Source organism: Microcebus murinus, chromosome 29 (genome assembly GCF_040939455.1).
Source record: "Microcebus murinus isolate Inina chromosome 29, M.murinus_Inina_mat1.0, whole genome shotgun sequence".
Classification (NCBI taxonomy): Eukaryota; Metazoa; Chordata; class Mammalia; order Primates; family Cheirogaleidae; genus Microcebus; species Microcebus murinus.
This window is the reverse complement of record NC_134132.1, coordinates 3,048,123-3,192,301: the sequence shown is the minus strand read 5'-3', so window position 1 is coordinate 3,192,301 and position 144,179 is coordinate 3,048,123. Positions and strand designations below refer to the sequence as shown.

Below are 144,179 nucleotides of genomic sequence, written 5' to 3'. Positions count from 1 at the left end.
AGTTCTCACTCTGGTCCTCCATGAACTACTGGGAGGACGTGACACAGTTGGCGGTTCCCTTTTTCCCAGTCTGTTCACGTGGCTTCTAGACCATCGTTGTTGTCCTGCTCCCTCTCTAGTCCCTCCTTCCAGATATCCTTGTTGGGTTCTCCACAGACCTCCAGCTCGGACGTGCCATGGGCTTGGTCCTTGGACCTTTTCTCCTCTTTCCTACATTTACTTCCAGAGTGATCTCTGGCCTCGAGGTTTAGCACACTTAGGTTTCTATCTCCATCCTAGACCTGTGTGTGAACTACACCCTCACCTATCTATCGCCTACCTGACGTGTCTGCTCAGATGGCTGGCAGGCAGACGAGCATGACCTGTCCCAACCACTCCAGATTTCCACCACCTCCGCCCCAACCTGTTCCTCCCACAGTCTTCTGGCTCAGAAGTGATGACGGCTCTATCGTCCCTGTTGCTTCGGGCCCATAATCTTGGATTCTAGTCTTCCTGTCATCCAATGACTGTTTCAGCCTATTCTTTTGGCTCTGTCCTCAGAATACATGCAGGAAGTGACCGCTTCTCACTGGCACCATTGCTTCTCCAAGCCACCACCCCCTCCGTCCTGCTCTACAGATAGGAACTTCTTCGATGGTCAGCCTGCCTGTGCCCTTTGCCCCCACGTAGAATGTTCTGCACAGAACAGCCAGAGGGGGGTGTTAAAATGGAAGTGAGATCAGTCCCACCTCCCTCAAAATCCTCTGAGGCTTCTTCCTTACTCATTATAAAATCCTCCCACCCTACAGTGGCCCAAAGGCCCCAGTGATCTTGCCCTCTGACCCCAGCTGCTGCTGTTCCTCTGTCCTTTCTCTGCCCTGACCACGCTGGCCTTCTCGCTGTCCTCACTCGCCAACACCCCCTTGTGTTTACCAAGCCCTCACCTGGAATATTCTTTCCCAAGGCTTCTGAGTAGCTCCTTTCCCTTATGTTTTACTCAAATGTCACCTTCTCAGGCCTTCCTGAAGGTTATAAAATGGCATCCCCTCCACCCTCCCCGGCCCCCCAGACTACCTGCTGCCCTTCCTCTGTTTCTCTCCTTTGCACCCATGACCACATGGGGCATTCTGCGAGGACTGCTTTACTGTCAGCCTCTCTGCTCTGAAATGAGAGGATGCTCCTACTTCCTGAGAGCAGGGACTGGTAGGTTTGGCCCCTGCCACATTCCCAATTTCCAGAATGATGACTGGTCCTTAGCATACACTCAACGAATATTTGTTGAATAACAGTCATTCTTTTCTTCATTATACTCTCAAGAAATACTTAAATGCTTTCCATTTTCTTATGTTTTACAAGGCAGACTCAATACCGGAAGTGCCTCTGAAGTACCCAGTACAATTCTAGGTGAAGGTGCTAGAAAACGAGACCCACAGAGGAGAGGTACAAAAGGATTCCCTGTGTCACCTGCCTCAGGGAGAGTGACTTTGGCTCTGTCCTGACTGAGGCAGTGGTGGTCAGTGAGCAGTAATCCCAGTCATTCGAATCTGAACTGTTCCTATTAAATGCGACAATCCCTTTTTGTTTGTTTATTTTGGTTTTGGATCCAGACTTTTTGCTGATGCTATTGGGAAATGAATGAATTCTATTTTTCATTTGCATTCTTGTGTACATTAAGAATAACGGGCCGGGCGCGGTGGCTCACGCCTGTAATCCTAGCACTCTGGGAGGCCGAGGCGGGCGGATTGCTCAAGGTCAGGAGTTCAAAACCAGCCTGAGCAAGACCCCGTCTCTACTAAAAATAGAAAGAAATTAATTGGACAATTAAAAATATATATACAAAAAAATTAGCCGGGCATGGTGGCACATGCCTGTAGTCCCAGCTACTTGGGAGGCTGAGGCAGGAGGATCGCCTGAGCCCAGGAGTTTGAGGTTGCTGTGAGCTAGGCTGACGCCACGGCACTCACTCTAGCCTAGGCAACAAAGTGAGACTCTGTCTCAAAAAAAAAAAAAAAAAAAAAGAATAACGGATGAAATCAGAACTTCCTGTCACACAGATCATCCCAGTGGAACACACTGCTGGTGCCTCTTATTCAGGCATTTGGGGACCTTGAGCTGCAGATGCTAATATTAAAATGTGCCCACCAGTACTGGTCCTAGATCGAGGTGAGGAGTAGATAATTATCTTCTGCATTATTGTGGTTGCAGTTCCATTTTAGATCACTTCTTACACATCCCTAGAAAAGAAGACCTTTAAGGGAAAGGCGATGAGGCCACAGGCTTCTCTCACTTGCCACGCGACAGAGCGAAATCCACCACCCCAGGCCAGAGGCCCTGCTGTCCTCACCTCCAAAGACACACCCCTTCCACGTGCGCCCTGTGAACAGCAGCATCGGGTCGTAGGTGAGCATCTTGGCTGACGGAGGAGCGCCCACCACCACACTGGTCCCGTAGTTCATGTGGCAGGACGCCAGCGCATCCACCTGGGTTTGACACGAAGGAGAAAGTTTGGTTCACACGGGCTCGAAATGGCCCGTGTGCCATAGCAGTTCCTGAAGTCAGCTCAGCTTCCGAGTCATGCAAATAAACGAGGCCGCCTTTTGGCTTTCTTGCTTTAACAAATCCTCAGTGCAACATCAGTTCCTAACTAAACTCCTACACACATTTTCCCTTTAAGGGAGAAAACAATAATTAATGTGGTCAGTATTTGTGGCGTGTTCACTGTACCATGCAGTAAAACACAGAGAAATCTGGTGATGTTTTCATACCGATAATACCAGTCCAGGTAAGCCTTAGGAAGTCATTTGAACCAACCCCAACTGAATTAAGTATACCAAATAAATTAACATAGTGGTTTTCCAAAAACGTTTAGTTTGAAAATTAAAGAACATACTAAAATGTGGGATAAAGGAGTTTATTTTCTTGGCAGTATTTCTGAAACTAACTCTACATTTTCTATTTATTAATATTTTTTTGAATACTTGGTAGATCGTATTAACAGATGTTGACATTTTTCAGAGATCAATGTTCATCCAAGTATTACCTGGTAATCAATAGTCCCTAGTTAATATAACCAGTATTGCACATGGCTCCATAAACATACAACCTAGAATGCTATTCACGGCTATGGAATAATTCCCACTGACTCACTAGGAAAGGGGTATGGCAATGATAGTAAATTAACAACTACCTATTCCTAAATTACCAAGAGCATTAAAGTGAAGTTAGTCTGCTACTCAATCTTGAGCAAAATCGGCTTTGTTCCATTTACCAGGTCTCCCACCCTACCCCAGCCCAGGGCATTCTAATTCTAGGATGTCTGCACTGGTTTCACAGCTCTAACCGGGGTCTGGTGGTGCTGGCTGCCACGAAGAGGGCGTGCTGAGAAAGTTGAAGGCCCATATTCTAAGGGAATTCAGAGGAGCGAAAAGAAAGATCAGGTGTAGAGTAAGAAGTTGGATCTATCAAGGATTTGGAGAAGAGACTGCAACATAGGCAATAATCCCTTTTCTTTGGAATCTCTCCCCTATCTCTCCTTAGGGAGTCCCCTTGTGATGCTTTGTTTGCTAAAGTTCAAGAGATGGAACTCAAGGATTACCTGTCCCAAGAAATCCACATATACAAGGAGCATATTTTTTAAAAATGTACCTGGAAGAGTGACTACCTTGTCCTCTAGTCATCTGAGAGTGGTATGATGTGATACTTAACTTTGGTCAGGAGGACCTGCTCTTAAGCTTTTGAATTTTTGGGCAAAATTGCTATGTGATTACCAGTTTTGGCCTGAGAAACAGGTATGTGCACAGTTGGTTGCTAGTAAGGCTACGGAAATGGATTTTACCTTGTGCGTGTCTAACAGCTTGTGCACGTTGTGGCTCCCCGAATTCTGGCCCTTACCATGGTTTCGAGACGGCCAACAACTTCAAAGCTGTAGTTCACAGTGTTGCCTGTCATTTCCGACAGCACCTCGCCGATGGGCTTGGTGCAGTCCTTGGGGCTGAGGCACTCCGTGGCCCCCACGGCCATGGCCTTCTCAAATTTGTCTTTGTTGAGGTCAATGCCAATGATCCTGGAGGCACCAGCCGACTTGCAGCCCATGATGACCGACAGGCCGACTCCTCCCAGGCCGAAGACAACACAAGTAGAACCAGGTGTGACCTGTGTAGAGAAATGTTCCCGTAAATGTAGGCAGTAGGGTCAAAAAGGGAAACCTGCGAAGTGCTTCTTGCACTATGAGCACTGAATTCGAGGGTCGCCGTGATGTCAGCTAGGACTGGTTGATTCATTCCGATGATGACGCACAAAGACAGCTAGAAACAGTGCAAGGCCTGGGAAGAGAAAAGGAGTACTTGCCAAAGCAAAATGGTATTTGCTAGATAGAAGAAAACCCTTCACTCAGGCCTTTGTGGTGGGACTGTTGCCACCTTCTTGGCCACGACCCACAACCTCGTCCAGCCTCACAGCAGAACTAAGTCAGTGCTAAGATCTCGGTCATCTCTACTCCACAAACATATGCTAACTCTGTTTTAACTTTGGTCTGACCAACATTTTCTAAATAAATATAACTCTCGGTCATTTGTAAATAAATTCGTTTTCCATGAAAGCCCAACCTCCATGCGACAATTAGATGGTCCATGCGTAGCTTCGGGGAGGAAAGGTAATTAAATCAACTTGGGGGGTTTTACCCTGAACCATTCTGTATGAAAGAGTATTCTAGCCAAAAGTTATTGTCCTGTCAGAAGAACCCAAATCCACTTTTACATGGAGTAGCTGGGAGAGCTGAACAGAGGGAAACCCACGGGGGGGGGGGGGTGTCTTCCTTATTGTGACAGTTTCTTTCTTTTTTAGTGCAGAGGCTGGTGGTGATGAGCAAGGCCTGTTTTCTGGCTCTGTCTTCCCTTGTGGGAATTACCTAAGGTCTGTGTGTGCGTACGTGTGTGTTTTGATATGTTTGCACCTTTAAGTGGAGATTTTCAGAGACCTGCAGAGATTTTTGCACCCACTCGCCATGAGTTTTCATTTCCGCAATGGCATCCTGATCCCTCGGTTCAGTCCCCGCGTTTGCAGCTTTGCAGTCTGTGCAACCTTTCTCTGAAATGCTATGCAGTCATTCACGCCTGCATCTGACAGGCTTTCCTGACGGGCTCCTTGATGCTCAGCATCTTACGGCAGAAACTCACCTGCCTTCTCTCCTGCTTTATCTGCTGGTTTTGTTGTCTAGATTTGAGGTGGAATTTTTTTGTCGGTGGTTGAGCTTCAGGTTTTAGATGTAGCTACGAAAGCTTATGGTCCTGGATCTGTCTTCTCAGTTAGCATTCTTTATTGTATCGCTAGAAAGCCTATGGTGAGCCTGAAGAATGATCTTTCTAACTAAGGAACTGTACCAGGACAGACGTCTCCCTAAGTCTTAGTTGCCTGTTTGTAAAGTGACAGTTTTTGAGCCTCCTGTCACTCCACCTCTGAGCCTTACCTAGATAATGGCACCAGTTTCTGTTATCTTCAGATGTGCTTGCCACCCCAGAAAAAATTTCCCTCCTTTCCCTATATTCCTGTTCTAAGGCATGGGAACTAGAAATTAATATGTATAGTGAGTTGGCCACATCATTATCATTGTTTGGAAGAAAACCATAATATGAAATAAAAGTGTCAATTATATAATTTTATATATAATAATATAATAATTATATAATATATTATATATAATTATTTTAAACATTTTAAAATATAGTAAGATTCTACTTTATGCTATTATTTTATTTCATTGCTGTGATCCCTTAGTATTCCTTAATAAAAATCTATATTTCACATAGGCAAACACAGAAATGTATGTTCTTTCAAACATGTATGTTCATTCATGTATGTTCATGATTTGTCTTAAGTCATGGCTTCTAGAAAAAAGTATGTCTAAAACTGGCACATACCTGGTAAGTAGTCTGTGGACCAAGTATTAATACGGTGCCAACACATCAAGTACACCAAAAAAATGACAAAGAATAATGTACAACTAGATTGTATGTCCCCTCCTTTTTCTGCCACCTCTATATTGGCAGAAAATTCTTCATGGAAAGGCTCAAGGAGACTCTGGGAAGGAATGTTCTATGTCTGAGATTTTGTCAAGGAAATTTAGAAGCAAGTGGTAATTGACATATTCTCCTTGTTTGTTTGATGTCATAAGGGTTATCAAAAAACTTAGTTGAAATATTCACTCCTTAAAACTCATTCACTTAGCCAGTTGCAGTGGTGCACACCTCTCATCCCAGCTACTTGGGAGGCTGAGGCAGGAGGATCACTTGGGTCCAGGAGTTTGAGGTTGCTGTGAGCTATGATGACACCACTGCACTCTAGCCCGGGAGCCAGAGCGAGGTCCTGCCTCAAAAACAAAAACAAAAACTCCTTCATGTTTCTGTATTATATATCAGCTGTTATGAATTGAATTGTGTCCCCTCCAAAACTCATACGTTGAAGTTGCAACCCCCAGTATCCCAGTATCTCACTGTATTTGGAGGTAGGGCAGTTGCAGAGGTAGCCAAGTTAAAATGAGGACATTAGAGTGGCCCCTCATCTGAAATGACTGGGGTCCCAACGAAAGGGGACATTTGCACACAAGGACACACATAAGGGAAGGCGATGGGAGGAGACACAGGGAAAAGACAGGCATCTAGAACCGAGGACAGAGGTCTGGGAGACCCTTCCTCACAGCTCTCAGGAGGAACCAAGCCTGCTGACGCCTCGACTTTGAACTTTTGGTCTCCAGAACCGTGAGACGATAAATATCTGTCCTTCAACCTGCTCAGCCTGTGCTACTTCACTATAGCAGCTGTAGCAAACGAATACGCAAACATTGATATTTATTCTGTGAAAGAAAAAAGATTGAAATCAGATGCAAATCTAAATTTTAAAAATTAAACATGAAGGATACCCGGAGGAGATAAAACATCTAGATAAATCTAAACAAAAATCTACAATTTTATTTCCACTTACTTCCAAATACAATTTCTAACCTGCACTTTTCTTTTTTCCTTCCAGCTGGTTTGGCATTGTGTAGAAATAAAATGAATATGAGATAGGTTTTTGACACTTTTTTTTTTTTTTCCCCAAAAATGTTCAGGATTCCAAGACAATCGGTTTTTAAAAATGTAGGGAAGGGAGAAACTCACTTGCCCTGTTTCTTACCTTGGCAGTTTTAACGGCAGCCCCGTACCCCGTGGAAAATCCGCAGCCGATCAAGCAGACCTTCTCGGGAGGGGCTGCGGCCTCGATCTTGGCCACGGAGGACTCGTCCACCACCGTGTACTCGGTGAACGTGCTGGTGTTCATGAAGTGGTGCACGGGCCTGCCCCTGCACGTGAACCTGGTCGTGCCATCGGCCAGCACCCCACGGCCAGTCACACTGTTGGAGAGGGCAAATGCGCATGTCAGTTGATTCAATCCAAAAGTCTGCACAGGAACAGTGCAAATGACACCAGAGGAAAAGCGACTGAAACCTACTCGCTCCTGATGCAGAGGTTGCCGTCCGGGTTGCGGCAGGCGTTGCACTCTCTGCACTGCGGCAGAAAGAGGGGGATGACCTTGTCGCCTGGGGGAACACAAGGTGACACGCGGTGCGGGGCATCAATGGTAAAGGATGAAATAAACAAATGTGAGTCGAGCCCAGGCTATATGCACCAATGTCTGTAAAGTACTCCAAGGTTTACAGACACCAGAAGGTTTGCTTGCTGAAGGTTGAGATTTTGCCAAATTAAACATCACTCAGTATGCTCCATTCTCCTGTTATCCTTTTATCTCCCTGAATTGTGCTAAGGCTCACTGCAATAATTCCTAGCATGTGCTAGTTCCTTTCACAGAGGAATCAAAGCCTGCTTATTTCAGACTTGTGACTTGACGTCATATACCTGGTTTCACCGTGGTGACTCCTTCTCCAATGCTCTCCACAACCCCAGTTGCTTCATGGCCCACAATGACGGGAAACTTAGACACCATTGCTCCTTTGATCACGTGGTCATCTGTGCGACAGATTCCTGTGGCCAAAATCTGTGTTCAAAGACAAAAACGTTGCACCAACCAGAAATCTGGTCATTTTACAGTTGGCAGAATCTTCACCTTGTTCTATAAGAAATTATGGTTGTGTATTCACTAGGATTGCCAAATGCAAAAGCGGTGACTCTAAGAAGATTCTGAGCCTAAAATCAACCACCAGACAAGATCCTTCTCTTCAAGAAACTTGGGATGTCGCCGTCTCTCGCCCTACGTTGCATCTTGGTGCCTTTCTGTAGTCAACTGGTGCTCACCTGGGGAAAGCAGGATGTGGATGTTCTCATGCGATTGCTCCAAAGTAGGTTTTTGTAGCTCGGCCTTGCTAGGACTCTCTTAACGAAAGGTAGAGGAAATGGTGTGCGGGAAGGTAATTGACGAGCAAGGTCTTGCCACAGTGTTCAAGCAAGAGGAGAGGGTCAAAGAAAGATGGGCAGCAACGCCCACTCAACAACTGGGATCCAAAGTACAGGTCAGTCTCTGTCCAGAGGACTGGGGTAAACACTCCAGGAAGTTGTAGTTCCTCCAGACACAAATGAATTCCTCATTCTTTGTGACAAGTAATCTCAGTACAATCTGACTCGCAGAAGATTTTAAAAGAAGTCGGTAGTCATGATTATTAACCGTTTTTTTAATCAGACATTACATCAATAAGAATGCAACAAATGAAAGCTCTAATAGAACATATCAGCACTGTTGGTTTTTTAATGGATAATGAACTCATTAATTTCACACCCAGCATGACCAGATACTTGAGAATATGCAAGAACCAGTGAGAGAGTAAATATCCCAAACTTTGGAAACATCTCCTTACGTAAGAATTCAGCCTTGCAACAGTGATATACTCAATACAGGTGGGATAACATTTTAGGCTCATGTACTCCAAGGCTCTTTCTTACCTTAATGCGAACTTCTTTAGCCTTTGGTGGGGCAACTTCTATTTCCTCAATGGAGAAGGGTTTATTCTGTTCCCATAGCACAGCTGCTTTGCATTTAATAACCTAAGAAAATGGCAAGTGTTATAATGGATCCTAATCATGTCTTTATATACAGACTCCTCATATGATGTTAATGTGGGCAGAAGAGTGTATATAATGTTCTAATTTTCCCAGGATGGTTTTCATCAAACACTAGAATTGTGAGCCTTCTAGATCATCTTGTGTATCCCTTTGATGGATGAGGAATGCAGCCCAGAGGAGCCTAATGATTTCTCATGGTCACACAGCACACGGGATGCAGGGCTGGACTAGAGTTGAGGTGCACTTCTCCCAGACCACTGACTTCACATAATATTCCAATAAACAAGCACAAGATTCTTGTGCTACAATTTCAAATGCAATAGACGAACAGAACTCTCATCTGTGTATCATTTATTTACAGAGGACCAATTTGTAAAACTGAAAATGCTGCTGGTTCATGTTTGTCAGAATGTAAGCCAGTATTTAATAGCTGGATGTAGTCACGTGGCAATGGTGAAGGAATGAGACAACTGGCTTGGTAAGAGAAGAAGGGGACCGTGAATGTCATGGACTATCACTGTAGCTCCTGGGTGACAGTGTCTTTGCATCTTTTTTGCAGCTAGCCCAGTCTTTGCACTGGGTAGGTCTTGATAGCAGGGCAGGTTAAAGCCTCTCATCTCATAGAAATGAAAATTAGGCGTGGAGTGACTGGCCTCCAGTCCCTCAACTGGTTTTGCTAAAGTTAATCCGTTAAATGGTATTGCTAAGATTATTGAATTCTGACATACACACAGAGAGAAACTCTTTCCACTTTCTTACTCCCAAATCTGTCTATAACTACTATAAAACATTTTAGTTAATTTGTTTAGATACAAAATGAGATATCCTTCATCTTATCAACTAATGCAATATTCCTAGAGATTCCTTTAGGTAGTTAAATGACTTTTGCAAAGAGATTAAATGTGAGAAATGATATGTTGGAAACAGATGGGTGGCTGAAAGCCAACCAGGAACTCAACTTAATATTCACCCTCTGCCTTTCTAAGGAAAATGATATGGATCACAGTGTGATTTTATCCAGCGTGGAAGTTAGAAACTCACACCACATTCTGAAACAAATTCCAGGTGGATTTACAGTTAAGGTTTACTTTAAAAATCAAACTGTTTTATCAATCGGTGAAAATGTAAATATCATCAGAGGGGCATGGAGGAATTCTAAGATTAGTAGGACAGCAACAAGTCATAAAGGAAGCAGCTTCTAAGAACGAAAATTTTGTGTGTTGAGAAACAGCAAGTAAATTTTCCAAATGGAAATCAAGTACTCCCCAGGGAAAAATAGTTACTGCAATAATGATAAAAGTTACCATGTTTGATACGCACATGCCTGACCAAATTTATAAGGAAAGCTCTAAGATTTCCATCCCTACCACTCCTGCCCCTCCCCCACACAGCCTGGGAGGCCCACACGCGGACACAAGCAGGAAAGTAGCCGGTTAATGAACAGGCTGTGAAGTATTTGTTCTCCACAGTCACAAAAAGTCTTTTTTACAAAAATAAATAAATAAATGAAGATAACAAGATACAATTCTCTGCCTCTTAAGTCAATAATGACTTTCTACTTAAAAAGAATACATAGCATTGTAAGAGGGGTGGGTAAATTGGGCCATCTCGTTCACACCAACCTCTTTGGAAAGTAATTTGTAAGACACATCAAGACATAAGCATGTTGTGACATTTTGACCCTATAATTCTATTTTAAAAAAATCTACCTTGAGAAAATGCTAACCTAAAAACATATATATATATATATATATTTTAGAGGTAATCACAGCACTATTTATAAAAGAAAATATGTAAATAATAATAGAGAAGTGATGGAATAAATTGTGATAAATATAGAAATTAGAATTAGACATTAAAATGTTTATAAGTTGTTTGTAATGAATTGAGAAAGTGCTTAAGTTGGACAACAGGATCAAATAGATATTGTGTGAGGACAGCTACATAAAAGATGGATGGAGAAACGCATAGAGGAAAATACAAGCAAAAAATGCAATCAATGGTAAGTTGGGGATGTAAGATCATTGTTAAATTTTTCCCTCAAATTTTCTGACTTTCCAAGTGTTCTAGAATAGTCTTTGTTGTGGGCTAAATTGTGTCCCCCCCCCATATGTTGAAGCCCTAACCCCTAGCACTTCACAAGGTGGCAATTTGGAGATAAGGTCTTTCCAGAGGTAATTAATTTAAAATTAGCTCATTATGGTGGAACTTAATCCGACATGGCGGGTGTCTCCATAAGAAGAGATAAGGACGCAGACGCACAGAAAGGCAAGGACGGGTGGAGACGCAGGGAAAAGGGGGCCATGTGCATGCCAGGGAGGGGCCTCAGAAGAAACCAACCCTGCTGACGGCTTGATCTCAGCATTGGAGCCTCCAGGCCTAGGACAACATAAATCTCTCTTAAGCCACCTAGTCTCTGGTGCTTCGTAATGGCAGCCCGACCAAACTAATACAATCATCATTTACTTTTTCAATGAAAAAGGAAAGATGTATTATACGGAGAAAAAGAATGTAGTCCCCAACGTAAAGGGAGCCCATCCGTTCACGAGCCACACTGAAGCACTGGAGCCACTTGGGGGGCACGCAGCCTCATGTAGCCACGCTGCCATCTCTAGAGCAAAATCATCGATTATAATTGAAAAGTGCTTCCTTGAGGCAACTGAGTTCTTCACCCTTGGAGATGTTCTGCCGGTGGCTGGGTATCCGCTTTATAGAGACAGCACGACCAGACCCGGAGCATCTGTTGGTCGAATGAAACTGCACATTTTTCAGATTCCTTCCAACCTGAAGATTCATTAATGACCATGGGTGGAGTTGCCAGTTTCCAGAGTGCAAAATAAATTCTCCCAAGTAATCTGGTTTTGCCCAACTTCTGACTCAAACTAGGACGCTTTTACTCTGGTCTTATTCAATTCTAGCAAAAATTATTTCAGATTCTAAGGCCTCCTGAATCGTCGCATTACCTAGACTTCAAATGTCATCTTTATTTTCCCAAAACCTTAAAGTAGGCTAAACGCAAAGTTGTTTAAATAAGAACAACAACAACAAAAACAAACAAACAAAAGCACCTAACATTTTAAGCAATTGTGTATCCATGTAAAATGAGGAACTATACTGGCTTACTTGCAAATGAAAAAAAATGTGAAAGTTATTTCTACAGTTAATATCAACTTTGCTATTATTTTTTTAGAATAACATATTTTATCTACAATATAGTCTCGTTTTTAAAAATATGTTTAAACTTACTTTTCTTTTTTTAGACAGAGTCTTACTCTGTTGCCCAGGCTAGAGTGCCGTGGCGTCAGCCTCGCTCACAGCAACCTCAGACTCCTGGGCTCAAGCGATCCTCCTGCCTCAGCCTCCCGAGTAGCTGGGACTACAGGCATGCGCCACCATGCCCGGCTAATTTTTTCTATATATTTTTAGTTGGCCAATTAATTTCTTTCTATGTTTTTTAGTAGAGATGGGATCTCGCTCTTGCTCAGGCTGGTTTAGAACTCCTGACCTTGAGCGATCCTCCCGCCTCGGCCTCCCAGAGTGCTAGGATTACAGGCGTGAGCCACCTCGCCCGGCCTAAGCTTGCATTTTGATAGACACTGTATCCTTAAGAAATTTTAAAAGCATGATATTTTCTTGTCCACTTTGCAATCCAGAATTAGCATTTTTCATTGTCGACAGAAGGAAACGTTTTGCCAACAGCTGGGCACACGACCCTGGTGTTCCCATTGATCTATGGAAGTGAATGCAGCACACGCCCCTGAGACGACTACGGTCTCCGTACGGGAACATTCTGCTTACCAGAGCACATGGCCAGCTCTCCTGAGTGTGAGTTATTCATAATGCCACTGGAAAGCACACTTCCCTATTTTCCTCCCACGTCTCAGGCTGTTTTCAACTTAATCCTGCCTGTACTGGTCTTCCCTGAAATGCTCCACACAGTGTTTCCCGCTTAACAGCCATGTCATTCCTCAGGACTGTCCTCAGTATGTAATTATTTTATGGACCCAAAGTTCTAAGACTCAACCCCACATTATTAGACCGTGACAATGACACGACAGAAACGCTCGGCTTACTTTTCCAGCAGTGCCCATCTTTGTCTTTCTCTTGGTTCTGTATTTCTGCAGCCAGGGGCCTTTTCTGACTGCTCCTCAGTTCATTTTGCTGCAAATAACTGATGTAATAAGCATTGTGTGCCTTCACATAAATAGTCTGCCTCAAAGTCCTGCCTTCAGCAGCGTGACTCACAGCCTGCCAAACTTTTCAATGGTCCACAAACCCCACCCTTGGCAGACAAAGCTGCGAAAAGAAATACAGAACTATTATGAGCAAACCAAAAGATACAGAACTATTATGAGCAAACCAAACCCATGTATGTTAGGGATCTAACATACATGGGATATTCAAACCTACTGAAAAGAGCTGAAAGTATTCTCATCCTCTTTATTTTGGAGGCTATAAAAACAGGTTAGGTTAATTCAGTTCAGTATAATTCATAAAAAAATGCATTGTATGTTTCTTAAGTGCAAGTTGCTTTTCTAGGGCAGCTGATTTTAGAGAGGTGTGTGTACTTTTGTACTTATCCTCTATTTATTCTACAGAGACTTGATGTAGTTCACGGAAAACATAACAATTAAATATAAATGACAAAAGGGCCAAAGAAATGTAAAAAAAAGAAAATTGGAATAGAAAGTCAAGGTTTGGCAAGAAGAGTTGAGAGTATATAAAACATAAATACAGATGTCTGTGGTTTCTAGGTATTTTGAGGATAAAGGGTCAAGCAAAACTTGTTGTGCTGCACATAGAGAAATTATCATCTGACCCCAAATCACATTATCCACAGAGTTGTCTCATACAGTTGTATAGTTTGTACACTGCACAAATGTACCCAGTGCAGGGGCTGAAGGGGAATTGCAATGCAGCTTGCATATTGGCTATCAAATTCCAGAGAGTTTTCATTTGCTTGGGTAAGTGCTCAGCTCTTCTGCAATAGCTATTTAACCATTACAGATCATAATATTTTAATATAATGATACCAGAGTCTTGGGCTTGTAAGTAAGCACCATTGCTTTAGCAGTAAATGCTGAAGAAACCCAGCATGTTTTGTTGGCATTATCAGACAAAGGTAAGCAGGTGTGGACAAGGACAGTCATTCTGAGTCTCAATTTCTAGGCCAAAGAAACCAAACTTTATCTTAGCAACAATAAACAAAAACTTATTTACTTATGAACAAAGGCAAATGAGTACCACATGGGTAGTGCCAACATAAATGCCAAAATACTCAATTGATAATCTCTTCCTCAAGGGCTTGGCAAAACTTTATAGCATATTAATCTAAGAAACAAAATTTATGAAAGAAGTATACCAAGTGAGGTTTAATATTTGCATAAGTCTTAATGGTTCCAATCCATTCTCCACAAGAACTGATTAGATGATAAAATTCAAAAGCTGAAACTTGGAAGGCAAACAAAATTGAGCTAAAAAAAGTCATGGTCATGTTGGATATATAGCAGGTAAGTCACAAATTTAGGTTTAGAGAATTTACCAGAGGAATCTTTGCATAGGAATGTTTGCGTAGGGTTTACAAGAAAGATTATGAAATTCTGGGGCCACAATTCTTGGTGTACTCAATCTCCTAATTACTTTGGCCCTCCATAGTTGCCAAGAGCCTTTAATACTTACCTCAAAGTTCCCATGCATCTCTAACTTGCTCAGATCAGGATACAGTGGAACTTAGAAGAACTTGAGAAGTGTGCTACAGAAATCTGGACTTGGGACCCAGATTCACTTGGTTCAGGGCCTGGAGGCTTGCTTGAATATGTATGACCTCAGCTTCCACATTCATAAAATGGGACTAATAAAAACCACATTGCATGGATGTCCTGAGGATTAGTGGTGAGAGTGATAAAGCACTTAGTACACTGCATGGTTCACAATCAGTAGCAAATGTCATTACTATTAACTTGACTCCAATTGGTTGCTGGATTATTATTATTATGGATTGGTTGCTTGAATTTTTAAAATATTTAAGATGTAACCACTTGAAACAAAATGTTCTAAAGTCCAGGCTCAGTATAAACTGTCTTACAAAAGACAAAACTATAAAAAGAAGGTCATTATATAATGATAAAGAGGTTAGTTCAGCAAGGGGTATAACAATTCTAAATATACATGCATGCAACACTGGAGCACCCGCATATATTAAACAAATATTGTCAGAGCTAAAGAGAGAGATCCCAATACAATAATCATTAGAGATCTCAACACTCCACTTTCAGCATTGGGCAGTTCATACAGACAGAAAATCAACAAAGAAACATTGGACTTAACCTGCGCTATAGACCAAATGGACCTAATAGATATTTACAGAATGTTTCACCCAACAGCTGCAGAATACGTGTTCTTCTCTTCAGGTCATGAATCATTTTTAAGAATAGGCCACAAAACGAGTCTTAAAAAATTCCCAAAAATTGAAGTCATACAAGGTATTTTCTCTGATCACAATGGAATAAAACTAGAAATAAATAACATGAGGAAACAATTGAAAATACACAAACATATGGAAATTAAACAATATCCTCCTGAATGACCACTGAGTCAATGAAGGAATTAAGAAGGAAATTTAAAAATTTCTAAAAAAAAAAATGAAAATGAAAACACAACATATTAAAACCTATGAGATATAGAAAAGGCACTAAAAAGAGGAAAGTTTATAGCAATAAATGCCTACATCAAAAAAGTAGAAAAGCTTCAAATAAACAACCTAATGACACATCTCATAGAACTAGAAAAACAAGAGCAAACCAAACCTAAAAGTAGTAGAAGAAAAGAAATAATAAAAATTATAGCAGAAATACATGAAACTGAAACAAAAAAATACAAAAGATCAACAAAACAAAAAGTTGGTTTTTTGAAAACATAAACAAAATTGACACACCTTTAGTTAGACTAAGAAAAAAAGAGAGAAGACCCAAATAAACAAAATCAGAGATGAAAAAGGAGACATTACAACCAATACTGCAGGAATGTAAAGGATCCTTAGGGACTACTATGAGAAACTATATGACAATAAGTGGAAAACCTAGAAAAAAATGGATAAATTACTAGACACATACAACCTACCAAGATTGAACCAGAAAGAAAGCTAAACCCTGAATAAACCAATAAAAAATAATGAAGTAGAAACAATAATAAAGTCTCCCATCAAAGAAAAGCCCAGGACCCATTGGCTTCACTGCTGAATTCTACCAAGCATTCAAAGAAGAATTAATACCAATCCAACTTAAACTATTCCAAAAAATCGAGGAAGAAGGAATACTCCCAAACTCATTCTCCAAGGCCTGTATCACCTTGATACCAAAACCAGACAAAGACACAACAACAACAACAAAACTATGGGCCAATATCTCTGGTGAACATGAATGCAAAAATCCTCAACAAAATGCTAACAAGATGAATTCAACAACATATTAAACAAATTATTGTTTATGATGAAGTGGGATTCATCCCAGAGATGCAAGGGTGGTTCAACATATGCCAATCAATAAATGCGATTCATCACATCAACAGAACAAAGGACAAAAACCTTTCATTTCAATTGATGCTGAAAAAGCATTTGCTAAAATTCAACATCCCTTCATAATAAAAACTCCCCAAAAACTGTGCATAAAGGAACTTACCTTAATATTATAAAAGCTATATATGACAGACCCACAGCCAATATCATACTGAATGGGGAAAAACTGTAAGCCTTTCCTCTAAGATCTGGAACAAGAGAAAGATGCCCACTTTCACCACTGTTGTTCAACATAGCATTGGAAGTTCTAGATAGAGCAAACAAACCAGAGAAAGAAATAAAGGGCATCCAAATTGGAAAAGAAGTCAAATTATCCTTGTTTGCAGATAATATAATATTATACCTAGAGAAACCTAAAGATTCCACACACAAAAAACTATTAGAACTAATAAACAAATTTGGCAAATTTACAGGATACAAAATCAATATACAAAAATCAATAGCATTTCCATATGCCAACACTAAATGATCTGAAAAAGAAACCAAGGATGTAATACCATTTACAATAGCTACAAATAAAATAAAACACCTAGGAATAAACTTAACTAAAACATTAAAACATCGCTACAATGAAAATTATAAAACATTTATGAAAGAAGTTGAAGAGGACACACAAAAAATGAAAAGATATTCTATGTTCATGGATTGGAAGAGTCACTATTGTTAAAATGCCCATATTGCTTAAAACAATCTACAGATTCAGTGTAATCCCTATCAAAATATGAATGACATTCTTCACAGAAATAGAAAAAAAAATCCTAAAATGTATATGGAACCACAAAAGACTCCAAATAGTCAAAACCATCCTCAGCAGAAAGAACAAAACTGGAGGAATCACATTACCTGACTTCAAAGTATACTATAGGGCTATAGTAACTAAAACAGCATGATATTGGCATAAAAACAGATACATAGACCAATGAAATAGAATAGAGAATACAGAAATAAGTCTATCCATTTATAGTGAACTTAATCTTTGACAAAGAAGCCAAGAATGTACAGCAGGGAAAGGACAGTCTCTTCAGTAAATGGTGCTGGGAAAACTGGATATCCATATGTAGAAAATGAAACTAGGCCCTTATCTCTAGCCATATACAAAAATCAAATAAAAATGGATTAAAGACTTAAATCTAAGACCTGAAACTATGAAGCTACTAAAAGAAAACATTGGGGAAATGCTTCAGGAAATTAATCTGGGCAAGGACTTTTTCAGTAATATCCCAAAGCAAAATTGGACAAATAGGATCACATCAAGCTAAAAAGCTTCTGCACAGCAAAGGAAACAATCAACAAAGAGACAACACACAGAATGAGAGAAAATATTTGCAAATTACCCATCTGACAAGGGGCTAATCACTAGAGTATATAGGAGCTCTAACAGTTCAATAGGAGAAAATCAAATACTCTGATTAAAAAGTGGGCAAAGGATCAGAATAGACATTTCTCAAAAGATGACGCACAAATGGCTAACCAGTATATGAGAAAATGCTCAACATCATTTGTCATTAGGGAAATGCAAACCAAAACCACAGTGAGATATCATCTCACCCCAGTTAAAATGGCTTTTATTAAAAAGACAGGCAATAACAAATTCTGGCAAGGATGAGAAGGGGGAACCTCATGCATAGTTGGAAAGTAAGTTGGTGCAACCACTATGGAAAACAGTATAGAGGGTCCTCAAGAAACTGAAAATAGAACTACTACATGACTCAGCAATCCCACTGCTGGGTATATATCCAAAGGAGGGAAAATCAATATATTGAAAAGATGTCTGCACTCCCATATTTATTGCAGCACTATTCACAATAGCCAAGATTTGGAATTAAGCGAGGTGTCCATCAGCACATGAATGAATAAAGAAATTGTGGTACATACTGAGAGCAGGGAAGTGATGATGGAATATTATATAGCCATAAAAAGAATGAAATTTTGCCATTTGCAACAACATGGATGGAACTGGAGAACATTATGTTAAGTGAAATAAACCAAGCACAGAAAGACAAATCTGGCATGTTCTCACTCATATGTAGCAGCTAAACAGCTAAACATTAAAAACAATTGATCCCATGGAGACAGGGAGTAGAATGAAGGTTACCAGAGGCTGGGAAGGGCATCAAGGAAGGGGGAACAAAGGGGAGATGGTTAATTGGTTAAAAATATAGTTAGATGTAATGAACAATATTTGATAACACAACAAAGTGACTATAATTAACAATAAGCTAGGGTATACTTTAACTCAAAGAGTGGAATCGGGATGTTCCTAACAAAGAAATGATAAATGCCTGAGATGACAGATACTTCAATTACCCTGATTTGAGTAATTCATATTGTATGCTGGTATCAAAACATCACATGTACCCTATAAAGATACACAACTACTATGCCCCCATAATAATTAAAACTTTTTAAAAAAACTGTCTTGCAGAGCTTGACTATAGGGTCATGGAAGTCTCCAGAATTTCCTAAGAGTATTAGGGACTAAGAGTCTTATGAATCTGGAATTGCTACCAGAAATTCAGGTGGAACCAAACAGGAAAAATACAACCCATACACAGGTTGACCATCCACCACTTTGCCCAGGATTGAGGGAGTTCCCAGGATGCAGGATTTTTAGTGCCCAAACCAGGACAGTCCCAGGCAAACAGACACTGGCCAGTCACCCCATCCACACTCTGCGTCGCCTCAGGGGCTGCGAGCTTGTGTGGCCTATGGGGTCACGTCAGCTTTGGGTTAGCATCCCTGCCATCCCTGAGCCCTGCTCCTCTGCTCTTCTGTCACGGACCCCAGCATGGACCTTGTCCATGACCGCCCGGCTCAGAATGACAGCAGGGAGGTGGCAAGAGTCACCGGAGTCAGGAGAAATAGGTCTAAGTGTCAGCTCCAGTAGTGCCCAGTAAGCGTTTATGGCAGGACATTAATGCTCTGAACTTCACAAGGAGCCCCACTTCAGAAGCAAAGTGGGGGACATGTGTGGAAATACTAATTAAGCTTATTAAACTGCCAAACACTCTGCAAATGAATATTACATAGGTGATAACTCTAAGGTAAGAGAGGAAGAGAGGGTCTTTGTGTGCACACGAAATGGATCTCAGTGTATTGCCGAGTCATGCTTAATAGCAGGAATGGTTATGCAATCGCACTCACTGAATGGCACCCAACGACAAGTCACCCTTAATCACAGTAAACAGCACTGACTTCTGTTCTGATTTCGTAAACTCCAAACCTGGAGGGTGGGGTTTCATTCTGGCCTTTCTTCCTGCAGTTTTCCCTCGCCAACACTGCAGACTCAGGTGGTAAGTCCTAAGGCCAGGTGCAAGCTGAAACCCATCCCTCATGCCTTGGGCTCCGCCGGGCCACGCGGGGACAGGCACCTGCCCCGGCATGGGGAGCTTTTGCTAATCCTTTTCCAGGACGCCGTGCCAGCTTTCAGAGCCACCACGGAGATCGAGTTTGGCAGTTGCAGAAAATTTGCTTCTGCACGCACACCCAGCCCACGGAAAGAATCCAAAGCAGATTTTTTTTTTTTTTTTTTTTTTTTTGTCATAAGGCAAGAGTCGCACAGCTGCTCCACACACACCCGGCATTTCACCCAGCTCGCCAGCTGAGCTTGCTGGCTCATAACAATTCCAATTCAAGGTCAAGGATTGTGGGAAAAAAAATCCAAGTTGTTTTTTATTCCACTTATTATTTCCCTTAAGAAAAACAAAAAGGCACAGAAAAATCAATTGTGCCATATCTGGCTGAGGACATGTTGCAAATGACTCCACAGCAGCAAAGCCTGGGGGTTCTTCTTTCCAGAGGCTGAGCCCGGAGCCTGTCTCTTGCAGAGGACGGGCATCAAAATGTCACAGCAACCAGAAAGGGAGTGGCATGCCTAAGAACTGGAAAGCAGGAGGCACAGCCTTGGAAAGAGGGCAGCTATGGCTCAGGGAGGCGGTCACTGTCACGTTCAGTCAAGTTCAGCGAGATATTCTCTTTGCATCTGTTTCCAGAGTTTCCCTCAGGACTCTCAAGGTAGAATAGGGAGTAGGTTCTGGAATGTTAGCGCCAAAAGTGGCCATAGACCAATTCATTGCAGGGTTTGCCCCACGTCCGGGGAAGGCTCAGAAGTGACAGGGACTGCAGCAGTGTGGCAGGCTGGCCCGGGCCTGAGAGGAAGGTCATCCACCCCCAACCCCACCTTGACCCCCACAGTCTTGCTGCGACCTGCCTCATCTTGGCAAGCCTTTGTTTGGGAAGAACAGGACGTTCCTCTGGGCTTCTGTGGGGTGGGGAAGCACTGCCCAGTGTTTTCTAAAGCACGGAAGTAGAAACATGAGTGGAACTCTTAAGATTCATTTGATCTCAGTATTAGGAAGAAATTTTTAGTCTCAAACGGGTTCACTTATGAAAGTTTTGAGCTGCTTATCATTAAAAGGGTAGAATCATCTGCAAGTAGCAATACGGACCAAACTCCTGGGCTGTTGGAAAGGTTAGACTGACTTTGGTATTTATTACCCAAGACGTGAAACGTAAGAACAGACCATTGAAAATGTCAGGGGTCGCGAAGACAGTGCACGTCTAGGCCGGAGCCCACGGAAGTCATTGTGACGCCCTTCGTTCGCCCCACTGCACTGCCATTTCTGTCTGCTAGAGACGGGAGGCCAAACCTGGTCAACACATCCCAGCAGGGAAACTGGAAAGTCCTTGGCGGTCTATGTCTTCAAAAATAATCATAATCACAGAAACCCCGAAATGTAAGAGTTGTGAGAATGGATGAGAAAAGTGAAAGAGAGAAAGAGGAGGCACAAACAGCAATTTGCTGCAGTTTTAAATAGCATAAAAACCACCACGTTCATCAACTTCTTTACTGTTTTGTTTGGTCTTACTGAGCTGCTGAAAGCTTCTTTGTTGTCCGGGCTCCAAAGCACAGAGGGAGTGCTGCTCTCACGGTGAGTCAGCGATTTCTGCCTCTGCTGTTGCACACAGGGGCTCCTCGTGTTGCATGTTCTCTTTAAGATTGTCGGAGCAGAGATCAAGGTCAATGTTGAACCCCGTCTCCCTGTGATTCTGTATCATGATGGGTTATCTGGGGCCTTGAAACGTCTCAGCTTCGTAAGTTCAAAGGCTTGACTTTGATTAGATTCCAGAGTTGAGTAGATTCTGGAGTCTTCTTTACATCAATTACGCTCATGAGCAATTAATACTAGGTACTAATTTATTAATTTATGACATCTGGCACTATAACTTTGAACAGATGCTGCATAAGAATCATGATGGGCAGATACAATATTCAGAAGATTTATCAATCCAAAAGACACGGTGCTGATCAATCAGAATGGGATTTTAGATAACTCCGAGATTTTAGATAACTTTCCCTTGGTCTCACAAGCAGTAAAATGTAGAGTCTGGTTTTACACACTGGTCCATGTGTCCCACATTATAAAATGTACTCCCTCCTCGTAAATTCACAGACAAAACAAATTTAGATTACATGGCCAGCTAATGTTGATATAAGAGCAAAGGATGTCATTGTTTCTTAAAGGAATTCCTTACCAGTTTTCCTTATGAATTCCAGTACTGTTTCTAAAAAGATAAAAGTTGGACTAATTTACTTAATTGAGCCCGGCTGGGCTGGAGTGCCTGAGTTCTGTGCACTGTCAGGGTTATTGCGCTCGCGGTAGATTGAGCTGTTTGTCAGTTCGTGGCAGAAATGAAGCTTATGAGAACAAGGCTTTATCCTGGAGTGATGCTTTCAAACTTTGCTTGCACTCCAGAAAGACCTGGGAAGTTGTTAAAAAACACACCACCAAGCCAACTCCCGCATGCCCTCCTTTTAGCTAAACACAATTTGGGGCCATCGTCCCACGTGACTCCGGGTGAAGCCTGTCTGGGGCCATGTTGGGCCAGCGTGGCAGTGCCACTCAGAGTGGGCCCAGCTGTCATCCGCCCTCTGTGAGTGGTCCCTGGCGAGACAGGTTTAACACTGACAGTATTTAGAAACTTCTGCAGCAACTTGACAAATTAGGTTCATGTCTGTCGAATCTAATAATTTAAAACATGAGCTTGTTTTTTGTGGACTTTTGTTGTTTTATTTTTCTAGTGATTCATTTTTATTGCGTTTTATGAACGCATCAGTCCGTGATGGTTTGGGGGAGGGTCGGAAGGGGTCTTTACACAGATGGTTTAAGAGACAGGCTCAAAACCATGTATTTGGGTCACCCTGGTTCATTCCAAAGATGCTCTTTGTGGGATGTGCCCCTCGACCTTCTGTCCCTCCAAGGCTGATGCTAAACCCTGTATCATTTTCTGTTTCATTATCAAAGTTAAGTATGGCATCTGTAAAGAGCTGGCTCACCTCTGCTAGTTTTCTCTCGGATACCATAGGTGCACTCTCTCCCTTTTCCTATAATGTGCCTGGAAAAAATGGAAATGAGTAGGTATAAAATGCATATTGCTCTAAGTGATCAAAGCAAAGAAGGAGTAGGTGTGCCTGCCTGACATAAACTAGGAGGTTCCTCAGCCAGACACACCTCTGGAGGGAAGAGCCCTGGCCATTGTCGAAGAGCCTGTGGTCAGGCAGCCTTGTATAGTGGCCTTGTTTTCTTCTCCAGCCCTAGGGATGAAGTTTTGTGACAAAGTTGAGACCTATGGCAGTTCTCTCTGAGAACAATTACAGCGATTACATAACCATGAGAAAGCTGGTGACTGAACTGAGGTCAGAGCCAAAGTTCTGCAGGATAGGTCGAAGCTGAGAACAAGCCTGTGGTTTGTCCTGGATTATTTCCAAACTAAAAACTTATAATTATAAAATAAAAAGGTTCAAGTGTGCCTAAAATGTGGTGAACTTATTTTCCTAATTAGGAATCCATGCACAGTCTGAGAAAGAGTGTTGGCTTTGGTGTTGTTGATGTCACTTCCACATGTAAGATCTAGTACTGGAAATACCATGTGGACACTCAAATCTAGGAATTTCTAGAACATTTCAATGCTCCATGGAAAAAGTGGAACAGAATGTTTTATATCAAAAAATATTTGAAAGTCAGAGATATAGTTAAATTTCTACCGCTGTGTAAGAAAAAGAGTCGGTGACTCCTTCCATCTGAAATTATGGTCTATAATTAGCTAGAAATTACTTGGCCAAGCTATGCTCTCTATATTTCTCTTTATAACTGAATGTCCTTTCAATTAATAGTAGCTAATGTTTATTAGCTCACTAAAGCATTATCTCATTTGATCATAAAACTATAAAGCAGATAATATTATTAAGTCCATTTTAGAGAGAGGGACTGAGACACAATTTAAAATAAGCCTCAGTGGTAATCTCAAAGGGGAAATGATATGCAAGAGGGACAGGAAGCCTGTGGGTGTTTTGTGGAAATGTTCATAAAATAGTTGAAGGAAGAAAAGAAAGAAGAAGAGAAAAAGAAATTAAAAAAAAAAGAGAAAGGCAATGAGCTAGAAGCAGACAAGTGCTCTGAGTACTAAGTCCTAAAACCAAGTGCTAAGTTGAGCCATCATTCACAGCATGAAGGCCCTGATGTGACAGTCCCCATGGCCCTGTGTCCAAGGAGTAGAGAGCAGCGTCTTGCTCACCCATACACAGAGTCTCAGCGTCAAGAAGAAAGAAAGGGCTCTGGCCTGCAGACTGCCAGGCACATCAGGCTAGCGCGAATTTAACACACTCTTGGGCAAACCATCCAGGTCGCTATGTCCATGGTTCAGCCTCCGCTTCTTTGATCTGTTGACTCCTTAAACCACCCTCTTTTCTCCACTGCTGTCGTCACTTGGGTCCCTGTAGAACCAAACATGGTGCTAAAAAAGATTTTCGACTTAAGAGAAAACAGATCAGGATCTGTATTTCAGATATGCTAGCTGTGAGACTTCAGGCAATGACTTAATTTCTTGTACCTACATTTTTCTTATCTGCCAAATGGAGAAGATAATGTCTTTCTTGCAGGGAGACCACACCGAACGGTGTTTACAAGTTTAGTCTCTGGACTCCGGCATCCATTTAAGAATATTGTTATCTTTGATAAATTACTTTAATTTATTCATTCGTAAAATGAGGATAACACTAATAACCCTTTTCTCACAGAATTGTTATGAAGATCGAATGAGATACCATAAATACTTGACATAGTCCCTGACAGTCTGTTAATTATCAAGTATTAGCTTTTATTATTATTAACGAAGATCAGTGTTAAAGCTGGCGCAGTGTAGCTGTCCAGTATGTGGTCGGTACTCTGATTAGGAAACCAGCAGGTGAGCTTGGAATAATTTATATGCACATTATTTTGTCTGAGCTGGTGCTCTTAAATGCGTATTCAAATGATGAAAGCCTAGCATTCTAATTCTTTTCTCTCTAGATAAATAAGCTTGAAGGCAGAAATATAGGCTCAGAGTGTGGGTAAAATCTCAAGCAAGCTTGAATGTGGCTTTGTGCTCTCATAAGACCAAGCTGGTAAGAAAGGGCGTATGCTGGGTTGAATAGTGTCCCTCCAAAATTCATGTCCATCGGAACCCCAGTGTGACCTTATCTGACAATAGCATCTTTGCAGAGGTGATGTAAGAAGCTAAGATGGGGTCATTCCAGATTAGGTGGGCCCTAAACTTAGTGATTAGTGTCCTTAGAAGAAGGCCACGTGAAGACACGAAGAGACACACAGAGGAGAACAGCACGTGGCCACAGAGGCAGAGACTGGAGTGACGCATCTATTACAAGCCAAGATACGCCAAGGATTGCCGGCAACCACCAGAAGCTGGGAGAGAGAGCACGGAACAGATTGTGCCCCAGAGACTCCAGAATGCCCCAACTCTTCTGACCCTTTGGTTTTGGACTTCTGGCCTCTAGAAACTACGAGAGAATAAATTTCTGTTGTTTGAAGCTACCATGTTTGTGTACCCTGTGATGGCAGCCCTAGAAAATGAATAGGCAGGACTCTCCAGCCAAAAGGAGTGTTGCAATGCCTCTCCTCCCCAAGCAAGGAGGGGTGAGGAAGGTGTGCATGAGAGGGGTCCCAAGTGTGTCCCCACAAACGTAGGACCCCACAAAGTGGATTGCAGAAGTCACTGCAGGGCAGGGGCATGCTCTGTGACAGTGGTGGCCCGCTGGGCAACAACTGAGGGCAGTTCTCAATCACATTGGAAGGAACAAAATATTTAGAGATCGGGCTGCCCAAGGACTGCAAGAGTGACCCCCATACAAATTCAGGGGGTCTGGGCGCTGCAGGCAACACTAACTTACAAATCCTTTTCAGCACGCAGCCAAAAGCTGATTACCTCCTTATATCAAATATTTCAACACTGATACCTAAAGTTAAACTACTTATTAAATTAAAAGTTATACCAGCCAATTTTAAATTTAATGTTTGTAATTTTAATCAAGGGATAGCCTGTTAACGAAACAATTTTTTTATAAAGTGTTTTTTGTTCTGTTTTGTTTTTTGCTTAAACGTCCAAGGGCCTGCCTTACCAAGACCTCATTTATTTTAGTGCTTCCCATGAGACCTTTCTTGTCAAACTCAAACATGCTTATCCGGCAGATGGCAAAGCACAGAAGCAGTGGGAAAGGGCTAAGTCGCAGGGAGGGGGAGATTTCCCTGCGGCAGCTGGCAGAAGCCGAGGGTATGAGTAACTGCTGCACCAGTCTCCAGGGCAGAGGGAGGGTCACAGTGGGACCAAGACGACTTGACTGAATCAAACTGGAGCCTGGGAGCCTCCCCTCGCAGGACCCCCTACAAGTCACAGATATCACAGGTGTAAGTGGCCACACTTTGACTTAAATCTTTTATTCATTCAATACGGTTTTAAAATTAGTTCCTACTATGGGCCTAGGTGCTGGAATATTGGTGAAGTCAAGTGTTAAATTGATTATAAGGTAGTTTCTGTTCCACAAAGCTTAGAATATAATACAGTCTCCATAATCTTTTGTCTCAATAATCTTTTTGTTGTTGTTGTTGTTGTTGAGACAGATTATCTCACTCAGTTGCCCAGGCTAGAGTGAGTGCCATGGCATCAGCCTAGCTCACAGCAACCTCAAACTCCTGGACTTAAGCGATCCTCCTGCCTCAGCCTCCTGAGTGGCTGGGACTACAGGCATGTGCCACCATGCCCGGCTAATTTTTTCTATATACTTTAGTTGGCCATACGATTTCTTTCTATTTTTAGTAGAGACGGGGTCTCGCTCTTGCTCAGGCTGGTCTCGAACTCCTGACCTTGAGTGATCCTCCTGCCTTGGCCTCCCAGAGTGCTAGGATTACACGTATGAGCCACCACACCCAGCCCTTAATAATCTTTTATCCCCAAATAACCCGACCTTTAAAAGAGAAGAGCCACTTGTTGCTCAACTGCAGCTAAAAGGATTTTGACAGACTCTTAGCTGCCAACCACTCCCTCCAATGTGGGACAAAGCCAGCAGCCTGGGACCGGCCCTCCCGGCACCGAGGGACAATCCAAACGTAACTACAGGATGATCAGTGACACTTCCAAAGAAAAGTCTTAATCAGAAGTGGGAAAGGTGAAAGTTGTCAGAATCAGGATGAAGTCGTGTGTGTTAAACAAACAAACCAACCCCTGGGAAATAGAGCCGGGAAGGCTATGCAGAGAGGGGCTTCGTGCTTGTATATTAGATAACAAAAACCATCACAAGACTCTGCGAAAACCACAACCTTGCACAAAAGCCATCACAACTTGCACAAAAAAATATCTCTGAGGATGTCTGCCCAAGCAACTAACTCCCTGTTGAACCTCAGCCCGGTGTTTATCTTGTTTATATTATTATCTTATTGTTTGTCTTTGTAGCCAAGCACAGTTATCACAGTATAATTAAATCCGCCTCATTTTCCCCTTTAAAACCGTTTGTCTTCCTTTACCTTCCTGAATACACACGCAGTTTGCTATGGCGTTTGTGCTCCAGTTGCCATGCCCTAGTCCTGAATCAACATCGTTTTCTTTTAGAGAGCCCCTCTCTGTTATTTAGGCTGGCAGCACTAAAATCATTACGAGGTAGTTTATGTTCCAAGAAGCTTAGAATATTATAGATTCTTAGTAATCTTTTGTCTCAATAATCTTTTGTCCCCAAATAATCCTGCCTTTAAATAAAATACAGGCTGATTTGTGTTCAGCAAAAGCATCCCATGAGGAATTGTGCATAACTAATCTGTGTTTTTCTATTCTTTGGGTGAAAGCCATTTTCTTGACCAGGAAACGGAGTTGTCGGGATGACTCCCGAGGAAGGCCGAGAGGTGACACCTGATCCCTGTCTTAGACTGTCCCTCACACCTCCCTGGCTCTCTGCCCTGGTCTGCAACGGCTCTTCACCGTCATTCCTCATGCCACTCGTTCGCTCGGACATCCGTGTCCTGACGCTGGGTCAACATCAAACTACATGCAGGATAAAAGGCACATTCCCAGTGTGGTAGAAAACATAAGGCACAGCCACATGCAAAGTTTAGTAGGACGATTAGCAGCTGACTTTCCACTAATCAAACAAGGGCCAGCGTCCCAGGGTGTGAGAGGCCGTGGAGACAGGTGAGCCCGCGGAACGGCTCCTGCTCGTGGCCAGTCCCATGTGTGATCGTGCACACGTCGGCAGGATTCTCCTCTGTCGCATCAGTCTTTGCTCTGGCTCCCCACTAGGTCGCCGCGTACGACTCAGGATCCCAAAAGCAGAGCTCCCTCCCTGAAATGCTTTGGGATCCGGGTCTTCTTTACGTCCTTCCCCCCTGACCTGTCCCCGTCCTTATGCTCTTGTTTTGCTCCATAAGAGGGGAGAGCTCGCGGGCCCAGCCAACAACTCATTTGGGCTCATACATTAAAATGGCACCGGGCTCGGGAATATGGCAGCTCGAGATTGTTCCTATTACCGGGACTCTCAGAAAGGAGTGGGGTCAGTCTGGGGCAGTCTGAGTCGTGCTGTGGTCACCCCAAGTCCTGCCTATTCTGTCACGTTAGGGATCCCAGCATCAAGCCCAACTTCGGTTCGTGCTAAACACAGCCCTGGGGAAATGCAGGCTCTGTCGCCTCGGTCCCTCCGTCCACCCAGTGGAGGTGTAAAAGTCAACAAAACAAACTAAGTGAGTCTAAAATGATTCATCCAAGTAAGTGAATTATTAACTTTTTTTGAGTGCACTATTATGTTGGAATAGTTCCTTTTAAAGAGAAAAATATGAGAAAACTGAGCAACATAGATTTTTTTATATCTGAATGATTATGTTATATCAAATTAATGATTTATCAACAAAATTAGCTATATTTTCTCTTCACACCCTCTTAGGTCTTTCTAAACAAAATGGTTTGTTCAGTCACTCCCAGTTTGGTTCATTTTCAGTGTTTTATAGTGAAAAAAGACATCGTAGTTAGAATCTAAGCGTGGCCAGCTACGAGCCATGCACCTTGAGCAAGGTGCTACACTTTTCAGAAACCCAGTCAATAAGGCACGTCTTGAAGGCATGTTATAAAGGCCAAATAAGATGTTACTAGTATAATTAAAATGCACATTGTCATAGGTATTGCCTGGATAACTTTGTTTATTTGTGATTGTTAATCATTATTTTGGAGTGTAATACTTTTCATTTTTCAACCAAAATGCCTACAATGTATTTTAAGTTAATACGAGTCTTCTGAATATCACCTATGTTCTCTCCCAGGTCCTCCCTCCACCCTGCTCTGTCCCTAGGGTAGGCTAACTAACCAAGGTGGACCAGTCGAGGGTGTTCTTGCTGGGTTTTGGCCAACGGAGGAGTCACTCGTGGGCAAGGATCGGAGTGCAGAAGAGGAATGAGGCACAGAGTCAGGTTGGGTTATTTATTCCCCAGGTGCCTCTCTGCTGGGTCCTTCTACCAAAGGAGCCCCTGTCCATAGAACCTTCTCACTAGAGCTCTGTCTCTCTCCAGCTTCCAGTAAATGCTCCCCGCCCCCAACCTGCTAGCTTTGGGGTACTAAGACCATTTCTTGTTGCTTTTAAAAAATAATGTCCACAGACTGGGCGTGGTAGCTCACGCCTATAATCCTAGCACTCTGGGAGGCCGAGGCGGGCGGACTGCTTGAGGTCAGGAGTTTGAAACCAGCCTGAGCAAGAGCAAGACCCCGTGTCTACTAAAAATAGAAAGAAATTAATTGGCCAACTGAAAACATAGAAAAAATTAACCAGGCATGGTTGTGCATGCCTGTAGTCCCAGCTACTCGGGAGGCTGAGGCAGGAGGATCGCTTGAGCACAGGAGTTTGAGGTTGCTGTGAGCTAGGCTGACGCCACGGCACTCTAGCCCAGGCAACAGAGCAAGACTCTGTCTCAAAAAAAAAAAAAAAAAAAAAAAGAAGTGTCCACAGCTTTATAAATAATCTATTAAACTCTTCCCAACAACTCAGTTTGAAGACACCGTTTATTTTCTACTAGAGTAAGAAATGATACAGTAATTGTTAGACTCTCTACTGTTATTTCTTCCCAACAGCTTAGGCTTTGATTCAGTGGTAGATTTCATATATATATTTATATATATATTTTTAATATATACATAAAATTATCAATTAGGCCCTTCCACGTGGCTTGCTGTCATAGGTAACAGAAATAGTGCTCTGGCGGAGGTTTGGCTGAACAGAGACGTTGGTTTCGAAGAGAACTGGGCTCTGGTCACGACTCTGCCATTTCCAAGCAAAGTTGTCCTTCCACCATCTCTTTCTAGGTTGCAATTTCTCTTCCGTAAAACACAGATAATAGTTTCCAACGTATAGGATGATTGTGGGGGTGAAATGGAATAAATACGTATAAATTGCTCAGCACAGTCTAGAACGGGGCAATTGTTCAGTCAATGTTAGCGTTAATATTATTATGCCAAGAAAAAGAAAAGGATGTCCATCCAGCTGACCATGAACGGGCAGCTGAGCTGTCAAATCTGCCCTCAATACTGTGACGTCTCAGGGCACCGTGGACGTGCTGAAAACCCAGGCCCCTTATAACCCCCGTGTGACAAGGACACAGGGGAGCCGGGCGCTGGACGTGCGGTCAGCGCCCCCTGGCGGTGGAGCGAGTCTTAGTTCGAGGCCTCTATCTAGTTGTTTTCCTCAACCCTCCAGAGAAGGCATTTAAAACACCAACTGTAGGCCCTCCTTCTGAGTCTGCAGGATTTTTGCAAAGATCCTCAGATGTTTCTGATACCTACCCTGGGTTAGGAACCCTTACTCTCTAGCCCACGGGGCACGGGTCCACCCTGTGCAGAGGTGGCCATATCACCCTTCAGAGAAGGCAAATATGCAGCAAGTCTTAGGGTTAGGAGGATAATATTTGCCTTTAAGGCAGGGTTTCCAGCCATAGATTAGAAGTGGGAGCAGCCTCCTCAACTTAGGGTAAAGTCCCGGCACCAGATGTTAGCACATTCAGTGTTCCATGGGGCAACTCTGGAACTTCTGCACGTGGGCTGTCACCGTCTGCGTCCCTCAGGGTCACTGCATCCGCCCAACTGCCTCTCGCCTGGGATCTCAGTGCTGCCCAAGCCCTGCCCGCCCCTCCCCCAGCCTACTGTCCCGCCAGAAGAGTCTGTCTCTAAGGCAGCCCCTTCATCTCACCGCCCCCATAACTTGTCCTGGACATTCATTCATTCATTCACTCATTCCCTCAGTGAATATTTATTGAGCTATCAAAGAGGGTAAGTTCCACCCGTGTATCTGGAACGTCTCCTAGAGAAACCCCCCGCTGATCCTTTGGTCTGCCCAGAATTGAGAATCACTCTTCTAAATACTGGCATCCAGATAATAATTCAGATGGTAGCCCATATCTCTCTAGAACTTTTGAGTTTGCAAGGCATTTTTGTGAGAGTTATTTTAATTGTTCACCCTGCTCATCCCAGGATGCAGTGTTACAAGTATTTATAGCTCAACTTTAACGAAAAGAAAACCGAAGACGATTGAGGTAGGTTGCTAATAAATGGCCTGCCAACATGCAGAACAGAACGTCAGTTCCAGTGGTGGGAGCAATCTATTGCAGAATGTTCCAGTTTGTCAGGAGTCTCTTACTGACAGGGCTATACATGAGACTCCATTTGTATCTTCTAGGGGGTTGATTAGTTTAGGGAACTAAATGGCTGCAGCAGTTCCTGCTTCCAACAGCTTCTGCCGTGGCTCCTCTCTGCCTTGGCTGAACGGGGCACAGCGTTGTCTGTGTGTAGCACGTTGTCACCACCTACTGGTGAATGCAGAGCTTACACCCTGTGGCTGTCAGGAATAAAAATCTTAGGAAAGAAGAGAAGAAATAGGTAGAATTGGATTAACAGCATCAGCTTGAAAACAAGCTTGAACACCCCTGCCATTCCAGAAGCCACTTTGATGTTACTATATCCTTTTGACAAGTTTAGATAGTATATAATCAGCTATTTTTAAAAATAAGTATGCCAGTGCCCTTTCCTGCCTTTTCTCTAGTCACACCCCATAATTTTTCCTTAAAAGTTTTTAAAATCAGAAACAAACTATAGTCTTTACTCTTCAGTGCCTGTGAAATATCTAATATGGATATGCACATGGCGAGAATGCTCTTTAAACTTCTTTTTATCGATACTTAAATTACAGCACTTCTCCTGATGAATAAAGTACCTCTTTGGAGAGCCAGGAGTACTAAGTGTTCCGAAGTGCTCCATTTTGACTTAGAGCAGAAATGAATCTTACCTTTAGAGAGATCATTCGATAGGAATCAATAGCAATTGGACCCACTGGCTGGAAAAAAGTAAATGCATCATCTCGCTTTTCCAGTTTTGTTAGTTAATAATCCAAAGTTAGGGCTTCCGATCTAAATTTCACTAAAGGAGCTCAGAGAACATTTCCACTGTCTTCCACTTCTATTCAGGTGAGGGAGCAGAGATGCGAGAAAGAGCTCGTTCTCGTTAATCTGAATTTTGAGAAGCTGCGAGCATCTCAGGCTGACGATGCAGCATTTCTCTGGGTTCTAAACATGGGACAGACCAGTTCTGCAACCACCTTTGTGTGACTCTAGGGTTCAACTGGAAGCATTAGAAGTAGACTCTAAGATTATTTCTAACTCTTACACACGTACACACACATGCACACACGTGCTCACACACACACACGTGCACACACACACGCACACACGTGCACACACTGATTCCCCTGCCACATTAGTTTGTTTAAAAGATCCATGACTTTTAAGACAATCGCCTTGTACTAGGTTGAATGGTGGCTCCCCAGAAGATATTTCCAGATTGTACTTCTCTGGAACCTATGAATGTGACTTTATTTGGGAAAGTTTCTTTATGGATACAGTTAGGTTAAGGATCTCACCATAAGATCCTCTGTATTATCTGGGTAAGCCCTAAATCCAATGACTTGTGTTCTTAGAAAACGCAAAGGAGAGAGACAGGGAGACAGAGGAGAAGACGTGTGAAGCTGGAGGCAGAGGTCAGAGGTCCGCAGTGAGCCAGGCAAGCCAAGGGCCACCTGGAGCCACCAAAGGTGAAAGAGGCCGGGCAGGACTCCACCCCTGAGCCTGCGAGGGACTGTGGCCCTGCCAACGCCTTTCAGAGTTTTGGCCTCCAAAACCGTGAGATGACAAATTTACACTGTTTTCATCTACTAAATTTGTGGCAATTTTTTAATGGCAGCCATGAGAAATGAACACACACCTTTATTTTTCTAAGCTGCTTTTCAATCAGGTAAAAATGTTGACTCCACAATTCCTGGTGGAATTTCAGCAGGTGTGAGATAGTCTAAGCCTGAGTACTTCCATGAAGATGGCTTCGTAGCAAAAATCTGAGACAAGTATTTCTGCGAGCAGATTGCTGTGTTTTGTTTAATTTGTTTCCCATACTCCAGCTTAAGGAATAAATTTAGACCCCCTTGGGGGCCTCCTTTGCCCCTCCCTGTTGCTCCTCTCTCCTCCAGAGAATCATTTATCTGAATTTCATAATTATTCACTTGCTTTGCTTATAGCTTTACCACATATGTATGTGTCCCTAAATTCCTTTTGGGTTAGTTGTTTCTTTTTGAAATTTTTATCATTTCGTCTTTCATTTATTTTTCATAAATATAAAATCTATATTTCATAAATTTAAAAATATATATTTTTCAAATGTATTTATGTTAAACATGTAGCTGGTATGGTTGTATTCCACTCTGTTACCACATATGCTATGACATATTAGTCTATCATGAAGGGACTGCTCCCTTCATGAATTTTCTTGTATAAATGTCCTTGTGCACACGTGTAAGAATTGGAACTAAGGTGTGGAGCTGCTGGGTTTTCAATTTGGCTAGTAATGCCAAGTTGTATTCCAAAGAGATTGTACCAATTTAGGATTCTGGTAGTAGTGCACATGTGCTCTCACTCTCACTGATCCACGTATACTCCCTAATGCTTAGTAGTATTATACTTCTTAATTGTTGCCAACTAAGTAGAAAGTGGCATATCCTTATAGTTTTAATTTGCATGTTGCTAGTTACTGATGAGGAAGATCTTTTTATTTATGCACATACATGCTTTTGTTTCTGTCAAATGACTATTCATAATTTTTTCCTATTTTTCTATTGGATTATTTGTGTGTTGCACACAGCCTTATCTGAGTTTTTTTAAATGATTTATTTATTCTTTTTTAATTTCAGAGTATTACGGGGTACAAATGTTTTGGTCACATAAATTGCCTTTGCACCACCTGAGTCAGAGCTACAGGTGTGTCCATCCTACAGACAGAGCACACTGCATCTGTCAGGTGGGAATTTACCCCTCCCCTCCTCCCCCTCCCACTTGCTCAACACCTGATGTATGTTGCTTCCCATATGTGCATATAAGTGTCGATTGATTAGTACCGATTTAATGGCTGGTACATGTGTTTGTTTTTCCATTCTTGTGGTACTTCAGGTAGGAGAATGGGCTCCAGTTCTATCCAGGGTAATACAGGAGGTAGTTCACTATTGTTTTTTGTGGCTGAGTAGAACTCCATGGAATACATATACCACATTTTATTGATGCACTTATGGATTGATGGGTATTTGGGTTGTTTCACAATCTTTGGGTTGTTTCACGATCTTTGCAAATTGTGCTGCTATACATATTCAAATGCAGATGTCTTTTATATAGAATGTCTTTTTTTACTTTGGGTAAATACCCAGTAGTGGGATTCCTGGATCAAATGGTAGTTCTACTCTTAGTTCTTTGAAGAATCTCCATACTGTTAATATTTTCCATAGAGGTTGTACTAGTTTGCAGTTCCAACAGCAGTGTATGAGTGTTCCTATCTCTCCACATTCACATCAACATTGTTGTTTTGGGACTTTTTAATAAAAACCATTCTCACTGGAGATAAGTGATATCTCATTGTGCTTTTGATTTGCATTTCCCTGATGATTAGAGATGTTGGACATTTGCTCTTATGTTTCTCAGCCATCAGTCTATCTTCTTTTGAAAAGTTCTGTTCATGTCCTTTGCCCACTTTTTAATCAGGTTGTTTGATTTTTTTCTTGCTGATTTTCTGAGTTCTATATAGATTCTAGTTATAAGCTCTTTTCAGAGGTATAGCATGCAAATATGTTCTCCCATTCTGTGGGTTGTCTATTCACTCTAATGATTGTTTCTTTGGATGTGCAGAAGCCTTTTCATTTGATCAGGCCCCATTTATTTATTTTTGTTGTTGCTGTGATTGCATTGGGGATCTTCTTAATGGATTCTTTGTCTTGGCTAATGTCTATAGGAGTTTTCCCAACATTTTCTTCTGGAATTCTTATAGTTTTATGCCTTAGATTTAAGTCTGTTATCCACCGTGGATTGATTTTTGTGAGAGGTGAGAGATGCTGATCTTGTTTCCAGTCTTCTACATGTGGCTATCCAATATTCCCAGCACTGTTTATTGAATAGGGATTCTTTACCCCAGGGTATGTTTTTGTCTGCTTTGTCAAGGGTCAGATGGCTATGTGAGGATGGCTTTATATCTGGGTTCTCAGTCCTGTTCCATTGATCTATGTCTGTTTCTTGTGCTAGTACCATGCTGTTTTGGTTGCTATAGCCTTGTAGTATAGCTTGAAGTTTGATAAATTGATGTCTCTCAATTTGTTCTTTTTGCTTAAGGTTGCTTTGGCTATATAGGGTCTTCTCTGCTTCCATATAAAACATAGAATTATTTTTTCTATATCTGTGAAAAATGATGTTGGTATTTTAAAAGGTATTATATTGAATCTGTAGATTGCTTTAGGTAGTATAGACATTTTAACAATGTTGATTCTGCTGACCCATGAGCATAGTATGCTTTTCCACCTGTTTATGTCCTCTGCTATTTCCTTCCTCAGTGTTTTGTAGCTCTCCCTGTAGAGGTCTTTTACCTCCTTAATTAAATATATTTCTAGGTATTTTATTTTCTTTGTTGCTATTGTGAAGGATATTGAGTCTTTAATTTGGTTCTCAGTTTGACTGTTGTTGGCATATAGGAATGTTACTGATTCCTGTACATTGATTTTGTAACCTGAGTCTTTGCTGAATTTGTTTATCAAGTCCAGTAGTCTTATGGCAGAATCTTTGGGGTTTTCTGGATATAAGATCGTATCGTCAGCAAAGAGTGATAGTTTGACTCTTCTGCCCCTGTTTGGATGCCTTTGATTTCCTTCTCTTGTCTGATTACTCTGGCTAGGACTTCTAACACTATGTTAAATAGAAGTGGTGATGGAGGGCTCTTACAAAGGGGGCAGATGACTAGCATGTGCTCTTCTCAGCCCTTTACCCTCATGTTTCTTGTTTCCTGCCTAGAGGATGGATCTGATGTGTGCAAATATGTGGCCATTTTGGGTGACCGGAACTTTAAGAACCATCATGGATAAGAGATAAGTTAAAAAATGAGAGCCAAATATTAGGAAAGATGGACCTAAAACACATAAGAGGCAGAGCTCCAGAATAACCCACAGCTTTTGTACCAACCCTGGACTCTTGAACTCTTTCATGTGAGGGAGAAATACAGGTATATCTTGCTTAAAGATCCATTTCTTGTCACTGTTATTAGCTATGTAAAAACATTTCCTAACTGACACAAGATACATAATGAAAATCTCAAACTACCAAAATTACCTTAGAAAATCAACTAAATCCCACATAAAATACAGTAAAGCAGTGAGGTATAAATCATGAATGGGTCATAGGCAGAGGCAATTAAGCCTTTAATTCTTGGGGCCAGTGAAAAAAATAAACAAATTGGGCTCTACCCTTGCATTAAGTTAATATTTGCCTTTTGGAAATTATATTGCTTTCAGAAACCGTAACTAAGAAATTTAAAATAATGTGCATTCTGAAAAGAAAAATACTAGAAAGCACCCATATATGCAGTCCTGATAGCAATATATATGTGTATGTGTATATATTCATTTATGACTTTTAAATAACATTTTAATATTTTTTTAAGGCTGTTGAACAAGTCATTGTTATGGACATCCTGACTACCAAAGCAATGTACTTCATTCACAATGATTGGAAAACCCTCAAAATCATTCACACCTTCTCCTCACAGTGATTGAGCTAAGTTTGATTTTGTCACATGGTAAATGTTCTTTAAGCAGAATTGTGGGAAGAATTATCAATTTTATTTTTATTGCTCTTTATTTTCTCTTCCTTCTTTCCCTTTGTTTGCATTTGATATAACTCTGTTATAATGTCCAACATTGAGAAAAACACTTGCTACTGCATAGTTTTGTCAAGTTGTGAGTAACTGGAGGTCTGAGAAGATTAGTGGGTGAAGAGATTCTAGAACTTAAATTTTCCCAAGGAATGTTACCATGTTGCTAAGCTATGCAACATAGCTTAGCAACCAGGGGGACACATAGGTTCCTTTGAGTAAGAGTGGGAAAAACTGGAGGGAGACAGCTATTTTCTTTTGGAAGCATTAGACATTAGACTGCCTCTGCCAACTAAAAATTCCCAGCTTAAGTGCAAAGCAAATCAACAAAAACTCAGTCTAGACCCGTTATGAAGCTGGGAGGGTATCAACAGACTTGAGTTCCTGTCAACCAGATCACCTGCTTTTAATACTATCTCCAGGTATAATTTTAAATTCATCATTAAAATAATTTTGTAAACTTTTAGGTTAAGATTTAGTTAATTGTCCTAAAGTTCATCTTCTTTTCAAGACATATGTAAATGCCAAATAAATCTTTTTTAAGGAAATGGGGTATTATCTTTTAAAGTAAACCACCTATTTTTGAGTGGATCATACAAATAAAATATGCAAAGTTTGTGTGGATAAAGACATTTATTCAGTGGAAAACATAGCTCTATTTAACAAGTATTTATTGAGCATATACTATGTGGCAGGCTGTGTTCTAGATACTGGGAATACAGAAGTGAAAAAAGGGCTAAGTCACTGCCTGCTCGATTATCATATCCTCCGGAGAGAAGCAAAAAAATAAAGAAATGTAAAACAAGTAATGCCAGGGAGTGATGCACACTATGAAGATAGCTCAAGGAGGGAAAGGGTTAGAGAGTGATTGAGGCTGGGATGATGGTGAGAACTACTTTTGAGAGAAGGTTAGGAAGGCGTCTGAAGAAAGTGTCCTTTAGGCAGAGAAATGAATGAAGCAATGGAGGAAGCCATGGAATGACCTAAGGGGGAGTGCATTATATGTTGTAAGATCTGAAAATTCAAAATGATTTTGTAATCATCACCTAAATAATAATCCTTATATCACTTTGCATTCATAACTTTCACCTACTCATTAATCTGATATTGTGTTCTATCTTTGTAGGCATACATCTTACATAAGTGCTACTTTGGACTAAGAACATTCACATATAATTCAGATTTACACAGTATTTTATAAGTCACAATAGCCAGAGATAGGATTGGGTGGATTAGTAATGCTTTCAAGACCACTTATTTTGAGGATTTTTTGTCATTTAGTCTAAATAAATTTTAACTATTTGTAAATATATAGGTAGATTCAAGAAGCTATAGGAAGGCCTGGTGTGGGCTCAAGTGTAATCCTAGTATTTTGGGAGGCCAAGGTGGGAGGATTGCTGAGGCTAGGAGTTTGAGACCAGCTTGACCCCATCTGGTCAAGAGCGAGACCCCATCTCTACAAAAGGTAGAAAAACTAGCTGGGTGTGCTGATATGCACCTGTACTGTCAGCTACTTGGGAGGCTGAGGCAGGAGGATCACTTGAGCCCTGGAGTTTGAGGTTGCAGTGAGCTGTGATGATGCCACCACACTCTAGCCACCACACTCACACCACAGGGCATCAGAGCAAGACCCTGTCAAAAAAAGAAAAGCTATAGGAAAGGAAATATTGTTTCCTGAAGTACTTACACAATTTCCTGAATGGTGACTATGAATTTTAATTAAATTTTCACACAGTTTTTAGTTTTTTCCCTCTTCAGAGTGAAAATAGAGTGTTAGCCTCACAATTAAAATATAAATATAAATGGAACTCAGCTACCTTCATTTAGGAAATCTCTTGGGTGTATCCTTTAAGTCAAAGGTCTCAGTCTAAGTTTGCAACACAGAGGCAAGACCCAAGATATTTACTAAAAATAGCTAAAATGCTCATACTTGCAAATTATTTACTTTTTAAAAGAAATTAGTACAAAGAAAGGCCAGTTCTTTTTTTATTAGTTATATTTTATTGTTATAAAATAAGTCTTGATACCAAAAGCAAGAACAACAAAAGAAAATAATAAAGTGGATTTCATTAAAATTTAAAATTCTTGTGCATCAAAGGACACTATCAAGAGAGTGAAGAGATAACATACAGAATGGGAGAAACTATTTGGAAACCATAGATCTGATAAGATTTTAATATCCAGAACACATGAAGAGCTCCTATAACTCAACAACAAAAAGACACACAACCCAGTTAAAAAAAGAAAAAAAATAGACATTTCTTCAAAGAAAATATACAAATGACTAGTAAACACTTAAAAAGATGCTCAATATTGTTAGTTATTAACGAATGCAAATCAAGACCACAAAGAGATATTTCACTTCATACCAACTAAAATGGCTATTAAAAAAGTCCCAAAGAAAAAAAAAGTGTTGGTGAAGATGAGGAGAAATTGGAACCCTCATACATTGCTTGGTCACCCCCAAAAGAAAATATTTGATCTCCATCAATAGACAGCAATTTACACGATATTATTAAATTGACAGAGGAAGAATTCTAAATATGGATTGTAGAAAACTCAATGGAATTGAAGAGAAAATAGAAACCCAACATAAAGAAACCAAAAGAACAATAAAGAAACAAATGAAAACTTTTTTAAAGAAATTGAAATACTACAGAAAACCAAACAGAAATCTTAGAAAGAAAAGAGGCTTTCAAGGAACTTCAAAACACAGTGGAAAGCCTGAAGAACAGAATGGATCACACAGAGGAAAGAATCTCAGAACTTGAAGATAATGCCTATGTGCTAAACAAATTGGATGAAGAAAAAGAACAAAGAAACAAGAGACAAGGTCAAACATGAAAGAAATGTGGGATTATGTAAAGAAGCCAAATATAGGAATCATTGACATCCCATAGGGAGAAGAAGAAAATACACAAGGGCTGGAAAACCTATTTCATGGAATACTGGAGGAAAATATGCCTGGCCTGGCCAGAAATATAGATATCCAGATACAAGAAGCACACAAAACCCCTGAGAGACTCAAGTCAAAAGGAAGTCACCATGTCACATAGTTATTAGGCTGACCAAAGTAAACACGAAAGGCCAGTTCTTTAATGCTATTTCTTGCATTGATTTGCAATGCCACGGGCTTACCTGGTTAGAAAGATTGGAGTTAGAACCTATATATTGATATATAGCTCTTCTGAGCAACAGTCACTGACACATCATAGCTGATTCAGTAGTTTTTAGTACTTTCCTTTCCATAATTTTTGGATGCATTTAAAAAAATCTAGATATGTGATATAAATGTGTCTTCCATGAGAACATCATCTGTCATGTATATAATGGTGGGGAAAATGGGCTGAGAATTGCTGTTATATATCATATAGAAAATACCTATTAAGCTAGAATAGAGGACACAAGTGTGTAGTTTTTATTTGTTTTCTGTGTGTTTGCATATGTTTTGTATATCTATTATTTATTGTAAGACTGTATTTGGGCCCTGATAAATAATTCATGTCACATTGGTAGAAGTAGTCATTACTTTGTCTCACAACACAGAATTCATCTATGATACACATTGACCAGTTTGACATTGATAAGCATCTCTAATATTGGTTTCAGCAAAAATTTTATTCTCTTTATTACAAAATAAATTATATTTTGGATTTTCTAATAAAGATAATATTTATCAATGGGAAAATCACTTATTTCCCAGTTTCAATTTTTGTTAACCCCATATTTTAAAAATATGTTCTTTTCATATTTCTCTTGTCTTTTGAAAAAAATCCACACTTTTGTATGAAGATGAATCCTTTCATTCTCTTGCATTTATAAGCCTTAAAATGTTACAGTTCAAACACAATGTTTGTCATAAAGAGAAGTCTTTAAAGACAAATATTATTGCAAGCCAATTCATGGACTTTGGAGAGATATCTAGTAAAATCACTAGGCAATGAATAATTAGTCAATGAAAGAGTGTTGAAGCTAATAAAAGAATGAGGTAAAAGAGAAAGATGTGGGGCTTTATTAGCGTTAACCAACACATTTTTGCTTTTTTTCAAGTTTGAGGTAGGTCTATTTTTCCATTATTAGCTCACTTGGTAGAATAATTCAAACTACAATTTTATTCTGAGTTATTGCATTTGTAAAAATTTAAGTTTAAACCAGACTTTCAAAAGAACATTGCTGCTGGGCATGGTGGCTCACGCCTGTAATCCTAGCACTCTGGGAGGCCGAGGCGGACAGATCGCTCGAGGTCAGACGTTTGAGACCAGCCTGAGCAAGAGCGAGACCTCGTCTCTACTATAAATAGAAATAAATTAATTGGCCAGCTAAAAAAATAAATAAATAAATATGTAAATATATATAAAATTAGCCAGGCATGGTGGCACATGCCTATAGTCCCAGCTACTTGGGAGGCTGAGGCAGAAGGATTGCTTGAGCCCAGGAGTTTGAGGTTGCTGTGAGCTAGGCTGATGCCACAGCACTCTAGCCTGGGCAACAGAGTAAGACTCTGTCTCAAAAAAAAAAAATTGCCTTAGTCTATTTGGGCCCCTGCAACAAAGTATCATAAACTCAGTGGTCTATAAGCAACAGAAATTCATTTCTCACAGTTGTGAAGGCTGGGAAGTCCAAGATCAAGGCATCAGCAGATTCAGTGTCTAGTGAAGGTCCACTTCCTGGTTCATAGACGGTGCCTTCTCACTGCATCCTCACAGGGTGGAAGAAGGGGCAAGGCAGCTTTCTGGGACCTCTTTCATTAGGGCACTGATCCCATTCATGAGGGCTCCTCCTTCATGACCTAATCACCTCCCAAAGCCCCCACCTCCTAATACCATCACGGTGGGGATTAGGCTTCAACATATGAATTAGGGTGGGTGGAGCACAAACATTCAGATCATAGCAAACACAACATTTATTTTAGCTTTTATAGAACTTTTAGTAATGCATGTGGATAAAATCTTTATGTATTTATAATTTTTGAACAATAAAAAATAATAACATCAGATTAAATTTTCTGTAAGTTAAGAGTCAGTACTACAGCACTTAAAACATAAGAGGAAGATGAATTTCACACGCCCGAGAGGCACTACTATTGTCATAAGAAGAGGAAGAGAATTCTCTGCATTGTTTCCTTGTTGACCTTTTATGCTTAAATTTAAAGTGTATAACTACCCTTCAAATCTCTCTAAGAGAATTGATGCGGAGCAGACACACATAGGAGAATAACTGAATAGTCCAGCTGATATTTAAGTTAGTCCCATCAGACTGAAGATGAGCAAACTAAAATCTGAGCAATAAAGCAATGAATCTGTGGTCGTTTTTGCTGGTTAATGGCAAGGCTGGGACCATAAATCTCATTTTTTATTCTAGTTTAGTGTACTTTCTACCCTCCAAATTGCCTACAATATTCTTTTCCCCCCCCAATCTAGACAAAAAAACAAATTTACTGGCTTAATTGTACAAAAGGTCCCACATAAAAAGAATAACTTTAAAGTCTGATTTATACAAAGAGGTTAGAACTAATTCATCATTGTGATGTTCATTAGTGCAATATGGAAATATACTTTTTATTACTAGATAATATTTTCTAAATTTAATATTTAAGTATATTTTAACCTAGAATAATTCTAGAATTTATGTATATCAAACTGAAATTCATAAAATGTAGATGTTCTATGGCAACAGGGTTGGAATCTACATATCATAAATCATAAATATACACCATGAAAAACTTAAATACAGATTGCTCTGGTCTAAAAAGATAGTCAAGGAACTAAAACATCCACTGCAACAAAATCCAGACATCAAATTCTATACTATGCACATATTTTGACACTATAAATTATTCTGATAAAAAACTCCCAACCATGGTTAGGAATAAAATGTGGATTTTCCAATTCTGCTATTGCAAATAAGGTTTCCACCTAAAATGGGAAAAATACAACAGGCACCAGGAAAACAATCTTTTTAGATTTCAAGAGTAGTATATCATCTTCAAGAAAGTTTAAATACTCTTTCTTGTGTTCTTAATCTATTTGACTGTGAATTCATTATGAGCCACAAATTTATCTTTAATCCCTTCAGCCTACAACACTGTAGGTGTCTAATGAATGTTTGCTAAATGACTGGCAGAGCATTAAATATTACTGAATATTGCAAAAACATGAAAAATTTTCCTAGTTTATCGTCTATAGATAACATCATTGTTTTGGACTTTTTTTCCTTCAGATTTTACCATCCTCTTGGAATATAATATGAGTACAATATGAAAGGTCTTCAGTTAAAGTTAATTTAGTGTAAAAGCACATTTGTGGGTATTTAAAACCACCATTTTAATTTACAATATCAAAACCGATTATAATTATGTATTTTTTATATTAGCCAACAAAGTGACCTTAAATGCAATTCAAAAGAGAACATACTTTACATTTTTTACACATACTTTAATTTTTCCAGGGGAAAATTGTTATGTTCCACCTATGTCTATACTATTTTCAATGTTTACAAAAATGTAATCTGAAAGCAACATGGCCCCACCGTGCTTTGACATGAGAAAGAATTCAGTGCAAACCAAGAAGATGGAGAAATGCTTGATGTACAAGGACATGTCAAAATGTCTTGTGAGAATGACAGTCGTTCTGTGATTTCAGGGTCTGGACACATCTGGAAGTGGCATCGATCAGGTTAGACTTGCAGAACTTTCCTGGCGCCAGTGGCGAGGAAGAACCAGCAGGCGTAGACATGAATCTCAAATCTTCGACATCCACTCCTCAGTTTCTGGTCAAAGGCAGCCGCATCAAGACTAGAAATGAAAGCTACTTTCTGGTCAGGCACACCCCGCACCCCAGAAGAGTCTGCCACATCAAAGGTGAGGAGACCTGCGGTCCTAGGATGTGTGTCTCTGCTGTACACTTGGGATGCTTGATGGCTCTGGTGGGTGCACATAAGGCTGCTATTCAAAATATTTGGCCACTGCTGAGGCATGGGCATTGACTACTGGGACCAATGTCAGTAGTGGAGCGAGAGCAGAGGCCTGCAGGCCCTGTCTGTGCCAGACAGTAACCCTTGAATTGCTTGATTGTTGGGGCAGGGGCCTGGAGAAGGGGCCAAAGTGACCAGGACAATGGGGCCCACTCAGGGAGCTCAGGACAGTACTGACCAGCTTGCATAAAAGTACTTCAGTCTATTCACAACCCACATGGCTGCACCAGCATCTGCATGCTAATATCAGCCCTAGGGAAACATGTATTTGCATCCTACTCTTTTCTTTTTTCTTTTATTTTCTCTTTTCTTTTCTTTTCTTTCTTTCTTTTCTTTTCTTTTCTTTTCTTTTCTTTTCTTTTCTTTTCTTTTCTTTTCTTTTTTCTTTTCTTTCTCTTCTCTTTTCTTTCTTTCTTTTCTTTCCTTTCTTTCCTTTTTCTCTTTCCCTCCCTCCCTCCCTCCCTCCCTTCCTTCCTTCCTTCCTTCCTTCCTTCCTTCCTTCCTTCCTTCCTTCCTTCCTTCCTTCCTTCCTTCCTTCCCTTCCTTCCTTCTTTCCTTCCTTCCTTCCTTCCTTCCTTCCTTCCTTCCTTCCCTTCCTTCCTTCTTTCCTTCCTTCCTTCCTTCCTTCCTTCCTTCCTTCCTTCCTTCCTTCCTTCCTTCCTTCCTTCCTTCCTTCCTTCCTTCCTTTCCTTTCTTTCTTTCTTCTTTCCCTCTCTCTCTGTCTTTCTTTCTTTCACTTCCTTTCCCCTCTCTCCCTCCCTCTGTCAGTCCCTCTCTCCCTCCCATGCTCTGCTACATCTTTCCTTCCTTCTACCTTAACTTCATATAATAGAGTGCTTGGAGAGTGGGTGTAAATGACAACATCCCCCTTCTGAGAGTGGCAGTTCAACCCAGCTCACATTGAGAATAAAGAAGTCTACACTCTGTACACATGTTTTGGGTTCTAGAGAAAACAGTGAGAAGAGGGAAAGGCGCTGATGTTGGAGAGGCAGATTTGTCAAGGTTACCAGGTGTCTGGAAAACAGGCAGGACCCTTGGTACCTGTGTGGCACTGCGACACAAAGGGCATCAGCATTAGCGGTGGGCTTAATCGGACGGGACCCTCATGCCCGCCGTGGGGTTCTTCCTCCTGAGAGGGGGCGTTGGCTCCTAAATGAGACCTCTGCCCTGGGGAGCCAGGAGATGACAATGTGCCCTGTCTCTGAGGTGATGAGAAGTGAGATTGAGAACCACTGCCGTGGTGAAAGTGGGCAACTCATCGCTGGACAGGGGAGAGGTGGAGACAGGGGGAGGGCTAGGGACAGGGGGAGGGCTGGAGACAGGGGGAGAGCTGGAGACAGGGGGGAGCTGGAGACAGGGGGGGAGCTGGAGACGGGGGGGGAGCTGGAGACAGGGGGAGCTGGAGACAGGGGGAGAGCTGGAGACAGGGGGGGAGCTGGAGACAGGGGGGAGCTAGAGACAGGGGGGGAGCTGGAGACAGGGAGGAGCTGGAGACGGGGGGGAGCTGGAGACAGGGGGGAGCTGGAGACAGGGGGAGAGCTGGAGACAGGGGGGGAGCTGGAGATGGGGGGAGCTAGAGACAGGGGCAGGGCTGGAGACAGGGGGGAGCTGGAGACAGGGGGGAGCTGGAGACAAGGGGAGAGCTGGAGACAGGGGGGAGCTGGAGACAGGGGGGAGCTGGAGACAGGGGGAAGCTGGAGACAGGGGGGAGCTGGAGACAGGGGGGAATTGGAGACAAGGGGAGAGCTGGAGACAGGGGGGAGCTGGAGACAGGGGGGAAGCTGGAGACAAGGGTGAAGCTGGAGACAGGGGGAGGGCTGGAGACAGGGGGAGTTGGAGACAGAGGAGAGCTGGAGACAGGGGGGAAGCTGGAGACAGGGGGAAGCTGGAGACAGGGGCAGGGCTGGAGACAGGGGGGAGCTGGAGACAGGGGGGAGCTGGAGACAGGGGAGAGCTGGAGACAGAGGAGAGCTGGAGACGGGAGGGGGGAGCTGGAGACGGGGGGAAGCTGGAGACGGGGGGCAGGGCTGGAGACAGGGGGGAGCTTGAGACAGGGGGGAGCTGGAGACAGGGGAGAGCTGGAGACAGAGGAGAGCTGGAGACAGGGGGGAGCTGGAGACGGGGGGAAGCTGGAGACAGGGGCAGGGCTGGAGACAGGGGGGAGCTGGAGACAGGGGGAGCTGGAGACAGGGGAGAGCTGGAGACAGGGGAGAGCTGGAGACAGGGGGGAGTTGGAGACAAGGGGAGAGCTGGAGACAGGGGGGAGTGGGAGACAGGGGGAGCTGGAGACAGGGGTGAAGCTGGAGACAGGGGGAGGGCTGGAGACAGGGGAGTTGGAGACAAGGGAGAGCTGGAGACAGGGGAGAGCTGGAGACAGGGGAGAGCTGGAGACAGGGGGAAGCTGGAGACAGGGGGGAGCTGGAGACAGTGGGGAGCTGGAGACAGGGGGAAGCTGGAGACAGGGGGAGGGCTGGAGACGGGAGAGCTGGAGACAGGGGGAGAGCTGGACACAGGGGGAGAGCTGGACACAGAGGGGAAGCTGGAGACAGGGGGAGAGCTGGAAACAGGGGGAGAGCTGGAGACAGGGGGGAAGCTGGAGACAGGGGGAGAGCTGGAAACAGGGGAGAGCTGGAGACAGGGGGAGAGCTGGAGACAGGGGAGAGCCGGAGTGGGAGCGCCTGCCTGACCAGGTGGGAGCGCCTGCCTGACCAGGTGGGAGCGCCTGCCCAGCCGCTTGGGAGCACAGAGTGGGGCGAACTCGGGCAGAGAGCGGGGACACCACGAGGTCGGGTGACCGACGATCGCAAGTGTGGAGAAGAGAAATGGGGAACAGGAGCCTGCCCCGCCCGTCCGCCCGTCCACACCTTTGGCGATCGACTAGAGTGTGTTGCTTTCACAGCCCCAGGAGGAGGGCTGGTGGGGTGCTAGGTTGGCGGACATGCGGACCCTATCCCGCCCTGGGCCTGTGGGAAGGCGGGGGTGGGGGGACGTGCGGGGTGGGGGGAGGGCTCGCAATCAGGTCAGCGGCGCACCTGCCACGGGCTGGCCGGTCTCACGCGTGGGCGAGGGCGGAGGGCGCACGTGGGAGCCACCAAGAGAGCCGGCATCCGAAGGCAGGAGTATGACTGTGCCCCTACTCTTTGGTCGTCTATGCAGCCACTCATTCATTCCACAACTGGCCTGCAGGGCCGCGCCCCTGGCGGGCCACGCACTCTGGAGAAGGAAACGATGACAGCCACTCCTGACACCTGCGTCCTGGTCCATGTGAGAGCGAGGGAGAGGACCGCATGCTGTGCGCCGGCACTGCGCAGGGCGTGGGAGCTAAGCGCTCATCGTGGGACTGCGCGGAGCGGCGGGGGCGGGGCGCGACCAGAACAGGCGCAGAAGTGGGGAGGAGGCGGGGTTTAGAAAGGCTCTGCATACCCTAACCCTAACCTTAACCCTAACCCTAACCCTAACCCTGCATATCACGCTAGGAAATTTGTATTCCTTCCCAACCAAAAGAGATGTCTACACCCGCGGTTTTCACTTCCTACCTTAGAGCAGCAGCCTGGCCTTTTGACCCACCATTCCACAAAACCCGTCAAAATCCTTCATTGGAACAAATGCAGTGAGAATAAAAAGTAGAGAAGCTTGTGGTTATAAGTAACAGAAAATCGAATCAACCTGGACTGAGATCACGTTGAGTCCAAAAAACGCGTGGCCCAACAAATAAAACAAAAAGGGAAAAAAAGTAGGAATGGAGAAAAGATTTTTTTCCTGAAAGTTCTCCAACACACACACACACACACACACACACACACATACACACACATACACACACACACACACACGCACACACACGCACACACACACACACACTCGCACACACGCACACACACGCACACACACACACACACTCGCACACACGCACACACACGCACACACTCGCACACACGCGTACACGCGCACACGCACACACACGCACACACGCACACACTCGCACACACGCACACACACGCACACACGCAAACACACGCACACACACGCACACACGCACACACGCACACACTCACACACGCGCACACACGCGCACACACGCACACACGCGCACACACTCGCACACACATGCATGCCCACATACACACATCTTTTACTAATTAAAGCAGGTTGCAGAGAAAACAGTTTTTCCACTGAAAAGGTTTTATATATATTTCACTTGGCGGGCAATTTTTCACTGTGCATCTGAACCAATCGCTCACTTAGGTGTTTAAGATACAATGATAAGACGTGTGATGCTGTCTTCAAAAACTTTATTCTTATTTCTGTTTAGAACCAGTTACTATCAGTAAAGTTCTAAGTATTAGGCTAAATGAAGCCTTTACATTTGGATGTTATTCATTTATTCAACAAATAATCACAGAGCACCTACTTTCCGCTAGGCCCTGTTCTAGGTGCAGGGAATAGAGCTGCAAACAAAACAGGCAAATCCTCGCTCTCATGAAGCAGCCTACATTCTAGTGCAGCTCAGACAAGCAACGTGCAAACAGATATAATATGACACGGGACAAACGCTGTGGGAAAAATAAAAGAGCATACAGGGCCAAGAGGGGGGAGCATTTAAGACAGGGTTTCAGCAAAGATCTTTTTGATTGCAGCTGAGCAGACAGTTCAGAAGGGGGTGGCACGAGAGGGCTCTTAGGAACCTTGCTATGCTGAGGCATTCTGGATGCTTTCAGAAATTTAGATCGGATGTTCCTGGAGAGGGCGAGCACAGCCCCTCCTAGGCGAGAGCCCTGTCTGGGACAAAGGCAGATCGGCTCCACTTGACTCCCAGACCAAGATTAAAGTCGTGGGCCTGGATCTCAGGGCTGACAAGCCGGCAGGACATTTTGAGGAAGCGTATACTGCAAACAACACCGGCCACGCTGACTTTTGAAGAATGTCACCTAGCACTGGCGCATACAATCTGAAGTCCAGCATTTTCCGTACATTTAACAATAAGTGGCAGGGACGCTGTTTAATGCTTTTTATCCCTCCTCATGCAGGTTTGAATAACGTTCCCATCTGCACCGTGAATGACGATGACAATGTCCCGTGGGTGGGGGACCAGCCTGCGCACTCCGAGAAGGACGAGACGCCTCGTGCCAGCTGCCCACCCAGCGCCGCGGCCCCGAGGAGCCCGGCCAGACGAGTGTCACCAGCTTCGAACAGCGTCAGAATGCCCCCCCGGCCCCATTCTGGTGAGTCCGTCCCAGCTGATGAAATGTTTCCTTACGCCTCCTGGGAGTAATTGGGAAGAAAAATCGATACGGTTGCTAAAATAGCTGCAGTGAGTTTTTTTTTTTTAAGTTATAAAGTTTCCTCACTGTGAAATAGATTATTCATTATAAAAATTTTCACTCTTCTAATCTCAATTCAGCAGCGAGATAATGTTTAAACTCTCATCACTGTGTCCAATATGTATTAATTGTGTCCAGTATAAATCTGGCACGGTTCTAGTCTGGAATCCCTAGGACACTAGCTAAGAGATGCCGGCATCGACTGTTTAGCCAATACTGCCAGGGAAACTATGCCTGACAAAAAGTGAGAGCTTGTCATCTCCTTCAGGTCAGGCCCTGGATCATTGTCATTCTTCATTTGTCCCTTGGGCCCAGCACAGTGCCTGGTCCTTAGTAAACAATCCAATCGATTAATTTTACCAAACTGAAGGGCAAAGGGATTGATCAAAAGTAAAGTGTGACAAAGTCCAAAGGGCAAGGTAAAATAGAAGAAAAAAATTCTGCATGGGGGGGGGAAATGGGCATTTATTGAAACCTTAATATCGGTACCCCCATAATATGCCGAAATAAAAAAAACATTTTTAAATATATAGATTTTATAATCACTAATAAATTTTAAATCTTTAAAAAAAATTCTGCATGGCAGAAATTATATTTAGTTCTTGTCTTTCTCCAACCCTACAGAATGATATGGTTTTACTAAAACTTTCGGAGTACATGAAAATGGTTACAGTATAATGTGGTAAATCGATTTCTTTCTAATGATAGTAGTAGGAAGGATCATTTACGCACAGAGTGCTTGCTGTGTGACAGGTACCATTCTAAGGCCTTCTCACTGAACTCATTCCACCCTTTCAAGAACTCTCCTGCCCTCCTTTCTACCAGCAATGAAGAGTCAAAGCCTACTTATTCCACCTTCTGTCTGGCGTCCCTCCTTATGCTGTAGAACCTAGAAGCCACATTTGCGAGAAAGGTGCATTGATGGGGATTGGGTGTTACCATCCATGAAGGTTTCTATGGCAGACGTGGGGCTGTCTGTCACCTTTTTGGTGGCTTTCTCTTATCAGACATGACCGGAGACGTGAGTTTTTCCGCTGTAACCTCCCAGGGCTCGGGTTCTGGATTCGTGGGCTTTCTGACTGCAGCGTACTCCGCTGCCTAACCTCTGGTCTTACGGATGTCACAGCAGCCACAGAAGTGGCAGTGGCTGACTCGCCTTCCTCCTGCCTGTCAGAGACCGTGCCTCCCTTGGTGCACCAGGCCCAGGGGACTGTTCTTGGAGTGACTTGTGATGAGGCATTGCTCCAGCAATATGAAAAACTCCTAATTCCCTGCATTATTTACATTTTTGCTTATAATAGAACGGTTTCTGTTTCCCAGGAGTGAACACTAACTTAATAGACTCACCATCCATAATGTTGTTTTCATTACTTGGAGAGAGATAACTTTAAACTTTATTTTTCTATCTTTCTTCAGCTAGACCTAATGAATTTAGTTACTATTGGCTATATGCACAAACTCTTTTCATCTTTTTAAAAATGTTTGTGATAACTATGGCTTCCGTAAAAGAGATAGCATTGCTTACACAGAGTATATCTTTAAATTAATGTAAAAGAAAATTAAGCAAAGCTTTAAGTGGCTTTGAGGTGTTTTAGGGGGATTAAATTAGATGACTGAGTATGAAATAGAGAGGCTTATAAAACAAGAAAGAGAAAATAAAGAATGTAATTTTAACTCAGCAAAAATCTCTTTCTGTCTACAGGGCAAATGACAAGCATAAATTCTCTTTAATGAGAGAAAGTGACAGTTACCAGGACAGGAAACAGAGAAAAACACGTCTTATACTGAAATATGTACTTTTAAAATCAGTTTAGCCAGAGCATTGTGTCTTTATAGCATCATCTTGGGCATAGAATTAGTTTTTTTAAATATAAATATGCTTTTATTATGTTATCTTAATGCCATTTTACCTTCAATTCTCCTAACATTTATAAACAGATCCCGGAGTTGACTTTCATTTAAATTCAGACGTACTCCCATCTATTTCAGCAACTGACACATACATCACGTGATAGAATTCTTTATCAGTTTAATCTAAATGTATTTTTCCTCAATTTCATTTCAGAGCCCAGTAGAAAAATTGAAGAGTGGTTCAAAACTTCCATTGATAATCCCTTAGTAATTAAAAAGGTAAAGAAACAGCTATTTACAGTTCTCTATTTGGTTTGGCTTCTATAGTCTCCTCCTTTTTTTCTCACACACCTTTCTGAAATGCCACCATGTTTCACACTACTTTTACAGAGTTAGTAGAGTGTAATTAACATGATATAAGACGCACATATTCAAAGTACAGAGTCTGATGAGTTTTGACAATCACATGCACACACCAGGGAAATTACCCCTGTATTCAAGAGAATGCACATCTCTGTCACCCCCAAAGTCTTCTCATGGTGCTGGCCCCCCCACAAGCAAATATTTGTCAGCTTCCTGTCACTAAAGATTAGCATGGGATTTGCTGAATTTTAAATTAATAAAATCATATAGTGAGTTAGTGAGTTCTCTTTATAAAATCTGGTTTCTTTAACTTAGCACAATTATTTGAAGATTTGTCCATGTTGTTATGTGCATCCATAGTTCGTTCCTTTTTATTGTTGACTAGTATTCAGTTGTGTGGTTATCTTACAATTTGTTATCCATTCACCTGTTGAGAGACATTTACGTTGCTTCTAATTTTTTTTTTTTTTTTTTGAGATAGAATCTTCCTCTTTTGCTCAGGCTAGAGTGCAGTGCTGTCATCATAGCTCACTGCAACCTCCAATTCCTGGGTTCAAGGGATCCTCCTGCCTCAGTCTCTGGAGTAGCCAGGACAACAGGTGCTGGGACAACAGGCACATGCCACCGTGCCTGGCTAATTTTTTTCTATTTTTTGTAGAGATGGAGTCTTACTATGTTGCCCAGGCTGGTCTTGAACTAGTGTCTTCGCAGATCATAGTGGACTAAAATTAGAAATCAATTCCAAGAGAAACACTCAACTCTACACACAGTCATGGAAATTAAATAACCTGCTGAATGATTATTAGATCAATAATCATTAAGATGGAAATAAAAAATTATTTAAGAAATTAAGATGGAAATAAAAATTTCTTTGAACTGAATGACAAAGGGGACACAAGCTGTCAAAATCTATGGGATTCAGCAAAAGCAGTCCTCAGGGGAAGATTCATACCCTTAAATGCCCACATCAAAAAGACAGAAAGAGCACAAATTAATAACCTTTTTTTTTTCACTTTCATGGATCTCTCTTATTAACTACAATAGTTCTCATTCATTTTACATTCAATTTTCATAGAAAATACAAGTGGATGCAAATGCATATTGATTATATTACATCTTTGATTTAGGAAGAAATTAAGGCCAAAAAGCCACCATCAACTCCAAAGGTCTCCTCTACTGCTGGTTCCTGTTCTTCAGGGATGGCGAGTACCAAGAATGAAGTCAAAGCCAACACCGTTTGCATACCCAACTATCTGGATCAAGAAATAAAAGTAAGAGGCAGGCTTGTGAAGTTCATAATGTGGGAATAACATGAAAATACAAAAAAAAAAAGTCACATCATTAGCATATTTAAAACACTTGAATGGTTCCTTATTAATAACTAAATTGATTTAAAACTACTTAGCCTAAAATCTAAGGCGTACTCCTATTTTCATCTCCAGTCTTACTTTTCTTCTAGAATCCTGCCACTCTTACATAAATGCAACCTTTGGTTTATGATGAAAAGCTTGGTGTTTGCCAAACATACCCATTCCTTTCCTTTCCATGTTTCTCTTTATCATCTTCGTACCGCTTGAGAAGCACTACTCCTAACTTCTTGCCACTGTCTATAAAGTTACGTCGCCTATTTTAAGGCAAAGATTCCTCCAGCTAACATTCTCCTCTCCGTCTTATCTTTGGAAAACCATTTCCTCAAACTTCCTCTGTCTGGAGTTATACCCTTAGTTATATTAATTAGTAATATGTTATACAGCCTCCTGGAAGGTTCTCCCCAGCCACAGTTATTTCTGAGAATGACATAAAATCAAGAAGAAATCAACCAGCTGATATTTGTCACCTGCCATTTGTCCTCCTTCGTTGAACCCCTATAGGACCCTCCACATTGCCCGCCATGTGACCCACTACAAGGAATTTGGGGTCAAAGTATTGTAATGAAGACCCTTACAGCAATTTTAAGTAATCAGTGTCTGCAGTTACAATTACAAATAACAGAGCAAGATGTGAGGATGGTTATTGAATAAGTCCCTAACAGGGAACTATTTTAAAAGTAGAACGTATTAGTGGCATTGGTATAATACTTCATGCTGGTGACTAAAATCGGAAAGGAGAATAAAAGGAAAGATGTCGAGGGAGAATATCTGCAGATCTGACTTGTGTTTATACGTGATTTCCTGGGGATTCTGGCTAATGACAGATATTATACAGAGTCATCAGAATTATTATCTGCCCACCTTGCCTGCCACGCTGATCTTCCTAAAATTTGTTGTTTCCCACCTTAAGGGATTTGCCCAGAGAATTCTCTCCCTTTTGATCCTCTCAGTGATCACCTTCTCATTCAGGCCTCAGTTCACATTTCACTTACTCAGAAATACTTCCCCTGACCACCCAATCTAAAGTAGCTACCTAGTCACTGTCTAGGTTATTTTTTATTTGTTATTTTTTGTATAACATATGCCGTATCTGCTATGTTCATATTTATTTGTTTGGATCAATATCTTCTTTCTCTCTACCCCACTCCCACTAAAATTTAAGTCATATGAGATCTCATCCTTATCTTTCCTGGTTACTGATTTATCTTCAATACCTAGATGAGTGTTAGACATCTAGTAATTATCAAAGAAGTATTTGTGGAAGGAATGAATCAAAAAGAAAAGTACTACAAGATCAAACAAAATCAGCTAACTATAAAGGCCCTCAACTCAAACAAACCATAGCTGAGTGCATTTTGAGTAAGATTGTCATGTTTCCACGTGAACATACCAGCATGATCCTGTGTAACTTACTTTGTGGGCATCTGTTAAAGAGCCCTCCTCTCAAAAGCATCTTCCATCTTATGGATATCAACTTCCCTGGACATTAATTAACTTTTTAAAACCCCACTAAAATGTAAAGTCTTTGAAAGCAGAGATCTTGTCTGCCTTGTTCTCAACTGAGTCTTCAGCACTCATCACTGCGCTTGAAAAATATTAACCGGTGCACAGAACATGACTTTTTACAAAATAGTTGTTGACTATTGGTTAAATAAAAGAAAGAAAGGGAATAAAGTGCTCAAATAGGTCTTATCAAGATTTTTTTGGTTACATAAAAGAGCTCTAAAAATAGAGCTCATCTTGGAGGTATTCCATCTTTCCATGCCTTTTATATATATAAAAAAAAATCTGAAATATTTTCCAATTTTCTTCTATCCGGGGGTAACTCTGAATGGGTTGTGAAATCGAGACGTTTTTGCATAGGGGTGTATGTGAAAGAGTATGCAGTTTCAATTATTACTTTAAAGGAAAAGAAAAACAGAATTCTTTGTTTATTAGCACCTCATTTTAAGCCTTCCTCTCAAAGATCTGGAATGTATAGACACAACAGTCTCTTTATTACTGACATCAAAATTCTGCCAAACACATCCGCTTATTCTACAAATATTTAATGTCAAACTACAAAATACTACAGTTTGAGGATAGAACTGATACCTTCATTCATGGACTGTGTGAGAGGGATTGTGCAGGTGTTGTTGAAGATGTAGCAGGAGAATTTGTAGCGAGGAAGGCCTTCGTGGAACGAGAGACCTAAAGAATGTTTAAGATGTAATTAGAAGATGAAGAGAGGTATGGAAGAGGTCCTTCCCCGGCAAGAGACCATCATGTGTTAAGGGTAAGGAGTGAGAGTGTTGCTTATTCAAGGAACTAAAAGCAATTAACATGGTTGGTGCAGAGAGTGCAGGGAGAGAGTGGAAGAGATAGGGCTGGACCTACGCAGAGCACTTTGTTAGCCACATGAAGGTGTCCAGTTTTCATCCCAGGGTCTGTGGGAAGCCAGTCAAGAATTTTAAGCACTTGATGGTACTGAATTACTTTGTAAGTGCAAGAATTACATGGTCAAAATTGTACTTCAGAAAAATCATTCTGAATACAATAGGCAGAACTAATCTGGGGGGATGAGGTGGCAAAGTCGTAAGCAATGGACTTTGGTTCTAAAATGATGGATAGGTTCAAAACTTCACCTGTTGTAAACAGCTGTATAATTCCACAAAATATATAAAGAAATTGTTTTCAGGTATTAGAAACTGACAGTACAGATTTATGACCATTGAGAGAAGATAAACAGTTGGGATAATTTCCATATTCAACCCAGACTTCTGCCTGGGGCACCTGCCCCCTCATAGCACAGAGAAGCGGAGCTCTCTCGAGACCAAGCGGAGACCAGTAGGTTCACTGGGTATAGAAAACAGAGTTCAGAATTTGGGGATGCTAGGGTGACCAGAGTTTGCAAAGAAGAGAAATCTGTGCATAGAATGAACTCCAAAAATCTGTATAGGGTCCCACTGAGCCTTTGGTCCAACATTAAGCTGCACATGCACAGGGTGAAATTCTAAGACTTGGCAGAAGGGAGCTAATGGGAGGTATCAGAGCTTAGAGTTGCTGGAGTTCTTATTTTCCAAAGTGAAGAGACCTTGCTGAACATACTAGGAATTCAGCTGAGACCCCAGAAAAGTCACACCTTAAGAATAGATGTGAATACTGTACCATTAGAGTAGAGGCTACTCTAGACTCAGACTCTCGAATCCTAAAATCAAGTTTCAACAGATCGAGCTCATCTGCCAAAATATTAACAACCTTCCAGGACAAAACTGAACACTCTTTAAAGGGAGACAAACAAAATATAGATGCTACACAATGTAGCATATATAAAGGCCATCACATAATAAAGAATTATTAGAAATTCAAGGAACAGGAAACTATAACCCATAACCAGAAGAAAGAAAAGAGTTAATAATCAGGCACAAAAATGATGCAGATGTTGAAAGGACCAGGGAAGGCCCTAAAAGGGGGGGGGGAGCTCTAAATATTTCAAGAATTTATAAGAAAAGATGGATATAATGAGTGAACAGATGGGAAATATCACAAGAGAAATTAGACATCATACAAAAAGAGGACTGAAAGGAAATTCTAGAATTAAGAAATACAGCCATGCACCACATAATGATGTTTCGGTTAACAATAGACCACATATACAGCAGTGGTCCCATAAGATTATAATATGGTATTTTTATTGTACCTTATCTATGTTTAGATACACAACTACTTAACATTGTGATACAATGGCCTACAGTATTCATTCCGTACAGTACAGATGCGGTACAGATGTGTGGCCTAGTGGTGAAGTCTATACCATATAGCCTAGGTGTGTGCTAGGCTATACCACCTTGGTTTGTGCAGACATGCTTGATTATGTACTTAAAATGATGTTCACACGTGATGAAGTCACCTAATGCCACATTTCTCAGAACGTATTCCTGTCATTAAACAATGCATGAATAAAAAATTTCAAATTTCAAAAATTTAAGGTTACTCTGCTCCTAGAAATCATGAGGTCATTGAAGAGAAGTTCTCGGAGGGATAACTTCAACAGACTTCCAAGGGTGGAATCACAGAGAGAGTCTACTCATCAGATGTTTTTCCATTTCTCCAGACCTGGTGCACACTGGGTTGAGACCCTTGGGTCAGCCATGGCTCCCTGACACTCAGAAGTCTGGATGGCAGGCCTGGCTGTCCCTGCCCAGCCGCGGAAACAAATGCCTGTCTCAGGGAACTGGAAGCTACTTTGATTCATTATGCACTTTCTTAGGTTCCCATAACAGAGACTGTGGGTTTCCTAGGAGGAGATATGCATTCTACATCCTCTCGCTAAAAGGATAATGACATTCTCTAGGATATAGCTGATCAGTGAGTGAGCTGTGACTTAGAAGAAGCTAGGAGTGATGCACAGTCACTATATTGATGACAAAGCCATAGAGGCAGAGTGGCCTAGAAAATACCACAGGGCTCCTTTCTGTTTTTGATACTCCTTTCTGTTGTTGATTTGTTGTGAAATTAGGAGCAAATTTAACACGGTCACTTCTAGAATATGGCATCATTTAGAACAGAAATCTCAGCATAATAACAAAATTCAACGCAGGACAGTTGATTTTTCAGCCATTTAATTTTGATTCTATATCTTCAGCATCTAGAATAATGAAGGACACAAATGTTTCTTGAATTAACAATAATGTAAGATTCCAGGCAGCTTGACTAGGAGAAAGAATGTTTCAGTAGCTCAGACAAGAATTGGTGTGGCTTTAGATTAGGTCAAGGTAGTGGGGTTAAAGGGAAATGGAGCCTTTGGAGAAATATTTAGGAGGTAGAATTTGCTGAGCCCGTTGTATGGCGCATGTTGTAGAGGAGGGTGAGGGAGTTGTCCAGGATGGTCTCGGGCTGGCTCAGATGGTGGTTTTCCCTGAGGTCGGAGAACCTGGACGAAGAGCAAGTTTGGAGCAGGTTTTAGGGAGAGAAATACGGGTCTAGTTTCAGGTATTTGGGGTTCAAAGTATCTGTAGTATATTTAAGTGGATACATCAGGTATGCAAATGGGTATATAGGACTGAAGTTTATGAGACAGATACGAATACCAGATAAATCTAAACTCCCAGGCCGGGCGCAGTGGCTCACGCCTGTAATCCTAGCACTTTGGGAGGCCGAGGCAGGAGGATAGCTCGAGGTCAGGAGTTCAAAACCAGCCTGAGCAAGAGCGAGACCCCATCTCTACTAAAAATAGAAAGAAATTAATTGGCCAACTAATATATATAGAAAAAATTAGCCAGGCATGGTGGCACGGGCCTGTAGTCCCAGCTACTCAGGAGGCTGAGAGGCAGGAGGATTGTTTGAGCCCAGGAGTTTGAGGTTGCTGTGAGCTAGGCTGACGCCAGGGCACTCACTCTAGCCTGGGCAATAATGTGAGACTCTGTCTCAAAAAATAAAATAAAATAAAATAAAATAAAATAAAATAAAATAAAATAAAATAAAATAAAACAAACTCCCAACAGCAGACACAATTAAGATCCAACTGGAAACTTCATTATCTGGGCTTACTTTGTACCTTTATTTTAATGATTATAGTCCGTTTTTATTAGATTAATTATTTCATATTTCTATCTCCTTTATCACCTACATTTCAGCCCTTTAGCTCCAGATTTAAAAAAAATGTCAAGGAAGGATTCTGATTAACTAAAGAGAATTACATTCCTACCTCACTGGGCCAATCTCTGTGTTAAGGAACTGAGGTGCAGTGACGAACCCGCTCAGATCACACCCCCCTCGCAGTCTACGGAGAGGATGGGGGACAGACCTGGCCAGTTGCGACTGGCAGAGTCTCATCAGAGCCCTGTGCAGCAGTGAGAAAGGATCAGTTCCCCAAAAGAAAGAAATTGCTCCTACCAAGAAGATGTTGGTACTGAACAGACAAAACAAGAGCAATGCGCTACATCACCTCACCCGAGCTATTACTGGTCCTAGAAAAATGTCAGTTTTGCTAAGAGTACTCTGTGTTCTTTTTGAAGCCTGGCTCTCGAGCTATCATCCAGTGACTTAATGGAGCATCACATACAGAGTGACATTTGGGGAGATGAGATTCTGAGAAAGGCAAAGGAAACCTCATGACCTTGTACTGTCGATTTGCTCACGTGTAACTCTAATATTCTCTGTCAGATCCTGGCGAAGCTCTGTGACATTTTACATACTGATTCTCTGGCCGAAGTTCTGCAGTGGCTGCTTCATGCAAGTTCAAAAGGTGAGACAAGGATAAGCATTTTTAAACACGGAGCTCCGTTTATTTTTAGAAACTGGGAATATGCCAATGTGTAAAGTTTTCGACTTTGAGTTTGCAAAGATAATATTGCAGTGTTATTTCCACAGCATTTCAGCATCAGAATCATTGCAGTCCTATATGTCCAACTGCATGCATGTTGGCCATTCAGTGACCCCAAATTTAGCATGTCTCAGATTGGACTCATTTGGGTGATATGAAATGCTCGTCTCTAGGAAGGCCTTGTTTTCAGCGAGGGCTGGTTTGTGCTTCTCCTCCAGAGTCCACACACCCAGGGCTCTCCTTGAGCAGCTCTTCCGGCCTGCTGGGAACCCTGAACACAGCTTCTTTCTTTCCTTTGCTGTGGCTGGCAGCAGCACAGCCTGCCAAGTTCCAGACTCCAACAGCTCTGCCCATCCCCATCAACTGAGTCGTCTCCCCGCCTCCTTTGGGCCCTTCTTGTCCTGTCCCCTGAGAACACATGGCATTCCCAAGCAGGACAACCACAAGGGGCACAGAGCAGCTATCCTCAGTTCTAGCGAGTCCCCACTGACTGAGGCACAACCTCTGAGGTGGGACCTGAGAATTTGCATTTCTAGCAAGTTCCCAGGGGGTGCCAATGATGCTGGCCTGGGGGCCACTCTCTGAGAACCACTGCACTGATCAGTTTGGGAAAGACCAATGTCTGAGGAACAGAGTAAGGTCTCCAAATGAGCAGCATTTTGCAAATAGTGCTTTCCCCTAGGAATTCAATACTTCTTTGCAGGCAGTTGAGAAGTGCTTGGGGGAAATGAGTCTCTAGCTATTCTCTACTCTTTTTTTTTTTCCTTTTTAAGAATGTAACATTTAATAAAGTACACAGGTGATAAATGCTTCTTGTTAGGAGAAAGAGCAGATGAACCAGAAAGAAAAAGAAAAAAATGAGAAAGAACAGGAATAATCAATAAAATCACCACACGCATCATTTCAGTGAATACTTTGGTGTCTATCTCTCTAGATGTACTTGTGATCATTGATTATTTCTAGCCAACATGCTAATGACAACGTTTGCTCCCCCACTTTTTAAATCAGAAAAAGAGTGGGTCTCAGCTTTGGTTCATTCGGAGCTGGCCGAGATAAACCTGTTGACTTCTGGCAGAAGCAGCGCGTCAAAGGAACCAGTCACGGGGACTGGGAAGCCACTCACGGGGACTGGGAAGCCACTCACGGCGAACACAACACCTGCAGCGACACCCCCAAATTCACCTGCAAAGCCAACAGCGCTGAGCAGCATTAGAGAAGAACTTCAGCCAGCCAGGTGAGGCTATATCATGGCCGCCTGCAGCACCTGTGGCACATAAAGACTGAATTCTCTTGTCGTTTACCTTTCAAAATGCTAACAACGTTGCCATGCTAAGTCCCCTCTTTATTCAGTAAATGATTACAATCTATGTTTGGTTTTCTTTTCTTAAATGTAATGCGAGAGTTGTTCTCAATTCTATTGTTTAGAACATTTTGGCAGGAACCATGAATATGTCTTCCTTATCCAATAATCTTTCTTTTTGAGGAAAATTTCCTTTTCTCTAAAGGCAAAACAAGAGCAGTTACCTTAGAAGTCTAAGAAAATAGAAGTTTTGCTTTGTGTGTTTTTTTTAGTTTGACTAAGAATAGAAGCAATTAAGGAAACCAAAATTGTATTGTTATGGTTATTTGTATGTTTTGTCAAATGGGTATCACCCAGATATCACTTTTTTGTGCAGAACAATGCAAGAGTAAAATAAATTGCTTCACTTCATTTTCTCTGACTTATTCCTGCGGGCTTCCAGAGAGAAAAATAACTACTAAAAGAATTGGAAATTATTTCAGGAGAATTTTTTCTTAAACCCTGTAGTTTCAGTAACAGAAAAAAATACATATTTATATAAACTATCAAGATGAAAGAATATGTCATGAGATGTTATTTAAATTGGGAGAGAAAATTTTGTGCTTTAAAATTGAAAGTTGAAGTAAAGCTTAAAGTTAGAAAAATATAGTGTTTTTGAAAACATAAATATGTCACTTTAAAAAAGCATTATGACAGAAAAAAATTTTGTATTGTTATTTGATCAGAAACTGGGAGATAATAAAGGGTCATTCTCTATCTTAGTGACTAACATGATATGCTTGCTAGATATGTACTCAGAACAAGAAAAATTTTTCATTAGGAAGTAAATTTAATTCTGTGTGCATTAAAAAACGAAGAACCGGGTGAGCATACTTAAGATACACATATACTGGGCTTCTTGATGATAGTGTAGTCTATAAAAAATACTTGCCTGGATGTGTGAAATTTACTTTTTTTTTACTTTTTTAAAAAATATTAGAATGGAGTTTATTAAAACTCCAATCCTTATAACACAATGTTGAGTGCCAAAAATTTACCCTGGAGAGGGTCTCAGACTTTCTTCCCACCCACTTCCCCCCAGGTTCCTCTCTCCCTACCCTGGCCCTTCTTTCTCATGGGAAGGGCTGTAGGACTAAAACTAAACAATAACAGCAGCAGCAACAGCAAAGACTAAAGGCCAAATGCAGAGCAGGACTGGGCATTAGCTCGTGCCTAAGAAAATGTCACTTAAAAGGTAAAAGTAGAGAAGGGGAAACATCTACATTTCTTTTATTGACATTTCCTCATCCTTTATATAGGTAGATATAGATATATCACCTTCAATCTGTAAAGATTAATAAAACTGGCAGAATTTGTCTCTGAAATAGGTGAAATTCACTTTTTTCTTTCTCCAATTGATTTAGACTGTCAAGTCAAGGATCTGAAGGAAATAAGGGACTGCCACAAGGTTAAGTACAGTTTGTGATAACTACTAAGTTGGTATAAGGAAACCAGTAAGTACTAACTACTTAGGGGATAGATTTTAAGGACTTGTGCTTTTCAAGGAAAAACAGAAAAATATAATGGTGATTTCCAGCTCAACCCTTAAGGAATCGCAGCTGATGAATTTCTCCTGGAGATCAATTGTTTAGGAAAGCAAAGTGGCTGATCAGGGACACTGAGAGACAAGGCAGCAGGACGGCAGGAGCTACAGTTTTGGTCATGCCGATTCAGTGACAAGGGACACCCTGCACTGACCTAACAAAGGACAGTGGTCTCAGAGTTTTGGCTCTTCACAGCTTAACCATCATGGTGCTAAGTGATTTCACTGGAAACAAAGTCAGCCAGAGAACAGAGTAACATGGCAATAGCCACAAGCAGGTATTCTACGAGACAGCTGAAATATAATGATAAATATGAAAAGAGGAGTTTTGTGCCCCTACCAGAGGCCCAGTCTGCAGTTTGGACCAGGGAGAATCAAGAATTGTGCAAAGTCCTACTTGGGTTCAGAATAGCCGAACTGAAGCATCCTGGTAGATTTGCCAGCTTCTAGCTTTCAAGCAGGAATAGCAATGATGACTATAGCAGCAACTCTGAAGCATCATCTACATTATCTATTACTTCTACAACTTCCCTTTCTACCAGGAACGATATAATAATCAATTAGAGTTCCTTGGGGTCACTCTGTAGACCCCAGCAAGTTCCACTGGAGTTAACCAAACCCAAAAGAGGCTTTATCTGCTAAGAGGCAATAGTAAGTGTAGTTTAGAAATTAGAAAGGATTTCCTTACTCAGACTCCAAGGATAGCCCATCATATCTGGCCTCTCCTGCCAAACTCCTCACCCCGGGACCACCAAGTCATGGCAGTGATGTTTCTATTATTCAACTTTATGTCTTACCTGTATGGTCCACATATATTTTATAATCTAGAGACTTAGAAATATTTTTGTATAAGAATCTCCCAAATCATGCCCCTGTCCCTTCATGATTGATATTGAACATTTCCTCAAATCCCTGTTCCTGCTTGGATGCAACCATGGAGGCCTTTGGAAAGTCTTATAACTAATTTGTTTTAACCTGCTTGTCTATTCTCTTATTTTGAATATTGGGACCATAATCTTTTTCCTTTCTCTTACTTGTCCATTCCATACCCATCACTCTTACCCAATTCTAAGTCATTCCTACCAAAATCATACTTGCTTCTTGTTGCAATGTTATAGAACAAATAACTCGTAAAAGATGTGCAGATGGGAAGAGATTCTTTTATGCATTTTGGGTGTGTCTAATTCACCTAATCTTTTTTTTTTTTTTTTTTTTGAGACAGAGTCTCACTCTGTTGCCTAGGCTAGAGTGAGTGCCATGGCATCAGCCTCGCTCACAGCAGCCTCCAACTCCTGGTCTCAAGAGATCCTCCTGCCTCAGCCTCCTGAGTAGCTGGGACTACAGGCATGCGCCACCATGCCCGGCTTATTTTTTCTATATATATTAGTTGGCCAATTAATTTCTTTCTATTTTTAGTAGAGACGGGGTCTTGCTCTTGCTCAGGCTGGTTTCAAACTCCTGACCTCGAGCAATCCGCCCATCTCAGCCTCCCAGAGTGCTAGAATTACAGGCATGAGCCACCCCGCCCGGCCTCACCTAATCTTCACACAGTTTTTTGGTATATCATTTGTTACTAAAACACAGCAGAAGCTGTATTCAATGTCTCGATTATGGTCTTATTTCATTTTCTTTTTCTATTTCAGAGGCTGACCATAAGCCCCCATTGTTTATAAGAAGAAACAAGATGAAAATACCTGTTACAGACTATTTTGGCAAACCAAAGTCTCCTCCCAGGCCTAATTCTCAGGATTGTGTATCAACAAAACCAATGTCAGCAAAGAGTATACAGCAAGGATACAATCTCTGTCCCCAAAGAGCATTCTATCCTTCAGCATACGAAAGGCAGAAAGTCTAGACTGGGCTAATTCTTTCATTAACATGGGATTCACATTTACAACATTGAATGTTTTCTTAAAAAGAATACTTTTGGTATTGAGGAATCAAGCAGTCCTCTCTATGGTGGTACATGTAAACGTCAAAACATCTGTGTATACTACTACAAATAAATAATAATGGAGACAGTTTTTCTCTTTGTGGTTAATTTTAATACCATGTGTAAAAAATAATGTTTATTTATAAACATTTCCAGTTTTATTATTAGTATTAGTACATAAATATAAGGCCCTGATACTAGAAAAATCATCCATAATCAGAATTAGGCAGTTACAGTCTCCACCTACCCTGAACTCTGTTAGAAGAAAAAAGAAAAAAACAACTACCAAAATACTGAGAATTTTAACATGTGAACTGATACTTTGCAATCTACAAGGTTTCAGTGTTGTTGAACTACCATGGAAAAAATGCTCAGTTCCCCCCCAAAAGGAAAAGATATAAAACTTATTTCTAACTTATGAGTGAGAAAAGAGCTAGTTTCCACTCAACGCCAACGGTAGATACTAACAAATTACCTAATATTTTTGTATTTTAAAAATAAACCACTCAGGCCATTGCCATCATTTTTTTAGTATGTGGCTGGATTCTGGCTACCAATTAGCCAATGTTTTATTTCGAATGTTTGCATTGGTATTCAAAAGAGATGCTATAAAAATTCATGTGTGTGCGCGCACATGTATGTCTGTGTGTGCATGGAATCTTAGTGATAACATGTGTATTATGTGTCAAGAGTCATTCTAAACACTTTAGATACAGTAACTTGTTTAGTTTTCACAAAAATATTTGAGGTAGCTACTAATATTATGATTCCATTTTAAAAATAAGAAAACGGAGTCACAGAGAGTCGAACTCTTGTGATGGAATAAGTTGTAACAAAAGCCATCAAATAAAAATACGGAATTTCTCACGTAAGAGTCCAAAGTGTGTGTTCTTAGTCAGTACATGACTTTGCTTTACTTGGTGACGTAGGGGCCCAAGATCCTTCCATCTTGTGGCTCAACCATCACCCAGGGCTTCTAGGTGTCACTGTCAACTCTATCCAGTTGGCAAAAGGGGACAATGGGAGTGGGAGAAAGCACTGGTTCTCTCTTGCTGCTGTAATCACTACAAACTTAGTGCCTTAATGCGGCACAAATTTATTCTCTTACAATTCTGGAAGGAGAGGTCCAAAATGGGTCTCACTGGGCTAAAGGTGTTGGCAGGGCTGCGATCCTTTTGGAGGGTCCAGGGAAGAGTCTGTTTCCTTATTTTTTCCATTTTCTGTAGTCTACCCTTTCTCCTAGGTTCATGGCTCTTCAAAGGCAGCAATGGCCAGTTGAGTTGTTCACTCTGACATTGACTCTTCTGACTCCTTCTTCCACTTTTATTTTTATTTTTTTTTGAGACAAGAGTCTCACTCTGTTGCCTGGGCTAGAGTGCTGTGGCGTGAGCCTAGCTCACAGCAACCTCAAACTCCTGGGCTCAAGCGATCCTCCTGCCTCAGCCTCCTGAGTAGCTGGAACTACAGGCATGCGCCACCATGCCCGGCTAATTTTTTCTATATAGTTTTAGTTGTCCAGCTAATTTATTTTCTATTTTTAGTAGAGACGGGGTCTTGCTCTTGCTCAGGCTGGTCTTGAACTTGTGACCTTGAGTGATTGTCCCGCCTCAGTCTCCCAGAGTGCTCTTCTTCCACTTTTAAAGACCCTTGTAATTACTTGGGCCTGCCTATTATCCAACTAATCCAAAATAATCTACTTGTCTTAAAGTCAGCTGATTAGCAACTTAATTCTATAAGCAACCTTAAGTTCTCCCTTACCATATAACAAAACACATTCACGGGGTCCAGGGATTAGGATCTTTGAGGAGACATTATTCTGCCTTCAACAAGGAGAGTACATCTGCTTAAAGTCTTGGCCTTGAAATGTAAACATCCTTTCTATTCACATTCCATGGTTGAGAACTAGCCTAACTGAAAAAGAAGCTGATCGAAAACTCTTGAGTAGAGACTATATTCCAGCTACAGCTATATTCTATGAAAAAGGAAATTCGATTTTGGTGGATAGTTGACTCTCTCTGACACAACTGGCTCAAAGTGTGGCAGGAGTCTATGTGCTTGACCCCTAGGTGCTACTGATACATATTAAGCTCATGCTCAATTAATAAAATTAATATAGAAGTGTTGTCTCTCTCTTGCCTGTTACGAAGAGGTTGCAACAGCATTGCCAATTCCTTTCTCTTGAAAATTTGGTAAAATTCACCTATCAGACCACACAGGTTTTGTGTTTTAGGGGGTGGTAGCCCTTTGACAATTTTATTTCTTCTATGGTATGGTCTCTTTAGATTTTCTGTGCTTTGGGGGGAGTTGCTTTGGAGATTTATATTTTCCTAGAAAATTATCTATTTCATCCAGGTTTCCAAATTTATTTTCATAGAATTGAGACAGATTTGTTTCATAATTCTTCAAACTTCCTCACTGTTTACTCTGCAATCTCATGTATTCGTAATTTTCTTTTTGCCTTCTTAGCTAATGGCTTTTTACATTTTACTACCATTTTCAAAAGACCAGATCTTGGATTTATTCACATGTTCAACAATATTCCCATTTCTATTTCATATCTCCTTTCATTTTTTATTTAATTTCTTTAGGGCCCATTTTTTATTAGTTTCTTCTGGTTCACTCTTGTTCTAATGTCTTGAGTTGAATGTTTTTAATATATTTATATTCAGTCATCCCCATTTATTAGCATAAGTTTTTAAGGTGATAGGTTTTCCTCTAATCACAGCTTTAGCTGGATCTATAAGTCTGATCTGTATTGTTTTTATTACTTCTACTTCCAAAATATCCTACAATTTCAGATTTGATTTCCTCTTTCATCCAAAAATGGCTTGAGAGAAATTTTAAAAATTCTAGGTGGTAAGGATTTTATCTCATCCCACCAAGTTTTTTTTTCTAGTTTAATGTATTGTTATCAGAGAAGTTGCCTATATAATTTCTACTTTTGGAAATTTCTCTTCCTTTGTGGTCTAATATAGCTACTTTTATGAATATTCCATGGACACTGGAAAACAAGGTACATTTTTGTTTTGAGCAGATAGAACCTGATAAATATCACTATCTGCATTATTAATTAGAGCCCTTACATTTTCCATATATTTATGTTTTGTCCACTGTGCTGTCATGGGTTAAGGGTGAATTAAAGACTCCTTATACTGAAGAAATAATATTATTATTTCATGTAACTTTTTCTTAATGAAACTACGCTATTTGGTACATAGATATTCATAACTGTTAGATCTTTACTAAACATTGCATTCTTGACCATTACAACATGCCCTCCTTTTCCTTGTTTATTTGTAATGTGTTGAACCTTACTCAATGTTAAGATTTTGACTTCTTTCATTAGCCTTATGTGTTTTTTCTTATTATTTTACTTTCAACATTGCTAACTTTAAATGCAGTATATATTTACTTTTTAAAATCAAATCTGAGTGGCTTTTAGACCGTTTATATTTGCTGATAGGACATACAGATTTTGTCTTGTGTGGTTACGGTATTTTATGTTAGCATTATTTTTATTGCTTTTATAAATGTTTCTTTAAATGATCTGTAATTTCCTTGTTTTGCTTAGTGAGTATTCATTTGGTAATTTAGAAAGTTTACATTCTAAAAATCTTGCCTAAGCCTGGGTACCTCAGAAAGTAGAGCCTGAAACAAAAGTTTATATATTAATACTTTTTTAGGGCAGGCAATGTGAAAGAGGAAGAGAAACAAGGGAAATGAGGCAAGAAATTAGAAAAAGCTAATATAAGAAAACATTATTGAATTAGCTACTACTTGGTTTCAAACACAATTGTTTGCTCAAACCCTAAGAGAATGGGTGAATGAGACAACATTCCCATTTTTCATATGAGCATGTTGAGACTTACAAAGGTTGAATAACTTGCCCAAAGTCATATACAACAGTGGCAGTGGCAAGGTTTACGCTTAGTCCAATTCCCCTCTCTTCCCATTGATCCTGCAGTGTACTCCCTCTTAATTCTGTCACTGGTTCTCTTCTTCACATTTACTAAGTGCCTAATATATGTGTGGGGCATTGAGCTAGGAAAACAGACATAAACATCTCTATGCTAAGATCAAAATTTAATACCTGTATATGCCTTTGCTGTGTTTAACTCTAATCCCTGCCATTATCTTTTCTTTTTTTCTTTCTTACTCATTTTACACAGGTTGTCTGTACGTGTTCTCAGTGCTCTACGGACAATTCTTGTTTTTATCTACATCATCTCAATGACCCTTTCCATCTATAAGTGAAATATCACTTTACCTTGTAATTGCCAGTAATTGGTGGGTTTCATCATTGCTCATGCACCTCCTAAAAGACATTTCTTCAGTATAATTTTTCTTTTTTCCATTCTGAGCATTTTCAAATGCTGCAAGATGTAAACACACGGATGTCTGAAGAATTAGACTGAAGAATGGTCCTTCCCTTAAGAAGCAGCTTGCTTTATGAAGAATATAGGTTACTAAAGAAACTGAATGAGGGAAAATCCTAATAGTTCAGCAGACATCTATCCTTTTGATGCATTTATTTAAGTATTAAATTCCCTAACTTTATTATGTTTTAATAAAAGTAACTTTAATATTTACTAAGGTTTAATATAAGGAATCTAAATAAACCAAAGCAATGTTGAGAGAAAAGGATACATTAAAATGGAAAAAAAACCACTTATATTATTTTTAGAATCAAACTTTTTAATTATCTTGGAAATTAGTTATTTCAAAAGAGGTGGTAATCTCACCTTCTTACCACCAACAGCCTAGATAAGACATGGGCTTATAGTGGGTGGAATTGTATCTCCTAAAAAGATATGTGACCTAATTTAGAATAAGGTCTTTGCAGATGCAATAAAGTTAAGGTGAGATCATATTGGATCACGGTGAACCTTAATCCAGTGATGGTCTCCTTACAATAGGAAACTCTAGACATAGACGCAGACATGGAAGACAGAGGGCAGATGACCATGTGACAACAAAACAGAGATGAGTGATGCCAACGCAAGTTAAGGAACACCAGGCATTGCTGGCAATCACCAAAAGCTAAGAAGAGGCTAGAAAAAATATTCTTCCCTAGGCCTTTAGAGGAGGCAGGGCCCTGTGATAGCTTCATTCTGGGCTTTTAGCCTCCAGAACTTTTAGAGAATAAATTTCTGTTGTTTTAAGCCACTCAGTTTGTGGTCATTTGTTCTGGCACTCCTAGGAAACTAATACCGGTCTTTTTTATAATTGATGAAAATTAAACTATGTAATATCTGTAATGATTTTTTACCAACTTTCATAATTAAACAGTGCCCTATTCCATATGAAATAATTTAAGTAAAAGGCATAATATTTCAAGCTAGTAAACAACACTTAACTCAGAAAAACCTAAACCTTTGAAATATAAAACTTAAGACATAAGCTTTGTTATTTTAGAATTGTAGGGCTTTTCTTTATTTACATACCTTACTTATAGACTTGACTTTACAACAGATAACTATGATAGATTACTAAGAATAAAACAACAAAAAGCAAAAGACAGTGAACATCAATACTAAATCCAATAAACTTTCTACTTAGTAACATACATAAGTTATGTACTTTTAATATAACTTTTATATATTTAAAAAAACAGAAAAGAAGAACAATTTATTTTACTCAAATTTAGTGAAGTCTCCTGAAATCTTACTTTAGCTGTGACAAGAGAACAATCACTTTAACATTTAACTGCTCCACAGTTACTGACAGGAAACTAAAACAGCTCCCTTTTGCTCTATCTTCCCTTGCCAAAGGTTCCATATAAATGTTTAGTTATGGATTTTTGCACTTAATGAAACTCAAATTGCTCGTAGTGTGTTCAACATAACCATTCACACAAATAATACAGATACATGGCAAATCAATCATGTTATCATCAATTAGTAACTAGGAACCATACATGATGAAGAAAAAGATATAAATACAATTATTTGCATATTTTCATACATGTGTATGATATTTACGGAAAACACATTTACATTAGTTTGAATATTATTATAGGAGACAAATGCATATATAAACTTTATTCATTTTAAAAGCCAACATATGTTTTATTAAAAAAATATATGGAGGGAAAGGACAGCTGCTAAGAGTTACTTCATTTTAAATTTAGGTAAAGACAAAATTCATCTTTCAAAGCAGCCTTATAAAATAATATGGTCTGCAAAAATTCAATTTTAAAACTGAAATCATTTATCACTATTATAAGAATTAAGAAAATGTATTAAAGAGATTCTCAACTCTTCAGTGATTACTTCAGAACCACAAAAAGGTATCACAAAGAAGAAACAGATATGGACTCCACAGTTCAGAAGAAATGAATTGTTTAGTCTATCAAATTCATACTTCCTAAAATTACTATATTTCATTGAAATAACTAAATTGAAAATTTTAAAAAGGTACAGATGGAGGGTAACTTCCCATTACAACATTCGGGTAGACTCACAGGTATTTATAAATATCTGCCCCCACAAGTACATAGGCAACAGATCAGAAAGACACAGATAAGAACATAAAATAATAAAACTGGAAGGTCAGAACATTCTCAACATTCAGCACATTCTGAAGACTATAATCCAGTAAACGAAAGAGAAGCAAGCTATACTAATAAAGTAAAATTCTCTAGAAACTATCAGTTAAGGCATAAAAACTTTTAAAAAAAACTCACATGTACATTTAAATCTTAGGCAAAAACAAAAAATACTTCCCCAAAAGTTTATGGGGCTTTTTATTATCATTTAGCTCTAAAAAAAAAGTTTTAAAAATTCATAACAGAAATGAGAGATAATAAAATCTTCCAATTCCAATACTCTACGAAGCACCTCATTTTTCCTTAAACTAAAAGAAAACCAAGAAACATTAGGGTGGTGGAGAGCTCACTGCAGATTCAGCGCCATGCTCCTTATCCTGCTTTGCTGCCTCACGTGGTGGATCCGGTTCACTGCTGCTATGCTCCTCTTCGCTGGAATCACTGTGCGATCTGTCTTCAACCCTGCCAGCTCGCCTGTCCTGGGAAGGACCTTCACAGGCTTTGTCCGTGGGAACAGCTCCTTTCCGCTGGGGCAAGACAGTAAAAAATGCTTCTTGCCAGTCTCTTGTTTCCAAGTACTCCAGAATAATCTCGAACACTGCAATAAAGACAAAGTCCACACATTTCTTAGCCAAGAGCATCACAATGCTGTATACTGTCTTTTAAAATGCATTGCCTTTGTGTTAAGAGTACTACTTTGTCCTCAAACTACTTTGTTCTTGTCGTTTCCATCTCCTATTGGCTGTTAGGGCCAATCTGTTCCAAGGATCTCAAGCCTGTTACCTCCTCTCTGGCTCCCTCAGTTCAGTTCCCGGGTCAGTTATAAGTAATAGAAAGAGGATCTTTGTAGTTTCCTTCCTGTTCTTTTTTAGCCCTTTCACTTCTTTATCCTTTATCTCCTAAGATAGAACTAGAAAAAATAGTTAATGTTCATTAAATTTCTTCTTATAAAAAGCCACTCGGGCTAATTTGGATTACTTCGTGGAAAAGTAATTTTCACTATACATTAAAGGTTTTAGAAGAAGCCCTTTCCTTGAATCAGTAACTACATTTCTATAATTCCTTAGAGACTGCTATACAGAAGGTATTTAGAATATAAAAAGAGTTCAATAAGTAGTTGTATACTGATTAAAATCTCTCTTTAAAAAATTTTAAAAAGCAAAGTCCAGGCAACAGCTTAGGTCCAAGAATGTCTATTCCAATGTTATTTATGACTACAAAAAGAAAAAACTAATTCAACAATAGGAGAATGGTTAAATTACTGTATATTCAGATGCTAGAATATTACAGAGCCATTAATAATCACTCAATAACCTGGAAAAATAAAATGATAAGTGGGAAAAAAAATCCCAGATTTATAACATAGTGTGTAACAGAGTAAGAATTCAATCATGTAGTATGTAATAATACATATGCATAGGAAAGAACTGGAAGGAAACACAAAAAAATTAACATCAAGTATCTTTGTGCAGTGAGATTACAGTTAATTTTTTATATTTTTGTACATTTTCAAAATTTCTAAAATATGCATTTTTCTTACTTAAAAAAACTTTAAATGATTACTTTTTACAATTTTATCTCCAGCATGGTATAATATTTTCTACTTGTCCATTTCTCAAATGTAATGTTCTTTCTTGTAATGTTTACTTAGGTATATTTTCCGTTTACCTTTATAGCTTACCATGATTAACTGCCAAAACTTTTCGACTATTCATCTTCACAAAATTTCCAAGAGGGAGCTGTGCATGATCAATTCCATAATCTGATGCTTGTTTATATGTGAGTCCCTAAAACAAAAACACTATGATTTGGACTAGAACATTCAATTATTTTATAGTCTATGAGACTATCAATAATTTTTAGAAAAGACTATAGTTTACAGAATATTATCTAAAGAGGTTGTGTGTATGTGTGTGTGTGTGTGTTTAACTGCTAATTTGGAAATGTTCTCTTAACAATAAGTATAGTCAGAATGTTTAGAGCATTTGTTTTAATCTTCTCAATTTACAAATAAAGAAACCAAAGACATCATTCCCTGCCCAGTTACAAAGCTCCTCTGTAGCAGAACCACAAGAAAAACCCGGCTCACTCCTCTCTTGACCTAAATATCTTTTCACCATTCCACCCTGCCCTTCTCCCAACTTAAAATATAGTCATGCGCCACACATTGACATGTTAGTCAATGACAAACCGCATATGTGACAGTAGTCCCATGAGATTACAATGGAGCTAAAAAATTCCTGTCACCTAGTGATGTTGTAGCTGTGCCAGTTGTATAAAAGTATAGCATGTACAATCATGTATAGCATGTAATACTTGATAATGAATGATTATGTTACTTACTGGTTGATGTAGATACTGTACTATATTTTTATCATTATTTAGAATGTACTCTTCCTACTCATAAAAAAAAGTTAACTGTAAAATAGCCTCAGGCAGGTCCTTCAGGAGGTGTTCCAGAAGAAGACATTGCTATCACAGGGGATGACACCTCCGTGCCTGTTACTGCCCCAGAAGGCCTTCCAGTGGAACGAACTGTGGAGGTGGAAGACAATGATTTTGATGATCCTGACCCTGTGTAGGCTTAGGCTGGCGTGTGTGTTTGTGTATTAGTTTTTAACAAAAATGTTTGAAAGTAAAAAATAAATAAAAATAAAACTAGTAAAAAAGCTCATAAAATAAGGATATAAAGAAAATATTTTTGTGCAGCTATACAATGTGTATTTTAAGCTGAGTGTTATTATAAAAGTCAGTTTTAAAAACTTTTAAATTTATAAAGTAAAAAAGTTATAGTAAGCTAAGGTTAATTTATTACTGAAGAAAAATTAAAAAAAATAAATTTATGATAGCCTAGGTGCCCAGTGTTTATAAAGTCCACGGCAGTATGCAGTGCTGCTGTGGGCCGTCATAGCCACTCACCTCTCACTGACTCACCCAAACCAACTTCCAGTCCTACAATCTCCATTCGTGCTAAGTGCCCTTTACAGGGGTACCATTTTTTATCTTTTCTACTATATTTTTACTGTATCTTTTCTATATTTAGATATGTCTAGATACATAAATACTTACCATTGTGTTACAACTGCCTACAGTATACAGTACAGTAGCAGGCCATGCAGGTTTGTAGTCTATATGTATAGTAGGCTCTTCCTGCTAGGTTGTGTAAGTCTATTCTATGATGTTCACACAACAATGAGACCACCTAATGATGCATTTCTCAGAAAACATCTCAGTTGTTACAAACAGCATGACTGTACTTAAACTGAATTCCTAGAGAACTACCATCACTCTTGCCATGAATGTAAAAAAGGTTTCAATTATATAACAGTATTTTGCACAATTGGCAAAGACAAATCAAATGAAAACCTGAACTGAAAAAAACTTTTAAGCCGTCCATTTGGGGAGCAAATAATTAAGGATAGATTGAAATAAGTGCTATAAAAACAAAATTGTTTTAGTTAAGAGAAACATACATATGAAAAAATAATTTGGTTCTATATAAATAACAAAATACAATTTGTCCACTAAGAAAAAAATGAAAAGGCTAAAGATCATTCTGATAAAATTCCCTATGATGCTCTAGCGCTGCACTGTCTAGTTGGTAACCACGTGACTACTTAAATTTAAAATGACTATAACTTTTAAAAATTCAGTCACACTGTGCATATTTGAAGCGCTCAGTGGCCACACAGCTACCGCAGCGCGCAGGCAGATGCGAGCATTTGCAGCACTGCAGAAAGTTCTACCTGCACAGTGCTGCTTTACAAGAATAAGGAATTACTTCATATTATTCTGCTGACGATATTTCCTCAGATACTAAATAAGCATGTTTTCTTCCTTAGCTGGGCTGATTTTAGCATGCTGCAAAGTAGTTATCAAAGTACAAAATGATGTTTTCTTTTAGAAAGTACATCTCTGTAATTTTTCATCTGAAGAAGGGTATGGGGGTGGGAAGAGAGAAAAGGATAAATATGAGAGAAAAACACACCCCACGAAAAGCTCTTATTTTAAAGCTGGTATACATTTCAGTGGGTTAGCAACTGATTAATAGCAGCATCTTCTATCAACACAGCATAGTGTTAAGCACGTGGGCTCTGGAGCAATCTGCCTGGTTTCAAATATCTGCTTTGCCACCTACTTCTATTGATTTTAGGCTTAATTTCTCTGTGGCTCAGAATCCCTATCTGTAAAATGTAGATAATAATAGCACTGAACTCACTGAGTTGCAGTGAGGATTAAGCAAGCTAATATATGTGAAGTGCTTAGCTTAGCTCAAAAGGTGACTGGGACACGGTAGGCGCCCAGTAAAGATGAGCTATCGTTAGTGTTATTGTTACCAACAGGAAACTGAAATACTGACTTTTAGTACAAGCAAAAGCAAAAATAAAAACCTAATATAATAGTACCTTGTGATGGTTGTGATCCACTAACCCTCCAATCACATAGGCCTTTGATTCATCTAATTCCTTCAATACATTAGGTGAATCTGATGTGAGATAAACCAGGTCTTCTTTTTTCACGAGTTCACTATAGTGCTCTGGTTTGACGTGGATATCCTTTAAGACACAAGGTGAAAGACGTTACTAATTAATAGCAGTTTGTGACCGATGGCTAAAAATGATTTATCCCCTTTCCCCAAAACAAACCCATCCAAAAACACCTTAAATAAAGTTTAAAAGTTTAAAAATGTATTATTTAGAACTTACTACATCAATTCCTTATCAACTTACACTTTGGTCACTTAAATAGCCTCTTAATTTTATTTCCCTGTTGCTGGCCTCAGACCTCTCCAATCTACTTCCACACTGTTGGTGGGCTCATTTTCCAAAAACACTACTTCCAATGCTTTATCTTTCTCTGTAGGATAAAATCCAAACTCCTTAATTTAGAGACTCTTTCCTGAATACAGCACTAACCTACCTTTCCAACTTTATCTTTCTTCCAACAAAACAAATGCCTTTTTACTGCCACATATTTGCTCACATTGTTCTCCAGCCAAAGAATGCCTTCTCCAATTACTTCCTCTCCATCTACATGAATCATCAAAAGGAAATTGCTTATAGATTTAATTAATTCCATGCATCTGTTTCTACAAAGATACACATTTGAAAACTTCTTTGCCAAAATTGTCAGGTCAAAGGTACAAAATTGAATAACAGTTGGTAGTCAGGATTTTGCAAACTATATTCATTGCATAAAAGAAAATGGATCACCAGGCTCAGATGACATTAACCCAATAACTTTTAAGGAAATCAAAAATGAAGCAGAGAAACTCTCACCTAAAATGTATAACTTATTGATTAATAAACAGTCACTTTTCTGGAAAATGATATATTATAAATTTGACCCCTACACTTAATAAAGGCCTCAAGGAAAACCTGAGTAATTAGAGACCAGTGAAACTCACGTCTCTCTTGAAAGCTGATCATATAAATATTATAATAAATTTAACAAGCCACAAATATGGAAAATTTACCTATTATAATTTATTAAGTTATTTCTTGGGAGAAGAGGCATAGATATATTGTACTTAAAAACTTAAAAAGCCTTTGAAAATGTTTCATATTAAAGGCTATTAATAGGCCGGGCGCTGTGGCTCACGCCTGTAATCCTAGCTCTTGGGAGGCCGAGGCGGGCGGATTGCTCAAGGTCAGGAGTTCAAAACCAGCCTGAGCGAGACCCCGTCTCTACTATAAATAGAAAGAAATTAATTGGCCAACTGATATATATATAAAATTAGCCGGGCATGGTGGCGCATGCCTGTAGTCCCAGCTACCCGGGAGGCTGAGGCAGAAGGATCACTGGAGCCCAGGAGTTTGAGGTTGCTGTGAGCTAGGCTGACGCCACGGCACTCACTCTAGCCCGGGCAACAAAGTGAGACTCTGTCTCAAAAAAAAAAAAAAAAAAAAATAAAGGCTATTAATAAAACAAATGTACTCATTATGGGATTAGTGAATGTAAAAGGGCAAGTTTGTCACTGAGAGAATTGACTGAGAAAGAAAAAACTATAGGAATAACTATACTTCTCTGAATAGAAAAAGAGTTCCTTAGGTATTTGGTACTAAAGCCAATTGATTTGGTCATCTTTACCAATGACTGAGAAAAATTCAGTCCAATAGGAAAAAGAAACCCTGCAAGCCACATATGTAATTTTAAATCTTCTGGTTGCCACATTTTAAAAAGTGAAAAGAAGTAGCTAAAATTAATTTCAGTAATAGTTTTATTAACATATGCCCTAAATATTATCATGTCAACATATAATAATTATTTTTAATATACTTTAAAGATGACAATAAAATAGGTAAGATTTAGCGAGAACATGTACAAACTAACAGAAATCTCTCTTCTTCAGCTTCTACTTGTAACCTTAGACTTAGGTTGACACACAGGGTTTGGAGACTGCTATGTTCAGTAGAATTATATAGAATTTAGGTAAAAATTATAGACATTTAGAAACATGAAAATACAAAAATATATGTGAGAGTTGATCTGTTTTAATTACCTTCCAGTTGACCCATCCTTTGTCATTTTCATCCATGTTCTTTTTCAGCTGGCCTCCATGGCTTGTCAAGTAAAACTGACAGGAGATTGGTAGGTATAGAAAGAAAGAGAGCAAATGACCATTTAAGTTCAATATTTTATTCCCCTCATCATTCATTTCATTATTAATGAAACACACTATATATTCTCATTGATCTAGAAAATTACTGACATGCTTTAGGCATACAATAAACTATGGTAGAAATGATGAGTCTTGTGCATCTCATAACTTACTAGCTTCAGTATTAAATTTACAATTTCATCCCACTTCTCTTTAAGTAGCTAAACTCTGCCTCTACCTTAATGATCACATTCTTGCAAAATCCCTGTTTACATGTCAAGTTCCCATTACTTCCCCTAAACCTTTTTTTTGTTGTTGGCTACCACTGTTATTTTTTTACCAATCTAAAGTCTTCATAATTTTTCCTTGATTCTAAACCTTGACACTATATAAGTCTGAATAAAGGGTGAGAAGAGGCCTATTACTCAGAAAGATAAGGATATAAATGCTAACATAGAAGTGGGATAAAAAATTATAAGACATAAAAAATACAAACTATAAAATTATCACTTAGTAAAAACAAAATATCTGAACAAAAATCAATTAAGAGTCCCTGATTCTTAACATCAGTGAACCAGTGTTAATTTTTAGGTCATCTGCAACTCAAACAAAAAGACCCTATTCTTAACAGCAGCCAATGAGTCTCCCAAATCACTCCCTTGCCCCAGCTTAAGAAATAGTTTTCAAAATTATCAGTGACTCCAAAGGAAACTAACATCCTTTGAGCAGACAAAACTTATACTACAAGTACCACACCACATGTCAAGCAGTGGCAGCCCTCCACCACCCCACCACCTCAGGAATTGAAAGTGGAGAAACTGGTGTGAAAATACGAGTAAGTCCTATAATAAAGATATTCCACTGCACTGCAGTGAACAGGCCAACATGTACAAGACAGACAATGACTGGAAAGTGTCTGAGAATGGTGTATATGAAAATATGTTTTAATATTTGACTTTATTTTTCTAGAAAAAGAAAACATTTTTCAAATAGACATTAAACAAGATTACATGCAAAGAATCTTGCAAAGACAATCGGAATTATCTATGTTTTTTTGCCATGGAGGATATAAAAGAAAACTGGAGTCTGTTTTAAATTCTTTAAACACACCTGCACAGGATGCAGTGCTCGTCGGTTTTCTGCATAACATCGTTGTATCTGCTTATGAAGTTTCTTAATGTCCTATAAAAGTGCAATTTTTAAAGGAACATTATCAAAATTGTGTATAGCCATTCCATGGTCTTAAAGGACTAGAATAAGCAGAAAGGATGACATAGATAAGTATAATTTTTCTTCTTACATACAAGTCTATTCTGATAATTTTCATTTGATTTCCTTACATACTAACAAAATTATTATAAATACTCTGTAAGTGACCCATTATTTCACATTTTATATCTATTTAAAATGCTAGTTCATGAAAATATCTACTTTCTTAAGAGACAAAAACAAATAATGCATTGGTAAAACCCCACAGATCTTTAGGATTATGAACATGCATTTATTCTGTTTTATCATCTAATTATGAAGTGTGTGTGTATCTCTCTCCCCCATCTTTACATATATAGACATACACATATATATCAAAGCAATTTACCAGCCAATTTAACTTAGGGGACAGAGATTTTGAACAACTTAGGATGCATTTTAGTACATGAATTTATATCAAAGTGATACTACACATTAAATCAAGTATGGTTTAGCCTAGTTCACCTATAGTATTTTTCTGATAATTATTCATAATACCTTTAATACCATCAAGTCATCAAAGCTACAGTCAATGATAAGACGGAGGGTGCTGTGAGTAACATGTCTTCGGATACGTTTTCTGTCATTTCCATCTGAGTTCGAATCCAGTTGACATTGTCGCTCTAATTTTTTTCTCTTGCGTTTTTCCTTTCGCTTTTGTCTAAAATGAGTAATTAAAATAACTTTTTATTATTTGTATATTCAGACATTCACAAGACTCTTCTAAATAGACAAAGAAATAATTACTTTTTAAAGTCACTACATTAAACCATAGGAAACTGCCACTTCTGTGACCATTCAAAAACAGTCAAGTGTTAGCAGCTTTATATAGTCCATCTAAAAGCTTTAGATAGGAAGGAAATGAGTTTGTAAAAACAATATAAAGCTTTCTATCTAAATTCTAACTATTTTATCTCAATAATTTCATTTATTATTGGTATTACAATATCCCTAAGAAAAACTTATAGATACTGAATTTGAGAGTGATAATGAATTTTACATTCATAATTCACCCGCTACATGATTTTTAAACAACATTTATATGGTATTTTAAAAAAGCAAAAAAAAAAAAACCTGTTCATTAAAAAAACCTCACATTTAACATGCTTGAAGCCCTTACTTGAGGAGGGAGGGGAGCATGGGCAATATAAGTAACCTTAACACTTGTACCCCCATAATATGCTAAAAGAAAAAAAAGAAAAAAAAAAAAACAACCTCACATTTATTGAATATGGATTCTTTTCCCCAGTATATGTTTTTGTCTACTTTATCAAAGATTAGATGGCTATATGAGGATGGTTTTATATCTGGGTTCTCTGTTCTGTTCCACTGGTCAATGTCCCTGTTCTTGTGCCAATCCCAAGCTGTTTTAATTGCTATAGCCTTGTAGTATAGTTTGAAGTCTGGCAAATTGATACCTTCCATTTTGTTTTTATTGCCTAAGATTGCTTTTGCTATAGGGGGGCTTCTCTGGTTCTATACAAAGCATAAAATTATTTTTTCTATATCTGTGAAAAATGATGATGATATTTTAATAGGGATTGCACTGACTCTATAGATCAGTTTGGGTAATATAGACATTTTAACAATGTTGATTCTGTCTACCCACGAGCATGGTATGGTCTTCCATCTGTTTACATCTTCTGCTATTTCCTTCTTCAGTGTTTCATAGTTTTCCCTGTAGAGGTCTTTTATCTCCTTAGTTAAATACATTCCTAGGTACTTTATTTTCTTTGTTGCTATTTTGAAGGGAATTGAGTCTTTGATTTGGTTATCACTTTGACTGTTGTTGGCGTATATGAATGCCTCTGATTTGTGTATTGATTTTGTATCCTGAGACTTTACTGAATTCATTTATCAATCCAAGGGGTCTCTTGGTTGAATCCTTGGGGTTTTCTAGGTATAATATCATAGCATCAGCAAAGAGTGAGAGTTTGATCTTTTCTGCTCTCATTTGGATGCTCTTAATTCCACTCTCTTGTATGACTGCTATAGCAAGGACTTCCAGCACTATGTTGAATAGAAGTGGAGATAGTGGGCAACTATCTTGCCTTGTTCCAGTTCTAAGTGGGAATTCTTTCGATTTTTCCCCATTCAGTATAATGCTGGCTGTGGGTTTGTTATATACGGGAAAACTGGATAGCCACATGTAGAAGACTGAAACAGGACCCACACCTTTCACCTCTCATAAAAACAAACTCATGCTGGGTAACAGGCTTGAACCTTAGGGGTGAAACTATTAGAATTCTAGAGGAAAACATTGGAAATACTCATCTAGACATTGGCCTAGGCAAATAATTTATGAAGAAGACCCCAAAGGCAATCACAGCAGCAACAAAAATAAATAAATGGGGCATGATCAAATTAAAAAGCTTCTGCACAGCCAAAGAAACTGTCAAGAGAGCAAACAGACAACCCACAGAATGGGAGAGAATTTTTGCAAGCTACACATCCGATAAAGGGCTGATAACTAGAATCTATTTAGAACTCAGGAAAATCAGCAAGGAAAAATCAAACAACCCTATCAAAAAGTGGGCAAAGGACATGAACAGAAACTTTTCAAAAGAAGACAGAATAATGGCCAACAAACATATGAAAAAATGCTCAACATCTCTAATCATCAGGGAAATGCAAATCAAAACCACAATGAGATATCACTTATCTCCAGTGAGGATGGCCTTTATTAACAAGTCCCAAAACAATAAATGTTGGCGAGGATGTGGAGAGATAGGAACACTCCTACATTGTTGGTGGGACTGCGAACTAGTTCAACCTCTGTGGAAAGCAATATGGAGATATCCTAAAGTGATACAAGTGGATCTACCATTTGATTCAACAATTCCACTACTGGGCATCTACACAAAAGAACAAAAGTCACTGTATGAAAAAGACACCTGCACATGAATGTTTATAGGGGCACAATTCACAATTGCAAAGATGTGGAAACAACCCAAGTGCCCATCAATACATGAGTGGATTAATAAAATGTGGTCTATGTATACCATGGAGTACTATAGAGTACTATGGAGTACTCTAAGAAACAATGGTGAACTAGCACCTCTTGTATATTCCTGGATAGAGCTGGAACCTATTCTACTAAGTGAAGTATCCCAAAAATGGAAAAATATGCACCACATGTACTCATCAGCAAATTGGTATTAACTGATCAACAACTAAGTGGACATATAAGAATAACATTTATCGGGTGTTGGGCAGGTTGGGGGCGAGGGGATGGGTATATACATACATAATGAGTGTGATGCACACCAAGTGGGGGATGGACATGCTTGAAGCTCTGACTCGAGGAGGGAGGGGGGCAAGGGCAATATATGTAACCTTAACATTTGTACCCCCATAATATGCTGAAAAAACCAAAAACCTCACATACTTTTTTATCTAAATTACATTAACTATGGTTTATTTTCTCTCAGTAAATTTTGGCATTTATACAGTAACAAATTCAGCCTAACTGCTTTTACCAAAACTTGCAATGGTTCTTCTAGCAAAATCAAAGTTAGGCTAAAATTTGATCTTTTTGACTTGGTTATTTTTATTCCATATCTAGGACATGGATATTATATATCCCTTATCTAAGACAATTGTTTCAAAAATTGTGCTGCTTCCCACAATAGGTTCTGGGTGGAAAAAGCATTGAATGCAAGTTCATCAACACTGCTAAAAAGAAATTCCAATAATATAATTTAAAGCACATATATTTTTAACAGTCACTTGACAGTGATAGCTAAAAATATGTATAACCTCAATTTTAATTAACACAATCACTTTTAACATGCCAAAAGACTATGCGAGGTCTAACATTCCATACTTCAAAACAGGGATAGAGCATATGCATTTTGAAACACGTACTTGCGGAGTTCCCGTTGTTCTTCCCATTGTTTCTGTTTTATAAGTTTTTTCATTTGTCGTTTAGATATTGGTTCAAAACCTTCACCTAATGTTGGCTTCTGGCTTTCCTCTTGATCTTCACTTATGTCTTGCTTTTTTTCAACATTAGAAGTCTCAGTTATTGCTGGCAACATTTCAGATGACATTATTTGGTGCCTCTGAAAAACTGAAAAGCAACTTTTGACATGAACAAGTAATTTAAAAATACACAAAAAAGGGAAAAAAACCCAAATGTCCAATAGATGTGATTAAATTAAACCATATTAGTAATAAACAGAAATACAAATTTAGACAATTAAATGTCATTTACTAGCAAACATCATTTAAATATCACTTAATATCAATTAAATATCATTCATTGGCAATGATGGTAAAATTCTGAAGAAATAGGGTGTTTTCATATACTATTGGTGGTCACAGTACAATTTTTTCAGAAGGCAACACAGGTGTACATTTCAAATATTGATACCCTTTACCCAGTAATTCAATTAATCAATCAGATTAATTAATTAAATTAATCTGATTAATTAGATTAGTTCCTGTAAATGAATCAGAAATGTATGCAAAAATATGCACCACAGTATATTCACTGCAGTGTTATGTTTAACAGTGAAAAGTTAGAAACCACTTGAATGTCAGCAAAAGGATACTAAATAAATTACGGGTCATAAACAATATGGGTAGGGAATACTAAGGAGACAGTAAAAGTCATGTTCCCAAAATTATCAGTGATAAGGGGAAGTGGTTATAATATGTTAAATAAGAAAATCACAACAAAAATATATGTATATATTACATATAAATATTTTTAAAAAGTATACACACGAACATATGTTTAATTTTTACCCACGGTTTTCTGTATTTTCTAAATCTTATAAAATGAAAATACATTGTTTTTAATAAAAGAAAAAATATTATTTCAAAAAACAGATAGAAAGTACCTTTTCTGTAATCTTTTTTTAATGCTGTAGAACAGGGGAGATAAGAATGTTATTTCATTATTTGGTTCTACACTCATAATAGGTTTTTGACAAAAGAGATGCTTATATGTAGATTTATAAACTTTAGACAGTACAGAAAAACAAGTTTGGTTGCCTCCCTCCAATATATTTCATGGTCAATATGTAATTGTAAATATTCTACGGTAGTCATGGCTAAAAAACAAAACATGGAAGTTGGTTCTATAACCAGTTTGGCTTTGTGGAATGTTTAGGGTCATCTCAAACATATCTTTATTTGGATTTAAGTACACATCTTTATACCTATTGACTAGAACTGAACTTTCCTTCAGATTAGGGAAAGCCTAGAAATACTGAGATTCCTTTTCTCTTCAATAAATTGTTAACATAAAAGCTTAGAAATGTATTTTTTATTTATCCCTACCAAGATTAAGCATTATGCTACCAAATGTTCTACTGGCCTTAAGAAAAATTCTATGATTCTTCCTTTATATAGAGATAGCTAACAAGTCTGTGAAGAGAAGCTAATTATCTAAAAGAAAAAAGAGAAAAATGCCCATGATTCAGATAATGGAAGGACAAAACCTTGCAAGGCATAACTTAAGCAATAGTTTTATTTATGGTTCTTGCTTTCTTTAGACATGCAATGCTGTAATAAGATATATGAGGATAACTAAGTAAACGTAGAAAATTCACTTAATTTTGACTGAGAGACAAGAAATTGTAAGGAGACATGTGCTTTGGGGTCTACAGAAAAAGCCCTGGCATTTTACTAGGTCACAAAACTAAGCAGGGGAAAGAACCCTCTAGTAATCCAAGTAAGAGCTGACAGATATTCCTTATTCCGCTAACCAAACAGTATACTCAGTCTGCGAGGACACCTTCTAGAAATGATGAACTCAAATTTGACTCTACACTGTAAACTCCATGTGGGGAGAGATAATGTCTGCTTTTGCTGAACATTACATTGCCAGTACTAACACGGTTGCTGGCACTGAGTAGGTGCTTATTATATATTGGTAGAATAAATAAATGAGTGAATATATTACAAAGGATTTTAAAAAGTAATAAAAATGGTAATAGCAAATATTTATTAGTTCTGATTGTGCTTAATAAAGAATTTATCTAATTTAATCCTTGAAACAATCCTATTAAGTAGACAGTATTATGTCTGCTTTACAAAGGAAGAAGGAACAGTAGGTTCATTTGCCCAGAATTACAAATATAGCACAAAGTATATACTCAAAAATATTTGGCTGAATAAACAGATGAGTGATGGATTTTAGTATTCACACCCAAATTTACCTCTACTACCTCCTAGGAACCCAAAACCTTTTTTAGAAAATGGGAGTTTTCAAAAAGTGTAAAAGACCAACGTTACTGCTGATAAACAGCTCTGAGAAGACCTGTGTCACTGAGAAAGAAGAAAAAAATAGCTCCAGTTCTATTCTTATGACACTTAATCAAAAAATTGGAACAGACTTTCTAGAGATGGTTGCTGAAAGTTCATGCTTTGAGGCATCCTGCCTCCTTATCTTGAAATACATGAAAATAGTAGATAAAATAAAAAAAGGGGAAATAGAAAAGGTACAGCCTCTCTCAAAATCAAAAATAAGAAGTGGAATAGGTATTGTTCCTATTGTATCTGCTGGGCAGTCAGCTCTAAGTTTCCCCCCTTTATAGTAGGGACAATAACAACAGTACAAGGCAGGAAATGGGAGACAGATGAACTGAAACCAAGATTGAGGTGGGTCTACTTCCATGAAAAAAAGTCTAAATACAGGTACTACTGGACTATGGCTTATATGAAACTGAGCACTCAGGGGAAGCCTGAAGGAAGCAGACACAGCCTGTCAGTCACAACCTGGAGCAAACCATAAGGTGACATATGAACTTATAACACTATATGATTGGAATCTGAACCACTCATATTAAGGACCTACTGTGTACTAGAACACAGACCAGGGTCAAGTAGTAGACAGATATCAATAGTAGATGGAGAGAGGTATTTAGGAGGAGAGAGATGATAATTCTATCCAAGATGAATCTGCAAAGCAAAATTATAAAAAGAACTGATTTTAAAAAATAAGATCAATAATCAGGAAATAAATTCACTCTATACAAATTAAAAATAATAGGGCAATCTGAAAATGACTTTAAAATAAATTTGGTTAAAATCATAAAGAACCATAAAAACAAAACTGTGACACAAAAACACACATTAAAAAAATGGAAAACAAGAATCCATGAAGAAGAATCAATTTGAAAGCTAGGAAACGACATAAAAAGTTCAATGTATGAGATAATCTTGAGATTATCTGGGGTCCAAGAGTTGAATGATGAATTAGAAGACATCCTGACAATCTGATTCAGGATGCAGACAGAGAAGCAGAACAGAAAAATAATACGGAGGAGCAATTAAGACTTGGATAACAAAAGATACTAGATTTGTATTATTTATGGCTGAGTAGTGCTACATGGTATACATATACCACAATTTATTAATCCATTCATGTATTGAAGGGCATTTGGGTTGATTGATTCCACATAAAAAAAAATCTTCGATAACAGGATGAAAGAGATATGGGAAAAAGGTAATTAGAGATAAATGCATAGCCTTGAATGCATTCATTAATTTTTTAAAAGCTAGAAAATAAGTTAAGCATTCAATGTACAAAACTGGAGACAGAGGAAACTCAGTAAACCTGAAAAGATTAGAAGGAAGAAAATGTAAAAATATATATTGCAATCTCCCAGATTAATTTTATTTTATTTTCTTTCCAATGCACAGTACATTAAATACAATTCAGCAATGCATGTATCCAAAACAATACAGGCTGGAGAAAACTGAAGGTCCATTAGTTAAACACAAAAACTTAAAAGCACAATTAAATTCACAAGAAACGAACTGCTCTCTTCATGAAAGAATAATTAATATTCCAATAGAGCACACTTCTGTTTATCAGTGGCATTGTTTTTGGCTAGTTTTTTACTTTGTTCAAAACTGAAAGCGTTGGTTAGTTAGCTCTATGAGAAAAAATTTAAAAGGCAACGTAATGTTTTACAGCTCATGTACAGCAGGGGGAGCATTTGCCTTTTCTATCTAAGAAGTCCCAAGTTAAATTTACGCTGACCTATCACAGTAAGGCAGTGTTTTTAAACAGCCTATTAAATACAAGGAAAGGTCACGAGCTGGTCAACATCATCATTATTTTTTTTAGCTATTCCCAATTAAGAAAATGCACTGTTCTAAGTGATTTTTTTAAAGTTTTAAGTAAGCTATACTGAAACATGAATAAGTGGAATTCAGCAAAAATTATGCTAGCTTGATATCTTACAAATTGCTTATAGATACTTTACATACAAAGATAGTTACTAACTCACACTGTATACAGTAAACACAATGTACACATACTGCACTATGTACTAGCTTGTTCAGATTCCCTGTTAAGCAAAATACAGCATTTTACTAGATACTCTTAGACTATCTGATTATTTTAGTTTGAGGAATAATTTATAAAATCTCTGGCAGAGAGTTCTGTGCTCCTCCCTCACATGCAATGATGCTTATGGTACATTTTCATTCTTTCAACCAAGTTCAACAGATACTTAAGAATGATATTTTATAGTAATTATAGAAATATTCGTATGAAATTTTACTTTAGAATAAAATTTCATTTACAGATATAGGCGATCAAAACTAAGAATTTGATGCAGATGACTGACGCCATTTGGTGTGGGTGGGATACATATGTAATAAAGTATCTCAATATTCCTTGTATTTCCATTTCTTAGCACAGCTTAAGGCAAGGAGTGAAGGCCATTAGAAAAAAAGTTTTAAAAACTTGCAAAAATCTTATCGAATGGGTTAAACAGTCCTCATAATTTATGGCATAGCCTCCCTTCCAGAAAGACTGAAAGCAATGCTGGAATAATTGCGGAATGGAATTAATGACCTGATAGAGATGGCGAAGAAACACCCTTTTAAAAACGTGCTGACCAAATCTATCTGCAGTAGCCAAAGCCCTTTGTTCAGCCGTCAAGCCCTTTGGGTGGGGGTTGTTGGATGAAAGGGAGAAAGAGACTATTAAAAAGTGAGAAAGTAATCTGTCGCTATCCTCCTTATATCTCTAGAAAAATTCCCGAATTTAAAGTATTTCAGTGAAATCAAGTAACACCTCGATCTTCTTGGAACCGTCCTCAGCTCCCAACCAAAAGGCCTAAATCACCCGCGGCCAGTTCCCCTCGGGCTCTGTGTATCTGCGCGCTCATCCCGCCAGCCCTCCCTGAAGCAATGAGGTAAGGCAGGTTTAGAGAGGGAAAGTGACGGCCCACGGCCTCTAGCCACCGAGTGCCAGAACCACAATTCGTTTTTTGTTCCGTCAGGGTACCACGTCCCTCTCGTTCTTTGCAAACTCACACCGATCGCATACTGGGGACCGGATCCCGACCCCCAAAACAAACGCGGACCCAAAGCGTCGCACTGCGGGCGGACAGAGCCTCGCCCTCGCTCCCTTGCAGGCCCCCGCCCGCGAACGCACTCGGGAGAGGGACTAAGCCGCAGCCGGCGAACCAGGGAGCTGCTGGGCGGGCCGCGACCATGGACGTCATTTCCTTCGGGTCTGCGTCGCCGCGGCCACTTCCACAGCCCTGCTCCCCTCTGACCCGGAAGCCCTTGTTGCCAGCCCAGGGCAGCAGGCGCTCCTTTTGCGCCCAAAAGATGTCAGAGGGCGGGCGAGTGCCAGCTGCGGGGCCAGGACACTTACCAGACTGAGGAATTGATGGGGAGCGTGCGAGCTCGCACGGATAGCCTTTCCGGAGTGGTCCTGATGCCGCTTGCGAGGCCTTCTTCGGAAACTCCAACTCCCAGAGGCAGGGGCGGTCGTTGCGCGGTGGAGGCTGCGGCCGTTGCGCCTTACGTCATCGAACTGCGCCAACTTCCGGCCCGCCGCGGGGAAAGGGGAGGGGCTTATACGGGGCGGGGTCGGAGGTCGGGTTTGGGGAGTGGGGAGAACTGGCAGCAAAGTCTGGTTTTCCCCTTTACGTGTATCTGCGGGCATGTATTTATTCATATATTTGTGTGCTGGTGGGCTGGGGAAATTAAAGTAGTTCCACTCTTTAAAATTAAAAATGCAAAACAGGCGAAAGGCTCTTAATTTTTAGGTGTTGAATATGAGAAAAAAGCATCTCTTGCCTAAATTATTTCTAATTCATACAGAAAAAGGTTGCCATATCACATGACGTTACATAACTCAAGTGGAAAATTAAATTTGAAAAGTGAGTCGAGCTCATAATAAAATCCATTTAAATTTAGAATTTGTAAGCCTTTTTTATGGCTTAAGTAAAACAGCCATAGCTTTACTCTCCATTCTTTGAGCTGTTTTTCCTATGCTATTTTGCAAAACATCAGGTGACATTTCATTGTTTATAATGCTTGACCTTATATAATCTTTTTGCTATATATAGACTAAGTGTACTGAGGGAGAAATGAAACACCATCCCGTAGATTGTCGTTTTCTATTTAGTTTTTTATTGGGCTCAACTTCTAACGGGCAGTTCGTCTAACTGCAGAATTTGAAGAATGAGGTTCAGAGGTTTTAATAGAAGATGGTCTTCTCAGTATGGAAAGAATTCTGAAGTAAATTATTCTTGATGCTTGAAAACATATTTGACTACGTTTAAAGGTTTCAGTGTATAGAAAATGAAATCCAGAAGTTGAGGTTCTCTAAAAGAATTGAAATTTCTCTGAATTTAGTCATAAAACTGAAGTCACCCTTACTTTAAACCCTCAAATTTTACTTGAAAAACTGTGTCTCCTGTAACACTTTTGAGTTCCTTTCCATTTCTTCCTCATCTTGAATCTAAAAAATCTTTGTGAACTGAGCATTGGCAACAAAGTCTGGGACCATTTCTGATCTGTTAGTAGGGCATCTTTTTTCAGCTGCCTCCATATCAGGGCAAAGAGTAGCTGAGGAGGATTAGTAACTGGATATGTAGCCCTTCACATGTAGGTCATTAAATTCAGGCTGGCATAGTAATGTGCCAGATCTTTCAACAGCTGTTCAGTTGCCCCTATGTGATCTGTTTCATAAATAATTACACATTTATATATATTTTTTTCAGAGTTAGTAGCTGGCATCCTTAGATATTTAAAACAAAGTTTTTAAGTTACAAAAATCATTTTAATAATGAAGTCAATAAATTTTCTTTTGTAGTAATTCAGTGCAAAACTTAAAATGATTCTAAGTATCAACCCCAAACAAACACCAAAAAAGTACCAGCAAAAAGTCAATTTAACCAAAGATTGAAACATAGAAAGTTTAAGAAGATGAAATCATATGCTACGAAACAATCTTTTCATTAATTTGTAAAATTCATGTGTTTATTTATTTGACACATCTTTGCGTTCCATGCTTTTTGTCTTAGTACTGGTGATACAAAGATGATTAAATCAAGATCTCTGTCCTTAAGGAGTCTAATAGGAGAGCTAGCAGTAAATAAATACCATACAACATACAATGTACTTGAGTTGCCTGTATATTGAAAGAAGCAACTAAATGCTCCTTGAGGCAGAGGACATAGTTTCAGAGATTGAATAACTTTTGCTCCTTCTTGGAAAGTAAGTAGGAGTTTTCCAGGTATCAGGCAGGGAAAGAAGTTTTCAAATATTGGAAATAGTGAAAACAAAGCATGTTGTAGTTTTACACAATCGTAAAGTTGTGAATAAGATGAGAAAGAAGAAGGAAAGAATAACTAAGGGTTTTTAAAAGTTGAATAACTGTAGAACTGTAATTACATTAACTAGGTCATTTAGGGAATACTGGAAGAAAATTAGGTTTTGAAAAAATAGTAAGTTTGATTTTGAATATGTGGATTCTGGAGGGCTTGCAGGATATATCTAAGTAGAGGCACTGAAAAATCATCAGCACATATTTGTAGTTTAAGCCAAATAAGAGGTTGAATCAAAAACTACTCCATGGTTTATGGGAACTGGAAGGTAACAAATAAGAGAAGCTATTTAGGAGGATAATGTCACAAACCTGAGAGTGCATTCCCTCTTTAATCAGGGCACAAGTTCCAAGTGGAATGTAGGCCTAATGACATCAGATTTCAATTTTGTAAGAACAGCAGAAATCTAAATTTGTGAAATCTGGTTTTAAAGTGTTGGCAACCATTTTGTTTGTTTTTAAAATACTGAGCAGGCTAAAAAAAAACATGTTTGTGGACCTCATTCAGACAATTGGCAGCCGGTTTGTTAAATTGGACTGTAGATTATAGCTTGAGAAAGGGGCTACAGATAACAACTAGAACGTTAGGACACAACAACACGGTAATGCATATGATTTTGAACTTCTCCATATGTTTGGTTCCAAAACCTTGGGCAATCATTACAAATTCCATTATTTCAAGCCTAATTATGATTTTAAGTCTGAGAGTACCCTTCAGCAATTTGGGAGTAGGGAGGTATGAGAATAGAGTAATACTTACAAATACTTTAATTTCAGGCTAAGAAAGCCACAAAGAAATCAATTTTTAAACATGAAAGCTATCTAAAAGGAAGAATTAACCTCTCATCTGTAATCATTTCAACCTGCAATTTGACTGACTTCAAAAATACAGAAAAAGTTTAAAATGTATTTGTAATACCTTATCCCCCGCCAAATAATACATAATATTGAAGACTTTGGAAAGATAACTAGGGAGGGAGTATAATCTGTAAACCTTCTGAATCTCCCCATAAAAACTTGTGAAACATCTACGATAGCCAAACAGCAATAATGACAACAACAATCCCAGATCATAAGCGATAATATAGGTAGGTGAAAAAGAATCCCTACAAATCCCAAAATATGAGCAAGAAGGAACAAAGCCAACTTAATATCAGCATCTGTGTAGGAGGAAATGGTGGAATGACCACAGGGCATCTGAAGCCCTGAGAATGGGAGAGCCCCCAAACAGCCAACAAGTCATCACTGAAATGCAGGGGAGACCAACATGAGATCAGCAGCAAAACTAGCAGGGAGTTCAGCACACTCTAAGCTAAGGGTGCATGTAAATGAATGAGCAGGAAGTTGCTGGAAGGGTGAGAGGCCTATGAACTCTCAAAACCAACAAACTGGAGCTCTGCTCTTGAACATAGCTGAGCATTAAGGAAAAACTTCTGGAAGTAGAATCCAGTTGAATAGGATAAGGACTATAGGAGCAAAGGAAAAAGCAGTTACAATATTTCAAAACAAAGTAAGAGCAATTTTTTAAATGACAGAAAATATAAAAAGAACAATGTAAAACAAAAAACTCAGAAATGAAATGATTCAAGAAATGAACACTTGAAGAGATGACACCATTGCACTCTAGCCAGGGCACCAGAGCAAGATCCTTTTCTCTAAATAAATTACAATACAATACAATACAATACAATACAATACAATACAATACAATACAATACTATATATATATATACACATAAAGTACACATATATATTCAACATCCTACTGGAAGTTCTAACTGCTGTGATAAAATAAAAAAAAAAAAGAATAGAAGAAACACAGATGACATGATTATCTAAAATAATAATAAAAAAAAACTTTCAAAAAATACCTCTCATTAAACTAATAATCAATTATAGTAATAGCAAGGTCATACTATACAAGGTTAACATATAAAGTCGATAGCTTTCCTATATACCAGCAATGCAGAATTGGAACTTGAAATTAAAAAACAATAACACTAAAAAAATGAAATAAATATCAATTTAACAAATTTGTACAGAATATATATGAGGAAAGCTGCAAAATTCTGATGAAAGAAATCAAAGATCTAAATAAATGGAGAGATATTATGTGTTCATGGATTGAAAGACTCAATATTGTGTGATAGAAATGAGCACACATAGTGCCCAAATCGTGGTTTCTAAAACCATTCTTTTATAAAAGAAACCAAGGATCGTTGGAGAAATGACTGATTCTAGGATTGGAATAAAAATAGTCAAGATGAGCTGGGAACATTTTATAGTGCCAGAGAATAAAGAAATGGGAGGACCATCACTCTTCTGTTTTCCTCTTCCACTTTATTATATCATAATCTTGTTGGTTTGGAAGATGGAGGAAGGCACCATGAGCCAAGGAATGCAGGCAGCTTCTAGAAACTGGAAAAGGCAAGGAAACAGACTCTCCCCTGAAGCCACTGTTGGCATCCTGCCAACACCTTGATTTTACCCAGATGAGACAAGTGTTATAGACTTCTGGCCTCCAGGACTATAAGACAATACATGTGTTGTTTTAAGCCACTAATTTTGTGGTAATTGATTATGGCAGCTACAGAGAATGAATACAGTGCCTTTCCATAGTTCTGGGAAATTCTTCAAATATTCTCCTCAATATTGCCTTTGCCACACTCATTCTATCCTCCATATTTCTTGATCTCTCTTTAATATTTTCTACCTTTTTATTTTGGTGATTACTTAAAACAATTGGCTTAGGGTTGCACTTCAAATAAACTCATATTTTTATACCTATATATTAAGAATTAGTCCATAAATATAATTGTTACACTGTACACAATTTTAAAAGAAAATTGTATTTATACTTGGATCTTATTTTATTTTAGGCTCTGAAATTTTTTTAAAAGTCCAATAAAATTATTCTGATCAAAATTAAAATTTTATAGTCTTTAGTCTACTAAAAGAGTTTTCATCAATTCTCTCTTTTAAATGCTAGCAACTAGTTTTATGTAGCCAAAATGATATTAAGTTAAAATCCTCTTAGGGTGACTAATATGCAAAGGATTTTTGGGTTGTTGTTAAATATGTGTATGGCAGGTAAAGTTTGGCTAATGACTCTATTTTGGAAAAATTACTGTCTTTTATGGAGCCTTGGATTCCAAATTTTCAAACCTATCATCTCAAGTTTGCTTTTACTAAGACAAGGAACTTAATGAGTCTTTATTTTCTCATAGAGCATTCTTAATGCCTTTTAAAATAATGTATGTATTTTCCTATAATTTTGGCTTGATGTAAGACGTTATTATACTAAGAATATTCTTAATCTAACAAAAATTTTTTTTCAAGATTCTTTCAAAATCCCTGTCTTCCTTTCAACTCCCTCACTGAATTGAAAATACTATTAGATTTTAAACTATCATGACCATTTGGGAATAATCTGAAGTGTCCTTCTAAAACATTTTTCATCAATGTCATGCTTCTTTCTAAGAACAGAGTAAAGTGTTCTGATTTATAAATAGTTATAAATAGACTCTTTTTCACCAGCTTGCATGCATTCTGACTTTATCTATATCTAGTAGGGCAATACATTTCCTTCCAACATTTACTGGGGTAAAGTTCATTTATCTTCTAATCTAGGAAAATAACTCCTAACAACCTCTGATACTCAACAGAAATACAGCTGTACTTTGGAATTAGTCATCCACCTTTCTTTCATAGTCTCCTTATATATTAATGCAAAATAGTGGTTATAGCAAATGTTTCTCAGTGTCTGGACTACCAAAGGAATTTCATTGCAATAGCATTGTTTTAAAATGTATTATTTGATTTTGACCTGACTAGCATAGATCAATTCCCCCCCCCCTCTATGTTTAGCCTGGAATATCTAAACATGAAAATCAAGTGTTCTATTAGCTTCCATACAGAATTGAGATGGTCTTATTAAAAGACAGTCCCCATTGACAATCTCCTGTCATCTATAAGAAATTAGTGTTCTGCCCACTTCCCATCTCTAATGTTTTTAAGCAAAGAAGAATTCTTGGACCTAGATTTCAAAGTTTATTTTTGTATATTCCTTAAAGCACTTTGCTAAATGAATCTGAGCCTCATTTTTCAAATATGTAAAATGATTGTTGTGAGGCTATACTGTAAAAACTGTAAAGTGTTCAACATGGTGTATTGCAGATAATGTCAGTAATTGTTGTGTAGATGGTGGCCCTTGTTATTTGCATGCTGTGCTGTGTTTCTGCCCTGCCTCACTCGTCATGTAAAACAGCTGGGGTGAGTTTCAGGAGGCATGGCTCACCTAGATCATACAGTGTTTGCTTTGCTTGATCGACAGAGCAGCAGAGGAGAATGCTGCTTCTTTGGTACACAGAGTTCACTGAACAAGGAAAGGGTTTGGCATTTTTGTTTCATCTCTGGTGAGACAATCTGAAGAAGTCTTTTCTCAAATATCTTTGTAAAAAGAGAAAGTTATAAGCCAAATTTAAGGACGGTGTTATGTATAACCAAAGGAAGACACCTTATTTGAACATCCTATGTTGAAATGACTACTTAACATAGTGACTCACAGGAGGTTTCTAGTGGAAATCAAATGCTCAAATGAAACAGCACGTTATGCCCTTTACTGGTTGGACTCTGGTAAATGCCTGCCAACGAATAGTACTTTACCCGGAGGGACACGTAGCAGGTACCACAGTGTCTAACCACAAGCATTAAAGGTCTGTGTAACTCAAAGAATAGGAAAGACAGTTCTCATAGAATCAAATAAGATGCAAACTAGTCTTTAAGTTCAATAAATATGCAAGTGAAGTGTAAGTGACTATAATGGCTTGATATCCCTATGTAAGTGGTGCAGATATCCTGGGAACCCTTAGAAATCTATTCAAATGGAAAACAGGAAAGCATTTTCACATGACCTTGTATTCCTAATCCCTATTACTCATAAAAACCTACATATTTTTAACAAAGCTACTTTTCTAAGAGTGGCCTTCTCTGGTTAATCCTAGAAAAACCTTATGTTTGCAACTTTAAGGTGATATTCCCAACCAATTTATTTTTGTTAGCTACTTTAACCATAATTTGTATATAAAGCTCATGATAGCAAATGAAGTTCTAATCTCACTAGAAGATAAGAACAAACAATTTTCATCTTTTAGTTCTTTATGTAAGGATATAATTTAAGAGGAAACATGCTTAATTTTAGAGATTTTTAAATTTTGTATTTCATTTTGTGACCCTATCAAGTCTGCTATCTTTTACCTAGGTTGTCTAGGAGGTTTAAGCTCAAGGTTAGGGTTCCAGAAAAGGGTTTTGAGAGTGACGAGGGTAGATTTAAGAACCAATTTTATAAGCAGTCAGGATGACCAAGAGGTCTAAGAACGGATTTTATACTGAAACTTGGCCATAAGTATTTTCAAGTACATTCAAGTAGCCCTCACAAGAAGTTTTTTCCTTTCTTCACCAAAACATCCCTTTCTTCACCAAAACCCCCTAAGCCACCTCATCTAAGTAGGATTCATTCATATCAGGTCTCTCCGGTGGGAGTTTCCAGGGACAAGGGTTAGTCCCTTACTTACAGCCTTAGCCATACTAGGGTATTTACTCTAACTCTAGAGAAGTTTCTTAGTTAATATTCTATAGCGAAAGTACTAAGCGCTGGAATTCTCCCTCTGAATCTCTTCCTAGAAATGGAATTTAGAAAGCACAGGACTCCATCCAGCCATACTGGGGACTCAGACAAGTGTTTCTCATCACAGATATAAATAGAGGTCTATTATGATACACTCACTTGGTCGACTGGCATGGTAATGACAGAGAATGCTGATTTGCTCCAAACTCATACAGTTTCACACATGAGGAGAATCACCGATGTTTCAAAAATCAACATTACTTGGAAGTGATTGGTAATGATATGGCCTAACACTTTAAATCCCCAAATTCAGAGTGATTTTATAATAAATAGCATACAAAGAATATAAAAATTCAAAGATGACCATATTAGACAGACTAAAATTTGGCTAGGTTTAGCTGAGTTGGAGAATCCTTAGTACCCTCCCACAGGCAGTGTTGAAACGTGAAGATAGGCAGTTAATAGCGTAGGCATGATGATGACTATGTATGAGCAGAAAAGTAGCACCACCAGTTTTCTTGGCCTGGCCCTCAGTACTTCTGCACTGATAGGAAGGTAGACTGGTTTGGTTTAGCTCTTAAAAGTGAAAACTTTTTGATTTTTCTTTTTGGGCAAAAAAAAAAAAAAAAAATTAAAAGGAGTGACAGACTGAAAACTGGAGGCCCCTCTACGTTTAATCATTAATAGTGAGACCTTTGGTGAACTTAGGTCCTGATTTTGGAGTTTGGATTCTGACCTTTCCCTAAAGATAAACATTATTGTCGCAGGTTCTGAGGAGGGTCACTTCCTCACTGGCTGCCATCGGAGAGTCCTCTTCTTGGTGACTCCTACCTGGCCCTGGACGCAGCAGGGTAGCTAGTCACTATGATTCTCCTTGCTGTGCTTTTCCTCTGCTTCATTTCTTCATATTCAGCTTCTGTAAAAGGTGAGTTTGTGTTGCCTTTTGCTAAAAATTTAATTTCAATCTTTGGGGGTAAAAAGTGTGTGTGTGTGTGTGAATAGTGAAAGAGTTTCTCACTAAACCATCTGAAAAACCATGTAACTTTGGAATGTTTGTGAAAGCATGGGTTGAAATGAAAACCAAATCCAAATTCCTACATACATTAAGAAAACAGAGGTTCCTTTTAGTTCCAGTCCGGCAGACAAGAGTGTTCTTGCTTTGGTTTCTCATTCATGGTCCGTTTTTTAAGGGGGAAAAGAGCTTCCAGCTATTGTTACCTGCTTCGGTTGGTGGCACTGAATGCAGCTCCTTCATTTGAATTGTAAATGAGGGTTCAAAAAAAATCCAGTTCTCAAATTTCCTCCTAGTTGCTTAGCAATGTGACATCAAGAAGAATTAGATCCAATGAGAAAGGCATTTCATTTGCCAAAGAAGTATGAATGAAATGGTAAAACATGTATTTATTATTATTTTATTATCATTCAAAAGTGATAGATTTATTACAGTCAGTGAATTAAAGAAAATAAAATTAGATGATATATGTTTAAGAAGTAAGGTTTATTATCTTTAGAAGAATAGTGTGGCTAGTGACAGTTTCTATTTTAAGATGAAATGGAGTTTTAAAAAATGCATATAAATTATCACTCTCAGAAAAGGCAAGAGAGACAACAGACATTTTGTGAGGAATGGTTTGAAAAAGTTATATGAAATGTATTAACATAGAATCTTGTTTAGAATCAGCTAGATTAGAAACTCTTCGTATTTCTAAATACTGCCTTGTGTAAAATAATCACTTTATTTAGAGTATCTTAAGAAGATATATTCTTAAAACCAATTGATCCAACATACAATTTAGCATGATAGGGACAAATTTTAAAACTATATACTCTAAGTATTTGATATAAAACAATTCACTTACAAACTTTAAAAACTTGTTTGGGATAAATGGGGCTTTTGATCATAAAGTTTTCCTCAAGATTTTTTGTATGGAAAATTTCCATAGGAGGGAAAAAGGAATGTTCATTATTGCAGCAATAAATAGAGAGCTAAATTTAAATTAATTCACCTAATTAATTCACACTTTAGGATTTTTGAACTAAAGGCAATATTTTCACCAGTTTCTAAAATGTTCACATTTTAAAAATATAGTTCTTACTTGGATGAAAGAAAATTTTAATACCAAAAAAACTAAAGATTTGTAAGTCATATCTAATTGAGAATTATTATATAGAGAACTTATGATTTTATCTGTAAAATAAATTTTTGAGTATTTGAAATATGAGTGATTTAAATACCATAATATCAAACCTAATACTATGATTATCTTGAGAAAAATAATTGAAACATAGCAGTTATTGTGGGGTTCCCTCTTTTTTCCCCATTTTATATGCTAGAAATTGGATAAGTTGATGTTTTCATATGCACTTATAATGAATTTAATACACAAACACACACGGCAATGGCATATGGGGAAAATGTGGTTTGGAACATAGCTACTATTTGTTGTATACAAGTTTAGTGGCAAATCCAGACTTTTAGAACCTGAAGCTTATGCAATTTAGGGGCCAAGAGAAAAGATTACAAAATATTTTACTTTTGCAAAGATTACTGAAAAAGAGATATAGCATGGGTACCCCTTGCAAGGGTCGTCTTCCAAAGTCTTGGAAGGAGCCTGGGCAAGTGAGGGGCTTCATGGAGCAAATCGCTTATGCCAATATCATAAATAAAAAGTACAGGACTTGACAGCTTCTCTACCTAGACGGGATAAACGTCCTGTAGTATAGCACCACGATTTAATTATAGATTCTTTGCCCTTGTAACAATTAACATTTAACTAACAAACTACTTGTGAAGAGTCTACCTTAAAATCAGGCCATTCTGAATTTTGGGGTCCCATGTATCGCCTCAAAAGTCATCTCTAATGTAAATGGCCAGTGCAACTCTTTAGGAGATCCTCTGATCGGGGTGGATGTTGTGGGCAGGTTGGAAGTGAAGAGAATGGAAGAGGTGGGTTATGATTAGGATGGAAGAGGGTCTATATGATTTGCTGAGTGTGAACTTTCTCAAGACTCAAGTTTTCTCTTCTATTTCTTAATTATACTTTGCAATGGTGGGGTCTATTTTCAGTACTTTCTTTGGGTTTTCTTTGTATAATACTTTTACTTTCTATTTAATTTTGTCACCTCTAAACCTGAAGGGTTTCTTCATTTCTAGTCTTTCTCTCAATTCCTGGCCCTCCCTTTACTTTTCAGTCCATTTACCTTAATTATCTTACAATTATTCCCCTCCCCCTTCATTCTCCTGGTTTACTTTTCTGAACTTATAGTTTCTGTTGAATTCTTAAACTCCATTACCTACCACCCTTATCACTACTGCACACCTCAAACCTCCAATTTATCTCTGCTTTGTCTTCTTGCATAAGCCGATCAACAGTGCTATCATACTCATGTAGGTTTGATAAATGAGGATTTAAAAATATTTCTAAAAGATTCAAAAGTAAGAGTTTTGTTGCTTTTAAGTCACTTAAAATTCTAAATGCACTTGAAGGGGCAAATAGAAGAGGTGCTGACTACTTTTTGGCTAAAATTTCTCTCTCTTTTGGTTTTATCTATCACCAGTTTCAAAAAAATAATGCCATTATGCATACTCTGAAGAACAATACCCTAGAAAAGAAATTCAGTCAGCACTGGCACATGCCCCCACATGGAACATGCCAGATCTCTGCATAACACACACAGAGAAATACCTACCAAAGAAGAAAGGATAGCAGAGACAACACTGTATAGCACAATCACTTATTTGAATCATGTTAGGCTGTCTCTCCTGTTGAAAAGTAGGAAACAGTTTTGGGAGAACAAGTGTTCTTACGGGTTCTTAGGTGTTTTATCACTCCTAAGTCATAGTCAAGTATATGACTAGTATAGTTTCTTTCTCATATTCTTTTGACCAGTAAAGTAAAAAGAAGAAGAAAATGAACAACACGATAGTTTAGAAAGCTTTGGAACTTAAGAAAAGCTACCTGCCTACAAATTTTCAGTTATTTTAATCAAAAGACACCTTCATGGAGTCCACAAAACTTGGATTTCAGTAAACTTAAACATGCAATTCTGTGTCCTATTTGCTCTGTTGTGTTGATCTTGGAGGCAGTGCCTATCAGCTGTTCTATAATGCTCACCTTTCGGAATTGCTGTGAGGATTAGATAAGACCCCGTGTATTCCCTTGATGCCCTCCATGGAATTTGACTCCCCTAAACACCTTGTCTGACCAGCAAGCCAGTGTTTGAACCCGCTGCAGAGGCTCCGTTAAAATGCAGCAAAGCGGGAGCCGGGGAGGCTGGAATGGGGCTCCCAGACTTCATCTCCTTCGTGGTCCCTGGCTGTCCTGGCTTCTCTGTCTCAGACCTCAGGCCCTGCCTGTTTTGTGTATATTCACCTTTGGATACTTCCTTGCACACTCCTTTCTCCTCGCTCCTCTTTATTTCTGTTAAAATCCGTGTCCCCTTTCTTTGAAGCTTTGTCAAATCATGCAACTTCATCACCCAAAACTCTCTGGTGGATTCCCATCTCACTCAAACTGCCCAAGTCTCCCTGCCACGTGTAGATACCTATTTGACCTCGTCTCCTTCTGCTCTGCCCTTCACTCATTCAATTCCGGCCCTCTGGCCTCCCTGCTGCTCTGCTCTCTCACCTGCACTAGCCCTGCTGCGACTTTGCAGTCGCCAGTCTCTTGGGAGGGGTTGGGGGAGGGGCAGCGCTTGCCACAGACATCGTGTGGCCAGCCCAAGCCTTTGCCAAGGGTCAACTTCTCATGGAGGTCTTTCCTCTAGCATGTCCATCCCCTTTCCTGTTTCAGTTTTCTTCATTATCACTTCTAACATACTGTGTAATTTGCTTGTAGACTTATTTTTTAAATTGCCCATCTCCCTTTCATTTAAATGTAAAGTCCATGAAAGTCAAAACGTGTCAGCTGGTACAGCCCCAGTGTCTAAAAAAGTGCCTACCTCCCAGCAGGCTCTAAGTACATCCTTGTGGAATGAATGAATGAATGAATGAATGAACTCCTAGCTTGCTCCTCAGGAATGGAAGGCAACCGAAAGTTTCAGAGGCCTATAGTAAAGCTGAGAGCACCATCTTTAGGGCCAGGCAGCCTGGGTTCACATAATATCTCCATGACCTGGATGACGTTGGGTAGATTATATAAACTCTGTGCCCCTAAGTCTCTTCACCTACAAAATGAGACGGATGATTCCGCCTACCCCACTGGGTTTTGTGAGGATGTAACTCACAGACGAGATAGCTTGACCATTTTCCCTCTGGGCAGTGAGTGCTGTAGTGGGTGACGGAGACAGTGGAACAGGTTGTCGCTGCATAGATGGCAAAGACTTCTCAGAGGTTTTCTTAATTTTGGGGGCATATTTTTAAAAATATTTTTACTTCCTTTCTCAGCTGCTTCACTTCTGGTCTAGTCACCCCAACCTCCTCCAGATAGGTGTATTTTCTGAGGGAGAAAAAGTTACCATTGCCTGTTAAATTCACTGGGCAATGCAACTTGGTTAACATTCAGGAAAGGTGACCTGAAATCGTTTTTTACTGTCTCCTGAAGCCATTGGTAGAAGACATACAAAAAGAGTTATAGGACCATAAACTTCAAGTCACCTCTAGGAATTACTTGGTTCTTTATGTTTCCTTGGGATACGTTAAACTGAATTGGAAAGTGTGTGAACTCATCCATATATCAATTTTCTTGGCTCACAGCACTGACTTGCATACGATTTGATATTAAATTGCACCTGCCAAATTTTAGCCAGTACTAAGATTTTATGTAGTAACACTACATCATTTTACTCAGGCACAGCTAATTTAAGTTTACATATGTGTAGCCCTGAGAGGTACCTTTGTACTCAAAATTTGCTAATTCCATTAATAGAGTAAATTACACTGAAAGGGTATTTCTTAAGTATCAAAAATATCCAAATTAAAGAACTGCCTTCTAACCTTTGAAATTACTTTGGCATTGATTTGTTTGCATTTAAATAATATGATACTTATAAGTGGCTCTTATTAAATTTATAAAGCAATTTCTGGTAGGTCCTCTACTTAGAATCTTATTCACATAATTAAAAAGCAATACAACAGCATTTCTTTAAAACATATTCTATTGTTCAACCGGGGTAATATTTAGATAGTCTGAATTGATCATGAATACAAACTAAAGTTTTCTGAAATGGGAGCTTATTTGTTTGTTTATTTGTTTGTGGTTTTCAAGCCAATGATTTCAGCATATGGAGAAGTGAAACTCTCTTTTACTCAGCAAATATTTCCTAACCTCCCACTGAGCAAGTCCCCGGCCTGACAGGTGTTATGCAATGAAAACTTAACTTGTGTGACTATCTTTATGCAGGTCACACAACTGGTCTCTCATTAAATAATGACCGGCTGTACAAGCTCACATACTCCACTGAAGTTTTTCTCGATCGAGGTAAAGGAAAACTGCAGGACAGCGTGGGCTACCGACTTTCATCCGGTGTGGACGTTGTCTTACTGTGGAGGAATCCTGATGGTGACGATGACCAACTGATCCAAATCACGGTGCGCATTTTCTACCAGAAAACCACCCAGATCAGATGTCAGCGAAGTCTTTGGGAAGTGGACCCTTGGATAGCACTTGTTTCGTGTTCTTAGTTAGATATCCATTTAGTTTGTTGTCTATCACTAAAATAAACAGATCCACAATTTTGAAGTTTTTGCTGATCCAAAGTGAGCTGGTCTTTCCGAATTGTTGAAGCAGGCAGTAGAAGGCATACCCTGGTGAGCAACTGGGGTATGATGTCCAATTTTACTTATCATATTACTAGGGACATTAAGCCAAAATCCATTCAAAATATTCTGGCAGTGAGGAGTCCAGAATCCAGGTCATGTGAAAAATGACTGGGATCACCGAAAGAGGAGGTAGATTAAGAGGTGCCTGAGTTCCTCGATCTAACAGGTGGAATCGCCAATAAGGGAGTCAACCTATTCTGTATTCTTCTGGAGGAAGGAACCATGTCCTCTCCTGCATGACAGCGATTGGACAATTACAATGGTTTAGATTTATGTGTTGAGAAGAGAGGCCAACGGGGCCTTTTCCAATTTTAATATATGGTGATTCCATATTTGCTTCTCAAGAACATAAAGTTGGTTATTTTTCTACCTGTAAGTGTGAAACAGGGACACAGAACCAAATACTTGGAACTAGCAGTTGCTGATGTCCTTTATAATGAGCTGTCATTGCAATATATTTACCAATAGATTTACCAATGGTCTTTGCTTTTCTGGATGTCTTTAAAGCTGTTGTGTTTTCCAACTTTGATCAGTGAGCATTTGTCAATAGAACATCACATACCTCATTATTCAGTAATTAGGTGGTCTAGGCTTACTTTTAAATTTTCAGATGAAGTAGGGTGGGGCAAGAATCTTCTCAAACTAATGGAACAGGAAGTGAGGTGATCAGGCAGAGAACAACCATACAAAACAAACGAACACGCAGAGTGATAATGATCTAAAAGTCACAGTTATTGTAAGACTGAAGTCACAGAATTCTTTAAGTATCAATATTATTGCCTTCCTCAAAAATCTAATTTTTTAATACCCTCTCCATTGTTTTAAAGTGAGTTTCAAGTTCCTATAAATCATGAATTGAAAAATGACAGAAGAAATGAGGGCCAACCCTGCCTGCTCCTTTACCATTTTATTTTTTAAAAGACTCTGATGAAGATAGACAGAAAATGTTTTAATAAATTTCTTTCTATGACTCCAGATAAAGGATGTACGTGTTGAAAATGTGAATCAGCAGAGAGGAGAGAAGAGCATCTTCAAAGGAAAAAGTCCACCTAAAATCATAGGGAAGGAAAACTTGGAAGCTCTACAAAGACCTGTGCTCCTTCATCTAGTCCACGGAAAGGTAAAAGGATTTTGGGGGTCCCACATCTTTTTTTTCCAAGTTCATATTTTTCTTCTCTTCAATAGATGTTATTTTGGGGTGATCATGTGGAATTTTTTTCAAGAATGAATAAGCATATCTTCTTATTATGTTTCCAAAGTAAATCAATGCCCTGAATCCCTCATATCTACTAACAAATTTATGTTTTCTATTTTTGTGAAAATCTTTGTAAGTAGAACCAAATATTTATTTATTGATGAGGTATTATTAAAAGGTGCATTTCTTATGGAAGAATTACAAAGATAGTATAATACAGTAAATCATCACAGCATAATTGGATAAATTCAGGAAAGCACACAAATTATGAGAATGAAATAATATATTAATAATTTAGATTAGTAATATTTATTTGTGAGTATATCAATATCTGGCTAAAGTACAAAGTTGAAGTTTTTGAAAGGGCATGACAAGTTTAAGATAAAGTTGATTTTTTTCAAGAAGTGGTTAGAGATTATTTTAAAACTCTGACATGGAAAAGCATTTTAAATATTAAAATAATGAATGAATACTTTATATAATATCCATTTGGAAATCAGCTCAAAATTTCTGTAAGTGTATATTACTTATAGTTTGATTCTATTAAAATGGTCTTAATGTATTTTAGAATTAAGAAGCAATTATGATCAGTGAATTATTAGCCATTACATATGGGGGTTTATGAAATTACATGTATTCTGTTGTCATACATAAAAATGCCTCAGTAAAGAGGAGAGTTTAATTTTAGGAACCAAAGCAGGAAAACAGAAAGGGAACAGTATAGTTATAACTCTGCACATCTCTAAAATTAAACTTTCTAGATTCAAAATAAAGATGAAAATACACACTTTAAAATAGACATTTCAGACCTCTATATTGCTAATTGTGATGGACATTTTTATATACAGTAGTACTTAAAAGGGACTCACCAGAAGAAACCTTATGCCATCACCTCTCCTACAACCAAATATGAATCACTGTCTTTAAGAATGCTTTCTCTTCCTTCTCCACTTGTCGAAACTCTTACCATGTTTCAGACTTTGCTCACAGGGCCTTTCTTTCATAAAGTTCACACCCTTCCGGCCAGCTGAAAGTGGCCGTAACTCCTCAGAACACTCAGCACATCGTAGCTCACTCATGACCCTTACGCTTTCTGTCTGGTCATTTCTGTTCACTGTTAGATTATGGGTTTTGGACACAATCCCCATTCCTCTTTATATTCCAGCCACTCCCCACCACCTCCATGCCTTTCTACCCCTTGGTGCACCATGCTTATTGTTTTGCTTATTGTTTACTTAATAATTGCTAAAATGTGCTAGGCACTTACCGTGTGCCAGGCACTAACTGAAGGCATGACATGAATTGTCTCTTATCCTCTTAACAGCCCTGGGAAGCAGGGGCTACTTTATCATCCTCTTGTGATAGCTGAAGAACTAAAGTTAAGAAAAGTTGGGAAACTTGCCTGTAGTCACACAACTGGCAAGTGATGGAGCTGGGATTTGAAACAGAGTCTGTGCTCAAACCTCTGTGTTCTGCTATCTTCTTTCTGGAAAGTTCTGGGAACGTGCCTGCCTTTTGGTTGTCTGTGGGACCCCTTCATTACATCGTGGCATCTGTTGACTCACTCAGTTTGCAAGTGGCTCAACTTTGTTAACGACATGAAATGCTATTTTCCTCTCTGCACTTCCAATGTGGCAAGACTTGAGTCCATAAAATATCAATTGTATTTATAATCTTAATGACAGCCCATCATTTTATGGCTCCTCTGGTAGCAGCTGAGTACGAAGTCTTGTTACACCCATGAAAGAACTCCGTACCCCCACTGGTCAAAGGCTGGGAGGAAACTGCCACCTCACGATTTCAGTGACTCCAATGGCCCAGTTCAGAGGAGCTATGATTTGTGATGATTTCCTATAAGCACAGGTTAAAGTACATCATCGTATCTCTCGATTACCCAATAACGTACTCGTTGGAAAAAACTTGACTCTGGAGAATAAGAAGCCAAGTGGAAGTTTCAGCCGCATAACTGTCAGAAAGATCATTAAACTATCAGTTCCGCTAACTGTGAAAGGCAGGGCAGGGTAAGGGCTGATGGTCTGTTTCCTTAGAGGGCATTTTCTACCTCGTGCTCAAATTAAGTTTTGCTCTGTGAAATTTCTGATTCCAAGGATGTTCATTGCATGCACTTTTTGTCCTCGCAGAGGTCTCCCCTCCCCCTTCCCTATTTGAAATTCCCACATTCACTTAATAAGAGAGAGACCATCCAAATACTCAGATACACATTCATTGCACATCTTCTTTGCTCCATGCCCAGTCATCTCTGCGTAAGTGTTTGGGCATGACTCTAGTTTTGTCTGCAAATCATAAATTAAGTTGGAAACGTGACAGTTATATGGTTAAGTTGATTAACACTGACAAGCAAAAGATGCCTCAAGTTATAGCATGGATTCTTTTGTAGCCTGAAATGCTAATCCAATTAACTGGATGATCATTGGATTTCCATTTCTGGTTTTGGCCCTCTGTGTAGATTAATGTAACCACGTGGCTGCTGAGCCATCACTTTACTTTTCGTTGTTTCTGAGCATTGATTTGCTCTCGAAATCAGGCAGCATAGCTTCTGTGCATACAGTGAACCTCCACAAGAAATGGGAAACATCAAAAGCTTTCAAGTTTGTTCTATGTATTTCCTTACTTGTTTTTCAATGTGCCATTTCCTAGCTATGCTCTGTCTTAGATAGATATCAAAGATATAATGACTAACCCCTGTTTGCTAGGATCTTTTTTATTTATTTTGCTGTTTGGGCAGTTAACGGAATTTTGTCTTCTCTTATTTCTAAAAACTGCATAAAGTGGAGGAACATATATAGAGAGGCATCTTCTTCCCAAGAAAAAATATGCAAAATAAAACTTACTCAGTTCCTGTTGTGAAGGAAGAAATTTCAGATTATTACTATGACAGCCATGTGGATTGAACTGCAAAATTCTGATTTTATATTATTATTACTGTTTAATGATCACAAGCCAGCTCGATTAAACCATTTTGACACTCAGCTGGGATGATACCAGCGCTATCTTCACTCTGATCTTATTAGTCTGCTCTAATCTGAAGAAACAGAATTTGGGCCCCAGAAGTAGCAGTCATACAAAAGAAGGAGATTTGTTCACTTGTCTGGTTCTATGGAAACAATAGTAACTAACAGAAGGAATGAAAAAAAATTTTTTCTTTGTGTCTCACAGTTTATATCTATCGTTCAGCCTACCAGGAAAAAAAATGTCTCTAACGCGATTTTCTGAGGAATCCAGAGGTCAAGATCAAAACTGGATTCATAGAAGTGTGTCAGTAATAACAGAGCACTTAACCTTGTGCATAGTCTAAACAGTAAATCTGAGAACTGGGTTTCCTGAAATTTTAGGGAAAGGTTTATAAATAAACAGGCCCATTTTGTAGCCTAGAAGAAAAGTGAGCTAATCATGACAGTACAGTATTCTTCCCACTTAGTGGAGCTTGCTTTCTAAAGTATTTAAGACTCAGAACAAAAGGATATGGGCCACAGGTGTGTCCTTTGTCACCCAGTGAGTCCCTTTGACTGTTTCGAGCTCAAACAACCCAGTTATGAACTTCTGATAGTCATGATACCTACTACCAGACATTTGAAAAGGAAATTGCACTGTGATTTTTAAAGAAGATCCACTTTACAAAACAGAACATCATAAACTCAGGCTCAAGGCCGGGACATGGCCAGTGATTTGTTTGAGAACATGATACTGTGGATTTTCAGACACTGAGGTCACTATGCCAGTTCCTTTTTGATAGGGACACACAGTCTTCCAACATTTATAGGTTCATCCAGTGTAAGGACTAAAATTGATTGCCAGATAAAGTAAATTCATCAGTAGGCAGAGCATACACAGGAGGTAAAAAGAGATTTGAGGCAACTTGCTTGGATAGTTCTGGCAAGCTCTTCTCTTCGAAAGTATGAGAGACTTTTTACGTAGGCTGAATTATTCAGATTGGTATCAGTTGGATTTATTGCATAATTGCTGAGCTTTACTTGACAAGTCATGGTTTGTCTTAAGGAGGAATAGGAAGGCATTCAGGATATTTCTGATAGAAATGCTTAACTATAATTATCATAGACCCTGGGAACTTTTGCAGAGATGATATATCTATCCTCCATTTCTAAATTGTGTGACGTGTTTGGAGCCAATACAGGGTGAAAAACATCAGACTACTTTCCAGAAAATTCTCTTTGTACTTTTATCCTGTTTCTTAAACATGGGTTAAATTATCAAAATGGTAGAAGACACTGTTCTCATCCCTGTGTCTATAAATGGCAAAGATGATAAAACAAAGCTAAGCCATTTACTAGTGCTGCCAAATCGTGGTCACCCTTCTCATTCCAACCTCTTTTCTCTGCCTCCCAAAGGGAATCTCACAGCAGTGCCCGGGCAGGTTATGCAGCAGTAGCAATCGCGACCTCAAATCTTCCAACCTCTGCATCTCTTTTTACCCAGGACCAACAGGAATGGTCTGGAGGCCAAGCCAACATTGGCCCTGTGAGATTTTGACCGTGGGCCTATGGCCATGCCCTTGTGATAGCCTATAAAAGTTGTGCCATCTCAGGAGTCTCGGGGTGGTGATTGCCATTCTCTTCCAAGAACTTTCGGATTTGCTGCTATTTAACACCTTGGTTAGTTTTTGTTTCAAGCAGGGTCACCAGGACAAAACCTGATGGCATGTTCAAAGAAGATATTTCTGATTTCTCTTCTTTGGGCAATCCTTTCTGTTTTCACAGAGATCCCAGCCCCTGTCCGTGCTCTTCCCTTCCCTCTTCAACGCCCATAATGTTCAGCAGCATCATGTCTCCATAAACTTCAAGCTCTGATGGGCCAGCTTCTTAGAAACTTACAGAGCTTCTTTTCACAAAAAGGAAACCCCAACTTAGGAGTAGCAGATCTATTTCCCCCAGAATTAACAGGGGTGAGAATCTGAACCTGCCTGCCACATCTGATAAATGATGTATGTTTGCTTCATTTGTGTTTCTCCTTTTTTTCTCCCTAGATCAAAGAGTTTTACTCCTATCAAAATGAACCAGTGGCCATAGAAAATCTCAAGAGGGGCCTGGCTAGCCTATTTCAGACCCAGTTAACTTCTGGAACCACCAGTGAGGTACTTGCCAATATTCTTAAGGATTCCGCATCTTACCTGTCAGCAAGGCTTATAAGGATTTCTACATGTAGAAATTCAGTAGAAGAGTTACTGCTATGATAATGCTCAGAAAAGGTGACTTGGGTCACCTGTGGTCATTTGCACATGAAACAATTGCCATTTACCTCCATGTTTTGTCATTTAAATACAGTGTAAAGAGAATAAGAATCTGTGATGGTAAGGGGACTTTCAGAATAACTGAATGTTAGATATGCGAAGAACCTTGAGGATCATTCCACCGATTCCCAGACATGGCTGTGCACCACTGTACCATGGGGAGCTTATTAAAAGTGTAGATTCCCTGTATTCACTCCACGGATTCTGATTCATTGTATTAAGGAGGACCTGAGCATATCTATTAGAATGGTGTTCATGGATTATTTGGATGCATGGTCAATGTGGGGAATTACTGGTCTATCCCAATCCCCTTCATTTTACAAAGAAACTGAGGTTAAGTTAGAGAAGTTAAATGGATCCCCCAGTATCACACCTGGAATGAAGCCTGGAGCCCAAGTTTCCTAGTCTGAATTCGGCCAGCCCTGCGTGGGTGAGAACACTTGGTAGCAGGGCGCGGCCAGAAGAATGTTGGTCAGCTTGCTGGGAGAGAGAGCAGGCGTGGTGCAGGCAGGGGCCCAGGGGAAGCTCAGAGAAGCTCAGCAGGGTCTGTATGGGGACACATTTGCCTAAACTCAAATTGTTTATGTGACTAATAACGAGTTGAATTAATCCCAAAGGATTTTAAGAATTTCTAGTCGTACTCAGCTTGCGAAAGTGACACACACACAGAGTCACACACATACACACACAGAGTCTAGATACAGTGTCAACTCTCCACTCCCCTTGCCACATGATTATCCACTGGCCTGAGGGTTCAGTTAGGGCTGGGGCATTTGTCCTGTTCTCACGAGACACGCAGAGAAGTAGGAAATTCCACGTTATTTCGGAAGTGACGAAACAAGAAGGCACTAGTAAGACTCAACCAAAGAGAATAGGAAAGAATCTACATGCTACAGGAACCCTTGAGTTCTTCTTGTCTTTTTGTCTTGTCGTGCTGGTAAGATAGGCAGTCCCTGATGCGTTTTTTGAGATCTCAATTTTCAAGCCACTTCCCACTGGAAATCAAACAATCCGAGAGGACTTCCAAGCGTTATGTTTTTGCCTTTCTTTTTAGGTAGACATCTCTGGGGATTGTAAAGTGACCTACCAGGCTCATCAAGACAAAGTGATCAAAATTAAGGCCCTGGATTCATGCAAAATAGCAAGGTCTGGATTTACAATCCCAAATCAGGTATGATCGATATCACTTTCTTTGGGGCATTCAAATAATTCCATTTTGTAGAGATTAATTTAAAATAAGAGAAAAATAAAGTAGCAATGTAATTTGGAAACATATTTTTAGTTTAGGCTATAGTTCACATATAAAAAAGGAATAGACTTGTTTAAATACATTGTAGAGGTGGGTGATGGGGGAAGGGTGTAACTTCTTTGTAGACTGATGATTTGTTATTTGACTCCATTCAAAGATTAAAAAGCTGATTCCTTGTTACAAAAACGACTATTTATTTATTTAGGTCTTGGGTGTCAGTTCCAAAGCCTCATCCACCACCACCTATAAGATAGAAGACAGCTTCGTCATAGCTGTGCTTGCAGAAGAAACACACAGTTTTGGGCTGAATTTCCTACAAACCATTACCGGGAAAATAGTATCAAAGTAAGATATGCTGCAATTTTTAATTTCTTTGCTAGTCTTTGTTATATTATTATACTGGGTTTATAAATATTAATAGAGGTGGGTGTATGTATGTGTGTGTATATAGCCATGCATTGTTAAACAATGGGAGTACCTTCTGACAAATGTGTCATTAAGCAACTTCATTATTGTTGGAACATCATAGAGTGCATTTACACAAACCTACATGGCACAGCCTGCTACAGACCTTGGCTACTGCTCCTAGGCTACAAACCTGTACAACAGGTTACTACAGTGAGTACTGTCGGTAATTGTAACACAATGGTAAGTATTTGTATATCTAAGCATATCTACACATGGAAAAATGTGCAGTAAAAATATGTACTGTATAGGTGTACTGTATAGGTACACCTGTATAGGATACTTACCTTAAATGGAGCTTACAGGACTGAAAGTTGCTGTGGGTGAGTGGTGAGTGAGTGGTGAGTTCACACGAAGGCCTGGGACATTACTGTACACTAGCTACTGTTTGCTTTATAAACACTGTATACTTACACTACACTAAACTTATAAAAGGAATTTTTCTAATTTTTTTCATGTCAGTAGAATATGGCAAATAAAAATAATTTATATTTCTTAAGTAATAAATTAACCTCAGCTTACTGTAACCATTTTATTTTATAAACTTTTTAATTTTTTTAACTTTTCGACTCTTGTCATAGCCCCTAGCCTAAAACACAAACATTGATTGTACAGCTGTACAAAAATATTTTCTTTCTTTATATCTTTATTCTGTAAGCTTTTTTCTGTGTCTTTTTTTTTTTAATCTTTTCAATTTTCTTGTTAAAAACTAAGACACAGACACACACATTAGCCCAGGCCCACACAGGACTAGGGTCACCAATACCACTGCCTTCCCCCTCCACATCTTGTCCCACGGGAAGGTCTTCAGGGGCAATAACAAGCATGGAGCTGTCATCTCCTGCAACAACAATGCCTTCTTCTGGAAACCTCCTGAAGAACCTGCCTGAGGCTGTTTTTACAGTTAACTTTTTTTATATATAAGTAGAAGTACACTCTGAAATATTGATAACAAGTGTAATATAGTAAATATATAAACCAGGAATTTATTATTATCAACTGTTATGTGGTGCACATAATTGTATATACTACACTTTTATATGCCTGGCAACTGCAGCGGGCTTGTTCACAGCAGCATCACCAGAGACGTGGGAGTAACGTGTTGGGCTATGACGTCATGACGACTGTCATGTCACTAGGCAAAGGAATTTTCCAGCTCCATTGTAATCTAATGGGACCACAGTAGTATATGCGGTCTGTCATTGACTGAAATGTCATTATGTGGCACATGACTGTATATATTGTTTTTTTTTAATATTTTAAAAAATATTTTTAATCTTTTATTATGTTATTTTAACTAATTTTATTTTCTTTATCTTTAACCAATGAAAGTATGTGTTTTACTGGAGACTGTATATATTGTGCTTCCTAATTTTGGCTGTGAGCTCCTTGAAAACAGTGATTATAACTTATTCATCTTTATTTTTATCATCTTTATTTTATTCATCTTTATAACTTATTCATCTTCATGTTTCACATCTACAATACATGATGCATAGTAAATGCTTACTGTTTGTTAATAAAATTTCATTTCAAATCTATTATTTATTGAATAGAATTTAAATTTTATAAGACAAACTATTTGATTTATCTAGTTTCTAATTCTAGTTTCTAACTTCTCTGTCAATTATTTTCAACGTTAAGGTTAAAAAGCATTTGCCTTTTCTCTTTAGGTCTTAAAATTACTGTTGTTAAAAAACATAAAAGGTTCCCTAGTAAAGAGAGGTGATAGAATTTGTATGTGATTTATAAAGCTTAAATATTTAAGGCTTTTTTATTCAATGTGAGACCATTTCTCTTGTCGGAATAGTCCTAACAGGATTAAGAACTGAAATTTCAAATCAAAGAGATCTTATTTTCAGATTTTAACTCAGAACAAAACATTTTCTTGCAGTGAGTGTGTTATAATTTATGCTGTTGCTTCTCAAACATCTCTTCTTTGTGTCAGAACCAAATGGATGCAAAATCTTGGGAGAAGGGTCTCAAATCATAAATACTTGAAATTTTATTGGACTCTCATCTGGAGTAGAAGTTTGCATTGTACTTCACACTTACATCCATACTGTTTGCTTATATTTTCACATAAAATACATATTTTAAATTGCTTATGAGACCTATCAGGTTTCCATGCTGTACAACAAACCACCCCAAATTCAGTGGTGTAAAAGACAACAGTGATGGCACTATTCGCTCTCATAGCTTGAGGGCTTGCCTTGGCCTTGCTGGGCACCTGTTACGCAGGTGTAGCCACTGGCTAGGGCTGGAATTATGCGGAGGTTGCTCTGCTCATATATGTGGTGCTTCAGCCGGGGAGAGCCAAATAACTGAGCTTGCCCCTGCTTCTCTCTCTACGTCCACGTGGCTTCAGGCAGCCGGACTTCTTACACGGCAGCTCAAGGCTCCACAGGCACACGTGCTGCTAGTGTGACCAAGGACAGCTGAGTCCCCTCTGAAGACACAGCCTTAGAGATCACATAGAGTCACTTACACCGCCCTCCATTAGTGGGGGCAGCCCCAGGGGCCCACCCAGGCTCAAGGTGATGGATATAGACCCCACCTTTTGATTGCAGAGAGACAAGGTTCTGGAAGACAAGGTTCTATTATTGAGACTATTTTTGGAAAATAAGCTTTTTGCCCTGCCTTGGTTAACAAGTGCCACATGGTTATATTGACGATCCCGTGTTCAGAAAGCCGGGCTCAATTCAAAAGAGCTGACATCCCGGCAATTTTTCTTCTCTGTGTTCTCTTGTTATAATATTTTGAAAATCCACACCGAAATTTTCAAATCTTTGACTAAAATGGTTGCTCCAGGAAGCCTTCGTAATTGTCTCGAGGGTCCAGTTAGCTCAGGAGATACCCCAGTTCGAAAGACACGGCTGTACACAACTGGCATGAATTAGTGTCCTGTTTGCCCAGAGAACAGCGGTTAGTGTTTCGCTCACTCACAAGAGTGCTCCTGTGTGTGACACAGGCAGAGGCTGGAGCTGAAGACGACAGACGCCGGCCCGAGGCTGAGGTCTGGCAAGCAGGCGGCGGCCGTGGTCAGAGCCGTCGATTCCAAGTACACGGCCCTTCCCGTCGTGGGGCAGGTCTTCCAGCGCGAGTGCAAAGGGTGCCCTTCTGTGAGTATGGACAAGTGTGGGGCTAAGCATGGCTTAGAACTCTGCTTTCCTTTTGTTCTCCAATGAAAGCATCAGCTTATTCTGTGAAGAAAGTTTCCATAGAACCACCAGCCACCGTGGAGTTAGGATGACAATAGTCATGCAACATGCACCTGAGAAGGTGCAGAACACAACAGTGATTAACAGATAATCACCATCCATGCACGTCCAACAAAAAACGTTATGACCGAAGGGCAGCCTTCCAAAAGCTGCACCTCAAGTTCAGGAAGGCTGAAGGGAATAATGAAGCTAGGGAGACGCAGATGGTGTCAAGAATATGGGCAGAGGCTGAGTCCTGAATGTTCTGTCACTTAATGTTGATTTGTCCACACGGGGGACACTTTACTGACCTCCGTGTTCTGAGTATTGCTCCGGGGACTAGCAAGGGATGCCAAGTTTTCTGACCAAATTAGAAAACACTTCTTTGCCATATTCCAACCTCTTCTTACTATTACAGCCAGAAATGAGATAGCCCATCCTTAGGACAAAGTGCAGATTATCTTGTAACATTTTTAAGCCAACAAAGAGAAATGTTATTTATTTCATGGATCAGTTGTGATATATTGAAGTCACATAAGTGACTTTAGAGTTCAGTATTTTCTAATATTTAATTCTAATTTCTAATAATTTCTAATATTTATTCTTGTCAGGAGAGCAAAGCTCTCAGAAGGTGCTCTTACCCCACAGGTGACTGGCATTTAGGAAAGTGAAATCATAAAAAAGTAACATCATAATTTTCTTACAGTGCCAGACAGTAATTCCTTATTCATTTCTAAAATTGAATTAAAGGAAAAGCAAAGCATTTGAAACACAAAATCATTTTTAAACTTTTGTTTCTTCTTTTATTTGTTCTTCTTCCATATATCATTTAATGTTCCAATGTAATTTTCTAATGTCATATAAGATGGAAATTATTTAGGAAAGTGACTAATGAAAGTAATCTTTTCTTATGCCATAGACTATTAATTTCTCCCCCTCCAATAGTTATTAAACATTATGAACCATCTAAGACTTTCAAAACTTATTTCTTGATTATAGTAGGAAGGGTTTATGTCATTGAGAAATTTGCTTTACCAAATTCAGTATAATGTCAATTGCAGCTCTTTAAAGCAAAAAAATTTGAGTACACATTGATATGCTCTTGGCCTTCAGAAATGACACAGTAAATCTTTAGCTAAGTACAGTTTGAATTTTGCTTGGGAATATTCTCTTAAGATTAGATAGCTAAAAGGAATTTGAAAAAGAGAAAAATAAGTGTCTATTGCTTATTAGAAGTAATGAATAATTTAAAAACTGGGCCGGGCGCGGTGGCTCACACCTGTAATCCTAGCACTCTGGGAGGCCAAGGCGGGCAGATTGCTCGAGGTCAGGAGTTCAAAACCAGCCTGAGCAAGACCCCGTCTCTACTAAAAATAGAAAGAAATTAATTGGACAACTAAAAACATATATACAAAAAATTAGCCAGGCATGGTGGCGCATGCCTGTGGTCCCAGCTACTTGCGTGGCTGAGACAGGAGGATCGCCTGAGCCCAGGAGTTTGAGGTTGCTGTGACCGAGGCTGACGCCACGGCACTCACTCTAGCCTGGACAACAAAGTGAGACTCTGTCTCAAAAAAACAAAACAAAACAAAACAAAAAACTGGCAGCATGCTGATTACTGCAGAGTTAGAAAGTTGAGTGTCACTGATAGAATTTAATACATTCTGTAAAACTAGGGTGAAAGTAGTAAACTATGAAAAATAAGTTCTTTAGTTTGCTTGAAAGCCAAGAGACACCATTAATTAGAACCATTTACTATTTTTAAAACCACAGTAGGATAACTTTGTGAAAATTACCTTTATCCAAATACTGCTCTACTAAACATAGATATCAGCAATGGACAATTCAGACAGAAGTCAGCAATAATAAAACATTGAATGTCACACAAACAATACAATAAAGAATAGAATAGAAAGCTCAAACTATTAGAAAAATTGATCTTCAGTGCGGTGCAGGTTAGTTAGAAAGCTGATGCAATTCTCTAGCAGTTCTGATTATTTTTTCCTCCAAAATGTCCCGCTGTTGATTAACATTCTGCACAATTTCACTGTGGTGGTCACAGCCTGGCCTCAGCTGTGATTCCCTTGGTGTAGCCATGGGATGACCTTTCTGCCCCGAAGCCAGTTAATTATCGCCCAAGGCTCTTCAAGCTAAACTCGGATAGGCAGCACGGATCCTCCTGCAGAGGAGTGGTCCACAGGGTCAGCTGGCTTCTGGGAGTCCCGGCAGTGTGACATGGGAAGGGAGCCATCAGGTCTACTGAGGTGAAATGCAAAAAAAGCTCTTTTGCTTCAGCCACAAGGAGCATTTTGCTTCTGGGGAGAACACCTTTTGTAAATGCGACGTTGAGAGTTGGGAACGGCCGTGAGCCTGCAGCTGTGTCTTGCAGCTCCTGGAGCACTGGCAGTCCATCAGGAAGGACCTGCAGCCTGCCAGCCTCTCCAAGGCTCAGGCCGTCAGAAACTTCCTGGCCTTCGTTCAGCATCTCAGAACTGCAAAGAAAGAAGAGATCCTTCAAGTCCTGAGGACAGAAAACAAGGAAGTGCTGTAAGTTTCCCAATCTTTGTCTGGGGCTATCTGTCTGGAAAATATTTTGGGGAGGATGTTTTTGTTTTTGTTTTTGTTTTTGTTTTTGTTTTTGAGACAGAGTCTCGCTTTGTTGCCCAGGCTAGAGTGAGTGCCGTGGCGTCAGCCTCGCTCACAGCAACCTCAAACTCCTGGGCTCAAGCAATCCTCCTGCCTCAGCCTCCCAAGTAGCTGGGACTACAGGCATTCACCACCATGCCCGGCTAATTTTTTGTATATATTAGTTGGCCAATTAATTTCTTTCTATTTATAGTAGAGACGGGGGTCTCGCTCTTGCTCAGGCTGGTTTTGAACTCCTGACCTCGAGCAATCCGCCCGCCTCGGCCTCCCAGAGAGCTAGGATTACAGGCGTGAGCCACCGCGCCCGGCCTGGAGAGGATGTTTTCTATTAAGCAAAATAGACCCCTTTTAAACCAACTGCCCTGCCTCCAGATCAGTTATATTGCTGTTCTACATTTTCATCCAACGGTTATGCACAGTGCAGTAACATAACCGTCACTTGACCAGAAATACAATAGCAGGTTTTCAGCAGTGACTCAGAATGAGTGTTCTGTTGTGTTTATGAGTTTCCATCAAGACTAGATCGGTCCGGAGACAGGGGAAGGCTTTGCCATGACACCTGCTGCCTGTGCTCCACGCTGTTCCTGAAATTGTGTTCCCCAGTTACTAATTTACACTTGAAAAGATGAGAGTTGATTAAAACATCAAAACAAACAAAAGAGGTATGACTTCTTTAGTTGAAAAGCATGATGTCATGAAAAAGCCAACTGAAGCCACGTTTTATATAGAAAATTGAGAACTGAGGAAAACAGCCAAAAGAATCTAGAGAAAAGAAATCCACATGTTATTTACTATTTGGTGAAAGTGTGATTCATTTTACATGTGTAATAAAGAGAGTTGACTTAATCCTCAACTCCACTTTGTCTGAAAATAACAGGTTTTTTTCAGTCTGTAATACAGAGTTTGTCTATAAATATAAATTCAGTTGTATGATGCCAATTATCCTAATTGGTGATATACAGCATGGCTCCATTCATTTGACAAACAGTGGAAACTAGGCATTAGCATAGTAAAAAGTAGAAATTGGCCAAGTTACACACACACACTCACACACGTACACATACACACGTACACACACACACACACAGACGTACACATACAGAGCAGCAGCAGCCGTCACTGAGTTCAAAGGACTAAATTCCCCAAGAGAAGGCAAATTCAGCTTTCTTCTAGAAGTGTGTTTATTCTGGATTATATGTATTTACTTGCCTTGCGGACATGTGAAAATTAATAGGCATTCCATATGACTAACCACAGTTGGTCACTGTCTTCAAAAATAAATATTTAAACTGACATTAAAAGATATGCAAAATCAGGCCAGGCTTGGTGGCTCACATCTGTAATCTGAGCACTTCGAGAGGCTGAGGCAGGAGGATTGCTTGAGATCAGGAGTTTGAGACCAGCCTGAGCAAGAGACTCTATCTGTATAAAAAACATAAAAATTAGCCAGGTGCAATGGTGCATGCCTGTAGTCCCAGCTACTGGTGAGGCAGGAAGATCGCTTGAGCCCAGGAGTTTAAGGTTCCAGTGAGCTATGATGATGCCACTATACTCTAGCCAGGGCGACACAGCAAGACCCTGTTTCAAAAAAAAATTGTTTTTCAACTAAAAAAAGAAAGATATGCAAAATCATAAGTTCTTAGGCTCTGTTTTTATCATAAAACTTTAAAATATATTGGTAGAATGACTTGTCTTAATATCAAAGCCAGAAACACTGAGAATAAAAGTGTAAATATTAGATATTAATTTAGAATAGAGATTACACTACACCTTAGCATTATCTGTATCCTAAAAATCTTAAAGCGGCAATAATTTGAATGACTGCATGAAGTGCTTTCTAAATCTGATTATTTACACAATATTGTACCATAGCATATATAACACACATGTAACATAATGTAATAGAAAGGATACTAGAATGAACTAAAATCAGATCTACTTTTAAATTCTGCCTTCCAAAGGCAGTATAACCTTTAAGAAAGTCATTTATAATTAACTTCTCTGGGCCTCAGTTTCAACATCTGTAAAATAGGGATAAGAATTCCAGTTATTTATTGTAGGATGGTGAAAGGCAGGGTAGTAGAATGTAACATTTCCCAAAGAGCCTATATTCTGCATCCTGCCATTTGCAGGATACTAACAGGAATGCTAAAAGCAAGAGATTCTGTGAGCAACTGAGTTTGGAAAACACTAGGTAAAAAAAATTAAATCATTCTCTTTGCTGCAGAAATTTTCAGGATCTTCAATATGATAACATATAATATTCCTTATAAATTTTGTTGAATATTTCCTAAACATACATGAACTTGAAAACCCTTTTTCAAAAAACATTTTGTAGGACTATTGTTACATGAAAAACACTTTGGGAGACACCAATGTACTTAAAAGACCATGAACTCGGCCGGGCGCTGTGGCTCACGCCTGTAATCCTAGCTCTTGGGAGGCCGAGGCGGGCGGATTGCTCAAGGTCAGGAGTTCAAAACCAGCCTGAGCAAGAGCGAGACCCCGTCTCTACTATAAATAGAAAGAAATTAATTGGCCAACTGATATATATATAAAAAATTAGCCGGGCATGGTGGCGCATGCCTGTAGTCCCAGCTACTCGGGAGGCTGAGGCAGAAGGATCGCTCGAGCCCAGGAGTCTGAGGTTGCTGTGAGCTAGGCTGACGCCACGGCACTCACTCTAGCCTGGGCAACGAAGCGAGACTCTGTCTCAAAAAAAAAAAAAAAAAAAAAAAAGACCATGAACTCCATAGGCACAAAAACCTAACTTCTAATCCCAGCAACGTCATTTACTAGCTATGTGACCTTCAACAAGTGACTCAGTATCCTGAATCTATTTCCTAACATGTGAAGGGGAATGCTAGTATTAAATCACAGGAATATTCAGTGGGTTCAGTGAAGTGGCAGTATTAATAACAGCTAATATTTATTAACGACTTGCTATATGCCAAGTACTCTTCTAAATGTTTTAATTAGATTGTGTAATTTAATCCTCCCAACAATCCTGAGGTAAATACTATATTTAGCCACATTTTCCAGATGAAGAATCTAAAAATCTAAAGAAAGGTTGCACACCTAAGATTTCTAGTGCACGATAGACACTTGATAAGTATTTTATCTTTTTGTCTCTGCTTCACTCACTAGGTTTTTGTTAGGATCAAAATGATAAAGTGCAAGTACATTATTTTTTTAAAAGTATAAAGTCCTTAGTATAATGTGCTTAGTACATGTCTGACGTGTTTATATGGATGTGGTATATAATATTTACATATATACGTTCATTAGTATAACAACTAGTTTCAGAAATTTTACTATCCCAGACTCAACCAAACACAGATTTTTTAATGACCAGCATCTGTAACTAGAATTTTCCTGCGGAGGTATATTCTGCTCCCACATATTCATTGTGGTTGAACATAGAACTATGCTATGGTGTTTTTTACTTTTGAAAAAATAAACAAATAAAAAAAAAGAGCAAAACCTTTTCCCTCGGATATAAATGAAAGTTAAAAGGATTTCCCATCTTTCCATCAAATAATACTGCTTTAGTTTAATTAGGCATTTGCAAAATATGATACTTGCAAAGATAGAAGAAGAGAATAAATTTTAGAGACTATGACTTTTAGTTATTACTCACATAGTAAAGAATTTGAACCTAATATATAATACTATTTATATAATTTTTGTTTATAAATCTCCAAATTATATTTGGCTTAGGTTAATATAGTAAAATTAGTTTGCGTATTCTGAGTATACATTGTTTGAGCGAGAGAGGGGAGTTAAGGAGATGTTTAAAATAAAATGAAGGATCTTTTTTAGAAAGCCTTAATCATTTTCCCTTTGTTCAAATAAAAACAATTCAATTCTTTAGGAAACTCAAAACAATGGAGAGCTTGTGAATGATAGAGATTTTAAAGAATTCTTTAAGCACCCTAAGCATTGCTATCCATAATTATGCCTGTTTTTATAGACCTCAGCTGGTGGACGCAGTCACCTCTGCCCAGACGCCGGACTCGTTAGAAGCCATTCTGGACTTTTTGGATTTCAAAAGTGACAGTAGTGTCATCCTCCAGGAGCGCTTCCTCTACGCCTGTGGATTTGCCTCTCATCCCAACGAAGAACTGCTCAGAGCCCTCATTGTAAGTCACGTGGGCACTGGGCAAACAAGGACTCTCAGCTGCTAAAACAAACAAACAACAAACCCTCCTAGGAGTGTGAGCAGTAATTGTTATAAAGTTGCTGAGATCAGAACGAAAGCTGCCTGCTAGAGACTCCTGAGTATTCGCATTCAAATCTACTGGACTACTTTCCATCCATTAATTATTAACTGCACAGCAAATTATTTCACTTAGTGTCTTCTTTGTAATATCATCAAATAGTATAATCTATATGGAAATTTAAAGATCATATTCACCTATCGTATTATGTGGCATAGGACAAAATTTCAGGGAGGAGAACTCTAGGTTATACTTCAATAATCAATTCTAAAAGATTTGTTTTAACAAAGAACCTTCAGAACCTTCAGAAATCTTCATGGTATTTCATACACCTAGATGGAAGAGGTACAATTCTTCTGATATTAAAAAATTTATATTGAAAACAAAAGCTAGACTTCTCTTGGACCTAAGACTTTTTTTTTTTTTTTTTTTAAGTGCATTTATCTGCCTATGGTGTAGAGGAATAGCTCATAATCTTTTTGGAAAATGGGCCTGTTAAGAATCTGAAAAAAGTGATGAAACCCCTCTTCACCCATACATAAAATTTTACAAGCTTTTTTTCTTTGTTCATTAACCCAATGAATCCAAGCCATAATAAGTTCATAGACTTCCCCGGGTTAAAAATACCTGAAATGAGGGACGTTCTATTAACTCTTCAATTCAAAGCTAGACAGTGAATTTGTAAGTGTCTCAAAAGCAAAATTCTGAGTTTGCAATCTAGAAACATAAAAACATTTCCTCAGTCTGTATTGGTTACTTTATTACTTAACTAAAAGTGTTTCTTGGAAATATTTACATATCTTGGTAACCTATTTTCTCCCTGTTGGCTAACAGAGTAAGTTCAAAGGCTCCTTTGGGAGCAATGACATCAGAGAAACTGTTATGATCGTCATTGGGGCCCTTGTCAGGAAGCTGTGTCAGAATGAAGGTTGCAAACTCAAAGTAAGTGCACATCCATGTTTTGTGTTCCATTGATCCACATCATGCTATCTGATACTCGCTATGTTGCCAGCTGCATGCCTCATCCCCTTACCTTATCCTGCTTTCCCGATCTGCATAGCAATGTTTGCCATATAGCATACTTTACAGTTCATTTGCTTATCATGTTTATTATTTATTTCTGTTTCCCATTAGAATGTAGGTCCTCTGTAGAAATCAGTCTTGGTTCTGTTCAGCACCAGTTGCTTACATTGGTTCCTGGTACATAGATAATGCTAAAAAACAAATAGTACCTTCACCTGCCTACTAATATACATTTATTGAGTGCCCACTATTTGCTCACTTTTAAATGGTGTGCATGGTATAGTTCTTGTTTTCAGAAAAATATCAGACTCTAAGTCTACCTCCTAGAGCAGAACTTTGTCTATAGTAAGGAAGGTTTGAAGTTTCGAGTTTTGATGGTGGGAATCGAGTTATTTCTAACCATTTAGAACTTTATATTTTCATTTTAATTTCATTTTCTCGAAGCTTCTCTACTTGCCTGAGTGGACTGTCAATTTTTACATCTTTCTCATTAAAAAGAAAAAAAAGCAAAAACACTCACTTTGTAAGTATAACTAAATCCAGAAAATCTAAATCAATTAATATCTAAAACAGCCCATCATTCTATAATGCAAATAGATTAAAGATACTAAGTATATAAAAAAATAGTCTTTGTTCTGTCCATGTTTATTATATAGCCAGTTTCCAGTCAGCACTTTTTTCTACCTCCGAAAGACATCACTATATTATTGTGCTTACTAAGTAAGTGCTTGCAATTAAAAACAATAGGGAAAACATTCTTGAAACCAAATAGTTTCAAAAGAGGCAAGCCATAACTGGGATATACATTAAGTATGAAAAAGATTATTAAAAAACAGTGGCCTTAACATTTAATATCAGCTTATTCAATTCTGACAGAAATAAAATTAAGTTTTATTTTTATATTACAGAACCATACTTCTTATATTTTTCAATTTCCATAATTATTTGAGTAGCTGATTTACTCCAGAATTTCACATATTAAATATCTTGGCTAAAGACAAAACCCATATATAAAAGATCCACTCAGATTCATGAGTATCTACTCTGTGCTAGGCATGATGCTAATCATTTAATATAAAGAGGCATAAACTATTCTACCATCCTCAAAGAACTCCTAGTCTGTTTATTAAATATAAACAGGTAAATAATATTGAAATATAAACTAAGTGCTCTACAGAAGGTGCTGCAACTTTTTCTGTTTGAAAGTGCTGGGGAAGGTTTCACCAAAATAGTAATATTTGAGCTTAATCTAGAAGAGCTTTTTAGGTGATGAGATGATGGTATGGAATGAAGGACATGCTAGGAGAAATACAACAATGTCTGAAAAGGCTAGACCTTATGACCAGGCTCCAAGGGCTTTCCCCCACGTTGTCACTTAAGAAAAGGTGTGCAGTGATGCCAGGGCTCCATCTAATTGTCGCTTTAGAAATTGAGTGAACGGGCAGTTTCTTTCTTTATTTTTTTCTTTTCTTTTCTTTTCTTTTCTTTTCTTTTCTTTTCTTTTCTTTTTTTTTTTTTTTTGGCCACTCCGCCAGGACACAGTCAGTTTCTTGAATAATCAATCACAAAGGAATTAAAAAGTGGCTGTATACATTTAGAATGTGTTCCGAAGTAAATATGCCCGTTATCAATGGTACTCATTGCTTCTTAAGAATGTGTTAATATATGTATTTTTTTAAAAAAACACAACATCTTTATCAAGCTTTACTTGTTTGCTTTTATTTCATTGTGTACCTCAGGCAACCAATGCAAAACTTTCTACAACTTTAGATTGTTTTCTTGGACTCAAGAATACAGCCAACCTTGCCCAAGTCTTATTTTATGTATGGTCATGCATACGTCTAAGGTCTGTGATCTTCTAGGCAGTGGTTGAAGCTAAGAAGTTAATCTTGGGAGGACTAGAAAAAACAGAGAAGAAAGAGGACACCACGATGTACCTGCTGGCTCTGAAGAATGCCCTGCTTCCAGAAGGCATCCCCCTTCTTCTGAAGTATGCAGAAGCCGGAGAAGGGCCCGTCAGCCACCTTGCTACCACCGCTCTCCAGAGATACGACGTCCCTTTCATAACTGATGAGGTAAACAAAAATCCCCATGCATGTTCGCAACATTAACAGGAGGAAAAAAGCACAACTGCACATGAGCCAAATCCAACCTCCTCTCAGGTCGCTCTATTTTTTCCCAGTCTCTCTCTCTCTTTTGAGAAAGGTCTTTTGAGAAAGACAGACCTATGCATAAACTCTGGCTGTGTCCTTTCCGAGTTTGTTCTTGGGTGACTAGCTCAACTCCTACACCCCTACAAGCAACGCTATGATTTAAGGGAGACAGAAAAAGGCATAGGGAAGTGGAACTTAAAGAAATATTTATAAATGCCTAGTATATAGATCCCTACACGTTGCATATTGTTAGGCGAAGCTACTAGCCAATGAAACTATTTGTTGCAACCGAATGCAATTATTTTGGGACATTCTCTTTGATGTTAACGGTTTGTTAAGAATAAAAAGATCCGAAGGTAACCTGTGGACTTTGGGCAACAATGATGGGTCAAGTAGGTTCATCAAAGGTAACAGATGTACCACTGCGGTGCAGAATGGTGGTACCGGGGCAGGTTGTGCATGTCTGGGAATATGGGGTGCACAGGAAATCTCTGTACTGTCCTCTCAATTTGGCTGTGGACCTAAAACTGCTCTTAAGAAAACTCTTTTAATTAAAAAAAAAAAAGAAGGTAAGATTCTGAGGTACTTCGTTGTAAGGAAATACCAGTTCATGTAGCCATCCCTCCCGAGATCCCATTGCCACGTAATATCCTTAAAGTTCCATATTAGTTACTAAGTGACACCAGGCTATGCTGCAATGATGAACACACTGCAACAGCTCAGCAGTTTGTCATAAATCTTTGCCGTGCTCTGCCTAACGTGGGTAAGGGAATATGTGGCCCTAAGTTTAGTGCAGTCACAGAATACAGAGATGGAGAGAGCACCCCAGCTCATAACTGGCCCAGCCTAGAAGTGATCCCCGTCAATTCTGTTCGGGGTCCATTAGCAGGAAGTAGTCGTATGGCCTCAACTTAATTGCAAAGCAACCTGGGAAATGTAGTAACACATGTGTATTTTTATGAACACTTGCTATTCTTGCTATAATGTCAATTTTAAGAATCTAAGTTGTGCACTAAGTTTGAACATCTTGCAAACAGGTGAAGAAGACCTTGAACAGGATATACCACCAGAATCGTAAAATTCATGAGAAGACCGTGCGTACCACTGCAGCCGCTGTCATTTTAAATAACAATCCATCCTACATGGAAGTGAAAAACATCCTGCTTTCTATTGGGGAGCTGCCCAAAGAAATGAATAAATACATGCTCGCCCTTGTTCAAGACATCTTACGCTTTGAAATGCCTGCAAGGTATAATATTTAATACATTGCACATGTCTTTCTGCTGATTCAAGTTTATTTGTATATTGACGTGCTACACACGTAGCTAATGATAATGATGTGTTCATTACTCCGGATTATGTTGCATAAAACCAAAGAGTGCTGAAGTTCTCACAAAAAAGGTATTTTGTGAGCCAGATAAAACAACTTCCTCTTGGCACTATGATTTGGAACTATGGGTGTGATTTTTACTCTGGGTGTCCTGTTCAGTCTGGTAAATATATAGCACCAAATGTTTTAAAATCTAATTGCACTTTCAACAGGACTATTTTTATAAGTAGCACAACAAAATGATATAAGTTCTTTCCAAATGGTATTTCATGTTAATGTTCCAAGTGCTGGGGATCTTTGAAACCTCATTTATCACAATCAAGGAATTTGAAATTTAAGTCAAAACTTCAGGTGTGGCCCGCATTTTAGGACTATTCAAGATCTGAAGGGTGCGCTCAGCAGACTTCTTCTCTCAGTCACTCTTGCTGGGTTAACTTCCTTCCGGTTCCCAAGTCTCACCTGCCAGATTCCCTGATGTCGCTCTTCAGAGTGGCCCCCCCCAAAGCTCTTCTTCACTGGAATCAGAGGGTCAGAGAAAGAACTTCTGTTTCCCCGAGTTCCATGCAGAACCTACTCCCAGGAAAGATCATATTTGAGCATTCCTTGCAGAAAAGTAAAAAAAAGGTCAGAAGGGTGGAAAATAAAGAGAAAAAAATGAAAAAAGAGGACAGTAAAAGGCTGACGGAAAGAGAAACAAGGGCCAAGAAGGCTGATGAAATAAGAAATGGGGGAGGGAGCAGCACAGAGAAAGAGCAGGGCACACAGCAAAGAGGAAGGGAGCGGGTGAGCCAGTGAGGGAGAAGCCACGCCCACTGCAACCACGTGGTCCAGGTTGAATGTTGGCTTCTCGTTCTGCTCCTTTGTTTGCTTTTATAAGACCGTGGCGGGGGTCTTGGGTGTTCTTGCTGCCTTTGTCTTGTGAAAGCAGCAATTTGGGGAACAGGCAAGAGGAGACAGTAGGGTATCGAGCAGCTTGGGAAACCTGAGGAAGCTGCCACCAACATTCCGGTCAGAGTCTCAGAATCAAAAATGTCAGAGTGGGGAGGGACACCAAGGGCCATCTTGCTTGGTATCTCTCCCGGGTAGGGTCTGGTCTCCTGGCAGGTGGTGTCCAGACTGTGCCTGCCCGTCAGTGGCAGGAAGATCACCACCTGCAAGAGCCAGTGTGCCAGCAGTGTCCAGAGACTCTCACTGTTACATCTTTGCATAAACTGAAGTCTGCCTATTGGCTCTGGGTTTGTCCCTGGAGCAAAGCAGAACATGTCTAGCCATTCATCCATATGAAGCCCCCTTAGGATTTTAGACAGGTATCATGACCCTCCTCATCTTTTCCTCTCTTGGCTAGAACCATATAACCTAGTGATATTGGGAGGGAAACCTGTAAGGTTAGTATCCTGTCCTCCCAGCAATTTTCTACCTCAGACCTAGGTCTAGGTTGCTTTAGTTGATGATTTGGATGTTTTGCCGTATTGTCATGATTTTATTATTGCTGATATGATTATTATTCCTGTCATGTTATCAGAAATGGAAAGATCTCAACGCTAATTGCCTAGCCGAGACAGAGGCACAGAGTAAGGATTAAGAGTTACTTCACAGAAAACAATGGTTCCTTTATGGGTTTTACTGAGCTCTTCATAATCGAAAACAACACATATAAAATAAATATTGTAAATTTACTGTTATAGATCATTGGCCACTGAGAACATTAGAGGGTGTGGAAAACCATTTAAAGAAATATTGTACGATCTTCCCAGCTTGGTACAGCTTTGCTCAAATGTACGTGCAACTTAACGACAGAACCATGGTGGCTCAGAGAACGTGCTCTTTCCACCCCCGAGGTGTGTCCCCACCAGCCGGCCTAAGCCGCCTCAAGCGGGGCATCCTTGCCTGGCTGTCATTTTCTTCTCAAACTAAATGTCAAATATCTGGGTAATGAAGGGCTGGCCCTGATCCTGACGCTGACAGGCCAGCTGCCACCTCCCCTGGCGGCCTTGGGGCGGCCTGAGGAAAACTTGGCTGCTTCTTTTTTCCACTGAGGATGATTTTTTTTCCTCCAAATGTATCTTGGGAAACAGCCACCACCACGAATGTGCAGAATTTTCTTTTTCCTTGTTGCAGCAAAATGGTCCGCCGGGTTCTGAAGGAAATGGTGGCTCACAACTATGACCGGTTTTCCGGGACTGGATCGTCCTCTGCCTATACCGGCTACATCCAACGTGCGTAAGGCCCAGCCGGCCGTCCCTGCGCGCGTGTCCCCAGCCCCGCGCCGCCGGGACGGTGGCTAAGCCGCGGTTGTGTTCTCTGCCGCCAGGTCAGCCCCATTCGGCGTCTACCTACAGCCTGGACATCCTTTACTCCGGCTCCGGCATCCTGAGGAGGAGCAACCTCAACATCTTCCAGCACGTCGGGCAAGCCAGCCTGCATGGCAGCCAGGTAACGCTCCGGCCACGCAGGCTGCTTAGTAAGTGACGTGAGGTCTGAGGTGAAGTAAAATAGGTAGTGTTGGTAACGCCATACAGCGTATACGTCAGTGGTGGTTTCTGTCGCACTGTGCCCACGACCCCATCACCTGTGAGAGGCTGTGTGCTTTGTGGTCCCACAGAAAGTTTCAGATACGAACTGGACACCCGAGTGATCGGACTCACTGGACTTGCCAAGCATCCATTCGTCTTTTCAAAGGGACACGTATTTACAAAATGGAAATTGTGCCAGGATTTCTCACATGGACATTTTTAATAATATTTCGTTTGTGTTCACAGATATATTCCTTAGCACCACCATCCCCCCCGCCCCCCCCCAGCAAGTATTTAATTCTAGAATATGTTTTCCTTTTCTGGGTGTTTCTATGAAGAGATTGATTCCCCATAATAAACCCTTCATAATAGAATATGGCTCTTTAAAGAGTCTATCTGTATTTTTCCAATACTGCTAGGAGACAAAAGAATAAATTGTAGACATTTGAAAACTAGCTGACTTCCATCCCTTTAGTTTTAGGCAAAAACTGGTGATGATCTATAAAGTCTTTCTAATTATGACACACTTTCTTTGTAGGTCTTATGCATATTAAATGATAACCTTGTAAATAAAGTCATTTAAGGTTTAAAAATGATCCAGTGCTGTAAAAACTTGAGTTCTTATCAATATCATATTACTACACCCCTTGATAGTACTATAGTCGGAACACTATGCCCTTCTGCCCTGAGGAATTACCATCTGCTTTCTGATGAACACTTGGAAATGCCAGACACCCAGGGCTTGAGGAGCTGGGTATGAGGGACAGAAAATATGTAGGATTCCTGTGTATGGAGAAATCAGGGCATGAGAACCCTTCGTGGTATTCATGACTTTTTTTTGTTTGTTTTTTGGCTAGAGAACGATTTGACATGGGATGGTGTGAGTTGTGGCTTGGAGAGTACTATGTCCTCCTCTAGCAGTGGCCTTGGGATGGCTGTGCCAACATCTCTCCACCTCCTTTTAGAGGCTCTACAAGATAGCTGACCGTTATATAAAATAGGACAGCCCCGGAGAGACTAAGAGTCTCTAAAATGACACCATAAAATGGAAAATTCATGGCCTTTGTAGTCAGAAGGTTTGAATCCTGACTCTGCCATTTACTAGCTGGGTAAACTCGAGCCTTTTTTTTTTTTGTCTTATCTACAAAATAGGTAAAAACCTGTACCTCAAAACATTGTGTGCCTCACAATGTGGTTGTGAGGGTTAAATGAAGGAAGTAACTCATCTTATATCAGGCATAGAGGGCTTTTATTTTTGTATTTATTCTTGCCCAGCTGTTGCAGATATTTGAGCTTTCGGCCCCCGGAGAAGTCCTAGCTGTCACTGGGAAGCCTCGTGCTCCCTCGCAGAGCAGGCAGGGAGCTGTGTCAGAGAATGTTTCCTCAATTTCCCCAGGTGGTCATTGAAGCCCAAGGACTGGAGGCCTCAATTGCAGCCACTCCCGACGAGGGGGAGGAGAACCTCAACTCCTTTGCCGGCATGTCAGCCATCCTCTTTGATGTCCAGCTCAGACCTGTCACCTTTTTCAACGGATACAGTGACTTGATGTCCAAAATGCTGTCTGTATCTGGCGACCCCATCAGCGTGGTGAAAGGGCTCATCCTGCTAATAGATCATTCTCAGGTAATTCGTTCAGTCTGTAAGTGTTTACCGAGTCCCTGACATATGCCAGTCGCTTTCCCAATGTGCTCTGGACGTGGAGGATGTGAGACAAAGTTCTGCCCATCTCGGAGCTCACATTCTGAGCACTTGGCCCTCGTGGCACTCTTGCCCTTTCTCCTTCACTGTAGATATGTTGCATCTTCATTTGCATTTATTAGCTGATTAAGAGGTCTCTTTACTTGGAGGCAAGGAGAAAATATTGATGCTAAACAAGAAACGATGGAGCAGAAATAGCATTGTCTCCTCTCTTGGGCACAAGAGTTTAGACAATATTTGTCCTGAAGGCTTCACAAGTTACTGACGACATTTGCAATGATGACAGTAATGAAGATCCACGTAGTGTGTCACTGGGACCCTCCCAAATTAGCAGAGGCACAACCAGCCACTGGCACCAGCCACATCTTTTGTGGAGACCCTTTGCCCAAAATTCTCATGTTTATAAACTCTTTTTCATTCTTAGAGAATAAGAGTTCTTCCGTCCACTTGAACTGCATTCTTTAAAATAGTTTGCAATTTTCCTTGGCCCCAAATCTGTCAATATTGCACAAAAGACTGACAATATAAGAGTTAAGTGACCAAGATACTATGGCATGGAGGTGGTCTGCCTAACTGGATTTTCTGATAAGCAGAAGATGGCTAATCTGAATAACCTTTGAGTTTGAATGTTTGATGATTAAAATCATTTTCTTTAATGGATTGATTTATCAATCAATTGATTGATGTATCATTGAAGTTTTTGTTTTGTTTTTATACACGTCTGAATAAAAATGCCAAAGTTAAAAAAAAAAAAAAGCATAGCAATAAAAAAATGGAATATTTGCCGAGTAGGGTATTAGAACATTTTGTTCTAAGCTGAAGGCAGTCTTCAGTATCCTTGGGGCAACTTCTACGGTGCCCCAAGCATGGCACTAGAGTGTGGTGCTTCCACCTACGAGTGTCCTCCAGACGGAAGGTGGCTTCGTGCCACAGTCCTACTTCTTCGGTGCACCTGGTCTTAAACCAAGCCCCTTGTCCGAGATTTCCTGTGACATGTTTTTAGAAAGTGGAGGGAATTCAGGCAAATCAACATGATCCTTTCTAGAAAGTGAACTCATGGCATTTATGGTTGGCAGTTGCAGGGTTTGTTTGGTTCTGAGGAGGGTAGTTACGTAAAGAAGTCAGTTATGCTGCCAGGTGCCAGGAATTTAACATCTTTGGAGGAATATCAACATTAAGAATACTGAGCCTTTATCCCAGAACTATCATCGCTTCCAACACGGTCCCCAGGCAATCTGATTCCAATCCAGCTGAAAAAGTTCTCTGCCAACATCACCCCAGCTAATGTACATGAAAAATGCAGGCTGAAAATGCCTAAATCCAGGCAAGCAGCACACACAAAAAATGGTTTTCAGATAACCACAAAATTGCTCAGGATAGACTACATTAGTAAATGATACTATTGCTCTGAAAAATGCTATCGAGTTCATGTTGGACTTCACTGTTAATTTAATGCCATTTCAAACGGCAAGCAGCGTGGGTATGAAGGCTTAGTTCAATTGCCTGGCCTTCCTTTCTAGTTTGATCTAGGCAGTTCTTGGAACATGTATACAATTATCTCTCCATATCTCCTGGTTCCACGTTGAATTCAACCAACTGTGGATCAAAAATATTTTTTGTTTAAAAAAATGCAATAAAATACAACAATATAACAATAAAAATTAATACAAATTTTTAAAATGGAGTATATGTACAACTATTTACGTAGCGTTTTACATTGTATTAGGTATTATAAGTAATCTAGTGATGATTTAACGTCTACAGGAGGATGTGTAGGTTATATGCAAATATTATATTCTGCCATTTTATATAAAGGACTTGCACACCTTTGAATTTTGGTGTCGTTAGAAGAGGAGAGTTTGGGGGAGTTGGTCTTGTAACGCGTTCCTCTCAGATACTCTGCTGGGAGTTTTTAATCCTGCCTTTTATTTGCCAGAGGATGCAGCTGGCTATATGTGACACAGCAAGTAACTAGAGAAATGCTGAAGAATCTCAAGAGATCACCCAGTCCAAACTTCCCCCAGCCATGTAAAGGCCACAGCTAGATTTTGAGGGAGATGTCTTCATTTTCCCTAGTCCAGTGGTCCTCAAATTTAGGTGCATCAGAATCACATGAGGGCTTGTTACAACATGGATTGCTGGACCTCACCCTGAGAGTTTCTAATTCATTAGGTATAAGGAGGACCTGAGAATCTGAATTTCTACCAAGTTCCCAGGTGGATGCTGATCCTCACAGTAACACACTTTGAGAAACATTTTCCCTCCCAAAGGGAGGCAATGATGGACTGAAAACACCTTTCTTGATTAGCACTTCATTACTCTAGTATTTTAATTGACTAATTTAGCAAATCGACAGAGTCTCTTTCCAGCGATCAAGACTGTAATCCGGGTTCTTTGGGAGGCCAAGCCAGGAGGACCAGCCTGGGAAACACAGCGAAACCCCGTCCCTACAAAAAATAGAATGATTTTTTAAAAAAAGGATTAGGACAATATGTTTCCAAGCCTAGAGAAAGACTCCAGCATCAACACAACTCAAATGGCGTTGTCTGCAGAGGGCGGTTGAATGCACCTTTGGAAAGTGGGGGGTAACTAAATTGCACTAATTATTTTTATTACTATTATTATTATGCTTTTGCTTCTAGGAGCTTCAGTTGCAATCTGGAATGAAGGCCAACATCGAGGTCCAGGGTGGTCTATCTATTGATATCGCGGGTGCAATGGAGTTCAGTCTGTGGTATCGTGAGTCTAAGACCCGAGTGAAAAATCGGTAAGCACAGTATGTATACTCCTCTATGCAAACAACTGCAGAGAGATGTTTGGGGAATTGTTTAACATTCTGACTTTTCAAACTCTATCTGGTCTTTGGTATGCCCATGCAAAACAGTGCAGTGGCTGGTGGACATTTTGTTCCCATATTAAGAGTTGGAGGCAGGGAGGGCTCCGGGGAAGGGTCAAAGAGCCGTCACTGCCCAGTCTGCGGGACCGTCCCGGCTCCAAGCATTTCGGGTCACCTCTCAGTCCTCTCAGTGTTTCCTTGCAATCATCAGCGTCACAATTTCAGACCCTGTGAAACCACAGCACTGTGGCGCAACTCAGGTAACCACGACATGCAAAGCTTTGTTCCTCCACTCTTCAGGGTGACCGTGGTGATAACCGGTGACGTCACAGTGGACTCATCCTTTGTGAAAGCCGGCCTGGAGGCCAGCGCGGAGACGGAAGCAGGCCTGGAGTTCATCTCCACCGTGCAGTTCTCGCAGTACCCGTTCCTGATCTGCATGCAGATGGACAGGGACGCCGCCCCGTTCAGGTGAGAAGCAGCGGTCGCGGGACGCGCCCGGGCCATCCCTGGGCCATCCCGAGTTCACGAGGAACTTGCATGCACTTTAGAATGCTCAGTTTCAGAATGAAAACAGTAGAAACCCAGTAAAAGGTGAATTGTCTTTAAATAAGTAAAAGAATAATTGATAAGGCCAAAAACATACCAGTTTCTAGGATACCAAAAAACGCTAATGACTAGCTCATTTTATTCTAGAGGTGGCATCATATTCTAACGCAGAAAGAATCAACAAGGAAACAAAGGGCGATGATTTGCTGTAGGAGTTGCCACATAGTTTCAGCAAAAGTGCCAGATTTGCATGCACTGTCAGGTGCCTTCACCATTGTCTTCTGGACAGAAAGTTCAAAGTAAGACACGTGGCAATTCATTTACTATGGTTTAAGGGCTGAAATGAAGTCACCGTCTTAGGTATTCCATGCAACAGCAGCTCGACCTTGTTTAAGTTTTGGTTTAAGCTTGAGTGTTTGGAATTGCTTTTTGTAAATGCTTTCAGTAGAATACTTAGTGTCTTAAAACATAAATATATAATTACCTGTGTAACTTTCCCAACCTCTCTTCCACTCCAGAGCCTAACTCTTATTTATGCCGTGTCCTTTAAATCTTATGAATCTTAATAACCACTGTTTGTGAGAGCGCCATCACATGGAGCCGGAATGCTGTGCGTCTAGACGCTAGCACAGACCCCCCCCCAGCAGTTGGCATGCACTGACCATGAGGGTCATCTGTGTACTTAACAGAGCAAGCGCATCTTACATCATCTCCTTTCAAAGCACACCAGAGTTGAGCACCTTCTTTATTTTACTGACATTTCACAGTTCATGTAAAAAATACATCAATGATATAAGCACACATGTAAGTAGGTAATATTTTCACAGAATAAAGGATTGTGATTTAATAGTTAGGATATTAAGCCACCACTCACTTACATTAACTTATGTCTAGAATAAACCTCCATAAACAAAAAAAAAAATTAACCTTCCAGTGGTTGAAAACAATCAACCTTCCCACTGAGCCACATGGGTAACTGGTTTGGTTCCACATTCCACTTGGGCTAGAGCTCTTGGAATATTTCCCTGTCAGCATTCTTAGCTGAAATCCAGCTGGACTTGCTAGTCCTCCAAAGGGGAGTGCTCCCAAGGCGGGGCTTCTGGAACGAGGGTGGGAGGCGTAGCATGGCCTGCAAAGCTCAACAGCATCTACAAAGAGCTAAAAGGAATTTAGTCCTTCCTTCCAGAAAAATGTATGGCAGGATTCCCACATCCCAGGCATTTGAAGTATATCTGTTGATATAAAAAGAAACGGGAAGAAGAAAATGACTCCATCCGTGGGTCTCTGTTATGCATGTCCTATCTCAAATGGCTGTGGAGCAGAAGTTTCCAGTGGACATTTAGTGACTTGGCTGGGACAGGTGTGAGGGGACTTGGGTGTAATTTTGTTGTTGTTGTGTTGTCGTGCAGGCAACTGGAGACAAAGTACGAAAGGCTGTCCACAGGTAGAGGTTACGTCTCCCGGAAAAGAAAAGAGCACCTAGTACCAGGATGCGAATTCCCGCTCCACCAAGAGAACTCCGAGATGTGCAAAGTGGTGTTTGCCCCTCAGCCCGAGAGCTCGTCCAGTGGATGGTTCTGAAACCGACCGGCGACATTTCACTGGGGTTTGTCTCCCCAAAGGGATGCGCCGTGACATTGTGACATGCCTAAGTACCTGCTCTCCGGGAGCACAGTGTTTACATATTTACCTGTATTTAAGATTTTTGTAAAAAGTTATGGAAAACTTCGATCGATCAAATTGGGGGCTACCCGGTACACCACCCACAGGGTCACTTTGAGTCGCCAAGTGACACCTTCAGCATTCTTAGTGTTCCTGTGCCTGTCTCAAATCCCGCTTGGCACAGTGAGAATGCTTCTGCTCCAAGAGGAAACCAGTGTTTGTTGAAAACAAAAACAAAACCACACACACTCGGGAGAACCCAATTTTGTTTCTACAATTTTCGATGTAGATGAAGCCCTTGATAGGACTCTGAACGTGGCAAGAAAACCAAACCTGTCACCTAATCAGAAAAAAACAGGCCACTTTTTTCTTTTGCTTTTTTTTTTATGGGGGCAGAATTTGGGTTCTGGGGGTCAGGGGACGAGACTTTTGTTAGCCAGCCCCAAGAAGTAATATTTACGTCTTCCGTTATTGTTAGTTTTATTAAGCACTAAGGTAGAAGGCACACATATTGAAAGCACACCGCCCATCTTTCTGCTGACCATGCATGAGGTTGCTTGGGAGCCATTCAGGCCCCTATTTCCAGCCCTGCAAAAAAATATTGAACTTAGCACATAGGAATCAGAAAAATTAAATTTATAGACTCCATTTGATTTTTCTTATGTTGTGTCTTTTTGGGACTGTAATGTGGTACACTGTCCTTTTTAGGGACATCCTCTTATAGTCGTCATTTTGTCTCTGCCTCGCTTATTTTGTGGTGGAAGACCCAGTCCATTCGACTGCGCTCTGCACAGTAGCTAGAATGATCGAGAGAACATTGCCTCGAGAAACCAGTGGATTTGGATTTCCAAACTATGAAATCAGTAACAGAATGTCTTGAAATTTGTATGAATTAAAAGAGCCATGTTGAACATTTGCAAATATTTATTAATAAAAACAGATGTGTCTATTGTGATAAACTCAAAATAAATGGCAGGTGCTCATTTGTCCATCAGACACATGCCCACATAAGATGGGAGTTTAGCTAGCCCACTGGTGGTTATAAATTGAAAATGAAGTGTGATGAAATAAATATGTGGAAATCTTACTGAATTCCTTTGTCATTCATTACTTCAAACACCGCATATTTCTGTTCCTGCCTCTTTCTGAGCCTCAACACATACACAGCTATGACCCAAATTTTCATAAGGCTCTGGACTGTCACCCTCATTATTAAGTTACTGAAAAGGAAGGAAAAACCCAGCCGGGTGCAGTGGCTCACGCCTGTAATCCTAGCACTCTGGGAGGCCAAGGCGGGTGGATTCCTCAAGGTCAGGAGTTCAAGACCAGGCTGAGCAAGAGCAAGACCCCCGTCTCTACTAAAAATAGAAAGAAATTAGCTGGACAACTTAACATTAGCCGGGCATGGTGGTGCATGCCTGTAGTCCCAGTTACTTGGGAGGCTGAGGCAGGAGGATCGCTTGAGCCCAGGAGTTAGAGGTTGCTGTGAGCTAGGCTGACGACATGGCACTCTGGCCTGGGCAACAGAGTGAGACTCTGTCTCAAAAAAAAAAATAAAAGCCAACAAGGTGCGTGGGCGTGGCGGGCGGTGGCAGTGGCCTTAGAGGGAAGCACGCCATAAAGACACCGGTGCTTAGGAAAATCAGGGGAGGGGAGGGCACTAGGCTGAAGACGTAGTGAGCCAAAGCAGTCTCAGCCCTGTGAGGTTTGACAAATCGCAGCTGCCTTTGTGAAATGCAAAATAATCATTACGAGGCAGGGATGACTGGGGTGGCCTGAACGTTAGTGTTTGCTGGTTCCCACCGCCTGCCTGGCTGTGGCTCTCTGCCCCCCACGGAGAGCACGCAGCCAGGGCAGCCCTGGCACACTCCAAAGAAGGAAGAAACCAGAAGCGCGGAACAAACAGCAGCTCCTTTTTAGATCAACGACGTAGACATTTAAGAGGGATGGAGCGATGTTCCATATTTGGAAACGGTAAGATATTGGAGCCAGAAAAATAACTTTACATCTCATCTGCAGTGGGCTGGCTTCAACCACTTCGCTGTTATAAATGCGACTCCCAGACAGGCTTTACACCTGCAGAGAGGATGCTGGCAGCCGCGGGTCCCCTCGTGGATCTGCAGTGCTGCGGGGCCAGCCCCTCCCGCGAGCCTTGAGGGTTCAGCTGGCTCCTTCCCTCTGTGACGAGTGACTGTCCTTCCCTGTCTCACGTCGCAGTGCTGCCGGCCAGGAGTCACTTGCTGCCGCTCTGACCCGACCACCCTCAAAGAGGTGCTAAGGCTAATACTTAGTGCTTATCGTATGCCGGGTATTTAAAAGCATTTTACATAAATCAAATCATTTAATCCTCACAACAACCATAGTTCATAGCTAGCACTGTCACTACCAAGTTACAGACCAGCACTCTCCAAGAGAAGTATGATGAGAGCCACATAAGTAATTTTAAAAAAGTAAATGGGAACAGGCAAAATGAACGTTAGCAATATATTTTATTTAACTCAATGTATCCCAAGTATTATCATATCAACATGTAATTAATATTAATATAAAAATTATGAATGGGATATTTTACTTTTAGGGGGAGGATTAGGTCTTCGAGATGTGACATGTATTCCAACATTTGCAACACATCTCAGTTTGGATTAGCCACATTTCCAGTGTTCAGTAGACACATGTGGCTAGGGGCCGCTGTATTGAAGGATACAATAGATGGAGAAACTGAGGCACAGAAGAAGTTGAATGGCTTAGAAAATGGTAGACATAAACTCAAGTATAAGTAGTCTCACCCCAGAATCTGCTCTCTGAACTCACTGTAACTGTATTTCTGAGACCATTTTGGTTTTAAAGATTTGCTGCTCAAAGAATACGGACAGTATTCTATGGAAATGTCAGACACAGGACAGCAGCAACTGAGTGTTAAGTTCTATTCAGAGTCCTGAGAGTCGCTGCCCCTGCTCTGTGGTGTTCTGTCCCTGTCTCTTGTGGTACCAGAAGCCCTTGCCCTCTCATAGAATTCCATGTTTTTCTCTGCCAAGTGCCCCTTCCTTCCTGAAGAGCTAGACTGTTTGTTTTCGAAAGTGACTGAATAATTTTACATTCCCACCAGCAGTGTATGAGGGTTCTGATATTACCACATCCTCACCAACACTTATTAATATCCTTCTTTTTGATTATAGCCATCTTAGTGGGTATGAAATGGTATTTCATTATGGTTTTGATTTGTGTTTCCCTAATGACTAATAATGTTGAGCATCTTTCAATGTACTTATTTAGCCATTTGTATAACTTCATATACTTTGCTCTTTTAAAAATTGAGTTATTTGCCCTTTTATTATTCTGTTGTAAGAACTATTTATGTACTTTAGGTATAAGCCTCTCTTCACATACATAATTTGCAAATATTTTGTCTCTTTCTGTGGGTTGTCTTTTTACTTTCTTGATAGTATCCTTTGAAGTACAAGAGTGTATCATTTTGGTCAATTTCAATTTATCTATTTTTCCTTTTTTTGTTTGCACTTTTGGTGTCATATCTAAGAAACCATTGGCAAATCCAAGCTCAGAAAGATTTACTCCTATGTTTTCTTCTTAGAGTTTTATAGTTTGAGCTTAAGAGCTAAATTTAGGTGTCTGATCCATTTTAGTAAATTTTTGTATATAGTATGTAGTAGGGAGTTGAAATCTGTTCCTTTGTGTATTGGTATTCAATTGTCCCTACAGTGATTGTTGAAAAGGTTATTTTTTTCCCTATTGAATTGTTTGGGTATCCTTGTTGAGAATTCATTGACTCCTTTCCAGACTGTCAGTTTTATTCCATTAATCTATATGTCTATCCTCATGCCAGTACCACACTGTCTTGATTACTGTTGCTTCATAGTAACTCAATGGCAAGTGGTAGAAGTGGGTTTGAACCTAGGTATCTCTGGCTTGAATAAACCTGTTCTTACTCTCCATTCAGTAGTACTGAAGGTATATAAGTCTTTGGCGAAGACTCTACTCAAGGGATGAGTAGAGGTTACAACTTTTGACAAGGTTACAACTTCAAGGGGCAGAAAAAAAATCTTAATTTTAGCTATGTTTTTTGCTATCTTTTCACACTATCTCTGTTGGATGAACTTCCTATCAAATGGCTTTGAACTGCTACCTCTCCCCATACGCCTCCTCTCATAACCCTCCAGTAGTGCCCTTGACCCCTTCCCAACTAAACAGTTTCTTCGCTTCCAGTCTCTTGCCATTTTCCAGTTTTCCTGGTTCTGTTCACACCTAGCCCTCTTCTCTCCCCAGCCACCTTATGCTGGGTCGTGGACATGAACTTCTTCTTTGTGGGTGTTAAGACAGTGTCCTCTTTAAACCTCTCTGCCTTTGGCCAGGCTCATACCAGATAGCTCCACCAGCATGTCAGGCATTCTCATCATATTGAAAGGCTTCCTGAAATCCTAGCCTCTCCATGAACCAGAGCACCTGGCATAGAGTAGCCATTCATTCTTTCCTGAAGAAAATTGATTCCCTCCACATTGGAAGTACAACAGTGATTTCTTCCCTACCAGAATCCAACATATTGCCTGACACACAGAAAAGCATGCCCAACAAACCATACAGACTATTCTCAGTCTAGATTTTTTTTTGTAGACTGAACCTATGCTGATCTAAGAACTGACTTCAGAATTCCTTCTTTAAAAGTATCTGTTTCAAAACACTCCTTAATGAGTATGGTGATTTTAAACATGTTCCCAAATTCTCTGGTGCTCTACCCATGGAGAGATGGGATTTCTGTTCCTGTCCATTGGATCTGAGTTCTGTGATTGTTTGTCAAATGGTGATGGTAAAAGTGATGCTATGTCTGTTTCTGGAATAGCCTTAAGAAACTGGCAGCATCTGCCTCCTGTCTCTTGGGATACTCACTGTTGGAGCCCAGCCACCATGTTTTGAGGAAGCCCAAGCAGTGAGAGGCCCCAGTGAAGAGGCCCTTTGCTCCTGGGCCCAGATGAGCCCAGCTGACAGCTGGCACTAATGTGATAGTCATGTGAGTCCTTGGACTGCTGCCGTGTGCAGCAGAGCCAAGCCTTCCATGCCAAACCCTGCCCATACTACAGATTCATGAGCGAAACAAATGATTTTGTTATTTAGCTTTTTCGTTATAGTTAAAAACAAATGATTGTTTTTAAGCCACTAAGTTTTGGAGTACCTTATTTCATAACCACCTAGAACAATGAATACGCTCATTCATGAGATTTGTCTTTTGGATGTACTGTAGTGGGTCTGCATTAATACGGCTTCGTTTGGTGGTTAAATTGCTTTGATTTAGCAAGAATAGACAGGAAATTGGAAGAAGGGGAGCCTCAAGCTAGGAAGCGGAGGGGAAGAGAATGAAAGAAGAGAGAGGATGAAGCAAAAATTAACTCAACGACCAGTGAAAATTGTCTCGTGCAGAGATGGTGTGGGGCTATTTAAGAATAGGAATGTCGGTGGTTCAGGTTTAAGGTGTTTGAACCACCTGCTAATCATCAGGTCCATCAGGTGACCATCAGGTCACCCTAAACCTTCGGCCAAATCCTGCCATACACATGGTCCCTGAGTCTGGAATACTCGACTGGAATCCAGGATTGGGTGGGTGTGCGCCTAGTGAAGGCAAACAGGGCAAGGCAATGCAGTGAAAAACGAGGATTTGATGTAAGAGGGAGAAAAAAGGAAGAAGGTAGTTTGAGAACTCACTGGAAGCAAGAGCTGGAAGCCGGAAGTGACTCAGGAACATATGATGCCTGGAACTGCCCTTGATTTTCTTTCTTGCTCTAGATCCCCCACCCCCTGGACATACCTGAGGAATCCTGGATGTCCTCCTTTGTAGACGAAGAATTTATGGATTCAAGCGTTTGGGGGCTTTAATCTTAAGGTTTATAGTGACTTCAATTAACTAGTGGTTGATTTAAGGGCCGTGTTACAGCATTGATCCTCATTGTGCAGTAGGTCTCCCAAATGTGTGCTTCTGATATATAGTCTTGAGAGGGACATTATTTTCCTGCAGCTCGGCGTGGGCCCTCAGGGACCACTGAGACCAGGTGGTCTGTGTTGCCCTTTGGTGAGTCGAGCGTCTCGCACATTGGTGGGTGCCCCTCCCAGTGCGACATAGCAAGGTGAGCTTGGGTGGGACTCTGTAGGTTGGCCAGTTGAAACACTCTGGGTACAGGGACAAATCTACAATGTTACTATTTTAGTTAAGTAAGGGATTTAAGCTAGAAGAAAATGAAAATATCCAAAGCTTGCTTTTTGAGTTAAAATAAAGACAAACAATGCATGTTTTCTTTGCAGTTACTTTTACTGGAAAAAAAAAAAAACAACAACAAAACATTTTTTTTCAAAACATTCAAAATAAAAGACCATTACACAAGATTGCACAATCATTTACAAATGCTGGCAATTTCAGGTAAGTAGGCCTAGTCTCACAGAATCATTGTCTAAGTAGCTTTCTCCATATGCAATACACTGAAAATGCAATTCTCAGAGCTGCTGGGCTGGGCTCAAAGTCCCCTTGGCCAAGCTCACACTGCATTCTATAATTGAATCACACCAGATCTCAGATAGGAACTTTTCAAACAAGATTTCTACATTGAGTGCCATTTAAAATTCCACGTTCTTTCCATTTGCCACCGGCTTTTTTCCAATGTCCTTCACTATTTATCACGCAGTTACTCTCCTCAGTTCGAACATAACTTCTACAGCCTGCACATTCTTCTCAACCACCGTGGTTTTACTGCACAATAACATGACTTATATGTAAATACAGAAACATCTTCAAAGGGGGGAGAAAGAGAAAGGACCACCTGCTATGGAGACAGGTGTGGTAGGTAATTTAGGAAGCCCTGGGAAGGACTTTTCGCCATTCACACAAGCTTGTAAAAAGCAATTATGAAACTTAAAAAAAGAAAAAGAAATCAAATCAGATGTGTGTGTTTTATTCTGCACCATTATGAATTAAACAGGAAGACATCTAATAATGTGCTCTAGTTGCAACGTGAAACACTGAAAGTTAACAGCTTACAAACGTCGCTGTGAATGTTCAGTTCTCTTCTGAGACATGGGGCATACAAAGGAGTCCAATTTCTAGAACTTTCCCCTGGGCTTTGTACTCACACGTGCCACAGATGGACACGCTTTTTCTCCAGAGGACCAGAGTCTGCAATTCCTATTAGATTCAAGTTCAAGGCACCAATTAGCGAGTGCTACATGCTTTATTAATGATATTATGCACCTGTGAGGTCTATTTAGGACCCAGAAATTAGTTAAGAATATATAAGTAGTCTCTTGAAAATATATATCTTATTTCTATATATTTCTCCTTAGAAATTATGTAAAAGCCTAACATAGTTTATGATTTTGATTTTTATAAGTAGTTTTCTCGAACAAACTTACACACAATATTTCCCCTCAACAGTACTGATAAAATACAGGGCACCTTTTTCATTCAAGTATTTGGGTAAAATAGCATACCCTGAGAATTTGGGGTGCAAACCTACACCTTGTAAACTGTAGAATGAAACTCCTCGAGCACCACATAAGAAAATGTATACCATGATAGTTTTTAAACACAAATACTACCATTGAATGTGTTTTCCCATGCACATATACATACTTATCATGAGATTATAGTCACTCTACTTAGGAATCAATACTGTCCTGCAGTCCAAAGTATTAATATTACTCCAGGCAGCGTGAGCATTCGATTTGCAGCAAACACAGACTTTGATTTCTATGAAGTATGAAAACAAAATGTATCTTTTTAAGAGGCAAGGATGATAATGTCAAATCTGAAAATAAGAAAAAAGAATTTATATCACCAGATATTTTCTAGTGATAGGAAGAGGGGTTTGAAATAAATGTTAATAGTTGACATTTATTATAAACATGTCCAAGTTAATTTGTTTTAGCGATAAACTGACATACAGAGAGTCTACAAGCTCAGTCATTCCTATCTAATCCTGAGGGCAATTTCAGTGAGTGCTTTCAAAAACATACATCCTGGTGAATTAAATTTTCATACTGGTTACAAATGTGTTCAGTTTTCCAGAAACAATTCAAATGGGGCATATTTCAAACATGACATTTTACCTAGAAGGAAAAAGAAGATATGGGTTAAGATCTCTGCACACAATGCCCTGTGGTTCTTCCGGACAACTGAACCACACGTAACCCCGAGAGGAAATCGCAAACACGAGATCCTGCAATGCTGATCAGATTCAAGCTCAAGGAGCTCTTAGGAAATGCTTTATTAATGACTTTATGTACATAAAGCAGCGGTCCCCAACCTTTTTGGCACCGGGGACTGGTTTCATGGAAGACAACGTTTCCGCTGACTGGGGGAGGGAAGGTGAGAGATGGGCAGCGGCTGTAAATACCAATGAAGCTTGGCAGCTTCACTCCCGGCAGCCGCTCATCTCCCGCCATGCGGCCGGTTCCTAACTGGCCACAGACTGGCACCCATCAGCGGCCCAGGGGATGGGGACCGCAGACATAAAGCACAACAGGGTAGCTCAGTAGCTAAAGGGACATTGTTAGGATGACAGTTTTATGGGTCAGAAGGCTTCATAGACTCTTGTATGATTCCACTCTGGTTGGAAAAGGAAGGGCATATCACTTCATTTAAATATCCACACAACCTCAGGAAATGACAAAACAGTGAAAATGAGGCTTGAGATTGACCTGGTGCCTGGGAAAATGTCCTTTCCCTGTCACTTGAGGTAGTAAACGGCCTAGCAGCTTAACATGGTTTGGCGAAATAGAGAACCATAAAATTATTAATAAATAATATGATATTCGTAGAACATTATTTTAAACTTACATTTGTAACCACGTGGACATTCACTATGTCCTTGGCAACTTCCCAGAGGGTGTAGCCTCTTGGACAGAATCAGCAAATGAGAAGTTCTCCTTTCTCTCCTAGTTTCTGTCCTAGTTTCCCTCAACGTGAGAATTTCAAGCTCAGATCCGCTGGGGATAAATATTGATCGACAGGGTATGGGCCCCCAAACCCTCAACTCTATGGCACCTTCTAGGGGACTAGGGGTGTCCTTTTGAAGAGCTGGCAAGCACTGACCAAGCAGCATGGCCACTGGGCTTTCCTAAAAGTCACATATGGTTTTATACCAGTCTTACTGGTTTGGGTACCATCCACCTAAATTGTATGTATGTTTCACCAGGTGTATTCAAATACTTGAGATTTTAGGGTGCTACTCTCAGTATTAAAAGTCTGAGATCTTTAAAATGGATTCTACTTTCTCATTTTAATGTTAAGTGACCTTAAACTCAGCCAGTCTCTCCCGAACATGAGGAAGTGTTGATGCTGTAAGATTTATTCCCTGGTGGTGAGAAATTAAGTTCTGGGTGGACCGACTGATTTACCTGGGTAAGAAGACCTCCCTGATAAAGAAACAAATAATAATTTTCCTGAATATGGCACAAGGGCGTCTTTTCTTTATGCAGAGACCAGGTTTCATGTTTCATGTCTCATAAAGGCTATAGCTTCAATTCATAGCTCATGGACCTAATGAGCAATTGAACTAGGACCAAAGCTGGCTATTTCTGCCTCAAACCTTTCCCTTTACCCAAGAAAAGTTCTTTTTTGTTTTTAGAGTAAGATCCCTTTAAGG

The 144,179-nt window shown here is 39.7% G+C and overlaps 5 protein-coding genes across 9 annotated transcripts in view; 2 read left to right on the top strand and 3 right to left on the bottom strand.

Moving 5' to 3' along the window:
* The window catches only part of ADH7 (alcohol dehydrogenase 7 (class IV), mu or sigma polypeptide), a 17,485-nt gene extending 4,221 nt beyond the window's left edge, over positions 1–13,264 (bottom strand). Inside the window, exons 1-7 of the mRNA XM_012738415.3 lie at positions 13,097–13,264; positions 8,904–9,005; positions 7,866–8,004; positions 7,462–7,549; positions 7,147–7,363; positions 3,871–4,131; positions 2,324–2,459 (exon numbers count right to left, since the gene is read on the bottom strand). Of these exons, the coding sequence (XP_012593869.2) occupies positions 2,324–2,459; positions 3,871–4,131; positions 7,147–7,363; positions 7,462–7,549; positions 7,866–8,004; positions 8,904–9,005; positions 13,097–13,114 (961 nt within the window). The 5' untranslated portion in view covers positions 13,115–13,264. The remainder of the gene's footprint in view (positions 1–2,323; positions 2,460–3,870; positions 4,132–7,146; positions 7,364–7,461; positions 7,550–7,865; positions 8,005–8,903; positions 9,006–13,096) is intronic.
* Positions 13,265–37,350: 24,086 nt separating this feature from the next.
* On the top strand, positions 37,351–64,251 carry C29H4orf17 (chromosome 29 C4orf17 homolog). 2 transcript variants are annotated; one of them, XM_012738414.2, is made up of 9 exons: positions 37,351–37,586; positions 43,806–44,023; positions 49,164–49,358; positions 51,523–51,587; positions 52,799–52,942; positions 59,186–59,267; positions 60,354–60,579; positions 62,049–62,092; positions 63,871–64,251. In XM_012738414.2, the coding sequence occupies exons 2-9, from the start codon at positions 43,897–43,899 to the stop codon at positions 64,080–64,082; spliced, it is 1,095 nt and encodes a 364-aa protein (XP_012593868.2). In that variant the 5' UTR covers positions 37,351–37,586; positions 43,806–43,896; the 3' UTR covers positions 64,083–64,251. The 2 variants fall into 2 exon arrangements, with proteins under 2 accessions (XP_012593868.2, XP_075854718.1); XM_075998603.1 differs by lacking the exon at positions 52,799–52,942.
* Positions 64,252–70,860: 6,609 nt separating this feature from the next.
* Positions 70,861–88,357, bottom strand: TRMT10A (tRNA methyltransferase 10A). Of its 2 annotated transcripts, XM_012738410.2 has the most exons (8): positions 88,188–88,357; positions 82,424–82,628; positions 79,055–79,217; positions 78,419–78,490; positions 77,210–77,284; positions 75,114–75,263; positions 72,389–72,494; positions 70,861–71,305 (listed from the first exon to the last, which is right to left on the bottom strand). In XM_012738410.2, the coding sequence occupies exons 2-8, from the start codon at positions 82,606–82,608 to the stop codon at positions 71,037–71,039; spliced, it is 1,020 nt and encodes a 339-aa protein (XP_012593864.2). In that variant the 5' UTR covers positions 82,609–82,628; positions 88,188–88,357; the 3' UTR covers positions 70,861–71,036. The 2 variants fall into 2 exon arrangements, with proteins under 2 accessions (XP_012593864.2, XP_075854716.1); XM_075998601.1 differs by lacking the exon at positions 78,419–78,490.
* A 7,964-nt stretch (positions 88,358–96,321) lies between these two features.
* Positions 96,322–135,633, top strand: MTTP (microsomal triglyceride transfer protein). The gene is made up of 18 exons (XM_012738406.3): positions 96,322–96,700; positions 102,117–102,304; positions 103,512–103,655; positions 108,733–108,840; positions 110,051–110,167; positions 110,451–110,590; positions 113,682–113,832; positions 116,300–116,457; positions 120,530–120,698; positions 121,611–121,718; positions 123,662–123,874; positions 124,990–125,201; positions 127,401–127,498; positions 127,594–127,715; positions 129,192–129,419; positions 132,137–132,261; positions 132,631–132,801; positions 134,289–135,633. Exons 1-18 carry the CDS (start codon positions 96,640–96,642, stop codon positions 134,458–134,460), a joined length of 2,685 nt encoding a protein of 894 aa, XP_012593860.3. The 5' UTR covers positions 96,322–96,639; the 3' UTR covers positions 134,461–135,633.
* Positions 135,634–141,225: 5,592 nt separating this feature from the next.
* Positions 141,226–144,179, bottom strand: part of C29H4orf54 (chromosome 29 C4orf54 homolog) — a 27,181-nt gene continuing 24,227 nt past the window's right edge. For 2 of the 3 annotated variants that reach the window (XM_012738405.2, XM_075998643.1), the window contains exon 3: positions 141,226–144,179. This exon is cut by the window's right edge and continues 1,470 nt beyond it. The gene's annotated coding sequence lies outside the window, so the exon portion shown is untranslated. The other variant, XR_001147202.2, reaches the window with a different exon arrangement.

Bases quoted from the DNA above. Each gene is read 5' to 3' on its own strand.
- C29H4orf17 (XM_012738414.2), top strand. From the start codon at position 43,897: ATGAATCTCAAATCTTCGACATCCACTCCTCAGTTTCTGGTCAAAGGC. The intron at 52,943-59,185 runs GTAAGAGGCAGG...ATTCTCTGTCAG, and splicing joins ATCTGGATCAAGAAATAAAA to ATCCTGGCGAAGCTCTGTGA. The intron at 60,580-62,048 runs GTGAGGCTATAT...CAATTGATTTAG, and splicing joins GAAGAACTTCAGCCAGCCAG to ACTGTCAAGTCAAGGATCTG.
- TRMT10A (XM_012738410.2), bottom strand. From the start codon at position 82,608: ATGTCATCTGAAATGTTGCCAGCAATAACTGAGACTTCTAATGTTGAA. The intron at 78,491-79,054 runs GTATTATGAATA...GCACTTTTATAG, and splicing joins ATGACTTGATGGTATTAAAG to GACATTAAGAAACTTCATAA. The intron at 75,264-77,209 runs GTAATTAAAACA...TGTGTCTTAAAG, and splicing joins AAGGATGGGTCAACTGGAAG to GATATCCACGTCAAACCAGA.
- MTTP (XM_012738406.3), top strand. From the start codon at position 96,640: ATGATTCTCCTTGCTGTGCTTTTCCTCTGCTTCATTTCTTCATATTCA. The intron at 102,305-103,511 runs GTGCGCATTTTC...CTATGACTCCAG, and splicing joins ACCAACTGATCCAAATCACG to ATAAAGGATGTACGTGTTGA. The intron at 132,262-132,630 runs GTAAGCACAGTA...TCCACTCTTCAG, and splicing joins AAGACCCGAGTGAAAAATCG to GGTGACCGTGGTGATAACCG.